Below are 111541 nucleotides of genomic sequence, written 5' to 3'. Positions count from 1 at the left end.
ACATGGGTTTAAGCTCAGTATTTTCACCAAGCAGTGGAAATTTTCAGATTGAAAACTTTAATTAAAGTTAAAATGTTTCAAATGCGTGTGAGAGTTAATAGTTAAACATCTCACAACAAAATCATATATTTGTAGGATTTTCAGAAAAATACATAAGAAATCTAGGAAATAAAGTCAGAATTCTAGGTGTCTGAATAGAATAGAATAGAATAGAATAGAATAGAATAGAATAGAATAGCCCTTTATTCTAGATAGTGGCTGCACAGGTTCATTGTCATCTCACTGAAAATAACTTGTACGAACAGTTTCAGTCCGGCTTCCGTTCATGTCACAGTACAGAAACAGCTCTAGTAAAAATCACCAATGATCTTCTGCTTGCAGCTGACTCAGGACTTATCTCCATCCTCATTCTCCTTGACCTCATAGCAGCTTTTGATACTATCTCCCACCGCATCCTCCTTCACAGATTAGCATCTGTTGGCATCAGTGGTACAGTACTTGCCTGGTTTACCTCTTATCTCTCTGGCCGCTCACAGTTTGTTCAATTACTCCCTCACAGATCAGTATCTACTCCAGTTAATTCCGGTGTACCCCAAGGCTCTGTCCTGGGTCCTTTACTTTTTATCATCTATCTCCTACCTCTAGGTAATATTTTTAGGAAGCATAACATCCAGTCTCACTGCTACACAGATGACACCCAGCTCTACCTATCCTCCAAACCCACAGCTACTCGCCCACCCACATCCATTTCTGACTGTTTAAGTGAAATCAAGGTCTGGTTTACTCACAACTTTCTTAAACTTAATGGCAATAAAACAGAATTCATTTTAATAGGCACCAGATCAAAACTGACTACAGTTCCAACCAGTCTTTCGGTATCCATTGATAACTCTGATGTCACACCCTCCCCTCAGGTTAAGAGTTTTGGTGTCATCCTCGATAGCACTCTGTCCTTCACAGCACATATAAATAATATCACTCAGTCTTCCTACTTTCATCTCCGTAATATTAACCGTCTTCCTCCCTCACTCACTCCAAACAGTACCGCCATGCTTGTCAATGCTCTTGTCACATCTCGTTTAGATTACTGTAATTCTCTTCTCTATGGTCTACCTCACAAATCCCTCCATAAATTGTAGTTAGTTCAAAATACAGCTGCTCGTATTATTTCCAGAACTAGATCCACTGAACATATAACACCTGTTCTTAAACAGCTCCATTGGCTTCCAGTTCACCTCTGGGTCAATTTCAAGATCCTGCTTCTCACTTTCAAAGCGCTTCATAACTTTGCTCCTCCATATCTATCCGATCTTCTCCATACATACTTATCCCTTTGTACACTCCGCTCTTCTTCAGCTTCCCTTCTGTCTCTTCCACCTGCTCGCCTGACTAACATTGGACTCAGAGCCTTTAGTTGTTCTGCCCCGAGACTTTGGAATGCACTTCCACTTGTTCTCCGGACCACACACTGTCTCACTTTTAAATCACGTATCAAAACTCATCTATTTAGAATTGCATACACCTGATCTGTCTTAGTCCATTTTTACCTTGCTCAGTTTTTATACTTGTCTTTATACTTTTATGACTGTTTATGTCTAAATTTTATTTTACCATGTTTAATATATATACATAATTTTTTTTTAAATGTTTTTTATGCTATTGTTCACGTGTTCTTGTAAGGTGACCTTGAGGGTCTGAAAGGCGCCTATAAATAAAATGTATTATTATTATTATTATTTATTATCATTGTACATGTATAACGAAATTATGGGTGCTCCACACCAACTGTGCGGGAATAAAATAGAAATAGTGGACATGAGGAATATTTACAGAACAATAGAAAGGCACACATTAGAGAACAAAGTGCTTGAAAGTAGTGCAAAAAACTTTGTCTGAATAGAGCCTGTGTGTGAGTGACCTGAGTGATGGGGGTTACTCAGACCATGGTTCATATTTGTGGGTGGGGTGTGGGGGGATACTGTTTGCTAACCGTCTGAATGGCCAAGGGGAAGAAGCTGTTAGTGAATCTGATGGGGAACCTGTGAACAGAGGGCAGCGTGAAACCGGCAGGGTGTGAAGAGACACCTGTGATGGCCCTGGTTTACCTGAGACAGGAGGAGCTGGCGATGGCCTGCAGGGGTGGCAGAGGGCAGCCAATGATTTTTTGAACGGTGTTAATAACCCTCTGTGCAGCCTTCCTGTTCTCAGTAGTGGCTCCTGGGTACCGAACACCCAGGCAGGAGGAGGGCACACTCTCCACTGAGGAGCAGTAGAAGGCCAGCAGCAGCTTCTGGTCCTGGTTATTCTTCCTCAGAACAGAGAAAGTGCAGACACAGCCGGGCCTTCTTTACCAGGGCAATGGTGTTGTGGGTCCAGGTGATGTGAGTGCCCAGAAACCTAAAGGTGGAGACAGAGTCCACCCTTCTCCATTTATATTGAGAAGGCACCTGTCTGTGCCTCCTGAAGTCCATTATGAGTTCTTTTGTTTTAAAGATGTTCAGCTTCACTGTATTTATACTGTATGCTGTCTCATCTCCTCCAGAGATGAGCCCAACCACGGTGGTGTCATTGGCATTCTTGACGGTGACATTGGTTGGGTGGGTTGTGTTTAGTCATAGGTGTACAGGGTGTACAGTAGGGGTGCGGTGCTGAGTTGGAGGGTGAGGTGGGGGCTGAGTCAGACTGATTAAGGCTGGTTTGGTAGGAAGTCTTTAATCCAGGAGTAGATGGCACAGGGGATCTGAAGGTGAGGATGTCTGGGATTATGGTATTGAACACTGAGCTGTGGTCCACCAAGAGCATCCTCACTAGCTCTTCTTAGTCTCCAGATGGCTCAGCGCTCTGTGAAGGGTGATGGTGATGGCTTCTGCTGTGGACTGATTTGCTCTTGATGCAAACTGGTGGGGGTCAATGGAGGAGGTAGGCAGTCTCTGATGTGCTGAGACACTATCTGCACGAAACACTGCAGGACTACATATGTGAGGTCTGAGGCTGTGGTCATGTTTTCTGGATGTTTGCTGAATGTTTGTTGGATGTTTTCTAGATGTTTATCGGATGTGGTGACAGCAGATGAAGCAGCAGTCTGGTAATGTGTGGTTTCCACCAGCAGGGGGTGGAGCAGGCTCATGATGCATCTTCAGGTCGTGAAGGCAGACTTTCACCTGAAGCAGACAAAGCTTCCAGTTCCCGTTGCTGTTTCAGGATCATAATGACTGTTTGCAACTTTTGGAAAAAGAAGTTCTCCCTTTCAAAATAAAAATTATTTTCAGTCGCTTCAGCGGCATGGAGAAGGAAACAGCAGTGACACAAACAGCTGATCAAAGTCCAGTTGATCTGAAAGTAAGAGCTTTTTTTTTTACTTTCCTTTTTTTTAAAATATTAAACTTTATTAAGAAACAGAAAACAGAACATGTATACAACCAGAACAAAATTAACATATGCCAGGGGGTGTAATACAAAGAATTACAAACATTCAAATAATTTGTAATTACTACAAATAGTAATAGTTTTCATAGCCTTTTTGTTAAGTGATCCACTAATCAATTTTATGTAACATAAAACATAATTTGTTGTTTTTTTTTTACTTTCCCTCACATATAGGGCTTTGGAGTTGGCATCACGCCGCAATGCATTGTGGGAGCACGCCACCATTTTAGCAGGTCACGAATCAAAACACTGTGGCTGTATCCCAATTCAGGGTCTGCAGCCTTAAAGGCTGTGTCACTACCCGATCCGTACCGGAAACCCGATCGGTACCCCGCATGCGCGAAAGGTTTCTACTTCCGGTCGTAGCGTTTTACGATAGTTATGGGTCAGAGTATCTGTTAAGATGTTAAGAATAACAAGTATATCTTAAAATGTTTGCAATAATGAAGCATTTCAGTACAATGTAGACAAAAACGAAAAATAAAAAGAAAGTTACGGATCAGGACTCTCCGATCCTTACTGCGCATGTGTAAAGTCTGACGTACAAATCGGGTCTACCCGATCCGTACCGCGCATGTGCAGATGTTTTCTTCTTCTTCAGTTCGTTTAATGGCAGTTTACTCCCCAGTGTACGAGGATACCGCCACCTGCTGACCGAGCGAATAAACCCTATTATAAACTGAATTATCGTCATTACAAACGTGTGTTAAATCTGATTTAGCGATAGTCGAGTGTGTCTATGCTTGTCTGTGAGGAGAGGATTGTTGGAATAGTGATGATGATTTCCGCTATCACTGTCAATTGTCAGTAAACACTTAATCTGGCTGATGAATCTACACGTGAGATATTACAAAGTCTGCATTATTAACTCTGTAATTAGGCGCCATTCTTCTTATTTTACGGCGCTGTTGCTCAATCGGGGGACGCTCTCTGTTGAGGAGAAAAGCATGAATTTCTTTGTATACGGATTATCCATTGTTTAAATGTCCCGGGCAGTCGAAAAGGAGGCAGAGCTGTTGAGAAATGCTAGGAGCTAACTGGGCGCTAACCGATCGGGTTTCCGGTACGGATCGGGTAGTGACAGGCCGCATTTTAAGGCCGATTACGTCACAGCGATGCGACGAAGGCTGTCCCAATTCAAAGGCTGCTCGAAATGCGGCCCTCAAATGCGACCTTCATTTCCCTGAATTTTAAGGATGTGGCGGTGTAGACTTCGTGGCCCAGGGAGGCACCAAGATGGCGGCTTGAACAGTCGTGTTTTTTCAGGAGCTCCGAAAGACCGCAAAATTTACTAAGTAACTTTATTCTCTTTCCACTCGAACTATAACTATGGATTCCCAAAAGGTTGTTAAGAATGCAAAGCTGCAATTTGTGCCGTCAAACCCCATTGTTAAGACGTCGTCGCATGCTAAAGTCAGTGACCATGGCTATGCTAGCACTGAAGCTGCCAACGTGGGCTTAAACAAGCGAGAACGGGGAACAGACTCGGCGCCGCCAACTCCTTCAAAACAACCGCCAGAGGAGAAAAGAACAAAATCTTCAGAGAAGGAAGATGATATCTCCAATAAAACTATTTTTGAAGCCATTATGGGACTTGACAAAAAATTTGAAGCACAACTGGAGGATATCAAGGAACAAAACAAACAAAGTGCAGCTATGGTTGCCAGCTTGGCTAAGGCTGTAGAGTTTAATGCTGCAGAGATAGTTGATTGCAAACTGAAAGTTGTTAAACTGGCAAATGCGAATGAACAGCTGCTTAAAGAAAATGAAGACTTGAAAAGAAGAGTGAGAGAACAAGAGCGCTACCGAATGAGGTGGTGCCTAAAACTGAAAGGGGTGAAGGAAGACAAAGATGAAAACATTAGAGTGAAGGTTTTGCAAACGCTTCAGAAGATTGCCCCTGACTTGAACTTAGAAGAGGCCGTTGATATTGTCCACCGCTTAGGGAAACGAGTTGATGGCAGAAACAGAAACATCATTATTCTATTTACACAGAGGCGAATTAAAGAAGAATTGTGGAGGCGCACCAAAGACTCTTCAACCTGCAAGCAAGAAGGCATCAGCTTCGCGGAGATGTTGCCGCAGGAGGACATACAAGATCGACAGCGCCTATGGCCTCTGGTGGAGGAAGCAAGACGTGCGGGTAAACGGGCCTACTTTCGTGGTCCACATGCCTTCATTGATGGACGCAAAGTTGAGGAAAGACAGGAGAACTAAAAATGACAAAAACTGAAATAGTGGAAACTTGTTCGCGGTCTGAGGAGCTCAGCATTTAGTACTTTTTTTTTTCTTCTTTTTCTCACGTGGTGAGTGATATTCTGTCTATAGTTCATGTTGAATGTTAACATTTGTTTTGGTTCTTTAAATGTTAGGGGTTTAAGAGAATCTGTTAAAAGAAAAGCCTTATTTTTGTACTGCAAAGGTAAAAAATCAAACTGTATTTTTCTACAAGAGACTCATTCATCTGATAGTGATGTATCTTTTTGGTCAAACCAATGGGGTAGCAAAATCCTGTTTAGCCATGGCTCAATGAGGTCGGGGGGTGTAGCAATTTTATTCAATAACTTTCCCGGGGATCTTGTAATACAACGAACTGACTTGAATGGTCATTGGTTGATTGCTGTAATGAGAGTTGAAAGTTTGTTTTTCATTTTAGTCAACGTTTATGGATATAACAATGAAAGTCAGAATAAAATTATGTTAGAAGATATAACTTCAAATATTTTTGAACTTAAAGGTCGATACCCTACAGAATACATTTTAATGGGTGGTGATTGGAATATGACTCCTGATGAATGGACTGATAGATGGCCCTCAAGGACAGGTAGACCACAAAAAAATAACCTAATTATAGAATTTTTGATTAATAACAACTTGACAGATATTTGGAGAGTAAGAAATCCAGAAATTAAGAGCTTTTCCTGGTTTAAACCAAATGGAGCTTGTAAATCTAGAATAGACTATTGGCTAGGAAGTGACATCATTCTTAGCCACACTGTAAAAGTTGCAATGTCAAATGCACCTCTATCTGATCATTGCTTTATTGAACTGTGCTTAGAATCGGAAATTAGACAATCAAATAAAAGAACTTATTGGAAGTTCAATGCCAAACTTTTACAAAATGAAGACTACTGCAACATAGTCAAAAAAATTATAAAAGATATTATGGCTGATCATCTAATTGTAGGATATATCAATAAATGGGAATTCATTAAATTCAAAATTAGAGAATTTAGTATTCAATTCAGTAAAAACATAAGTCAAAAGCAAAGAGAATATGAATGTAAATTATTCCAAGAAATTACTTATTGCTGTAGTAAAGATGATCTAAATACCCAAGAAAGGAGTAAACTTATGGAGTTGCAAACTAAATTAGATCAGCTCTACCTAAATAAAGCAGAAGGAGCTTTTGTGCGTTCACGGGCCAAGTGGATTGAGGAGGGGGAAAGAAATTCTTCATATTTTTTTAATTTAGAAAAGAGCAGACAGAAAAGAAATTTTATATCTTCTCTGTTAATTGATGGCATTGAATGTGACGACCCTAAAATTTTGGAGAATGAAACTTATACATTCTATTCCAATTTATACTCCTCACAGTTCTCCCAAGCAGATTGTGATGTCTTTTTTGATCAAATAGATAATCTGATCCCTAAAATTGATGAATCATTTAAGGAATTATGTGAATCTGACTTCAGAATTGAAGAGTTAGATGCATCTGTTAAGAAAATGGCACTTAATAAATCCCCTGGTCCAGATGGGCTTACAGTTAATTTCTTCCAATTTTTTTGGGAAGACTTACGGGAAATTTTATTCAAAGCTATACTGGCCAGTATTGAAAAGGGAGAATTGATGTCTAGCATGAAACAAGGATTAATTACATTAATTCCTAAACCAAACAAAGATAAACGACAATTGGATAACTTAAGGCCCATAACTTTATTAAATACAGATTATAAAATTTTCTCTAGCTCAGTTGCAACAAGGCTCAAACAAGGGGTTTCAAGTATAATTAGTGAGACACAATCAGGGTTTTTGAAAGACAGGAACATTCATAATAATATCAGATTGGTTTTAGACTTACTGGACTACAATGATCTGATTAGTGATGACAGTTTTATTCTTTTCTTAGACTTTTATAAAGCTTTCGATTCAGTAGAACATCCTTTTATTTTAGAAACACTAACTCGATTTGGATTTGGGGATAAATTTAGGAAGATAATAGATATACTGTATAATGATATAAATAGCTCTGTGTCATTAGGCTATGGCACTGGTAAAAGATTTAGCGTCAAAAGAGGAATTAGGCAAGGGTGTGGAAGCTCTCCGTTGTTGTTCATAATGGTTGTGGAGATGCTCGCAATTCTAATTAAAAACAGCAGCGTTGCCGGAATTGAGATTATGGACAATTCTTTAATAATTAGTCAACTTGCGGATGACACTACTCTTTTCTTAAAAAATGAACATCAGATTCCCCTGGTAAAACAAATAATCACTACATTCTCAAAAGCTTCAGGCTTAAAGTTAAATTTAAATAAATGTGAATTATTGGCATTAAAGGAGTGTAATTCACAATTACTGTACGATATAAAGGTGAAGAAGGAGGTAAAATATTTGGGCATCACAATTTCAAAAGATCACAAAGTCTTAGAAAAAGTAAATATTTTAGATAATGTTGACAAATGTAAGACAATCTTAAATAAGTGGTTACAAAGAGACATCACAATTTTTGGAAGAATATTATTAACCAAAATGGATAGTTTATCTAGATTTATATATCCAGCTTACTCTCTATCAATATCGAATAAAGTTATTAAAACAATTAATAGCTTGAATTTTAATTTTATTTGGAGGAATAAGTGCCATTATATATCTAAAGATGATTTGGTTAAACCATACATTGAAGGCGGTGGAAACGCAATTGATTTTGACATAATGAATGGTGTTTTGAAACTTAAATGGTTAAAATCCTTCCTAAATAATCCACACTCCATTTGGTTTTTTATACCAAGTAAGGTCTTTAACACACTAGGGGGTATCGACTTTCTCCTAAAGTGTGACTTTGAAATTACTAAGCTACCTGCTAAACTCTCTGAATTCCATAAACAGGTCCTTCTTTATTGGAAAATGTTATTTAAACATAATTTCACTCCACATAATAGCCCAATTTGGAACAATAGATATATACTGATGAACAGAAAATCTATTTTTATTCAAGATTGGTTATCAAAAGGTGTTTGGGCAATTGCCCATTTTGTAGATGAGGAAGGACATGTTCTAGGACATCAAGATTTTTGCCAAAAGTTTAATATCCAATGTTCTAAAAGTAAATTTAATCGGGTTATAAAATCCATTCCATTGTCACTTAAAAACATAGTTGTAAATGATATAATATATTCTGACATCTCCCCCAAGTTAAGGCAATTATATATAGATGGTATTCGATTTTGTGATGTTAAATGCAACAATAAGTTTCTTAGATCTTTATTAAGGAGTCTTTATTCTCCAAATTTACTTAGACGTAATTACATATTAAAAGATTTCCAAAGGGAAGAAATTGAAAAAATAAGAACTGATTATATCACCTTCCCTATCCCTCCTAAAGGGAAAGAAGTCCAATTTAAAATCTTGAATAAAATTTATCCGACAAATAGACTCCTTAGTGATAGATTCAAAATAGAAACGGGTAATTGTGTATTTTGTGAAACAGAAGAGGAGGATTTGGACCATCTATTCTTTTTGTGCAATTTTATACAAATATTTTGGTTGGATTTTCATACCTGGCTTTATTCCAGTGGGATTCAAATTACCCCATTTACCTTAAATATGATAATGTTTGGAGTGTTTTTGAAAGAAAAGAAAGCTAATTATGGTGTTAATGTGTTATTAATCTTGTGTAAGTATTTTATACATAAATGTCGCTTTTTTAAGATTAAACCAACACTGGCTCACTGGAAAAACGACCTAAACCTGTTGGTTAAATCTTTGACTTTAGTTAAAAAGAAAAAGGCTGCTTTTTTTGTTTCCTTTGTAGAAGATTTTGATTTAGTGAGTTAATAATCTGTTAATTTATGTGACCCCATCTTTATATTTTATTTTCACTATATTTGAAAGTTGCTAATATGTAAGAAATGTTTATTCTCTGAATCTGTAATATATGGTGCATTTTGTTTGTATGTTTATATTACTAATAAAAAATAAAAATAAAAAAAAAATAAAAAACTTCGTGGCCCAACATATCCCACAATGCATAGCGCAGCGGTGGGTGTGGATAATTTTGCCGAAAAACAAGAAGAGTAAACTTTAAGTACTGAATATTAGGAGGGGTGATCATGGCTCAAGAGTTGGGAGTTCGCCTTGTAATCGGAAGGTTGCCGGTTCGAGCCCCGGCTTGGACAGTCTCGGTCGTTGTGTCCTTGGGCAAGACACTTCACCCGTTGCCTACTGGTGGTGGTCAGAGGGCCCGGTGGCGCCAGTGTCCGGCAGCCTCGCCTCTGTCAGTGCGCCCCAGGGTGGCTGTGGCTACAATGTAGGTTGCCATCACCAGTGTGTGGATGACTGGATATTTAAAGCACTTTGGGGTCCTTAGGGACTAGTAAAGCGCTATATAAATACAGGCTATTTACCATGTCACTTATTTATGTGCAAATGTTTAATAACGAAGAACATTAAAACATTACTGTTGGCCACATGTCGGCAAAGTTATGTGACATTAGTGATGTTTGTACTAACTTGGTTTTAAAGCTTTTACTTTAAAATATACACCGTTCAATAGCTGACCTTAATCTTACAGAGAATGATCAAAGCTCATGTAGAAACAAACAAACAAATGAACAAAAGATTTTCTCCTTCATTTCTGTCAAACAAAGCTATATGAAACGTTTCCAGCTGTTAGTATCATGGTTGCTAGGCAACCTGGGCAGCGCAACTGAGGCTAGACCGTCCCATTTCACAAGCCTCACACTTCCGGCCTTAGCGGTCTTTAAGTACGCGGCCCTCGAAGATCGTTGAGGCTGCGTACTTTAAGGCTGCAGACTCTGAATTGGGATACAGCCTGTGTTGGAAGAAAGATTGCTATGAACCATACCTAAAAGCAGGTCAAAAGAAAAATAACGGTATAGAGACAGACTGGGTCCGGATGCAAAGAGACGGTACTTGCAAAAAATAGCGTGCATTGGAAATGTGGACCCGTATGAAATAACGGCAGTGGAGTAGAAACCCTGAAGACCAACCGCTTTTGACGTAGCCTGATATATTTTCGTACCTGTGGAGTCAGCGCGTACACAGCGAACCAATTTCGCAATTATAAATGTCTGGAAGCGCACATCCAATTCACCAACGGTTGGGTACAAGATTTGACTATTTTTAAGCCTGCACATCGTGAATACGTCATCATTCAAACAAAGGTAAGTCAGCTTGAGTGCTGCGAGTAAAATGCGTTTGATTTCCTCCCGAACATTCAGATTAGTGCAGCATAAATTCATTCATGAGGGAGAATTACAGTGAGAACATGTGGAGGCTGTTAGAGGGATAACATAGTGAGTTCAGTGCATTGATGTGACATTGTCCTGAAGGATTTAGTCATTCTCTATGGTTAAAGAAATTGCACTAATTAATTCATATTTATTATAAATAATCCTTATTACACATCTTCTACGCATTCTATTTTAGTTTTATACATTGATTCATGACCTGCAGAATCTCCTTATCATGTTAGGTGATTCATAATTGTCACTTAAAATCGAACTTTATGCTTTCTCCCTCTTGAAAGTGATTACATCCTTGCATTACATACTTTAGGTAAATTTTTTGCTGGCAGATTAAAAAAACAAAACAAAAAAAACCCAGGCAGATTTAGAATATAACATGCAGCGTTCTTTAGATGGATGCATAAAAAGATAAAAAATTACATGTATGTGCCAACTTTCTAAACACTTTTACATTTATGATAAAGTAGATTAAACACATTTATGTCGGCCTTGGCTCATAGTTCTTGTCTTTAAATTAACTTTGCCTGTGTGTGTTTCAGGTACTGCACTCTCAAAGACTGAATGAACCAGCATTGCAGCCATGGGTCACTGTGAGCATCACAGGGAAGGTTGAAGCCGCCCACTGCACCTGTATGGCCGGAGTCGCAGAGACCTGCAGCCATGTCGCTGCTCTTCTGTTTAATGTAGAAGCAACAGTGCAGATCCGTGGCACAAGGACTGTTACAGATGAACCTGCATACTGGGTTTTGCTGGGTAATATGACCAAGATACAGCCAGTGGTTGGACATAAGATAGACTTCTCCTCTTCAGCTGCCCCAAAAAAGGCTCTTGATCAAAACATAAACAAACCATCCGTAGTGACAGGTAAAAGAAGTTCCACCTGCTACCGTGGAGGAGTTGTCTGAACTGATGGGAAAATATTTCTCCAAGCATAGTTCTGTTCTGAATAACCCATCATGTTGTATTTAGGGGGTCTACATTTATGCCTGAAGTGCACTGCCATGTAAATAACTTGCATTTACTGAACATGTTCTTACTAAGTACCTCTGTTCAAAAGTTGAATAAAGAAACAAACTAATGTTTGCCTCTTTTATTTTAAATTAAAACCACTTTGTAGAACATCACATCAGTAGAATCAATGTCATGTATAGTTTACAAATGACAAAATGTTTACATAAAATCATGACAGCATTTAAATAATATCACCCACTACTAGCATTCTGTAATTTACTGTCTCTTTTGAAAACTTATCACTACATAAACAGCACAAGACTTTTAAGAGTATTTAACAAGAGCATTTTCCCTGGTTTTACTAACACACTGGGGCACATGTTCACCAAAATGCAGCAAACCTTCACCATCTTATCCAGGAGGGTCGGCTCTTCACCCACACATGGAAGAAGTTATCTGATTGGCAGGGTGGTGTGTAACCAGGCCGTTCTCACTCCCGAGGCGTGTTGATGCAGCATGTAGTTTGAAGCAGGGATTTCGTAGTGCCCCATGTGTAGCGTTGGAACCCATCAGGATTTGTTTCATTCATTCCTTCGGCTGGTTTGCCTGCATAATGAAAAAAAATTAGCAACTCTATAAATAGAACGTAAATCTACAAAATCACTCATTAGGATGTTTGTTCTAATTTGCTATGACCTCAGAGCGCATTGAAAATAAAACTAATAGGCTAGAAAGAGTGATATGAAATTATGTAGAACTTACCCGAATGAAAATGTCTGGAGCACCAACAGATATCTGTGGATGGTAGAGAACTGGATAGCAGCTTGTCTCACAGCTGCTATCCAGGCTAGACGCCTTCTTTTGGTAACGTACGATACATGAGCTCCCTCACATTGCTTCCAGGTGGGGAAAGAATAAAAATAGAGCCCATTTTCCAGCTTATTCCCTTCCCGATCGTGCGATCTAACATTACAACTGACAACACAGCAAGGATGAACCATTACTCATGCTTTCGCTCCTTTTGCCCTTTGTTTGGCCTACTAAAATGGCGCCTCGGCAGCCTCTATGACGTCACCGAGATCCCAAATGAGACTGTGTGATAAACACAGTGTTTGGCTTGGTCTGCAGCCTCCTCAGGAACAGGACACACGTGATCAGCTGAACTTTCCCCCACAGTTGCTGTCATAACCTGGATTTCTCATCAGTCTTCGCTGTCTCTGGTTCTAAGGACGCTGCCCTTAAAGCATTTATCCAGCTAGGCTTTATTAGTGTACACCACGGCTGGTTGTCACGTTGTTTGTTACTGCCACACAAGAGGGCGCTGTGGAGCTCCTCTGGTACCACACGTTTCACCTGACAGTGTGGTCAGTTTGTGGACATCCACAGAACTCTTAGGGGAGGACGTATTTTGTGATGGGTCTTTGGTAGGTAACAGTTATTTTTCATCATGATCTTGTGTTTATATTGGAAGCTCTCACAGTGTTGGTCGTTATGTTCCCTCTAAGCTGCGCGCGTGTGCAATTGCGCACTGCTGGCACGGTCTCTGCGCACAGAAAAAAAAATCAAACCTGAATTGAAATTAAAATTAAAACTTTAACAACTCTGTTTTGCAGTGTTAGTTAGTAAGTGACTGGCTGCTCCCATATGGGATTAGAACGATGCCACCTTATCCAATAGTCCAGCCAATAATGCGATTCACATTTGTATATGCGCAGCTAATCAACATTGTTGACAGGCTATGACAGCATCCTTATGTGCCAACACCGGTGTTTTAGCTAGAAAAGCAGTGTGGCTGATGTGGAGTGAAACCGCCTTAATGACAACGTGGACAACCATTGGAGATGTGAGCAGGACAGACGGAACAATTGGCGGAAAAAGTGTGGACTTTATACCAGTTTTTAAATTGTGTTGATAGACCACGAAAACCAGAGTTATGATAAAAATATTTGCAATGTTTGGTTTTCTTCCTGAGCACTATTGTTGTTTATATTTACTGCGAAGAAATGGTAAAAACGGCGTTTTATAAGGAAAATGCTCGAAAGCCCTCTCCGCCTGTGAGGAAAGATGAAACCAAAAAAACCCCACCCTTTCCTATTGGTGGAAAAATGTACCATGTCGACCAATCAAAGAATGAGATGGCAACATGGCATTTAGTTGTTTAGGGAGGGGGGAAGTTTTAGGAGTGACGGCAGTGTTTTGAGATGTGAGAGATTTGCTACGTTTAGCGCAAATCTTGTGTTAGTGTGTAGTGTAGTCAATAGTTTTGTTGTGTGTGTCAGAACAATGAGGCGACTACTGAATGTTACAGGTGTTACAGGAGTGATACATCTCCTGTTGTCAGGCCTGCAGGTATCAGGCTGTTCTCCTTCATCTCATAGTGGACAGAAATTACTTTTTGGAGTGGCACAAATAATTTGTGTGACATCAAATTTGATGCAGAACAGCTGATTTTTCTGTAAATAGTTTGAAATGTTTATTTAAAAAAACGCCTTAGCTGCATTTTTAGGTAAACAGCTGCAACAAACGTTGTTGTTTGCATAACTAAGTTACTTTTTTGAAGAAGTAACTATATAATTAATTGCCCAACATTGGTCATTATTTACTGTATTTTGCAGACAGAGAGTTACAGGACTCTCTCCCAGACCACAGACTCATAATACAAGTCAGAGCTTTATAAAAAAAAAAAAAAAAGAAAGTTGTGTTTTCAAAATTGGAGTTCAAGTTATTTTTACTTCCAATAGTGTTAACATACTACACAGGTCATGAACAAGATTTCTTTTACATTTTTATTGTAAGTGGGCTAAATCAGTTAATTAAAAGTAGTGTAACATAAATGTAAATGCTGTAATTTGATTATTTTAATAAACCATGTAACTTGGATGGATTCGATGCTGGCGTGACCACAGTGCACACGTCTGATGTTGCTCACAGTGCTTCAAGGGACCGCTCAGGGAGTTCGTGTGTTCGCTCAGACACATGAAAAATTAGAGGGAACATTGGTCGTTAAAAACGGGCATGGGGTCATGCGTGAGAGATGTTCTCCAGCTTCTAATGGCAGACATGTTTTTGTCTCTGTGCTTGCACAGTGGTTTGTGTGAGGACGCCTGGCTTCCATGTGGAGACCGCTTCCTGTTCAGGGGCTGTTCATTTCTGTCTCCATTTAAAAACAGAAAAACAAATCTGTTTTGGAATCATTATTTTTACTGAGATCTCATTGTTGAGTACAGAGACAGCCAGACATGCTGGCTCTTTACTTTAAGTTACAGTTACTCTTGAGTTACAGTTGCTTAATCTCAGTTACAGTTACTTACTGTGAGTTATTGTTACTCTGAGTTACAGTTACTCTGAGCTCTGATGCAGTGAAGAGTGATCACTGCGTCAGTGAGCAGCAGAGCGATGTGATTTTAATGTGTGATGTGACGTCACGTGACGGTTGTGTTTTCTTCCTTGTGTTTTTTATGTTTGCGGTGAAATAAAGTTTGGAGACAGGATGTCGTGAGTAATTTCAGTCTGAGCGCCTCTCAGAGGGAGCTGATGAAGAGGAGGAGGAGCGGCTGCGGGGCGCAGGGCGGGGCGTCGGCGCGCAGCAGCAGCAGCTCCATCACCGACACCGTCACCGACCTGCTGGCGTCTGCGGGCTGCGGCATGGACCCCGCTGCCCGGCCTGTCTGTGAGTGTGGGCCGGTCCGGTGCTGCTTCCCGCGGTTCTGATGGTGAAGGCGGTGCGCGCTCAGAGAAGCGGAGCGGACACAGACCTGTGCGCGTGGCGCGGCTCGCGCTCCGATGCAGCAGCGGGAGGAGGAGGAGGAGGCGCCATTGTTTGGATGCGCAGCAGATTGAGAGGAAGAAGGCCAGGGATCGCGCGCGCTGACCGGGACACGCGCACCATGCTGCACCCGTTGTTCCTCGCGCTCCACCTGCTCTGCTTCACCCAGGTAAGGAGCCGCACTTCCGGCCGCAGCGGCTTTGTTCGACCGCAGGAACCGGGGAAGGGAAGGAGGGAGGTGTGTGTGTGCGCGCGCGCGCGCGGCGGACACGCGACAGCCAGCAGCTCGATGTGTCTGCGGAAAGTGGGTCAGTCGGCTGCAGCATCACACACACACATAGACTCAGACTCACACACTCAGTCTCACACGCACGCCACACAAATACAGACGGACTCACACACACACACACCCATACACACACAGACTATCACATTCAGTCTCACAGGCACACTGCACACACATGCGCAAATACAGACTCACACAAAGACACTTACATACACAGTCTCGCACACATCACACACACACACACACACACACACACACACACACACACACACACACACACACACACACACACACAGACTCACTCTTAGCTGGTGCATCTGGGTAAATCTACTTTACACTTACAGGTATTAGGAGCAATGCCTTTATTACTGCACTCCTGCACATGCTCAGTCTGTTCTTTGTAAAGTGACTGAGTGGTCATGTGTGAAGCCAGATGTTCCTGATGTTTCTGCTGAAGCCAGAGGTTACTATAGCACCCCCTGTGGGTGTAGTCCATCAGCTGTTGACATCATCACACAGACTCGTCCATTTGTGCTTGCTGTGTGTCGTTTTTGTGGGCACAGTAACACAAGTGAGGTTACAAAAACAGAGAGGTGCCTGACCAGTGATGATGATGTCACTTTTGTCATGCAGTGCTATTCACCGGGGTGAAGATGGCAAGATGATAATGGCCCTGTGACATGCCACCTGTGGACACTTATAAAGCACCCGTCGGTTTCACGGTTAAAGTCAGCCTGTTGTGAAGGACCAGCGAGTGTTGCGCTGATGCTGGACGACTTCCTGTCTGCGAGTTTCTGTTTCCTGTCCCTGTAAAATCATCTGGAAGCTGCAGACTTTTATTTCCTGTTCAGTGTCGAGATAGTTGTGAAGTAACGTGGTAGGTTTACAGTGTAACGGGTTCCCCTCCACCTCGTTATCCTCGCTATCCGCATGCGGCGTTAATATCCTGCTCTGAGCGCTATCTGATGCTCCAAGCTTCCAATTTCCTGTCTTCTGACAGCTGCTCTGATTCGAGGCGCTGAATGTAAAGAGTATGAAGAAGAAGAATTTATGAAGCATTTCCTGTTTCACTGACATCAGCATCTTAAGTTTTGGACTTTTATTTGGACATAATATGACGCACATTTTAACAAATGTAACCGTGTGAGGAACTTTTACTTTGAAGAATAAATGTTTTATCCAAATCCAGATTTGTTTTTATCCAAATCTCCTGCTTTGTCTCTAAAATTTCAGGTTTAACAGCAGCGTACTACATTGCCCACAATCCTAAGGAAGACGCTGAAATCACTGATATGTTGCAGCTGTTAGTAAAACATATTTAAAATCAGTGCCATCAACTGTGGCAGTGGGCTGAAGGCCTTGGGAAGGTTTTATGTGGCCCGTGATGAACAAAGACTGTTCATCTCTCCACTGCACCCATCCACTGTTCATGTTGTAGAATGAGACAAGCCTGAATCTCCTCAGTGCAGGTGTAATTTCAGGTCTGGACAGGAACTTTAACAGCTAAGTTAGCTAAGAGCCATGAGGTGGCACATTGAAATTCACTGTACTACTGTGGCCACGCCCCCCAGTGAAACCTATGTCTCAGAGGTCCTTCAGATGAAGCTGACCAAAAATGAAGGCGACCTGATGAAATGTTGAGTTTGGCACCTGAAAACTTCAGAGAACTTCCTGTTTAGCTGTTACTTATGTATTCTGGCTTCCTACCACAGTCCAAAGACATGCAGTTAGGTTACGTCTACACTAGCCCGGATAAAATGGAAAACGGTGTATACATCTGAAAACACTCCGCGTCCACACTATTGTTTTCATTTGTTTTCACAGAGTTGTTCATCCACATTGAAACGCAATACAGGAAACACGTATTGCGTTCAAGCAAGACAATTCGACCTGCCTGATTTCTGTCTGCCGTTTATTTACTTTTCGGCTCTTTGAAATGTCGCGGAAAAGCACAGAGTTTTTTAAAACAATGAGGTGGAGTTGTTGCTCCAGCGCCCCTGCAATCCTGAAAAAGATAAGCGGCAGAGAATGGATGGATGGATGGATGACTTTTGTACATGCGGGTGTAGAGGTGGGAATAGGGGGCGTGTTGTGGGTCCTATTAGTGTTTGGATGAGCTTGGAGTTCAGAGGTCAGATAATAACAGCGGTTTTTTGTATTTTTAGGAAATTGTTTAATGTCAATCAGCTGTTCTCATTATTGTGGCTGTGACATCATCAGTGAGATTTATGGGTGATGCGTGAGCCATCACGTCCTCAGATCTGCATCATGGTTCTGGGGTCACTTCTGGACTGTAAGCCCACAGTAACCATGTGGCGCCGGCTGTGACTCAGAGATCTGTTTAAGTCGGCGCTCCACACGGTCTCTGAATATTCACACATTCGTGACTTTAATGTGCGTCTTGGATTACGTTGGAGGGTTTATCCCTGTATGTGACAGAGGGCAATAATGTGAGGGCATAATCAGAGCGGCGGAGGGTTAACAGAGGCCCGATTAGAATTTAATCAGAGTTAGATCTGCAGAGCAAACACTGAGCTTCTTCTTTGAGCCGCCATGTCGCCCATGCGATTCAGCTGCAGCCGAGTGGAATAACAACGAGTACAACCTCAGACACCCAGAACAGAGGCTGGACGGGCTTCTTTAGGTCAAAGGTTTATAAAGAGCAAGTGCCAGAATGATCCAGAGCCAATCACCACACACGACCAGTCTTCATCCTTCCTCATCCTCTCTGTAGAACATGGAAGGTTCTTCCTGCTTCAGCCCTCTTTCAGAATAACAGTTATCACAGCTCGACTTTGGGTTTTTATCTCCCTACTAATGGGAACGTTTACTTTGAAAGGTCTTATAAATAAGATAGGCTTCCTGTTGGCTTTGATTGTGTAATCAGCTGATGGACCTTTTACGTGTTGTTAGTCACATGATGATGGTTATGGTGAGCTGATGAAGAGAAGGTGATTCGCCACTTTTCCTGCTGAGCTCTAATGAAACGTTTAGGAAGGTCACTAAAGAAGCTCCTCCACCTCCAGCTCCACCACCATGATGCATTGGGATCTGATGAAGGACTGAAAATGATCAACTTCACCCTGAAGCTCTGTGTCATTTCAGAATCCAGACGGTGAGAACAGAAAGCCTCCACGGAGGGACGCATTGTCATTGATTGGTCCACAGTTTCACATGGGGCCATCTGATTGGTTGAATCTAAAATATATATGGAGCTGCAGATCCTTCTGGATCTTTTCTAGTGACAGGCGATGAAAATGAGGTTCACTGAACCCCTCAGTCCACATTTAAGGTCAAGAAAAACATCACTTACAGTAACGTGTTGAATTTAATTCCAGAAGTTAACTTTTAGTTTCCTTCCTCGTGTTCTTTACCAGAGCGTCTTCACATGAGTTAAGACAAACTTCCCTAATGGACATTAGAGGAACTGCAGCTTTTGGAGTTGATACTTACTTATAAGAAGTTTCTTCTCCATTTTTTGATTACAGCAATGAGCCCCAGCCCTAAATGTCGGACATTTTACCTTATTGTGGTCACATTACCTCATTAGGCTTGTTATAGTACTTGAAATAATCAACCAATCAAGTCCCTGTTCCAGCTTCTTAAGTGTGGGAAAAACATTTTCAGTCTCTTTCTGTTTTTTTACAGATCTTGAGAGCCGTAAACTCGCTTCCCGGCGTTTGATGCCCGATGTTTGTACCTCTGCGTTCCGCTTCATTCGGTTTGGTTGTTGCAGCAGCTTCTTCTGTGGGAACCTGCTTTGGAGAGCTCGTTGGAAAGGTTCTCATTGTTCTGTGAATGAGGCAGAGAGCTGTCAGCCATCTTTTGTTATTCCGGTGAAAGGAAGCACCGCATGAAAAGACCTCTGAGCCTCACCAGGCTACATAAAGAAAAGTGGAGATTTTAGTGTAACACTCTTGTAAGAGAGAGGCCAGAAACATGATGAAGGAAAGGCCTCAGATTGGATTTCATCAGAAAAAAACACCAAGCTGAACTTTTCCACGCAGGAAAAATAGAGTCAAGAGGAATCTGCAGAAGTTGTGAGGCTCAGGTTGTTTTTAGAGTTATGAAATTTACCCTCACCAGACTACATTCAAAAAAGGGAAGATTTACTCTGCTCTAATCAAGCCAAAAAGTCTGAGGTGAGCCATAAAAGTCTGAAAAAAGCCCATCCAGAACACCCCCCCCCCGTCTTCCCCACCTGCCTCCACACAGCTTTGCAGGTTTGCATGATAATGCTGGCAGCTGCCTGAGGGTGAAGCCTCCCGACCCCTGACTCCACCCCCTGTTGGCTGTCCATCTGCAGCCATTCACAGGGTCACATTCATTCACTTACTCAGAATCACTTTCCCCTCATGAAAGGATGAGCTGGTGTCCTGACACAACTCTGAGGATTCAGTGTTTTTAGTTTTAGTTTCTACGCTCTGTTTGCTTCTTTCAGTTCATTTGTATTATTTAGAAATTTTAGTGTTACTTTAATTTTGATCTTTTTTATGATCAGCCTACAGTTGTAAGAAGTTCAGAACAAGTTTTACAATAGAAACACTCATCAGGACCTGATCATTAACACAGTTTAATACAGGGGTGTCCAACTCCAGGCCTCAAGGGCTGGTGTCCTACAGACTTTAGATGTGTCTTTGATGCAACACAGCTGATTTAAATGACTAAATTACCTCCTCAACATGTCTTGAAGTTCTCCACAGGCCTGGTAATGAACTAATCATTTGATTCAGGTGTGTTGACCCAGGGTGATATCTAAAACCTGCTGGACACCGGCCTTTGAGGCCTGGAGTTGGACACCCCTGGTTTAATAGAAGCCAAAACCTGCAGTTCCTCTAGCACCCAGCAGAGGCCAAAGCAGTGAGTCAGTCTCCATAGACTGTAATGTTAAAAACTTTACAGCAGAAATAAACATGTTTACAGCCTGATACAGAAGTGTTGTGGTCTCTATAGATAATTTCCCCCTTCATTACAACTGTACCAAACTTTTGTTAAGGAATAAAGATAAGAGTAAGTAAAAGAGAGGAATGAGAAGAAAAGCGTCTCTATACGCAGATGACACAGTTCTATATACAGGAGAAGAAGGAGACTAACAGTTTATCTGGGGTTTATATCAGGAGTTAGAGACACAAACAACTGCACAAGAGGAGAATATTATTGTAAGTCACCTTATTAACTTGCATTAGAGCTTAAAGTTTGCATTATTAGAAGCGTGGCCTCTACCTGCAACCTGCCTTATGTCAACTAATTTGAGTCTCTTAACTGGACCTCTGGACCATATTTGTGCTGTTGGAGCCTTTGGGAGCATTTTTAATTACTTTATCAGACCAATAATATGGCTGCTGTGAGATTACTGTACTAACAGGCTATCCAGGAAGTCTGAGCACCAGTTTTAGGAATTTATTTGGATGTTACCAATTAGCAGGCATCAGCGTCTGTATGTTGTTCCCATACAGTTTTTTCTAAGATGAGTCCAAAAACCAGTGACTGCTTCCATCTTTTATTTACAGTGTGTCGTTACAGACATTGATTGAAAGAAAATTGATCAGTGCTGACAGACCATTGATGTTGTTTTGTTCCTGTCTGAGTATGTACGGCAGTGCTTGACCCTCAGAAAGTCTGTGATCTGCAGAGAAATCGAAAACCTTTCTCTTTGGAAAAGTGTAAGCGGTGCTGAGTGTGTAGCTCTTGGAGCTGTAGGATTAGTTGGACAGTTAATGAGTGAACAGTGGGTGAAACTAAAGATAACCTGAGGAAATGTGTTGCAGGTTTTGATGTTCAGGCTCTCAGAGGATCTTCTTATTGACCAAACTCGCTGATCAGTGAAACAGCTGGGGTCATGTGATTCTGGCCCGATGTGGGGGCTGGGGGTACATTAGTAGCATTGAGCCCCCATGCTCTGCAGCGTCTCCGTGGTAATCCTGCTGCGCCGCCACCCACCCTAAACGTGGTGCTCCTTTCATCACTGTTGCCATGGCGACAGCAGAGCAGTGGAGCCTTGAATGAGTCAGTGTGGATTTTCTCTTCCACTCTCACTCAGGCTGATGTCGATGGTTGCAATGTGGCGACAGCTCGGGTTGTCACGATACTTGAATTTCTAACTCATCACTGATCCCCAAGAGAGTATTGCATATATGGGAATACTGCAGTACCACAGGAAAAATTAGAGGCTTTAGTGTTTTTCTTTTAAATAGAGACTGGAACAATACAAACAACAACAGAAGTAACAACAGTAACTATGTGACTGGTACTTTAAGGTTGTTTCTGTGCAGCTTCTGGTCGACTTTTCTGCTTCGGTCATAAAGACAAACCGGTCTGTCCACTGACCTCTGAACTTCCTCCTGAAGCTGTGCCTAGTGTTAGTGATGGGAGGGGTTCTTTCAACTCAGAATAGCTGTCTGATCAGATTGTAATTTAAGTATTGATTAATATCTGAGTATCAATTTTTGCCATCTAAAATAAGTTTTCAAAACTTGATTGTGTGAAGCTGACATATACATTCAGCTCATTTTGAAACTTATTTTTACTCTTGGAATTTGAACTGGATATTGGTGCAGCCCCTTAATTGGTCCTCTGAAACAAGCTGTTTTAGCTTCTCCCTGAAAGCACACTATCTTCTGATTGACTAACTTCACAGGCATGCAGAGGGGCAGCACCCAGAGGTTATGAGGTGTACTACAGTGAAACAATATATCCACGACAGATAATAAGAAAATAAAGAATAGGTACCCTTTAATTTAGAAAGTAGAAAGCGGCTTGTGGATTGTGATTAAATATGTTCTGGAGGTTCGTGTTCCCATTAGGATCAGCTCATCTACCACCTCCATCAGGTTATTGATTAAGCTCTAAACAATGAGAGCCATGCTCCACATATGAATCAAATCAAAACAAAATGACATAATCATGAATTAATTCTAAAAAAAAAAGTTTTGTTTTTCAAAATAAGGGCAACCTCCACAAGGTTGTAGATAGCTAAGACTTTCCACATTTTAAGAACTGAAGAAACCTCTTGAATAAGAGGTGAAATGCCTTCAAGAAATTTAAAGAAGTCCACCTGCCACCTGCTTGCTTTCCAAGCTCCTTAGATTATCGTGACCTTAATGACAGAAAACCTAGACAGACAGAAGAACAATTTCATTTTGATCCAACATCCAACTTCCTCCAAATACCCTGACTTCCAGCTTCAGGAAAGTAAAGAGGTACAGTTGAGTATCACCTGCATACAGGAAAAAGCTCAGTTAGATGTACTGTTGATGTAAGTACAGAAAAGAGGAGGACCCAGGATCGAGCCATGAGGTGCACCACACAGTCAGTTTCCTTTCCACAAACAAACCTATGTTCTTCCTTTTTCTTTATCTAACTCCACAAATAGACCTCAGCACCTCCTCCCCCACCTCCCTTCCCATCTTTATGGACCTGCTCTGTCCAAATACCGTACCACAGCAGTCATTAAGCCAGAGTGCCGGCCTGGCATTTTAAAAGGCCAAACCAGAGTAGGCTGAGCTTTTATTTGCCTCCTTTCTATAGAGAGAGAGAGAGAGATTTATCTTCTACAGTCTAATGTGGAGGCGTGCTGTTAGAGGAGGTGAAGCTTCGTAGGCGGAGGTCGTTCACAGAGAGTTTTAACAGCAGTTGAAGGAAAATACAAAAGTTTTATATCAGGCACAGCAATTACAAAGATGGCTCTTTGATAAAACTGATAGTTTTATTTGATTCTGCATACATCATACAGAACATTTCCCTCATCTCTTTAATGGCTTTTTGAGAGAATTTGTGTGAAACACTGAATGATAACAGTTTTATCATTTTTAGATCATATATACTGTATTTACACAGTGTGTTTTTGTGTTCTTTAAATAGAAGTCAATTGATGTTTTCAACCTGAGGGTTTGTTTTTTTTTCAGCGATCCAAATGTCTGTAAAGTCTAGATTGAGGTTACACTGTATTCTTATTAAGCACAGCGCTAAAAAGACAGTAAAACCAGAGCCTGTGTCCTGCATGGAGGAGTTGGGATAATGGTTGTTCTCAGCTGAAAGGTTCAGAAATGTTTCCTTCCTGGATGTAGGTCAGCTCCTGCTACACTTTACATTTACTAACATTTAACCCGCTTCGCTTTCTCTGTTTGTCGCTGAATATTTAACGTCCTCACGGTGTCAGGGTAGATTCCATCATGCCTCGGTGCAGCACACGTTCGTGACTGTTTGAAATGTGGGTCAGGTTCTGTGCGGATGGATAATCTGCTCCGCAGTCACAGCAGGTCGCAGTGCTTTCATGAAGCTGCTGTAGGCAATCGTGTCACTGAGCTGCTGCTGATCCACAAACAGGAAACACAGGCTCTAACCGACCGATCCGACCTCAGCCGGAGCGCAGCCGCTCTTAGATAAGATACATGGAAACTGACGGCACAATAAATACACAGAACCAAAACACACGAATCCAAGAATTAGTTTGACACTTCTGTATGGTTTTATCATCAGGAAGAAAAAAAAAACTCCTTTAAGGTGGAATCAGCTGACATCTCCTGTTTCAGACCAGGAACCAATCAGTGACCAGTATCAAATAGTGGGTTGTAACTGAATGAAATGTGTGGTGCTGTGATCATGTGATTCAATCAGCAGCGTGACCTTTATGCACACGGATGGTGCTTGGCGGGGAGTCGACCTCCTGATGTCAGATTTAACGAAGGCAGACCAGCCTGCTCAGCTCAGGACAGGAGAGACAAGAACACAAATCATCTTTGCGCTCAGTGTGAGAGGCTGTGCAGCTTTTGAGCTGTTTTCACTTTTGATTTCTTAACTTTCAGAAATAAATCATGTTCTGTTCCATGTTTCTTCCTGGACTCCACCAGAGCTGCTCTGCATTATTCACAGTTAATAATAATCCTTCTTTATCTAAACAAAGCTGTCTCTTTAATAACCCCTATCCGAGAGCCCACTTTCTTCTGATTGGCCTATTCTGGGAATCCTGTTGAGGGGCAGGATCCAGTGCGTTTGGGCCTCACCAGAGCTCAGCGGGTCAGAGTGAAAGGAGCTGCTTCATCTAAGCTGAAATAAACTTTAACCTCTTTGTTTGCTCACATTTTTCTTTTTCAGAGCATGACGGCGTTCCAGGCGACCGTAAACGACGAAGGTTTGATTGTGGCGACTTTGGATAGCTCAGACCTGCAGGAGAACGTCACGGCGTATGCGGTGCAGATCTCTGGAGAACCTCGAACCATCCTGATCCAGTTCGTAAACACCAGCGAGCCTCTGCTGTACAACGCCTCCTTCCACGGCCTCTGCTACACGGTGGGGCTGCTGCTCAGACGGGGACAGGCTTGGTCCCGCCCCATGAAGACAGTTGCCGTGCTCACGAGTAAGAACCTCTCCAATCACGGGGTTGGGGGTTCAAAATCACTGATTCTGATATTACAGGATCGCACCATGTTTAGCTGCTGGCCTTTACAGGAAATAAACCTGAGAGTCACTGCTTTCCATTTTTAATAACCTGGAACGTCATTTTGGACATTTCTGATGTTTTCTGATGTTTTTAAAACCAGTTAAACGATCAACTGAAATAATCAGCAGACTGTTTTTACCTTCAAATTCTCTTAGCTTGATCATCATCGGTGACTGCAGAAGTCAATGCTGTAAAAGTCTGATTTATCTGGATTATTCTGTAGATTTAAGCTTTAAAAGTGGTTGAGGTTTGTTTAATTGATTATGTGTAATACAGGAGCATACAGGGAGTGCAGAATTATTAGGCAAATGAGTATTTTGTCCACATCATCCTCTTCATGCATGTTGTCTTACTCCAAGCTGTATAGGCTCGAAAGCCTACTACCAATTAAGCATATTAGGTGATGTGCATCTCTGTAATGAGAAGGGGTGTGGTCTAATGACATCAACACCCCATATCAGGTGTGCATAATTATTAGGCAACGTCCTTTCCTTTGGCAAAATGGGTCAAAAGAAGGACTTGACAGGCTCAGAAAAGTCAAAAATAGTGAGATATCTTGCAGAGAGATGCAGCAGTCTCAAAATTGCAAAGCTTCTGAAGCGTGATCATCGAACAATCAAGCGTTTCATTCAAAATAGTCAACAGGGTCGCAAGAAGCGTGTGGAAAAACCAAGGCGCCAAATAACTGCCCATGAACTGAGAAAAGTCAAGCGTGCAGCTGCCAAGATGCCACTTGCCACCAGTTTGGCCATATTTCAGAGCTGCAACATCACTGGAGTGCCCAAAAGCACAAGGTGTGCAATACTCAGAGACATGGCCAAGGTAAGAAAGGCTGAAAGACGACCACCACTGAACAAGACACACAAGCTGAAACGTCAAGACTGGGCCAAGAAATATCTCAAGACTGATTTTTCTAAGGTTTTATGGACTGATGAAATGAGAGTGAGTCTTGATGGGCCAGATGGATGGGCCCGTGGCTGGATTGGTAAAGGGCAGAGAGCTCCAGTCCGACTCAGACACCAGCAAGGTGGAGGTGGAGTACTGGTTTGGGCTGGTATCATCAAAGATGAGCTTGTGGGGCCTTTTCGGGTTGAGGATGGAGTCAAGCTCAACTCCCAGTCCTACTGCCAGTTTCTGGAAGACACCTTCTTCAAGCAGTGGTACAGGAAGAAGTCTGCATCCTTCAAGAAAAACATGATTTTCATGCAGGACAATGCTCCATCACACGCGTCCAAGTACTCCACAGCGTGGCTGGCAAGAAAGGGTATAAAAGAAGAAAAACTAATGACATGGCCACCTTGTTCACCTGATCTGAACCCCATTGAGAACCTGTGGTCCATCATCAAATGTGAGATTTACAAGGAGGGAAAACAGTACACCTCTCTGAACAGTGTCTGGGAGGCTGTGGTTGCTGCTGCACGCAATGTTGATGGTGAACAGATCAAAACACTGACAGAATCCATGGATGGCAGGCTTTTGAGTGTCCTTGCAAAGAAAGGTGGCTATATTGGTCGCTGATTTGTTTTTGTTTTGTTTTTGAATGTCAGAAATGTATATTTGTGAATGTGGAGATGTTATATTGGTGTCACTGGTAAAAATAAATTGAAATGGGTATATATTTGTTTTTTGTTAAGTTGCCTAATAATTCTGCACAGTAATCGTCACCTGCACACACAGATATCCCCCTAAAATAGCTAAAACTAAAAACAAACTAAAAACTACTTCCAAAAACATTCAGCTTTGATATTAATGAGTTTTTTGGGTTCATTGAGAACATGGTTGTTGTTCAATAATAAAATTATTCCTCAAAAATACAACTTGCCTAATAATTCTGCACTCCCTGTATATGAAGGAGAATTATCCTCAACATGAGGATAATTCTCCTTAAAAAAAACCTGTTGTTGCAAGGATTAGGAAAATGTTATTATTTTTTAAATTTTGCATATTAGACATGTAGTTCAAATAAAGGGCTTACATCTCTGTTCTGTAGTTCTGTGATCGTGATGTTCGACTCAGTTTCGTTTGTCTCTTCAGAGCCGCTTCCTGTCCGCAGCGCTCAGATATTGGACTATAAGGAGGCTCCAGAGACTGGCGTGGTGTTTGAAATCGATCCTCCGACCAGAAACGTCTTCAGCAGAGTCAACATCAGCTACGCTGAAGGACAGGAGCGCCGATCGATGCTCTATAAAGGTAGAACATTTCATTCTGTTTGTATGAGTGGGTGCTATTTAGTGTAATTTAGTGTTTTGTAAACCAATATGAGCCTTCTGCCTGAATGTGAGGACAGTTATTGTAGTTCACAGTCTCACTGGGAGGTGAAGGCACGTGAGTAGCGATAGAAGAATGTGTCTGTCTGAATAAATGCCCGGCCCCTTCCAAACTGAAGATTCTGATTGGGTAGAAATCCTCCGGGGAACTCTGGTGCGCCCTTGCCTTTCTCTAATGGAAAGCATTTCTGAAAGCACGTTATTCCACTTAAAGCGGCTTGAGACAACTGATGTTGTGATTTGGTGTTATATATAAATAAAACTAAATTGAGCTGAACCAAGTTATTTCAAGTTTACCTGCACACACCTCAGTGGAGGCAAATATAAAGGAAAGAGGACCCAGGATTGACCCCCGAGGGACTCCATTTCAATTCAATTCAATTTATTTATAAAGCACCGAATCACAACAACAGTCGCCTCAAGGCGCTTCATATTGTAAGGTAGACCCTACAATAATACACACAGAGAAAAACCTAGCAATCATATGACCCCCAATGAGCAAGCACTTTGGCGACAGTGGGAAGGAAAAACTCCATTTTAACAGGAAGAAACCTCTGACAGAACCAGGCTCAGGGAGCTGCGACCGGTTGGGGGAGTGAGAAGGAAGACAGTGTAAAAGACATGCTGTGGAAGAGAGCCAGAGATTAATAACAAGTATGATTCAGTGCTGAGGGGTCTATTAACACATAGTGAGTGAGAAAGACCAGACCTGATTTCAGCTGCTCCAGACTCATAGTCGCTCAGTGCTTTGGTGTTCATGTCCTGACTGCTGACAGATGTTAACACAGCTCCAGGAATAAAGAGAGTGTTTTTGTGCTAACAGTTTCTTTCTGCTTGTTGTTTGTAGATTTCTACAGGGGGAAGACAGTGTTTAAGCACTGGTTACCGGGGATGTGTTACCGAAACATCACCTTCCAGCTGATCTCAGAGGCCACCGTGTACCAAACTGCACTGGTGACCCACAGTGACATCACTCACACACCGCTGCATCATCGGACAGGTGAGGCCCCTCCCACTGTGAGAGTCCAGTGCTTGCTCTGTACTGAGTAGATTAGATTGGCTCTGAGGCAGACCTTCCTGCATGAAGCTCTAAGTTCTACTTTCAGGAATCGTTGCCTTAGTAAATACAGTGATCAGGTCTGGAGAACATGGCGGCCCGGTTCAGAGGCCTCCAGCGAGGACCTGCTGCCTCATTTTTTTAAACAGTGATGTATGATGAGACGGGAGGAGCTTCGTCTGGCGAGCTGACTAGCCATTTCCTGCTCAGAATAATTCACTCCCCTCTCTCCCCCCAGTGCCCCACCCTCCCCTCAACATCTCCTATAAGATCATCCATTTGAGCCAGAGGGCAGCTCCAGGTCAGCTCCCCGACATGCTCCCACATGATAGTGGGCAGCGATCCCCCCGCCAGGCCCGGGACGTCCCACTGATGGAGGAGCGGGAGGAGGAGGAGACCCAGGCTGAGGAGAATACCTCAGATGAGGTAATAGGAGTCACTTACGCCCCCTTCAACTCCACAAAAGTGTTGACGGTGAGCGCCCCCATTGATGTGAACAACAGCCGCACGGAGGAGGCAGAGCCTTCGAGCTACTGGCTGGATCCGACGGAGCCATCTCCTGCCGACAAGGATGAGGAGTTCGTTAATGGCGTGCTGCCCGAGTACGAAGACTCCAACGAGCCGGGCTCGGCCATGGCACTCCCTGCCGAGCCTTCTGTCCTGCCCACCAGGCTTCCGCCAATCCTTTTGGAACTGCGCTGGCTGCCACCGCGCCCACCCACCAGCTACGACGGTTTCAACGTCTACATCTACAGAGATGGTAAGCAGGAAGCAGCTGAATAAAGAACATCTCAGATGTTCCCGTGTTGGCATCTGAACCTCTCGCTCTGCTCCTCAGGTAACTCGACAGAAACAGCGACGGTGGATGAAAGCACTCACGAGTTCTTTACAGAGTTAACGGAGCCGGGAATATACCGTGTGCAAGTGACCACACTGAGCTCGTCTGGAGACTGCGAGTCCCGAGAGAGCAGTGGGGACACTGCCTTCACCTTCTACCTCGGTAAGTGTACAGGAAGTGATTATGGCGCATGCAGCATCGTGTGGCAATAAAGGATGGATTCAATCAAATGCATCTTTGTTCTAGTGTTGTCATTGTTAACGTAATCCACTTCCTGTTGACCTGCTCCTTCGCTGGTTTATTAATGGTTACAGGTCCCAGCGGCGAGCTGCTGGAGGACCTGCGAGAGCGTCCTCAAGCCGTTAGCGTCAGGCTGCTGGACTCGAGCACCGCTGCCATCTCCTGGGCGCCATCGTCGCAGAACCACAATGGGAGCCTGGTGTCAGTGGTTTCCACCACCTGCCTGAAGCCCAGCCTGAGCCAGAGGATGGAGAACACCTACTGCAGCGAGGTATGGCACGGCACTCATCACTGGCCGCGCACCGCAGATTGAAGCTCACACAGGGGGGGGGGTCTTTTGAATAAATAATAAAAAAAAATTTTTAATACATATATATGTGTTTAACTATATAATCACAGGAAAACTCGACGAGTGACATCATCACCAACCTGACGCCGGGTGCTCAATACCGGGTGGTCGTCTATCACACCAATGGACCCCTGATCAGCCCGCCGTCGGAGCCCGTCATCATCGATATCGGTGAGCGTCACTTTATCACTTTATGCGTCTTTTTCAGTCCCACTTCCTGTTCACTGCTCCTGTTCTTCCTGTTCCACTCTTAAATCCCGCCTGTGTCGGTGTGCTGTGTCAGAGCCCACCGGCGTGCGCGAGCTCACCGTTTACCCCCTGAGTCCAACGGCGGTGATCCTCAGCTGGCAGCGTCCATACCACGTTGCCTTCAGGAAATACGTGTTGCAGACCTTCTTCTTCAACCCCGTCACGCTTGCCTCTGAGTGGACCACCTACTACGAGATCGCCGCCACCGCCTCCGTCATCGCCTCAGTGGTAACCAGTCTGTCTCCGTCACAGGAAACATTTCATGGCACCATGCCACGTCCACCTCACCGTATTTGTCTCTATTTCCTCTCAGAGGGTGACTGACTTGCTGCCTGCCTGGTATTATAATTTCCGTGTTTCCATGGTGACGTGGGGTGACCCACCGCTCAGCTGCTGCGAAAGCTCCACCGTGAGCTTCGTCACAGGTAATGCCTCACCGCTGCAAGGACGCTGCGAGGGAGGCTGGGCCAGGATCCAGCAAACACACTTAGACTTAAAAATAGAATAAATAGACTTTTAAATTTGTTTTTACTGATTTATTTAGTTTTTATATAAAGAGACATTTAGACACATAATTTCAAGCCATTTTTTCTTCATGAATATTTTTTATTCTTCTGTATTCATCCATCAGCTCTAAAAATAAATAAAAAATAAATTAAGAAATAAAAACATGCAAAATTAAAACACATTTTAGTGTTCAACATTTTAAATTTTTTTTTAAAATTTTGTTTAAATATTACTCAATTTGGTCACTCCCTGAAATAATACAATAAATATACAATTTAAAATTTATGCATAAAAATAGAAATAAATAAAATAAATGTATATTTTTAATGATCTAATTCATTTTGTTTTTATTTTATATCTTTTTCTGGGTTTACTGATAATGCAGCTCACAGATGAAGAACAAAACGCATAAATTTTTATTGTTTCTTACGTTTTTTGTTTTTTTTTAATTTTGGCTTTTATTTGCTGATATTTCTTGTGAAGATCCAGACGGCACATCTTTAATGTGTCTGCAAACGTATGATGCAGGTCTCCTTCCTCTTCCTCCTCTCAGCTCCCGAGGCGCCTCACATCTCCTCTGTGGATTACTCTCATGGCATTCTGTACGTCCGCTGGACATACGGCGAGCTCTTCATTGACCTGTCGCACTCAAGGATGCTGCACTGGCAAGTGGTCGCTGTCGGGAAGAAGGGACCGGAGAAGACGTACTCCGTTGACGTGAGTCCAGACACATCTGTCTAGGTGTTCACGACACTCTGAGACACGTTCTTGCTGTTTTAGGTGTATTTGTGCGTTTGTGTGGTGATGAGTGTGTCTCCAGCAGCAGCTCATTATTTCAGGGTCGAGCGGAGCTGTTATTGACTCTCTCCTTCGGGTTGGTTCGATGGTCTGATTAGCAGCAGGAGAATGACCTGCAGACGTCGCTGCTCTACGAGTCCAATTACCACCGTAGCCTGAGCTCGCTTCTGTGATCAAGTGTCTGAGGGTCCCAAGCCATGTTGGAGGTTTAATTGAGAGTGTATACAAATGGCGTGTAGATGTCAACTATATTCAGGATGTTAAGCAGTCTTCATTTCTACTAGATTGCTACTAATAGTTCTGATAAATGTGTAAACAATTAAACCAGCTTACAAAAACACAACAAACAAGAGAAATGTAACTTTATTTTGAAGAATTTATGTGAAATAGAAATCTCAGTAATGAGCATTGACCTCGGGGACTGAAACCAAAAATTACACTTCCTTTTCCAAATGTGGTCAAATGTGTATATAAAAGATGAGCATAGCCACCATGACATCATTCATTAGTTTTGTTAGCATTCTGGGCGCCAGCTCGTTGTTTTCTTGTTTCTTAAAATGTTTGTTTTGTTTGGATAAGAGGGTGGAATGCTAAGTTATCATCTAATGCTAGCTAACTTGGTTAGCATTGTTTAGCAAAGTTTGTCTCTATAATAACCTCACAGCAGCTTTATTATTGGTCAGATAATGTCATTAAAAATGCTCCAAAAGACTCCAACAACACAAACACAGTCCAGAGGTCCAGTTTGCTAAATGTAAGCCTAACTGACAGCTGGCAGCTACAGCCACCTGTCAGTCAAAGAGGCCACACCCCTAATGATGTAACCTGAGAGTTTCTGCGGACTCCATCACTGCTGGGGCCTCTGCTGGAGGTTAGAGGACATGGCTTTGCAAAGCAATGGCTAATGTCACATTGGTGATGTCCATCTTTTATATACAGTCTGTTCGGTCTTTGAGGTTGAATGTAATTTAAAATTATAATTAGATATAAGAGTACAAAGACTGAGTCAGCAGGTCTGCAGAAGTTTAATGAAGCTTCCACACTCAGAGCTGATCATTTATATTTAATCGTTAGTTCGTGGAAGCAGACGGTCACAGTGACTAAATGGAGACACAGACAGCTGTGAGGATTTACTGCAGGGATATTTTTAGTTTTATTCAGGGCAGATTAAAAAGATATTTTAGGAAAATACCTGCACTGTTAATCTTTCAGCAGCTCTGCGTGGGACAGAGGCAGAGCAGAATATGACCCTATCAGATGGAGGAAGGGGGCACTCAGGACTGACTGTGTGCACGCTGTTCAAGTGTTATTTACATGTTGTTTACGTGTTGTTTACATGTGGTGCTGTGTCAGGTGACTCGGAATGTGATGCGGGCAAGCCTCCCTCTGCCTCCTGGAGACATCTACAACCTGACGGTGACGGCATGCACAGAGCGCAGCAGGAACACGTCCACGCCAAACATCATCAAACTGGGTCAGCGAGTATTCACTGCAATTAACAAAGATATAATAACTCTAAGAAAAACAAAGAATACAAAGGTATTCACTGCTAACAGACTAACTCCCCCAAAGTTCCCAGAGTGCTTTTTCAAAAGAATCATCCCAGTTTTCTTGAGAAAGCATAAATGATTTATATTAGTACACTATAACTGAACAATATTTTCACCCCACTGAAAGGCCGACCTTTAACTCTGTAATTCTCAGAGCTGTAAAATTGAGTTAAAGGGAGGGTTAGCTTCTGGATTACACTCAGTATTAAACTCCAGTAAAAGTTTGAGCTGTTGTTGAGAAAGCATCACGCATTAAACCAAAGAAATCACTTTAGACCTGAGAAAAAGAATCAGTTATGCTCATAAAGCAGGAGGTGGATTTAGAAAATTATCAAGTTATAATGTTGAGTAATGAGGCTGCAGACTGAGAACAATTCCACTTCTGCAGAAGAGACACCTTCGTGTCAGACTGAAGTATGTTGAGGACGATCTGGGGGCAGATCTGGAGGAACCTGAGAGGTTCTCCAAAGCAGAACGGGCTGGGATCATTTAGGAGATGAGTGTGAGACACTGAGCAGGCTTTTTTTTTTTTTTGGAATACTTTAGTTCCTGTGTGCAAATTACAACAATGTAAGCATCCAAAATAAAACCAGGATGTTTGGAAGAGCTGTGCAGCACTTCTTTTTCATGGGGGTAAAAATTCTGTCCTTGTGATAGGATGACGTATAAAACGTGTTTGCTGTTTCTGTCAGTTTGTAGAGAGATAATTGAGAAAATGAAACACTGGGCTGCAGGAGTTTTAAAACGTGAAGGATGTAAGTGGGAAAGACGTCTCGGTGCTGATCGCCGCGCGGCAGCCTCTCTGCTTGTTAATCTGTGCTGTGGGTCTGAGGTCAGACTCACAGAGTGAACATGAAACTTCATTTTCTCCACTTCCCCTTCTGAGCGTATCAGACTATTTCAGTCCTCCTCAGAGGAAGTGCGGGGTCTTTAGCAAGCTTCGGCTCGGCTCGGCCCTGCAGTTCACCACTGCAGTTCGTCCTGTACTGTAAGCTCTCGTGAAGGGTTTTCACTGCTGTTTCCTGCAGAGCCGGCTCCTCCCAGATCGCTGTATGCCGTCAACGCCACTCACTCGTCCGTGACTCTGCTGTGGACCGAGGAGGGAGTGGTCGACTATTACCAGGTCCTCTGCAGACCCAGCAAAGCCAGCAAGGAGCAGCTCAAGGTAAAAGTGCTTCAGCCATGCTCTATATCAGCTTTCATTGCCTCAGCTGCAGGTCTGAGACGATTAGGAAAGGATTACAAAAGAGCGAGATTACAAGTTAGTTTCAGCTCTGCAAGTGTTTTCTGTTTTAACTCATACAAATTCATTCATTTCAAAGATTTTTCTATGTTGTTCAGACATTAAGTCAACCAAACTTTTGTTAATTGTGAAAATAAAAATGTGATGCGCAGATAAATCAATAATAAAGGAACTACTTTTGTGTTTTGCTGATCTGAAAGTTTCTGAGATAATCCCGCAGAAATGTGGAAGTTGTTAAACATGAGATGAGATGACATGCTGATGAGAAATAAACCAGACAGATCGAGTGAGGACCGAGGATCGATCCCTGGGGAACTCCAAGCCTCATTTTAGCTGCTACAACTAAAAAGTTCGATTTTTGCAAATCAGATTTTAATTGCTGTAGAAACAAAGAGGAGGAATGACAGAAGTCGCAGACGTTTTCTTCGAGCATCAGCGTGAATAAATTCATTGAGGCTCTCTCAGGCTGGTGAATTTGTTTCATATTGGCCACATGGGATCTGTATTAACAGTTTTCTGATCATGTGACCCAAAGAATAATAAAATGCAGTAATCAATAATCCCAAACTGAAGCTCCCTGAACACAGTAATGAACCCGGACACAGACACAGGGGACCAGGTTTGCAGAGATAACGAGCTGCTGATGCTGAACACGTGTTTTTACCTGCAGGCTTGAAATTTAGTTTGTTCCCAAGCTAACGAGCTGGATGCCGGCTTTAATTAAAGAACTGAAAGTGTGATCAAAGCTGAAAGCAGAATAGAGTGAGTTCACATCTAAGGGAGATGGTTGATTGTTTCCTTCTTTTATTTTAGCTGTTTAAAACTTGAGAGTAGACTGACTCAAAACAAACTCACACAAAGCCTGAAGTCTGCAGTAAAACATGATGACATGTCATGAAATGCCTGGGTCTTGTGGTCGGGGTGTCCTGCAGCGAGTTGAAAAGCTTTCATGGTGTCTCGAAATGAATCAGATTATATATAAAAGAATGAGTCAGCGTCAAATTATAGGAGGTCCAAAACTCGAGCTCTTCAGCACCATAAACCAGTTGAAACTTTTCACTTTCAGTCTGAGACCAAACTCAGATCTGTGAGGACTCTGATGTGATTGGTTGCATTTGACCCACACCAGCTGAGGTGGAGAGAGCACGATCGGCCTGATATTGTTGGGACAGTAAAACAAGATTATTTTTATACAGCTGGCGTATATCCCTTTAAGCAGTTAAATAATGACAAATGGCAAACAATTGGGAAATCTGTTGTTTCGCATCTGAAAGGAAAAAAATCAGCTGATTTCTGATCAGATTTTTTGAGCGTCTGTCAGTCTTAAAGTCTATAGGAGAAGAGTTTAGAAAACATGGTTTTCTTCCCGTATCGAGCTTTCATCCCTGACAGTGTTTTGTTGTTTTTTAACGTCCTTTCAGTGTAATGGCTGGTTTACCGTCTGCAGGCGGAAGTTTTTTTTATCATGAAAGCAAAATGATGTCCCAAAGAGCCGCTCAGCACCTGTGTTTGCTGGTGCGAGTTGGTGTTTATGTGGATCAGTTGCAGCTAATCTCATTAGAAAGCTTAAAAGTGAAATAAATCTTTTATTTTGGAAATAAATCCTACTTTACTTTTAAAAAGAGAGAAAAAAATTTTCTGCCTGTGATGCATTTGGATGATTTGACCACAACCTCTCGGGTCATCTGCACGTTAGAACCCAAAGCCTCTGACAGCAGGAAACTTACAGCTGTTTCCAGCTGTGCTCCAAAACAGCTGCTTTTGGAGTCATCAGACAGGTTTTTTCTGCAGATGATGAAGAACATGGTGAAGGAGGCGTGTTTTCGTTGTGGATGGCTGTGGATCACATATATGTGCTGCGTGGTATCTGTGGGATGCTGTGAGTTTGTACAGCAGCTGACTCGCTAAGAGAACATTTTTGATATGAGTCCAGCTTTCAGGTAAAATAAAGGCGAATGACTGCAGGGAGGTTAGCAGGAACTGGTGTTGGAGGTCTGGACCTTGAGAACAGAAACTTGGTCACATCCATGGTTCCATATGAAGAGGTAGGCGATAAAAGGAGACTAACAAAAAGGATTTAGATAGGCCTAGTGCTGCCAAGGGTAATTTGGCAACACGTGTGCAGAGATGCAGGTCAATAAGATGTCTGATCGTAGAATGGCAAGGAAAGCTTCAGGCTGTTGTTAATGATTCAAACTTGAGTGCACTGCTCGGTGGTTTCTGTCCAGTGAGAAGTCTCTCGTTTGACCAAATTTAAAATTAGAGTTGCAGAAACAGGAAGTGCCACGTAACCATGGAAATATTTGGGAAAATTAAGACAGTACAATTTTCTTTAGCTTCTTCTTTTTAAACGTCTTGACAGATTTAGCAGTGAAGCACATACTGGAACCAGGGTTATAGTAGTAACAACAACAAAACACCAAAGAGTTTTGGAAAATGTGAAATATGTGGTCATAAACAAAAATACAGTTTTAGTGATTCAGTCTTACTGCTCAGCACCAGGCTGGGGTCAGCAGCCGCTCAGCCCTTTGTCTTTATCTGGACTACAAATCTGACCTCTTCTTCCTCTTCCTCAGGCCCTTGAGCCGCAGACCTCCACCTCCCACGTGGTCACCATTTCTGGTTTGATACCATCGTCCAGCTACAACTGCACCGTTACCAGCTTCAGCTACAGCACGCCCAGCAAACCCACACACATCAGCGTCAGCACCGTTGGTAGGTGGCACCATTTACCTGCACCGTAGGAGGGCAGTGACTGTCTTTATTTGAGCCCTGAAACATCTTAAAAGTGAAAACTGAACTAAGTGCAGCTCTTTAATTTGAAGATTTAAAATGTTTTTAGTCACTCCTGCAGGCAGTAAAGTGAACTGCAGCCACTGAGGGTGAGTGTGACATGAAGAAGATTTGTGCTGTGGAGCTGAGCTCAGTGAACTCTTTCCAGCTGCTTGCAGCGACTCAGTGAAACGTTTTGGTGCCGTTAGTCACAGAGGAGCAGCAAGCTCATTGGTTAGCACCTTGTCATAACAGGTGTTAACCAGTGAGTAAGGATTGTGAGATCCACCCCTCTTTCAACACAACAAGAAGCTCACAATTTCTATGTCGATCTTTTATAGTATATCTTTGTAGCAAAGTACAGTTGGAGGCCACCCGCTTGATAAAAGAACTTTAATGTGAAAGTACCATACAGGAAGGGTTCTGTGTTGAGAAAACTGATGAAATCGGAGAGGACTGTGCTGAGAGGTAACAACGTCTGTCTGTGCGTCTGTCTGTATATCTGCAGCCAAAGAGATGAATCCAAGCGTTGCTGCCATCTCGGCTCTGGCTGTCCTCAGCATCCTGCTCATCAGCCTGCTCGTTCTGTTCCTGCTTGTGCTGCGCAAGAAACACCTGCAGATGACCAGGTAACTCAAAGTCAGCACAGCAGCAGTGCCCTCTGCTGTCACGCAGTCATCTGTTGTTCATTTGGCCTTAACAGCTTCACTCTGTGTGACAGTTACAGTGTTTGAGATACAGTGTATGAGTTTATTGTGCATGAGTTGTAGTGTATGAGGTTAGTTTCTGTGTGCATTTCTGCAGCAGATCCTGCAAAAAAAACAAAACAAGCATGCGTCCTGAATGTCTTGTTTTTGAAATGCCCATTGAGATCAGTTTATGGACTTTATTCTAGTTTTAAGAAAAGTAAAGTCCTTCATTTAGAATAGAAATGATGGAATTTGGATCACAGTTATTGGAGTTTATGAGCATGAATAATCTTGGAGCTTCAGAGTGATTCACAGCTGAATTTCTGAGGAAATAACTGAGAGGGTGTCTGCATGCTGTACACTAATCTGTAAAGCGGTCAAGCTGTGGTCTGCTGTGGTCAGCCGTTAATGCCCAGCTAACTGGCATTCATAATTCACAACACCTTTTTTTCTTAGAGTCATGACACGCACGAGTTAGGACGCAAACTACTTCCTCTTGTCAGGAGGCTGAGCGGCATGGGCGGTGTTTACGAGGCACTTTATAGACCTACACGTTATTGAAGAAGCAATATTTACACAGTATTACACTGTGTGTACTGTAATATGTGTGTTTTACAGATTTATAGAATAATGGTATTCTCTTTTGTACTAAAATAAAATACTGATTTTTTTGAATGTATCTTAATGCTACATCTCAAATATAATGTGGAAAATAAAAAATACTTGTATGACAAAAATAAAAGATTTACTTTTTTAACATAAAAATTATGAAAAAAAATCAATTTAATACAAAAGTTAGAATGAATACATTTTAAATCAGTTTCTACTTTGCACATTCAATTCAGGAGTTTTTGTATCATATTTATGCAGGATATAAATGCTGTGACATTAAAATGGTGCATTTAAAAATGTTGACGTTAATTTAAAATTAAATCATATAATTTTTACTCAACAGTTTTCGTTACACTTACGTTATAATTCAGGTTTTTTAATGTAGGTCAGACTACAGACGCACTAGAACCTTTTTAACATTGAGTAGTGTTTTTTAAATGTGTCAAAATAATTGAATGCAAAAGTTAACATTATAAAATTATAAATTAATAGTTCTACATTTAATTTTATGTGGCCAAAGTCGTTAAAAAATGTAATGTAAAGCATTAATAAACATCAGTAAGCAGAATTATTTCAAATTTTTCACATGAGCCAATCAGAATGCGGCATGCAGACTTTTACTAGTGAATCACATGCAGAGGTTAAAATGTTTAAACTGTGTTACAAAGTTATGATTACCTTATGATCGTAACTTTACCCTGCATCATCTCTCCAGTTATTCTATCTTTTTCATTTTTATTTTTCACCTTTTTGAATTTTTATTTTTTAAAATGTTTCTAAAATGTTTGAGCAAAGAAAGTCGTTATTTTCCGATGGCTTGATAAATTCTTTACTTCACTGTAAATTTTCTTTTCATACTCACTTCACAGCTTCCTCCATTTCCTTATAAGTCATCTATCATTTCTGAGTTCCTCAAACTGAGCTGTTCTCACCACATGTGCTTTTTAATTTCTGTTTCAGAGAGTGTGGCGCGGAGACCTTTGTCAACTTCGCCTCGTTTGAGAGAGACGGAAAGCTTCCATATAACTGGTACGAGCTTCGTCATGTGTTTGTTCATCTTCAGATCACAAATTAAGCGTTCACGCACGGGTGGATGTTGTTTTAGCTTGGATTTTGAGTAATCACACAACCTCGGTTTGGATGTGCAAACACCCACGAAAGACCCAATCAGAGGCAGATTAGCAGCCCGGAAGGGGGATTGAAGAGGCAGATTAGGGATTTGAACATATAGGCACAGATTATAGCTCATCTGTGGTGCTTTATACAGCTTGAGGTGACGATGACCATGATGATGATGATGACGACGACAAAGAGCTCAGCACCCTTGCCTGCTTTGTTTGGACCAGCTGAAATGGGGTGTTTGATGATGATGAAAGCTTTGAATTTCCCCTAATCTCAGATTAAAAGGACAAAATGTTGCTTTTTGAGTCAGTCGTGTTAATTTGTTCAAAACAAGAAAAGATAATTCAATTTTATTTCTCCTTTAAAATCAAGCAGAAGAGGCAAAAAGTGCCTGTTTTTAAACTGTGAAGTGGCTGATGGATCAGATTCAGTCTCACATGTTATTTCTGACAAACATTTGGAGATTTGTGATTAATATAACAGCTGAAAGACGGTCAGTTAAGGCAGAACCTTGGCTTCCATCTGCTGTTGTATTTGACCTTCCATCACTAAATGCACATTTCCATCAGAGTGTCTTCTTCTTCTTGATGTGATGGTGCAGTTTGCTTTTAATGTGCATGTGGACAGACTCACTGTGTGATGTCACAGCAGTGTGGATGTGATGAAAACGCGATGCCCCCACTGATGCTCCAAAAGGAAATTCTTTCAAGAGCATTTATCTGAATATATCAAGTTTTAAAGAACTAAATGATCCCTTTTTATGTTATATAACAATGGAACCACTTAAAGAAAAACAAAAACCACAAACAGCATAAAAAATAGAGCAAAACAATATAAATATGATGTACAGTTAGGTTATTTATAGTTGTAAAATATGAAAGGTATAAGCAAGAAACACATCATGATGAACAATTCTCCATATGTTTTGTACAATGTTATGTTTAATTCTGATTGAACTCTTTATGCCTTGAAAGCCTAATAGGAGTTCTTATATGAACTGAGCAGTTTCTATCATATGTCAGGCTGCTTATTGCGCATCAGAATTTAGCAAAGGTGGTCTCTTCCAATGGACCTACTCTTGGAGAAACCCAAAAATGACTGTAATTGTCATCAAACCACCTCTTCATTAATATACACTGAAGTGTAGAAACTTGCTACACCTCAGGGGAGGTCGTCAAATGTCATGTTTGTGGGGGGAAAAACTTAAGGAAGATAAGTCTTAATGTAATTAATGTAATTTACCTTCTAATTAACCTGATTTTTATGTGAATTCTTTGATTGCTTTCAACAAATCCTGAAAAAAGTCCAAAGCAACCAGTGTAAAACCAGTATGGTGTACCTCAAAGCTCACTTCCTGGGATATTCATTTTTTAAACTCACAGTTTTACACTTTTATGACATAGGTTAGATAATTTTATTAGCAAGAAGGTGATGCAAATATTTTTCAATGATAAAAATTGGAATGAAACTAACAGTGTATTATCCAGTGTATCTAGCCGGCTAAATGTTTTCTCATTTTTATGAACAAGTCAGCAAGATAATTCATCCAGTAAGTTGTTTTAGTATTAGTTTTAGACTTAGTTTTATTACTTGATACTACAGAGACATTTAAGTCTGTGGCAATAAAATGTAGAAGTTTGACATGACTTAAATTTTAATGTTTGTGCTCCCGAGCTTCATCAAGAAAACTCAGGAAAACCCAGACGGACAAAGAGGAGTTCATAAATGTATCGGCATCAGTGGGGTCATTACCCAGGCACCACAAATGTAAATGAGATCATCAGGTTCATAAAGGTGGCTGTCACTGCCAAGTGACAAACTGAGAACTGTTTATACATGGTGTCGGTCCTGGCTGAGGGTTGCATTGTGGGATGGCAGGGAGGACGCAGTGATGTCACAAACTCAGGCTGGGGGGTTGTGTAAAAGAAACAGAGTGACCATTGACGTCCAGCAGCATACAGACTCCTGTTGTCCTCCAGAGACACAACAGGACACTCTCTGAGCGGCTGCATGATGCATTAACTCTGTGTTCAGCACTAATGTGAAGCTCTTGACGCTCTGTGCCTCTTTACTAATGGAGCACCATGTTCTGTCCCCAACCTATCACCCCCCTCGTGTCTGTTTTTTTTTTTCATTTTTTATTATTATTTTTTTTTATTCTTGTTTTTATTTGAACCCCCTTCAGGCGAAGAAGTCTCTTTGCCTTCCTTACCCTACTGCCATCCTGCCTTTGGACTGACTATCTTTTGGCTTTTTATATTAATCCTTGGTAAGTAAGCACTTGCTGGCCAAAAACACTGCACTTCAGGGGCATGTCTAAGCAGAGCCACAGCCGACAGTATTGATCAGAGACACTGTTTTACTCTCAAAATTAACCAAAGTGAGGAGTCACGGATCACGTCTGGATCCAGAGTTCACAAATAAGTCTGGTGGTGTTTTGTATGGAGTAAAACAACAATCCATTTGTCAGTGTGATGTACCTCAGGGTTTACATCATTCATATTTTCTATTTTTAGGTCAATATTTTTTTTTAATATCAATTACAAAGAAAACCAAACTATTGCCAACAAAACAGTCCTTTTCATTCGTCAACAATGGTCCACATAAAACAAGAGAAGTGAGAGATTACTGGGTCAAAAGCTTTGATCCTTCTTTGTAGCAGTGAAATAACTTCTGATTGGCTATAGGTGTTTTGGTGCATTTCAATAGGGAAACATTGTGGTTTGGGTTAAAATAACCACTTCATCAAGTTTAAAATAATAACCACAGAGTTAAAGTAGTGCAGTGACTGTTTTGGTGGTTGGTAGAAAACAAATAGCCATGTCCTGTTTAAAAGTACAACATTAATAGACCTATCCAACCACCTTGAGCTCCTCCCTGAGTTTTATCCATGCTTCTATAGCCAAAATACACTCATTTATCTTTTAAGAAACTAGTGCCTTCATTGCATACCACGCCTGCATAGGGATGGTGTGGCTGAAAATGTCCTGTGATGGTTCTCTAATTCTAGCAAATTTACTTAGATTAGATAGTGAATCTAGTTTTTCACAAGGGTTCATTTCAAGGCCTGTGTTGTTTTTCCAGGACACACTCATTTAATATGACTGAATGAAGTAGCCTAATTGCAAAGCCATTGTCTTCTTTTGCAAGTTTAAAGTGAATTAAAACCAAAATGTAACAGGTTTCTTCAATAATCCATGCTCCACGTCGCCACCAAGCTTCAGGATATTCAGTTTGGTACTTATTGTGTAAGAACCGCTACCTCAATTCAGCACAATACATAGTTTATGTTACAAATGCACCCAAGATCTATTTTTCTGTCACCAGGGATTTACTGTTTTATTTATGCATGGCCTTTAGTCCTCAAATTTGAATACAATTTTGGGTGTGTGTTTATAGCATTATGTTACACTTAATGCACACAAAAATTCTAACTCATCAATTTATTTGGGACTAAACCAAAAAACAAATGTGATCATTTTTAAGTTATCTAGTATAATCAGCTGGGATTTCTTACTATTCATGTTTACTAATTCATGTTTATATGTAGATAAATATCAAATAAAACAGTCAAATAAAAGAAAAAAAAACAAGAACAAAATATTATCTTTAGATGTATAAATAGATCACTTGCAATTCTGCTTCTGTGAATATGAAATCTGGTGTTCCTCAGGGATCCATTTTGGAACCCTTTAGGTTTTTTTGTGTTATAAATTATTTTTATTTGTAATGTTTTCTTTAGTGTTAGTTGCTAGCAGGAGACAAAACTCAGTGTTGGATTGGACATGTGACTGTTTGTTGACAAGAACCAAAATATATCAAACTTAATATATAAAACATCACCAGACTTTTCTTTAGCATTTTGACACTTCATTTTGAAACTACAGGGAACTCCCGACATAAATAGGTAGTCAGATGTAATTTCTGACATGTTAAACTTTGTCTTGCAATGCTGTGTCTGTGGTTACACCTTCAAAGTCACATTGAGTGTATTTCTACTAACATGTTGGATGTACTTCAGCATGAAGCGAACTCTCGATGCTAACTCCGGCTTTGGTGTCTGCATGCTCCCTGTCTCTCTCTTTGTGGACTTTCTCTTTAGAAGTCTCTTTGTTACTCAGTTGTGATTTCTGTTCTCTCATAGATTGTAGATGTGATGTGCATGTTGATGGATCAAGATGAACTAGTGGATTGTGTTTTAGCATCTCCAGATTTCCTCCCACTTGATGTTTGAAAACTTGGTTGTAAACCAAGGAACTTTCAGGACATCATGAGTGATTCAGGGGGAAATTTGGCCCAATTTAACACAATTTGTGTTAAATGGTTGAATGTAGATACAGAAGTATGAAGAGCAAAAATTACAGAAGATGCATGATTGTGGAGAAACTTAATGGCTCAGTCACACTAGGGTGAAAATAGGATGGCAACCTCCTTGACCTCCTGGGTAATCCAGAGGTTAACTGTGTAACACCTTTAATCTGGGCAATCACAAGATGACTGCACAGGTCGCCTGGTAGGAAGCAACCTGTCTTGAAACGGTCGTATTCCAACTCGGACTGACTGCAATCACTCTCAAAAAAATTGGAGAAGATTGACAAATAAGATCTTGATAATGTATAAATGCAGACAGATTGCCAATATACTGAAGTCTGAGTCAGTCTGCACTGATAATTGCAATTCGTCTACAATCCATCACTTTGTAATAAGGACCTCAACTCAATTGGTTGCCAGCTGATTATAATCTGATTATATTCCTACAGAAAAGCAAGCTTGTGTGTACAGGTAAACTGCTGTGTTATTTGTGTTATTTTTAAATCTATGAGATGAATGTGTTTGTTTTACTTTCTGTGTTTGTTGATTGCAACAGATTTGTAATTTAAGCAAATGTATCCCAGTTAATTGCCGTATTATCACAGACAGATTGCATGTTATTGCCAACTTGACCCAATGTAATTGTAAACTGGTAGCAGACTGACTCCATCTTTTTGTTGTTTTAATGCTGTGTTGACACTTTGAAGCCAGCAACTGACTGAATGGTTGCAGATCTGGTCCCTTTTTTCCAAAGCAAATTTCCAAAGCAAATTCAAAAATTATTTCAGAGGCAAGGCAAGTTCATTGCACACTTTTGCAGTAATTAAGGTTGTGCCATGGTTTGTTTTCCTTAGTGTGACTGTAGCATTAAGCAGGTAGCAGATCTAGATGAAGACGATACTTGTGAGCATGACATTGTCTTGCTTTGATGGGTCGACTTATTTTGAAGTTCTGCTTTGTTGGGTTGGACCGATGCTTGGGTTCGGTACTGGCGTTATATGCAAAAGTGATTTGTGTGAATCTATCTTACTGAAGATAGACCATAACCATAACCCTAGCCCTTTTATTATTGCGTAGATATATGACAGAATAGGAACCTCAATAAGATTTCAGTTAGGCAAAAATGTCTAAAAACTACAACCCATCATTTTATCTGGGACTAAATCCAAAACAAAATGACTTGGTGCTTTTATGCAATTCAGTAAGTGACTGGAATAATTAATGTACAGTTTAGTTGGAAATTATCTATCGGAATTTCAGGACCAGGACCACGCCTCCAAACATGCTCCTTCCGGTTGTCATCTATATAGGTTCCCCCAGTTCTGCAAGCTGTTCATTCTGGTTTACGTGCCCCACCCTCCCTCCCTTCTTGTTCTCAGTTCTTTAACTTCTTCATTTCTATTTAGTACATGGGGATCTGCCAGGCCTGGGAGCCATCGCCAGTCCCCTTCGAGGCTTTCCCCAAACCGCAGCTCAATTCATGTCAAAGCATTCATTTTTACCCACTAAAACACTGTCAAATCTAAAATGAGGACGTGGGCCCAGCTAGTGAAATATTTTATTGTTGCCATGGTGCATCATAAAAAAAAACTAATACTGAAAGAGGCAATTATATTTGCTCATTCATCATAACCTGGAAATTTTGTTCATGCCAAAAAATGAAATGTGAGATCTAGTCTAGAATAAAATAGAATCCAACCTGTGGCCCTTTGCTGCATGTGTTCCCCTCTCTCTCTCCTGCCGCTTTCCTGTCACTCTTCACTGCTTCTATCAAAAAAGGCCCAAAAAAGAAATAATATTTCTAATTTTTGTCAGTAAAAATGAAGTGATTATTGATAACATTTAAATACTTTTTAAGAAAGATATTTGGTGTTTTACAGTATCAAATGTCTTAATATTTTAAGCATTGTGGCAGTTCACAAATTTGATCTAAAATAGACCATTTATTTATTTATTTATTAATAACCACAGAACCATAGTTCAAGAAATGTATACAGGAAATGCTTTAAATAGAATATTCTACCTGCCCATGACTCTTAACTGTGGAACTAAAGTCTGAACCTTCAGCCTCTGGGGCGAAAATAGGCACAAACACTGAAAACCTCCAGTTCCTCTCATCTCTAGCAGAGGCTGCAATCACAGTATTCTAACATGGTGAGCGAAAGCTCCAGGCGATCCAGGAGAGAAGAACAACTGCTGCCTAGTCAAAAACCCTTAGCGATCCCTTATGTGTCAGGAGTATTGGAACAGTCGACACGCATTTTACTCTGAACACACTGCGCCAAAAATTAGGTCCCCTGGCACAAACAGTGTAATATAGTGTACCCTGTTAAGTCCCAGGAGGATTGCTGTGATTTATACTTGAGGGAAACAAACAACCTCTGGTGAAGTGGATGGCGCGACACAGAAGAGCTACCTCATCAAGCAGGACTTCACAGTCTGTTTACGCCTACAGGCCAGTGGACACTGTTTCGATGATGAGGATGAACACATCCTGGACAGGGAGGAACGCTGGTGTGAGCGCGGAGTCAAGGAGGCCATTTACATGAAAAGGGAAAGACCATCTCTGAATTGAAGACGGGGCCTAAGGGTACATCTGTCACCATCTTACAATACTGTGATTGTTACTGATGGCCATTGATCAGTTGTCATTGATCAAAGGTCTTTGATCAGTGGTTGTTGATCAATGGTCATGACAATTTGGATATTTATCATCAAGAAACTACGCTACATCCACATGAGCAGAATCAACTTTTTAGACTCCCGTGTTAAAACTTTACAGCAGAAACAAACATGCTTACAGCCTTATACACAAACTGTTTTCATCTCTATAGGTGATTTCCCCTTCATAACAACTGTATTAAACTTATTACAAAAAAAACAACAAAAAAAAACAACTTATTACATACTTATTACATATTGAAGAAGATTTTAGCAGTTTAAGTGGGGCACATATCAGGAGTCAGAGACAAATATGAAACTGTTAGGGGTGAAATTTTATATGTTGTTATAACCCCCATGTTTAAATTGTAATATGGCTTAAAATTTCTATTATTAGGGGTGTGGCCTCTTTGATTGTCAGGTATATGGAAACACAGGAAGGTGTAGCAGCTAGCTGTCTGCTAGGCTTCATCTCAGCTAATTGGAGTCCTTGAACTGAACCTCTGGATCGTGTCTGTTCTGCTGGAGCTTTTTGGGTTTAATGAGCAATTTACAAACGAACTGAAAACAAACCACACAGCAGGGGGAGATGCTACATTAAGGGGTAAAAACCTGCATCGGTCAAAGCCCAACATGAGCTAATGATGTGAATGAAGGAGGGGTCAGAAATCATCACAAGGACTTGACATGTTTGTATTTTATAGGAGCAAGACTGCTTTAAAGAAACGGAAGCTAACAAGGTAACGACGACTGCATGCAGCTTTCAGCCTGTGGGCTTCATCTTTCTGTGTGTGTGTGTGCGTGTGTTCACCACTAATACCATCCTTCAGCCAGAAAACAGTTTTATCCAGCAGTCTCCTGAGAAATTGAACCAACATTAACTGTGTACTCAGAGGGATTTCTGACTTTTGTGGGTGTTGAAAGGTTTGTTAATAAATTATTTCAGGTGCATGAAATTGCTCATGCTTTACCTTAGTGATGAACTCATTAATGCATTGCAAGAACTTCGACCTTTAGGTGGCAACAGATACATTTTTGCTCCATCTTATTATTACTGTGGAGTAAGTGTTCCCTGTGCATTGTAGTACCTATGTGTTAATTACCTGTTTATGCTGGTTACCTGTAACAGTGTTTTAAGAACCAATGCAAAGTTTTTGGTGATCAACAAATGTAAAAGAAGTCTGAAGCCTAACGTTTCTGATACTGTCCAACTTTCTTCAAACTGCCATCTATCCACCTATCTTCTTAACCACCTTCCTAGTACCTATCTACCTACCTACCTAATTACCTCCCTACCTGTCTTCCTGCCTTACTATATGCCTACCTTCCTGACTCCCTTCCTTTCTACCTACCTATGTTACCCTTTCCCTCCCCAAATCCCTGTTATTCCCTTACTGCCTACCTAACTCTCTCCTTAATTACATCTATCTGCCTGCCTACCTCCCTTTTATCTTCATTATCTTTCTACCTTTCCTTCCTACCTCCACGTATACCTCTCTACGTTTCTTCTCATCTTCCTATCTACCTACCTGCCTTCTTCCGTCCCATCTTGCCTAACTGTCCTCTTGGCTATGTCCTTCCTACTTTCTACCTGCCTACCTATTTATGTTCCTACCTATTTCTCTTTCTTTCTACCTACTTACCTGCCTACCTGTGAGCTGGTGCTGTATAGACATAGGCCCATCTATCATTCAGGGCAATTGGATTGTATTACAGCAGTTTGTTCTTTATTTTTCTTGACTAATTTATTTAAACTTACTTAATTTAAAATTTTCCAGTTTAAAAAACTGACATTAGCAAGCTAGCTGTAGCTTAGCTACTCTGAATCAGGCGCTGGTTATTCTCTTGTGATAGCTGAAAATATGACTTGCACAGGGCAAGCTGGCCAGTGAGGCGCATGGATAAATGAGCTGACAGCATCAAGGCTTCTACACTGCTGCAGTGTGAGCTAAAGAAATGTTGCTGAGGTGAACTGAATATACAAGCCTGAGGGTTTCATAGAACCAACTGCAGGTTGTTTGGGGTGAAGAGATCTTCAGGTCCAACATTAGAGCTCATTAAAGGTTTTGTGCAGCAAACATCTGCCCGTATAGGACTTGGAGCTTTCGTTATCGGTGAGATTAAAAGCGAAATGTAAAGACGGTGGTGGGTGTCAGCCATTTGATAGTGTTTTTTTTGTGCTTTCAGCCCTGTGCAGCTGGACGACTTTGAGGCCTTCTTCAAAGACATGAGCAAGGACTCTGCCTACAAGTTCTCCTTGCAGTTCGAGGTACAACTTAAATCACGTCTTCTGAGACCAACAGGCCTGACGTTTGTTCTGAGAAGCAGAGGGAAGCATCTGAAACCCTCTGTGTTTTTTATATCATTTAACTTTGGTTCTGGTGACGTTTCTGTAGGAAAAACCAAAAGAGGAAGTGAATAAATGTCCCAAAATGACCTTGATAAGCTTCTAGGCTAGTGAGTGATGAAATAAAGTCTGCAAATAAAGTCTGATTTAGATCAGCAGGAGTGAATGCTGCTCTAATACATCGCCTGACGTTAGCAAGTGAGCAGGATCTTACATATTTCATCAGTTCACACATAATATTTAAATGTTTACAATTTAAATGAAATATGTCTTTTAGTTATATATTTATTCAGATGCATGGGTGTGCCTTTCAAGGGTGTTGGGCGACACTTCCCCTTACTTGGGAAAACAGCGAGATGCTTAATTATCATGTGGCGCCTGATTTTGTGTTTTTCTTTACGTAAATAAATACGGTCTAAACTGAAGCACAAAAAACTAAAACTGAAAATGAAATCAAATTTTTAAAAATGTTACTCTAGCGCTCAAACTGCAGTGAGGCTTAAACCTTTTTCTGCATAGTGGGTGTGTCATCTGATTTTAGGGTGCTTTATTCCACAGCCGTTCACAAGTAACAATCAAAACATGTCCTGTTAGAGCAGATTCGTGCTGGTAGGTAGCTTGGCAACAGTGGTGGCTGCAGACGTGCTCGCAAGAGCATGGGATGGGTTTTCCTGTCGTATGGACACGTGCCACTCATTTGAAGGGAGACACATGCAGACATTATATAAAGTTTTCTATGTAAAACTTTATATTCATCCAGGTATTTTAAATTTTTGAATTCCTTAAAAAATACAGCGTTTTAAAATCTGATTAACTTTTGATACACCCAGTATTATACATTTATTCAAAGTGGATCCATTCCCCTTATTTCCACCTGCATTTTTTACTGTTGACTGTTCAAGCAGCTATGCATGATTCACACTTCAGAATAATCCTTCTTTATCTGATGCCAAGATTCAGTTCAGTCGCTCTTTGAAACAACCCGTTTTAGCTCCTCTTCATTTAAACCAGCTTTCTTCTAACACTCACAAACAGAAACATGTCAAATCACTTGTTTTGAACTTGAACAGGAGGTGGGTGGGGCTTCTGTCTACCCTCTCTTACATCATACAGTTCCAAGAGAAGGAAAAACTGTGATAACAGTTAGAACAGGCTGCAGGGATTTGTGTACATGCACTGAGCTGATTATTAGACACTCTGGACATTTTTAATATGAACATCCAGCACAGGAACAGGAAATGAGGAGAAGACCCCTGGGTCCATTTTACATCTCACATAACCTCGGAGCTTTTTAAGAGCATTTTAATTTGAAAATCTGACTCAGATTTAAATGATCCTCATCCTTAATTTTAGTACTGATGTTTTTTTTTCCAGGATCTAAAGAGCATCGGTTTGGATCTTTCCCATGATGCTGCTGACCTTCCCATCAACAGGCCCAAGAACAGATACACCAACATCCTCCCCTGTGAGTCTGCACTAACATGTATATATCTAGATTTAAATATCTAGATAAAAAAAATACACAAGATCATCAGAACAAAGAGGAAGGCGGGGCCGGACTGAAAGCAACCCGCTGATCATGGGGAAACCATAAAATCAACCGTGAGCCTCCACTTTTACTGATTTATTGCCCAGAGAAAATTTACTTTCATTAGACGGTCTGTAATAAATGTGTAAAATGGAGCCTCGCGGTGCTTTTTCTCTGACTTAAAAATCCAGCTCGTCAGAGTTGTATTCTGAAACCAGCGCACACCACTAACTACAGTGAAGATGCCATTATTAAGTGCCTTTATAGAAATGGAGAGCTTTCATTTTTTCTGATTCTAAAGTCACGTGAGCGTTTGTGTTCCTCGGAGTACGAGGACAAGTTTTACTGTTTGGTGACGACCTGTAGTTTATCTTGGGACTAACGAGAGAAAATCTGCTCTAAGATGACTTCAGTCGGGTGAAGCTGATCTCGATGCACAATGACGAAGGTTCAGACTACATCAACGCCAATTACATACCCGTGAGTACATCCACAACACAAATGTGAGGAATTAGCATCCATTTGTTTTTCATCTCTTTTATAGTCCATGTTTTGCATGAATTACTTTTTTCTTCTGTGCTTGTGTTTGGATTCCAGGGCTACAGACACAATAAAGAGTACATCGCCACGCAGGGTCCGCTGCCTGAGACCCGCAATGACTTCTGGAAGATGGTTTTGCAGCAAAAATCCCCGATCATCGTCATGCTCACACAGTGCAGTGAACGGCGCCGGGTGAGACTTTATGTTTAATCAGTTTAACTCTTTGTAAGTGGAAAATCTGGAGGTTTCAAGCCGCTTTAAATTTTATACTTAAATCAAAAAAATAACAGATACGTAAAAATAGACAGACACGTAAAGATGACTCATTAGAATAAGTATTAAAAGACTGATTAATAAATAATGTTTTGAAGAAAAATTGTAGTAGCAAATACTTGCTAAAAATGGTTTTCGAAGGATTCTGATTTTTTGGTGTTTATTTATTGGTGTTTTATTCAGACTGAGCACAAGTAATGTGATTAACACAATCAACAGACAGTCACATTACACATATCCACCTATGGCTCAGCACAGAATCACCATCTTCACCTTTCATCAGATCAGAAAATGATTCTTGTTTAATTAGAAGAATAAAAACAAATAAGATGTTGTGTTTTTTATTTGCATAATGAAATTATTAATGTCATATTTCTAAATTAGTATAAATAAGGGGAAAATACATACACACAAATATTTTGTGTTTGGGGGGGGATCTGAAGACGAAAATTTCTTTAAAAAAAATAAAGTAAAATGACAGAAGTTGCACAATTCTGCCCCCTGGTGGTCATTGTTAACTGTGGCTGTAATTTTCTTCATGTTTTCAGGTGAAGTGTGATCATTACTGGCCCTTCAATGAGGACCCTGTGATGTACGGTGAGGTCAGTGTAGAGTTGCTATCTGAAAGCGAGTCTCCAGAGTGGATCATCAGGAAGTTCAGACTTGGATATGTGAGTTTCTTTGACTTCCAAACGGCTACTGACAAAAGCTTCCAGTTAGTGCATTTATCGAACGTGAACTGTTACTGCCACCTGCAGGCTGATGAGAGTCAGGACGTCCTCCACCTGAACTACACCTCGTGGCCGGATCACGGCGTCCCCACGGTAAATGCCATCGAGAGCATCCTGCAGTTCGTCCATATCGTCCGCCAGCAGGCCAACAGGACCAAAGACCCCATCATCGTCCACTGCAGGTAAGGCCACTCCTTAAAAACATCTGCAGATATTTTATCTTGCTGTGACTCATCTGTTAGCGTCCTCTGGTGGATACATGGAAAATCTAAAATAAATCACCATTATTGAAACTTTTTGTCATTCCTGCTCATTAAATGAAATAAAATGAAACGGCGTACCCAGTGGTGGTGCAGTCTGATTATTTAAACAGAGAAGCAGTGCGCAAATGTCTTCAAAATAAAACATTAGTGCACAATATATGCCACTATTAATGGTTCTACAAACATGGGCTGGATTTTCTGGATGGTTGCAAAGATTCTAGGATCCTCGATGGAATTGGATCAAGTAAAAAACCGAACCCAGGTCCCAAGAATTAGTGATGTGGCAAAAAATTGGGGTTATTTAAAAGGAAGAAATGGTGGTTTGTGGGAATGTGTGAATCATTGAAGAGGTTCTTTCTGTAGCCCTTCCCTGATCTCAGTGTTTCTAACTTCAGGACCAGTAATCTGTGGAGCTGTGTAGCCATCTTAACACTAGAACCACGGACTGGATCATTTAGACTTATCATTTAGGTATTTTAAAAATCGTGTAAATCTGTCACATTCAAACCCCATCATCTTGTATTTCATGGCTTTTCCTAAAACCCTCAATCCACCAACTTCCTTAGATGTCACTTAAAACTTTTAGAGCCGTGGAGCGTTTCTTTGGTAGAAATACTTGGAACCATGTAGACTCTGACAGATGGGTATGTGCTCGACAGATGTTTAATGGTTTTCTATTGTAACTGAGACATAAAAAGTCCTCCTCTTGGTGTTTTCTGGTAGCCAATGAGGTCCATGTTTTTTCATATTGCTTCTGTATTAGAACCAGAACTGAGTCAGTTCTCCGTTAGTGGAAACTGACCCACCTGCCATTAACGTCCCAGTTTGCGTTCAGGTTTTATGAGCGGTTGGGTAATGTCCTCATTCTTTCTCGGAGTGAATTTATTTATCCAAGTTTGATTTCTGCAGGTTTGATTTTCTCAGAGCAGGAAGGCGACTCGTTTCCTGACAGTCTGAGCCATAAAAATGCAATTAGAGAGATGATGTAATGGCCATTATGATGTCCATTAGTGGACTAGCGACAGCAGCGATTTGGTTTCTAATGATGCCGCCTGTGTGTGACAGTGCTGGAGTCGGCAGGACTGGGACCTTCATCGCTCTGGATCGCCTGATGCAGCACATCAGAGAGCATGAGTACGTGGACATCCTGGGCATGGTGTCGGAAATGCGATCGCATCGCCTGTCGATGGTTCAGACTGAGGTCAGACACTGGCACATCACACCAACACATACATGTGTAAATAAGACAGTTACTTGAAGAAGTCATTAAGTGTCCACACTTTAGAAACCGTCAACTGGATTGCGCCAATGTGTCCTCAATGACCTGAATTTGTGATTGTGAGTATCAAAGGGTGGACGATTAGTTCAAACGTGTTTGTTGTCTGCAGGAGCAGTACGTGTTCATCCATCAGTGCGTCATGCTAATGTGGCAGAAGAAAAAGCAGCAGTCCATCACCTCGGACGTCATCTACGAGAATGCCAGCAAGACATAATGAGGACACCTCCAGACGTGAGTCCAACCCGAAGTATCAGGGCTCATCCCGATTCGCGACATGCTTTATGGTTATTCACGGTATAGAAAATGATTTAGAGCATCCATCCATCCTCATCTTTGTCGCGGGGGCTACACCCTTTTCCAGCCATTCTAGGGCGAGAGGCGGGGTTTACCCTGGTCAGGTCACATGTCTTTGGACTGTGGGTGGAAGCTGGAGTACCCGGAGAGAACCCTGCTAATCTTCATTGCTACCAATGATGATTAGCAACAACTTTCTAGAGGAAGTGGTTAAATGTCTTGGACTAATTTCAGTGAACCCTGTCAGGTCTGAGTCAAGCCAACCCTAAACTCTGTTATGAAGAAAAGTTTTTTTTAAGTGTATAAATATAAATGCCATGGTCTGATAGCTGTCTACCTCAGAAACTAATCTGTGATAAAAAAGTTTGACCTTAAATTTAAATTGAATTTATCTCTGCATCCATCATCTTCTTGTTGATCCAAACGAATGTCTTTGTGTTTTAGACTAAATCCTCCCTTTGTGCTTAAACCCTTCTGCTTGTTTTGCAGGCTGTGAACACACCCCAACCTCCTGTGCTTCAGGCATCCATTCTCTGCAGAAGAAGACTCGCTTCATCATCAGTATCAAAAACAAAAAAAAAACAACATAGAACATCTGGGCGAGAGAAAACTATTATCAGTCTCTTTCTTTGAATTGGTGTTAAAGCATGGGATGGAGTTTTGCCTTAAGGAGCCTTCACTGACTGACCAACATGTTCAACCACAGCCCTGCCCTCTGAACTGGACTGACTCACACCAACGTGGGCTCGGAGGAGCGTTGACAAGCTGCGTCTGTTGAGGCAACGAGTCGGTGGAACGGAGTCAGTGGTTTTTCATTTTTATTTATGTTTTTAATCTCAGGAGTCGCTGTAAAACCAGCAAGCACACTGGCCTCCCCTTCAAACCTTTGTTTTAGGTTCAGGTTTTGCTTTGCCCGTCGTCTTGCACGGTGCAGCTTTCCTGGCTTTTTGGGGCGTAGGAGTCGGCGGCGGTAGATTTCATCGTTACGCACTGCCACACCTACCGCACACGTCGATAATTAAAAACCCCAATGGCTCGAGCTCGCTGATTAACTGCCAGGACTGCTGCACAGGAAGAACCCAGCAAACATTCACTAAAGAGCGAACCCAAGATGAGCACAAATCGGATGTTTGGAGACACTTACGTCATCTTTCCATCATGGCTGCATATGCCAAACTTCAGAAGTGAAAAATGAGGAACTTTTCAGATTTCTGCTCCAAATTACGGCAGAAAAATATCATCATCATAACACTATCCGAACTTTATCATGATCAACCCTAGCGGTGTGAATGTTTGCTAGGTCTGTACAACAAGAGGGCACAAACGAGTCGAGGGGAACGCCGTACCCACGCTGCCATCCGTCGCCGCTCGGCGTGTTTGAGGCCAGTTTAGAAGCTAGAGACTGTGGTTGTAGAGCTGTAGTTTGTATTTGCACTGAGGCCTCTGAGCTGCTGAACAAGAAGGGAAGCATTTTGCTGCTGCTTCCCACCGTGGGCGACCAGCACGCAGTCACCATGCTTGGAGCTGTAGATTAACGTTAGGACTACTGTAGAGCTTTGGACTGTCCGATCGGGCTGGCAGAGGAAAAGGACCGTATCCGACAGCATGGACATCGGAGACAGAATCTCTCAAGTTTCCCCGTTACTGGCCCGAAGTCACAGAAACATATCTGCTCAGCATATCAGCAGAGCTCATCTGGGTCCCACATAAATTGATTTTTCACCGTCTAGAAGTGCAGTCAGTTATTGCACAACTACAAATTATACCTTTGAATCTGGACTAGAAAGTATAAATACATAAGTTACAAAAATATCTGCATTTCAACGTCCCGATGCAGTCAGTGGTTTTCTTATACATGCCCACAGTGACTTCCTATAAAGAAGTACTACACCGATAAACGTTTAGCGTACATTTCACTGGACGTCACGTGTGATCCAGCGTTTGTAGTGCAACAAAACAGAATGTACGCATCCTGTAAGTATCTTTGACAGTTTAAAAGAAACTTCCTTCACAACGGTTTGTTTTCTCGTTCATTTTGAACTCTAAGCTTTTCTATTTAATTACAGATTTTTTTGTAGTATTTTCAATGAGTAAAACACCCAAAATTTAATCATTAACATTTTATGTAGTATTTCCTACCTTTTTACCATGTCACATACTACAGTCTAGTATGTATTAGACTAAAAGTATTTTAAACATGTGCATTTCACTAAAATGCATTTTGTTGGGTTTTGTTTTTGCCACAGTTTAACATTTTGAAAGGATTTTTCGGGCATTATAAGAAAACCAGTGAGCACGGACATTTAATAAAAAACACCACAGTTCAGGTTTTTGCTGGTTTTGGGCCCCTGGTGTCGGTTTGCGAATGGCTGAGACCGACTCATCAAATTCGATCTGTACAGAAAAGTATTGAAGCATCAGTGTCTGCTAGTTAGATCAGATTCTATTCAGCGATTTAGTTTTCATTGTTCATCTTTCTACTGAGTATTTCACATGAAGGGCAGAAGAATATTCACATTTCCATCATTCCTCAATGATTGTAGAGAATGTCTACTGAGCAGATGAGTGGTCGACTTCAATGAACCCAAAGTTTTACACTCGATTCAGGACATACAGGGTGTCGTCAAAATAAGAGCTCAACTCTGGGGGACGGGAGTATAATCATTTGGGATAGCTATGACTTTGGAATGAATCACAAAAGCTGGTTGAACAATCCAAATAAAAGATTTGGTAAAATGCTAAAAAATTTCATCAAGCTTATAAAATGTATAACACAAACTCTGCACTTCCTACTGTCTACAATCAAAATTTATTGTTATTTTAGAAAGTGTACTGCAACATACATGGTGGGAAAGGTGGAGCGCATTTCAGATGAATGAAATCAAAATTCAATTTGATTTCATACCAAACTGAATTGTAGTTTTTTTTCCCATAATAATTACATTTTGGCACATCGAGCAAAGCTTTTAAATTGCTTTGCTAGTTATTCCCATAATGAATACTAAACCAGGTAACTCTCACTTAATGCTGAAGTACAGATTTTTATTTTGACGACACCTTGCATTAAGTTTGTGCAAATATTTCAGTAATTAATGAATGTTTAAAAAGGCCACTGGCCACTTGTGAAATGATTCATCTTTGTGGCCTTGTGCTTACCACACCTGAAGTCTTTGCCTGTCAGCCGTCTCAGATCCTCAACGGTTGGGTACTTCAGTTCAGTCGCCGCTCGATCTGAAATAGTTTCCATGTCACTCTTAGATATCAGATGTACTGTACATACTACTACTACTACTGCTTAACTATTCTGTTTCTACTCGTCATTGCAAAGTTATTCTTGTGGAGATGTTGCTTTAGAAGTTTGTTTTTTAAAAGTTGTTGTAAATGTGAATCATCTTTCTCTGAGCTCAGAGCTGAATTCTCGCCGGCGCCGTTTCTTAAGCCTCAGCGTTTAGAAGCGTGACGTGGACGTGGAGGATGCATCTGGGGTCTGAGAAATGCACTTTGGTATGACTGTCAAAAAAAGATTTTTAAAAACTGACAGAACTTGCAGACAGTTTTGTGAAGCTCAGCACTGAAACTCTTCTACAGTTCTTTCTTGCTTAGTGTGTGTCCAGTCGAACTCGTACGTCATTGGTGCCATTATTGTGCATTGTGTCACTTACAGTTTGAAGGATGATCCCGAGCTTGGGTCACCGTCACAGAGTTTTACTGTGTGTGTTGGAACAAAATAAAAATGTTGCAGTAAAAACAGTGTGTGCTAAGTATAACTGTATGATCTTACATAATAATTTAGGATACCATCATGTGTGTTGGCATAATGGCGATATAATTTTTAAATACAATGGTTATGAATACATAGATTTACATAGCACCATGAATATAAAACAGTAGCTCTTTTGAACAACAAGGTCCTGAGTACTACTTAAGGGAAAATTAAAATCAGAAGGTCGCCAACTGAAACGTCAACTTTATGGAGTACAATGTGCCACAATATATGATTCTAGCTTTTCTGACCATCTCACTGTACCGTATTTTCCGCACTATAAGACGCACTTAAAATCCTTTAACTTTCTCAAAAATCAACAGTGCACCTTATGTATGAATTGTGTTTGTGCTTACTGACCTCGAAACAATTTTATGTGGTACACGGCACTCAAAAATGTTTTAGTACGACTTTGGTAAGCTACGAAACCGGACCGCTTGATGGATTGTCGAAACATTACGGCTACCGTAGTCAGGAGCCTCGAGGACTCTGAGTATCTGGGTCCAAAACTCCGTCGCTTCAGGTCCCAAAGTCAAATAAACACTGTGGCATCACTGAGAGTTAAAAACCGTCTAAATCTTTAATAAAATGATCAGCGTTGCTGCTTTACCAGGTGTAACAATTAAGTTTGACATCCAGGCATCCATGAAAACAGAATTTATTAAATTTAACAGTTAGAAGTTAGCAGGAAGTTAGCTCGCTAGTTTCCACCTAAACATGATATAGCATGTTCTGACTGAGAGATTTCTGAAAAAATTAAAACGTACAGCTCTGCAATCACTTCCAACATAAACAAAGACAGAAAACTAAAAAGCAGTGACGTTTGTAGGGTTACTGAAGTTGGACTAGCTGGTATATAATGATGTGCTACGTGATGTACCTGGTAGCGACACGGCTATGTTAGCATAAACACAGTGAAGCTGGAGGCAGTGTTGGTCGAGTTACTTTAAAAAAGTAATCAGTAACTAATTACTGATTACTTCCCGCAAAAAGTAATCCCATTACTTTACTGATTACAAAAATAATTAGTTACTTAGTTACTTTTTAAAAACATGATTTACAACCTGAATAGGTAATAAAGCAATAGATCTTTCAGCCCAATTCTACACGGTGGGCCATTTATAGGGATACACCGTAATAAAATGGGAATGGTTGGTGATATTAAAGTCCTGTTTGTGGCAAACTCCTCAAGATGGGTGGTGACCATGGTGGCCATTTAGAAGTCGGCCATCTTGGATACAACTTTTGTTTTTTTTCCCCAGTAGGAAGAGGGCCATGTGGCACATCAAAGTTATTGGTAATGACAAGAAAAACAATGGTGTGCTTGGTTTAACAGGGTCTAACCCTGTTAAACCAAGCACACCATTTTTAAGTACAGGTACTTAAAAAACGTAAGTACCTGTACGTTTTTTTACATAATCCATCATATAAAATGTAATGTAAAATGAAAAAGTCTGTTTTTAAAACTTGTTTTATTAGTTTTAATCTTTTAACTTTATGCATCAAGCAAAAATTTAATTATATGCAACATTCTCTGACTGGAAGAAATTTGTTGAACATTTAAACCTTTTTGCACATTCCAGCATATAAAATAAAATAGTTTTTTGTGTTTACACTCACTCTTTCAAATAGATGCGAGTAAAACACAGCAGAAAATAAAGAAAGTCAAAGACTCAGCGGTCCTGTTGCTCTATTTTCACCAGTATAGCAGGAGTGAGGCAGGCAGAGGTTTGCCCTGGTGCAGGTGTGTCGCAACGGTCAGTGGAAGGATCCGGGAGTTTCCCATTCTGTGGCAGCGTACTCTGTGCTTGCTCTGAAGTTTAGGGTGTTTTTCGCTGTAAAAAGTTTTCTTCACATGCAGTGAACAGCGGACGCTAATGTTTTTGTCACTTTTTACGGAATCAAACTCAAAGTAAGGTCAGTACTTCCACGCTTTAAACGCTGCACGGTCATACTCTCTCCCGCACTTGTCATATTATCCATTGTTGATCTGCACACAGCTGTTGCCACGAATGTCGCACTCGTTTACGTCATTCTCATGAGACACTCTCGCAAAAAAATAAATCATGGCTTTAGTAACGCAGCGTGCTTACAGGAAAGTAACAGTAATCTAATTACCTTTTTTGCAATACAATCCCTTACTTTACTCATTACTTGAAAAAGTAATCGGATTACAGTTACGTTACTTGTAACACGTTACTGCCCATCTCTGGCTGGAGAATGAACGCTAACTTTTTTCCACTTGATAAAACTTAACGTGAGGGTTCCTGATGGTTGGGGACAAATGCAATCGCATTGGAGGATGCTGTAAATGGACCAAACTTCAGTCAGGAGAAGAACTGAGATAATCCATCCACAATACGAGGTTAGTCATTAATATACTGCAACAACACGGGAATAGAGCAGCTGCGAGAGAATTCATCATTAATGAATCAATGGAACGGAAGTGGAGGAAGCAAGAAGAATTAGTTGAGTAAAGTTTGACTTTTTTGAAAGTTTTAAAGTTTGACTGTTTTGTTTCGCTTAATCCAGTGCGCCTAATGGTCTGAAAAATACAGTATTTAAATAAAGAATGAATTTAAAATTTGAACTTTGCTGTGAAATGAATCTCTGAAAGAAAGATGGCTCAGAAGCAGACGTGAAGATTACAGGAACAAAAAAAACAAAAAAAAAAAAAAAGGCTCCATGATGACATTAAAAAAAAAATGCTTTTAGTAAATGTTTTATTGCAGAATGAGCAGATTTACATGGAAAAGGCACGAAGAAAACTATACACGTACAAATGAACTCTAACCTTTCCTCCTGATTGGCCTCTATACATCTGTTTGGGTAAAACTACACTACGTACACTTTTACTGTTCTCTCATTAGCAACAAGCAATTCTCCATAAACTGAACTACTCTGCTTTAATCATTATTTGTATTACAGTGCTGTGCTACAGTTCAGACAAAGACAAAACTTTCCTTCAGAAGATTAAGTGCATAAGTGGAAACAAAATCAATACAATCAATGCCACAGTGAGTACAGGCTCATTTCTGTACATTTCCTTTTCTATGAGCATTTACATCTTTCATTTACAGTGTTTTCAGGCTGCTTGTACAAACAGAAACAGTCTGCATGTTTTTACTTTATTTACTGCTCACTGATCTGAACATCTTCTGTTGTTGATTTTTGGCGGTAAATTCTCAAACAATAGCCAGTGTTCAAATAATGTCTGAGCGTGCTCGTGACCAGCACGAACCAATCCAGTCACAGCGGGAACCATCACACCCGTGACTGTTAGAGCACATCATCGCTTCAGTCCCAGTGGTCACCTCACTGATTGGGTTGGGTGGTTTTCAGAGTGATCAAAAAGGACAGATTTTTCACATTAAAAGCCTTTTAAGAAAACAGATTACACCCTTTTCAACTTTTAATGTGAAAGGTCTGGACTCCTTAGTGTGAGTCGTTATTGTGATCCAGTTCAAAATCAAGTCCATGTGAATGTGTGCGTGTAACCTTTAAAATGTGAACTTAAACCTGTGAACTTCCTGTCCCACAGGGGGCGCACTCGAGCTCATCCAGACAGAATGCAACTCTGTGGAGCTGAAGAACAAAAATGCTGATTTTTCTGGGGTAAAATTTTTTCTTTTCCATCAGGTTTTCGATAGAGTATACAGAGTTCAATTTGTAGATTTCCCCCCCCCCCCCCCCCCATTTTTTTCACGAGGAGGCTGATAGTAATGGCAATTACTAAACCTGAATATAGTCAGCAATCGCTGGCATCACATCACCTGCAGCTCGAACAGGTAAGATGACCAATGAGACAGAAACATGAGGCTACCTGTTGCTTTGGACGGGGCGTGATGAGTTCAGCTACATTCATTTTGTGTTTTTACCCTCAGAACAAAGTCAAAGAAAGACTTTCAGATCTGAGCCATTACAAACACCTCAGCTGCTTCGGCTTGTTTCATTGGTTGTTACCTCTGCCTGAAAAACAACAGCATTTTTATTCATGTGCAAAAATGCTGATTACCAAATATCATTTCCTTGTAAGAAATCTGATCACTCACTCTGTGACAGATGTTCTTCATAAGTTATTTCTATAAAGTTATGTGCATTTCATTTTGCTTCTAGTTTTAAAATAATCCGAGAAAATGAAATCCCATCAAATAACTCTCAAAAACATTTAAATGTATATTTATCAGTCTGTTAGCATAGATGATAGAATAATATTCATTTAGTGAATTTCATTTTTGTAACAAGCAGTCAGGCATGTCTAAAGTACCAGGCTCAGTTTTAGCCTCTCCGTGATCTCACTGTGCCCAGGCACAGAGGGAATAATCCACGTGTGCAGGGTCAATCCCTCTTTGGAAATAAAAACACAGGATCAGCACTTCCTGTTTGCTTTTAGCCTTTTCCACAATCTTAACTCAAAAGACATAAATCCTGAATGTCTCGGCTCCACGAGTCTTCTTAGAGTGCAGTGTGTTTACATCATTACATCAAGAAACGCTCCTATGTGTGACCTGACCGCAGTGATGGAGCGGAGAGGACCGGGCGCGGCACTGATGTTAATACTGCGAGGCTTTGCTTTGGAAACGGTGAGCAAACAGCTTTTCACCAACTAAACGAGTCCCCAAAGTGTTCATGTGAACTCCAGGCAAACATGGCAGAATATTGTGTGTGTGGCAGTCCGGTGGGCGGTCGGTTTGTTTCTATGGAGATGAGCTGAGGAGTTCCTGTCTACGCCGCATGATCTCCACGAACGCCGCGCGGTCGGCCGCTGCCTGAGGATTGAGAGAGCAGCAGGCTGCGGTTTGAAAAAAAAGGATAAGGTACAGCAGAGGGAGGGAAGAGGAAGGGAGGAAGGAAGGAGAGGAGCTGGGTGGAGCTCAGTGGGCGCCGCCTTCATCGAAAGACTCCACCCCTGAATCACAGGTGCTGGCTGCCAGTTTCTCCTGCCGCCTCCTCATGATCTCCTGCAGCTCGGAGCCTGCACTCTTCTGGAGACGCAGACGAAACAGAGACATGAACAAACACTCATCAGGACACAAACGCACATTTGATCTCGGGAAACTCTCGAGCGCCGCCTCGTGAGACGAGCCCATTTAGACAGCCTGCCTGACTCACTGCAGTTTAGTTTTCCACCAATAATCACGCACTAAAACCACTTTGTTTTTGCTGAGCTTTACTGAAACAGAGTGTTCCTCTCCACAGATTACAGGTGGCCATCCAAGGGTAAAGGGAAATTTAAGAGAAAAAAAAAAATTCTCCATGAACTTGAAACGTCAGAAACTACGATGTAATTATAAACTTTTTTTCTTCAAGCTGATCTTAAGTTTGAATTTTGGTAATTATCCACAGCTTTTATTTACATCGGTCTGTTACCTTGGACAAACTACAAGCTCCTGCTTTCCCGGACCACCTCAGCCCGTTAGAGCGCCCCCGAAAGTCTCACCTCGACCTCTGAGCTTTTCAAGCAATAAATGTAAAATCTACTGAGCGTCAGTGCCGTCGCTTTAGAAGATTTTTTCGGCGCGTTGAGGTGAAATCTTCTGTCGGTCAGAGCCTAGCGGCGCCAGCTGGCTGCAGTTTGGTGTAAACTCAGCCTCGGGAAGCCTTTGGCGACTGCCAAGCTGCAAACAGCATGTGGATGAATGTGTCTACGGTGTGGTGTCAGGAAGCATGCTGGGTAACGGGATTTTCTGAAACTGGTGGCACAAACACCTGCTACACCAGAGTCTGTGTGTTCCCAGAGACGAGATGATCTGGAGCAGTTCGTTCACCGCAGGGAGAAAATATAGCGTTTGAGGCCGAAGTGCCGATATTTGTGCAACCAGCTGCAGGTGGAAAGAAGCTTGAGGTGTTCAGGTACGAGAAGTGATCAAAAAGATTACAGGAAGCAGCCAATTACAGGAAAAACCCTCATGCCACTGAAATTTAATCAGTTTGCTCTTCAGCGTCGTCTCATGTGCACCTCTGGACCTCTTCCAGATGTTTCCTGTTGTGACCTGTGAGTCCTCCTCAGAGCTCAAATGTCACATTCACATCTCATGTAACAACAGTTATACTAAATTAGTACTAAATTATACTAAATTAGCAAAATTGCATTTTTACTTTAGTTTAATGAGTTCAAACTATTTTCCCTTTTTGTTATATTTCAAAAGTCTATTTTCATATTTAGTGAACTAAAATGTTTTTTTCACATGTAGTTTTACTTTAATGAGCTTGCAAAAGGTCCAGAGGTGCAGAAGAAGATCTTACAGGCAGATTGAACAATTTTAGGCAAGTGTTTGGTTGACATCTGAAACTTTTTGGTCACTTTATTTAAAAAACTGTTTTAAAAACTGATCCAGGACCACAGACAGCTAATTTATACTTACCAGACGCTTCAGTATTACAGGTGCTTTCACAGGTATGTCGCCACTTTACTTATCTAAGATGGTATTTCAAACCATTCAGCATGGTCCATGTCTAGATTGTGGGTTCAGCAGCTGATCTGAATCTGGATGTTTTCAGTGTTCGTTTCTTTATAAAGGACAAACTAACAACAGTAGATATTAAATCTAAATTAAGTGTGTTTAAAAAATAAAAATATGAGCTAAAACTAACAATTGATGTGTTGGAGAAAGTCCTGAAACCCAGATCCGTACATGGAAAATGTGTTTGCACATTTTACCAAAAGAAGGTGAAAATTACTACACATCCAGGTTTCTATGGGAGGGTGGGGCTGTGAGTTAGCAACAGGTGAGGGTCAGAGGTCAACAGGAAGGGCATTGTTTGGGAGCTGCTTCATTCAGGGAGATTAAGAAGGACTTTGTGCACAGCCACAGCAGGAAGCCTAATGCTGACTACCTTAAAAATGCTGCTACACATGAAACATCTGGAGCCTCGTTCTGATGGCCAGATTCAGGAATTCTGAGAAAAGAAACTAGTCTGGAGTCCTGTGTCGATACGAACAAATCCTCCGGTGCAACCGGTCAATGTTGGTCTTCATCTGTGGGCTAATTATAGACTATAAATCCAAAAGGGCCAGGTAAAGAGAGCTGACGGGAAAGTTCTGTTAGATGAAAAACTCCCCAATATCAACAATCCAAATTCAAAAAAGTTTAACGCACTAAGACTCATTTAAGACTTGTTCCCCCCAAAATCAAGACCAACTAGTCCTAAGCTTGGAATACTTTTCCTAAGTTGAGAACAACAAGTCCGAAAGAAGCAGCAGTTGCTGCAGCATCTTGGGCCTTTTTGGCTTCTAAGTCATGTCACTAATTAAGAGAAACAGGAGTCCAACAATCTAAATTCAAAACCTTCCAAACTCGCCAACAGTCCCAAACCTATGGCCACATCAAGACCAGCAAGGCCAAGTCAAGAAGAAGAGCAAGACACAATAATGGTAAATGTTGATTCAATTTTTGTTGTTGAACTTAAAGTGGTTTATTGACCATGATCCCCAACCCAAAAAAGGGCCAACAATCCAAAAGTAAGACAGGTAAGTCCCAGTTAAGACCCCTCAAACATGCGCCTCACGCCAGGATGAACAAGTCTCGCGTTCGCCTGACATCTTCTGACCAAGTTTAAAAAAAAAAAATAATAATTAGTACTAACAGATACTGGAACATGTTGGTACCCAAAGAGGAAATAAAATTAAGGGTTTACTTGAATCGCATTAAGTATCTTAATTTTGTCATGAGTCATGGAGGACCTCCTGTTGAATACCACAGCATGTAAAACCCCATGAGTCCTCCATCTCATGCAGTTTCCTTAAATCTGGCCAACAGAATGAAGCTTCATTTACATGAACACGATACCTTTAATGAGTGTGGTAACAGAATCAGAAGATCAAAGGAGGCTCAGAAGAAAACCTGCAGGTGGGAAACAGACACCAGAACACCAGACCTTGCCAGAGTTTGGCGACAGAAAGCTTAAAGACAGAAAAGATCGTGAAGAGGCCTCCAGCTTCCAGACACAAACACATGGCAGCGAACAGATTACAGAGATTACAATCTCTGACCCCTCAGATTATCTGACAACGTCAAGATCAGGATCATAAGTGCTGCTGTTGTCTACAAATAAAACGCTTCCCTTTAAAGAAGTTTAGATTTTATTACAGGAAGTGATCCGATTTGTATTCCAGCACAAAACGTTTTTTTAATAATAATAATAATAATAATAATAATAATAATAATAATAATAATAATAATAATAATAATAATAATCCTCAGCATTGAGGTGTCTGTTAACACCAACAGCCTGTTGAATCCCTCTGGTGGTCAAACTCAGCGACTTAGCCCTCTTTCATTTTCACTAACTTCAGTAATCAGTTAAATCGGCGCTGACATGTCAGATACTCAGATTGTTTTGTCTCCGTTTCCTGCTGCACGCGTTTGTCTGATGAACCAATCAGCTGTCAGGAAGCTTGGCCTCAACTAACAACACGATCTGATAAAATGCAGTAATAAAACCACACTGACAGACACTAAAGTGAACAATAACACGATTTCACCATCAAAGATTCATTTGTGAAAACTAATCTGTCCTAATACAGAACGTTTGTGTCAATGATCCTTTAATCTAAGAACATAATCATGATGAGGATGTCTCTAAGGAAGCTGTTTAAACTCAATAAAGGCAGGAAGTACAGGTCAAAATTCATTTTTAGATTATTTGAAACTTAAAGTTGTAGTTTGTCAGTTTTATTCTTTTAATATTCAAACTTTATTCGTTAAATATTGTGGCTCCACCATTAGATTCATGGGATGCATGGGACTGACGCTTCTGTAAAGTATTATGGATGTATAATACAGTTATTATTGTAATGCAATCTTAAGCTATTTGCAGTTCATCTCCTTTAGTCCTTAAAGAAAAAGTTAAATCCTTTTAATAAAATGTGTAAAGTCTAATTATTATTCTTCAAAAAGCTGAAATATAACAAATAAATTAAAAAAAAAAAAAAAAAAATTACCCAGACTTTTTAAATAGTCAAAAGTCGGTTTTGTTTTTGATAAAAAAAAAAAAAAAAAATCTTGTCCTGAACATGAAATTAAAATAAATACATCAATTAATTAAAATAAAATAAAATAAAATAATAATGAACGTGACTATATTTTCAGGATATTAGAACAGGCTAACTTTTCATTTTATTGGGTGTAAAATATTACTGTTCAAATAAGTATGAACTCATTAGTGAAATATAAAGATTATGAAACCTAAGACCATTTTAACTTCAGCGTTTAAATTATGCTTCCTGTTTTATAAGAATATATCCTACATTATGACTGCCTCATTCTCTAAATACACAAACTTTACTCTGAAAATATATTTTAAATACGTTTGTATTTAATTAAAATGTTTTTGCTGTTCTTGAAGATTTGAAGTATGAGGTTTGATTACTGTAGTTTTATTTCTAAAATATTCCAGCTTTAATCAAACCAAACCTTTATTTTGAAATACTGCACACATTTCCTCAGAGTGACTTCCTGTCTCTGTTGCTTTCCTGCAGTTACTGACATTTCTGCTTCCTTTACTTAAAATCAGACTGATTATAAAGAATAGGAATAAATCTGATGGTGACGTCGGGTCTGAGCAGTGACACCCACCTCGAGCGCCGCCTTCTGCACGGTGACCTGACTGAAGACTCGGGCGCCGTCGTCAGGACAAACCGTCCTCAGCTCCTCCTTGTTGAGCGAGAAGAGCTGAGCGCCAGTGAGCACGCCGAGGCTGGTGATGGTGCTGCACACACACACACACACACACACACACACACACACACACACACACACACACACACACACACACACACACACACACACACACACACACACACACACACACACACACACACACACACACACACACACACACACACTCCATTATAGCCTCTCCAATTATGTCCCCCTTTCCTTTTACAGTTTGTGGTTACACACTACAATCATGAGATGGTTAAAAATGATGACGGGTAAAGAAAGTGACATCATTTTATTTATATGACCCGCTTTGAAGCATGAAAGTCACACTGTGGATTATTTTACTTTGAAAAACTGTCATTAAAGCTTCCAGAAGTGAACGTTTCCTGTTCTTGGTCATAAATCCAAACGTTTTAGTCACATGACTGTCAGGAACATGCCTGATTGGTCACATTCAGACTTGACTCTCAGACTTGAGTCCAGTTTGTGTTTTTCTGGTTTCCTTCCTACTCTAAACACAGGTTTAAACTTTAGGATCAACTGAGCGTGTGGGTCAGTGCGGGTTAAAGCAGCAGACTTACACGGGGCTGAAGCCTTTGGCCTCCAACCATGCTTTGACCTCTTCTGGTGTCGAGTCATACGTGATGCTGACCGACGGCGTGCTGCCACTGCGGGCGGGACCCTGAAACTTCTTCTGGGCGCTGCGACCGAGCGTCAGCCTGTGCATCAGCTCGTCCTGGACCTCCTCCATGTTCGACTTCCTTCCTATGGACAGAAACACAAACAGGGTTACCTGTACCATGTCACCTGCCTCTGATGGTCTGGATTCTTTAAGTAGAAACATTTATTCAGCAAGTCTGAATATTAAAAGTATTCAAACTGATCACGGTTTGATTTTCTGAACTTTATTTAAAAAAGATGGGATTGTTTGTGTTTTTAGTCTAAAACAGGTGTTGGGGCTGAACAGCTGGATCAGCAGGTGTTTCTGGACTTACGGCTGCCAGCGGCAACAGCAGGTTTCTGGCTGTTTTGCTCCCTCATGGCGACACTGCCCATGTCGCTGGACGCGTTGCTGTTCCGTCGGCTGACTGTGCTGCTGCCGGCGGCCAGCTTTGTGGGCTCGGCGGCCGGAGGAGGCAGTGGCGGTGTGGGGACCCTGGCGGGGGCTGGAGCAGGAGGAACCGGTGCGGGGGCTGGGGGCATTGGCGTGGCAACGGGTTGGCTGGGGACAAACTCTGTCCTTGTGGTCTGTTTCTGCAGGATACAGATGAGTTTTTCAGTGTACAGTTGAGTGTACAGGTGAGCATGTCTGTTCATCTCCAGCTCCATGTTTTACTCATGACTCCTCAAGAGCAGCTTTGCATGATTCACAGTTCAAAATAATCCTCATTTATCTTATTCAGCGCATTAGCTGCAGCTCCTCCCTAAAAGCCTGCTTTCTTCTTATTGGCCAACTCCTGGAAGCCTGCAGAGGGGCGGCACATATTGTTTTCAGCTGTCTGTATAAAATAAATTGGATTTCTACCTCAGGAACTTTAAATTGAGCTCGCAATGAATCATTTTCCACATGCCATCAGGTCAACTTTGGGGGCGGGGCTTGCAGCGCTGAATATTCCTGATTGGTCAAGCCCTTCAGGTAATTTTAAGCCACCAGTATCTGCAGCAGCTTTTAAAACATTTTAAAGCACAGCCTCTACTTTCTCATCAGTCAGATTTTTCAGGGTCAGGGTTTAGGCTTCCTGCAGTCAGGGTTTTCCGACCCTCTGCTGGAACTTCAGGTGGTGTAAAAAAATTTTAAAAAAGGACCTGGACTAATGACGAGACACCTCTGTGAACAAAGAAAAACTGTTTTGATATTTGAAATATCTAAAGCGGTGGAGTCTGTTCAGAGCTGGAGGCGAGCAGAGTGCTTCCCTCGAAACAGCAACAATCAGAGTCTCAGTGGTGTTTACCTCGTTAAGCTCTCCCAGTAATTGCTGCCAACAAGAAATGAGACAGATGATGGCGATGAGACGATGAATCAACATGTGTAACTCACTGCAAACTGAACCAGGGTCTGTGAGGAGCCACTACTGGTCACTGACCTGATCCTAGAAAACCTCTTAAAGGGACAGCCCACTGCTTTATTTTAGCCTTGCTCAGACAACAGCGGCACCAACAGTAAATGTTTATTCAGCGATCTACAGCAGCGCCACGAAGAACCGAAGAGAAACGTCACTGAGTTTCTGTCGGCTTTTGCATTTTACACTGAAAACCTCCACAGGAAGTAAAGTATTAAAGATAATCCATCACAATTGTAATCCGTTAAACCACAGAAATTCCACCTTTAAAGATCAGCACGTTTACCCTTTTAGAATATAAGTAAAAATAAACTGAAATAAACTAAGGTTTAAAAATGTATTATCAACATTTCATATTATACTATAAATAATAATAATACTACAGTGGTCCCTCACTATAATGGAGTTCAAATACAAAACAGCATTTTGTGCAATTTTGCATTCTTTTTTCTTTTTTTAACAGCGCATTGTGTTCTACATCCTGATTGACAATGATTGGCTGTAGACCAATCAATCTCGTGCCGTGTCTCCTGTACAATGCAGAATGCGTTCAGCATGTCAAATTTACAAATTACAAATTTTCAAATCTTCGATTGCTAGCAGTGTGATCTGGAGTGCTGTATTGTATGTTTTCTCCCCAACAAACACAACAATGTCAACAAAACATTTTGTACCGTCAGAGGCAACCATGGGTGCCTTTGGTTTCATTCTATAATATTGGACTTATTTTTCTACGAAGGTTTGAAGAGTGTTTAAACAAGAGAGAAAAGTGTGAAAATGTTCATGCCTGTCTGAGAAAAGTGTGTAGTGAGGGGTTTTACAGCCTTAAAACATCTATAATAATTGTAAAAAATAAAGTTGGCTACTTCATGGATTTCACCCATCACGGGTCATTTTTAGAAAGTAATAATAATAATAATAACAATAACAACAATAACAACAACAAGTAGTAGTAGATATTAGAACAATAAGTAAAATGTCCTTGGAGCTATGACGGAGCTCTGGGTCCTCCTGGTCCAGTCCACAGGACTGAGAGGAAAAACAGCTTTAATCTCTCTCTCAGCTGAGAGTCATTTCATAATTTAAAGGTAACCAGATTCGCTCAAATGTGACACTGTCCCTTTAAGATCACAGCAAATCAAACGCAGGAAGTGGAAACTACAGCGAGCTAGAAACACACACCCAGCTCGTCCTACCTTGAACAACTCAAACTCCCTCCTTGGCATCATAAGCTGATGATTGATCATAAAGAAAGAACATGAATTGAGGTGACTGAGATGGGACAGGAAGTGAGCTGCTGCGGTGAGCGTCAGAGCGTGCGTTACCTGGACGGTGTGGCTGTAGATGGGCTCTCCTCGGCTGGTCATGTCCACCGCTTTGGTGATCTCCAGGATGTTGTTTGGCACGTAGCCCATTGCACCGCAGCCGTTACGAACCTTCCACCACTGCTTCCTGTCGTCCAGCACCTGCCAGGCAAGAGTCAGGGATTACTTCACTCAGTCTCCCCCTCCTCCTCACTTCCTGCTGCGTATTTTCTGTTCCCATAGAGATGGGCATGTTTAATATGACATGAAGTCAATGTCTACACATTAAAGCTCTGAACACTCAGTTTATCTCAGTTTTTTATACTCTTGGATCGCTTTGATGTCATCTTAGACACAGAAGCCCCACCTACCAGCTTTTAAAACCTTCTCCAGCCAATCAGAAGAGACCTGTTTTTAGGGGAAGGCACTTTCAGAGAGGAGGGGCCACACTAAGGTCTAGTATCAGCTACATGAGGATTATTCTGAACTGTGAATCATGCAAAGCTACTCAGAGTCCAGGAATAAACCACGAGCAGAAGAAAACTAATATGATTACCTCAACCACCTCGTCTTTAAGCACCGACAGCTCTGTGTTGTTCCTCCCCACAAAGTCGTACTTCGATTTGGCAAACATTTTGGGCTGCCCTCTGCCATCAGCGTCGAAGCCTCTGAAACACACCAACAAGGAAGACTTCAGTCCAAAAAAGAAAGAGGACCCGAAGCAGCACAGCAGCTCCACAGGGCCAAACACCGAACTTTAAAGGTAGATCAGTCTCCGAGGAGGAACATCAGGTCAAACAAAAACCTCTTCTCACTTTAAGTCTGATCGGTTTGGATCTGACGCCATGACGCTGCTGAACATCGTAAAAATGCGATGACATAAACTAAACGGCTGCAGCCGTGGAGAAATGTCCCACCGACAGATCAGAGGAGCGTCAGCCAGAAGAAGACAAAGATCATAGCGAGCGAAGAAGAAAACCAGCAACAAAAAAAACCAATCAGCAGCAGGAGGACAAACAGGAAGTGACAGAAGATTTATCAATATTTTAGCTGATTAAAGTTTACTGATCAATGCTTATATTTCCTCACCTCTGTTTTATATTCAAATATAAATGAAATGTTCTGACGTTGATAATTAAACTGAGTCACATTCAGTAACACTTCATTAATGCATGTATTATTTTCAACGTTAACGCCATAACTGCATTAATGCGGCAAATCTACGTTTGCTCATTAACGCGGATCGCCCCGTGTGAGGGCTGCATAGAATCAATGCGTTAGTTCGTTAAGGCGGGTCGCTCGTTAACGCATTAGCGCCGTGAAGCCCCTTGCACGGGGCGATCCGTGTTAACTCGCTAACGGAGATTTGCTGCGTTAATGCGGTTATGGCGTTAACTGTAACGAGATTAACGCTGACAGTGCTAGTATATTTATATTCATTTATTATGAAATCTTATTAATTATTCTATTTGAGCATGCATAAATATTTGAATAATAATTATTATTGTTATGATGTTGATGAAGAAGAAAAAAAGGAAAATTAGATTGAATTCTTTCTTAATTCTGGTTTGTTATATTTTCTTTGTTTACATACGTAGTTGTTTAACCATTTATTACTTTTGAAATATCTTCATTTGAATTTTTATAATGAATTTCTATTTACTGTTTTCTTTATTCGCTCATGTTTGAACTTCCTCTTTTCTTTAGTTAATTTTTTAGAAATTTTGTTTTTAGTTCATCTAATCATTGTTGATTGTTGTGTGATTTTTCTTTATTCTGCTGTATTGATTTTGCCCCTCCCAGGCCTCCGTAGAGCAGAGCAAGCACAGCAGTGGGATCAGTTCTCCAGGGCGTCATGTGACCTGCAGTTACCGGTCTACACGGCGGCTGGCGGCGTGTTTGAAAGCAGCCACGGCCGTGTCCTGATCCAGGATCTGCATGCGTTTGTAGGAGGTGTTGGTGAAGGCATACCCGTCAGCAGGGGAGAACCTCTGCAGCGCCACCTGCAGCAGAAACAGAAATCACACCACGAGTGAGTACCGCGTCAGCGAGAGAAAAGCTTAACTCAGAGCCACTTTCACATCCCGCCCCTTACCTCCTGAGCCACCCACGGCCTTGGGTCCTCCGGTCTCTGCAGGTTGGCGTTGGCGAGGCTTTCAGCAAGCTGAGCGAGCTCCTGCTCACGACTCGGGGTTGTCGCCGGCAACGCAGGTGGTTCCCAACCATCACGAAACTTCAGAACACACGGCGGGAAGTAGTGGTCCTTCGGCCACTCCAGCCTTTAGGAGACCAAGATGTTGATCAGTCAACCAATTAAATCAGTCGACTGATCCATCGGTTACTTCCTGTCTGACCTGCTCTTTGTCCATCCGTCTCCCAGGGCAACCCACAAGTGTCTCTCCTCCGCCGTCCCCGAGGCGTGAAGGAAGTCGATGGCGTCTCTGGTCAGCAGAGGAATGACAACGCTACGAGCCAGATCAACGCTGCCCGAAGCCTGGATCACCTGAGCGGAAGGAGGAGGAGGGTGTGACAATAAAAACTTTTTACTTACATTTACAACACTGTTTGGGGTTGTCTTAGGTGTAGCTGCTCTGGTGTTCCACCTGAAGGTCTGAGGGTGGAACTGAGACTGGAACCTGAGATTCAAGGTTGGAGCAGCAGTTGTGATATGTGACGGCGTTTGTGGACCAGCCATCACACTGATCTTAGGTCTCGAGTCCCTCATGCTCCTCCTCCATGTCAGGGGTTTGATGGGAGGAGAGATTCTGCCTCTCAGCTAAAGGATGGATGGATGGATGATAGGTGGAGCCTCTATCTTTCTTTAGTTCTTAAGGATTTATTCCAGCTCCATGCCTGAAGTCAGAGCACATACAGGAAGTAGCTGTGTGAGGCGCTAACGCTGACTTACCATCTTTAGTGGTGTGAACAGGAAGTGGACCAGCTCCACGGCACTCGGGTTTTGGATGTGGTCCTTCAGCTTCCCCTGCAGACGGAGCACAGAGAGCTCATTAGGCAAGAAGCAGGTTCATCACCAACGAAACTATTCAGTCAGTCTGACAATAAATAATCAATACATTTAACCTGCGCAAGAGAAAACACGGACAAAAGATTCATTTATGATCAGCGAGTTTTATATCAGCAAATAAACTGTGAGAGGAGGGAGGAAGGAGGAGGGAAGGGGAGGAGGAGGAAGAGAAAGAGGAGGTAGGAGGTACCAGCTGGTTGAAGGCATGCTTGAACTTCTGCAGACAGTCGACAAACTCGTCTTCGCTCGGAGGTTTGGAGCGCAGCGTCAGGACGCCCTCTGGTGGACACAGAACATGACAGAGGTCAGTTTGTTTAACTGAGGTCAGTCACAGGTCACATGACTCAGAGGAGGGAGGAATGATAGGTGTTCCTGTCACTCACACTAATTTATTAAAACAGTTTGGAAATAAATCAATAAATGTATTGTTGAGGAACGCAGTGATTCAGAAATCTGAAGCAGCCTAATGGGAAACAGCTGCCAGCGAGCTGATCTCTGATCAGCACATCCCTCACTCTGGTTTCAGCAGGATCTGTCTATGTGGACAGTACTGTATTGTAGTATCAGCACTTTTACTGCATATTTTGATTGGTGTGGCTCTGCTGCCTTCTCACCTCCGGGGCTTTTCTTCTTGCCCTTCTTGTTCTTCTTCCTCTTGGAGAGCTCACCGAAGGCCTCGGCAGCCTTCTGAAGTTTGGTGACGAAAAACTCAATGTCATCCAGGATGTGGTTCAGGATTTGCTGCGAAAAGGAGAAGCTGTGCTCAGGATCTTTTAATGTTTGATTCACCTTCACGGTGGCTTGCAGGTTTCCTGTATGCGTTATTTAATGATTAAACCTGAACAACAGCGCAGCGTTAAGCGCTCTCAGCTCCCTTATGTAAGCAGATTTGCTCTCCAAAGCTTCCAAACTCTGATTATGCTTGAATGAAGCAGCCTTCTTCAATCGGCTTAAATCTTCTATTGTGCCACAACCCCGGGCCGACCTCAGATTCAAGTTTAGCTCCTCCAGCTGCTCTCAGATCAGCCTTGAAACCCCACCCACACATGGGACACTCACCACATCGCGATCTACGCGAGCTGCCGTCATCTCCACCGGCCCATTGTCCTGCGACAGCCGTCTATCGTCTGCTGCAGAAGGGAGAAAGCGCATGTGTGAGGAAAACGTAACACCTGATTCATGAGAAAACATTAAAGTGTGACTGAAAACCAACACAGACATTTTTATTACTACGTCCTATCACCCATATCAGTTCCACACAGAGTCACATCACAGTAAATCCTCAAAGAAATAAAAAGCAGAATGATTCATCTGAATAAACTTTACCTGCAGCCTTTGTATTAAAAAAACAAAACAAAACTCAGTATTTGTTGCTTTCACTGTCAAAAAGAAAACAAAAGAACAAAACAAAAACAAAACCCATGTGAGCTTGAAGCAGCTGGTCAGAGATAATCCCAAATACTCTGCGAAACAAGCCGCTTAAACTCCTCTCACTTTAACCCAAATTTCTTCTGACTGGCTGTCAGAACCAGAAGGTTTGAACCGCAGGTGACTGGGGCTTCTAGCAAGTGACATAACTCACCCTCGTACTGCTCATTGGTCCATGCCGACCAGGCTGCTGCACGACTCTTTACGTCCACCAGATCAGGTGACGGTGGCGGCTGGGGGGCAGGAGCGGAAGGGGGAGGGGGGATAATGCCATCGCTCTTCAGGATCATCCTGCAGACAGACAGATCAGCCAATCAGCTTCTAGGATGAGAAACTGGGCTTAGTAACCCTCAGAGTGTCTCAGCTCTTACTTCAGGGTCTCCGGCCGTTTTTTCACTTTGCTTCCTTTGGCATCCATCATGGCACTTTCTACGTCAGCTTGGATCAGATTTGCCTATCAGAGAAAGAACATAGATCATTAAGTTGTTCATCAGGATGAAACACATTTATAACGTGACATCTGACTCTGTCCAAACAGGCCGGTATTGTTGGAGTCCCACAGGGCTCTGCCCTCGGTCCTTTGCCGTTTACATCAAAGCTGAATTTTAATCAAAGTTTTCATTTACTAGCAGCAAACAGGTTTCACAGCAAACTCCTTCATCACACAGTAAAGTCAACTTTAAAGTGTTTTAGGACTTTTGGCCCTCAGGGCTAGCTTAGTGTCTTGCCCAATCAGAGGCTGTTTACTTTGATTTCGTCGCACTGGAACAGGTGGAGGTCGGGTTTGACCTGACCCGGCTCTTTGCAGATCAGAGCCAGGATGGAGTCGTAGCTGCAGGCGTTCATCACGGCCTGGCAGTGTTGGATCGAGCCAATCTGGAAGTTCTCCAGCTCGTTCTGAAGGAGAAAAACCCACAAGTCAAAGTCGGAGTGGGTCACACTGAGCTTAAAGCTGAGGACACACTGAGAATCAGTGTTCTTTTTTTGCCTTTTGTAATTAAAACAAACAAACAAACAACCCCCCCCCACAAAAAACAAAACCAAAAATAAATCCTTGTTTTTAGCCTCACCTTTGTTCCTAAGTCGATGAGGCTCACCATCTTCTCCTCCACCTGCAGCAGCATCTCCTGTGTCCACACTTTCCCTTTAGCATCGAGCAGACGGAGGCGTCTGATGCCGTCATCCACCGTGATCATCCCGTCTTTGCGGTCCAGCACAAACGTGGTCAGGTGCTGAACAGACAGATTTAGAGTAACGGCAGGAAACTGAACATCAGCAGGACAACAGGAGCTTCAAGCGATCACAGTCACAAACAAAACAGCTTATGTTTTTTATAATTTAAGTGGTGATTTTTGGTCACTTTGTATGTGAAAACCTTAAATTTGAACACGTTTGGTTTGATAAAATGCAAGGCAAGAGGAGCAGGCGTGAGCACCAACCTCCACATGATACTGCGATGTGTCTGTCAGGCTGTTGATGCTGGTTTTGGTGTAATGTTTCCTTTGTTCTGTTAAAAAGAACAGAGAAAAACTCTTATTCTGGACTGTGAATATCATGTTTATGTCTCCCTAAAGTCCCCCTGGGAACCTGACTGTGTTCATATTTCATGACTGAAGCTGGAAATTAGTATTCAGCTTTGATTTTATGGACTCAGAGAAGGCTTGAGGAAACTGTAATGAGAAGATGGTTTTATGCTGCTCCAATGACCTATAAGTGACACTAAAGCAACACACATGACGATGCTCTGAATTAAGCAGAGAAGAAGAGTGAACCTGGACATGTGATGGATTAAAGGTGGTGTTTGCAGGAGGACGTCAGTAATTCAGCTGCTTCAGAGCCCCTCCGGAAGGAGGTGACAGATGTTATCAGCTGTGATGGGAACAAAGAGGCCGCTGAGAGCCGCAGATAAGAGCCAAATCTGCATCGTCACCATTATCTCCACCTGGCAGGAGGACCGGCACACAGCTGCTCACAAATCAGCGGCAAAGCAGCAGAACAACAGCCAACAGCGACGTCCTTGCTAGAGTCCATGTGTCGTTTCAGTTTTTAAACAAACTCATTCACATGTGCACCAACAGGTAATGGTTTCACAGATTACCCATGATGCTCCTCTCCACCAAGCGCCAGGACGTTTGGCTTTTATTTGTGTGAAAACAAAAACAGCATTGAATCCTTCAGCTCTCATCACAGAGGAACGACCTGAGCTCAGGCTGGAGCTTCTTCTTCACTTGAATAAATTTCCTGTTCACACACGGAGGAGGGATCACATGAAAGTTTTGCCTTAAAGTCCAGCTGTGTGTTTGCGCGTTTTGGACTTCCTGCAGGTTAGAGGGCGGGGCTAACTGGGTTTGTTGAGACTGTGAGGGACGCCATTCCGTCATTGGTCCCAGGAAATGTTAAAGTGACCTATGTGATCAAAACCGTTGTTTAATCTTGGTTACATGATCAAACACAGTGCTGACGTCTCTTTGGTGACCTGAAGCCTCCTCGGACATGGGCAGCAACTCCAAACAGCCCCTGGGCGACTGACAGGGATCAGAGCGAATTAGCAAAATAAACCTGGCAATGAAATCCTGAGCAGAGCTGAAAGTTCAAAAGTTTGGAGAACAGCAGCCGACTTTTATCCCACGAATGACCCGAGCAGCCAGAGTAACCAGATCCTACATCACTGAAAACATGTCTCAGAGGAAACACTGAGCCTCTGACGAGGTTAACCCTCAGCCGTCCAAATCCTGGTTGGAGTCTCTGGACACTGCAGATCTTCCTTCTGCCTCAGACACGGCAGAAAGTTTCAGCAGGAATCGTACCTGCAGTGAGAACATTCACACACACAGCAGCTCCATAATCCTGCAGCTCCTGATCACATCACATTTACCTCACACTCAGCCTTAACTCAGCGCCTCCAACTGAAGTTTATATCAACAGTAGGCCCGCTGGACAGCTGTGGTAAATGTCAATGTGAGCATAAAATTTGATTTCCTGCTGATGAACTGAGGAGGCCTCAGTCAATGGCTGAAGAGTCTAAAGCTGGAGGTCTGAACTTCAGTCACATGTTCACTGAGGTAAAGTTCACTGTGACGGAGATCATAGGAGATAGAGACCAGGAGCTACTGCACACGTGTTCACAGTAAGACCTGAGGGCTAGCTCACACGAATCAAACATCTGTCCCATTACAGATGTTTGACAACACGAGTCGTACCCCCGAGTTTGGACTTCAAACCTCTGTCTGAAGATAATCGATGCTTCACAAGAAACATCGACTCTGCAAACACGTAACGCCCAAACGAGGCAAAACACGACACACACACACACACACACACACACTTTCATATCTTGGTGGGAACATCTAATTGACTTACCCTAACCATCAAAAATGAATGCCTAATCCTAACCATAGCCTAACTGTAACTTTCACACTAAAACCACATTTTGAGTCTCAAAATGCCTTCAATCTCATGGGGACAGCCTTTTGTTGCCATAACGGACTGTTGGCCCCCCCAAAAATAGTAAAATTCCAAGTTTTGGTCCTCACAAAGATATGTAAACGTGGTACACACACACACACACACACACACACACACACACACACACGTCTCACTGTGACTTTTCTTTTTGTGTTTGGCAGACGAACGAAGAAAATAGATTTCGTCAGATCCTGTGAACAAAGATAAAGCAGATAATGAGGTCATGGATCATGTCTAATTTCTCTGAAACCCAATAAATCAAACAAAGATTCACAGGTGAACGGAACCTGCTCAGGTTCAGTTCACCTAACTCACCTGGAGTCTCAAACTCAACTCCAAGTCTCAGTTTGTTTCAAGAATAAAAGCACCTAAATCTGAAGTAATGAAGACTACAGCATGTGGTGTTCAGAGAAATCTGTGCATGTTGTTTAGTCCTCACTGACGTCATGACCTTAAACCATTTCTAACATCAGCTCCTCTCACAGGTAACATTCCCACCTGCAGACACCTTACAGTCAGCTACCCATTGTACCACCCCGATCACGGATGTCATCTCTGAACCAAGCTTTATTATAAATGAGGTCCAGAATGATCCAGGACAGCCTCACCATTTCCCAGGAGGAGGAGGGAGAAGGGAGGAAGGAGGGTCCTCACCGTAAAGAGCTTTGGCACTGGTCTTGGCTTTGTGCGTTGCAGGCTCTGGAGATGGAGCATCATGGCCGCTGGGACAGAAAGCAGAACAGAGTTAGGAAGTCAAAGGTCAGATCTGAGATCAGCTGATGATGCAACCAACAGCAGCTTCTGATTGGACGCCAGGTGATTTTACCTGACAGGGATACTGCGTGAGTGTTTGATTTTATTTCACTTCATCTCTGAGGTGTCCGAGTTTGGCTTCTGTTACAGTTTTATTTATGATGTCACTTCCTGCCTCCCCTCCTGTGCTGATCTCAAACCGGCATCCCGCCTGTGTCACTCGATACTTTTGCACGTTCACACTTTAATTCGCCACATGAAGATGTTTACAATGAATGAGCGCGATTACAGACTACATCAGAGCCACGCCGGCACAAAACCTGACACCTTACAGGAAGCGCAGCACAGCAGCTGGTCATGTGACACACCGCTGATGATTGCCACACAAATGAATCTGTGCCAGGAACTCACAGGAAGTTATTCTTATGAAGTTATACGCGAGACCCTCTTTAAATGATTATTGACTTTATAAATAAATAAAATCAATAATCATTGATTTCAGATCAATATCCAGTCTCCATATATGACTCCAAGCCAGAGAAATTAGCTGGTCTATCCCAGATTATCCTCTTATGTGGGCAGGGACACGCTGATGTTTTTAGGGCTGGGGACAGTGAATAAACACACGAACCAGGAAAAACAGAACGGTCCTGCTTCAGAACCAGAAACCATGAGATCCGGTCTCTGCTCCTCCAGAGGTCAGACAGCTGCTTCCTGTCCACATCTCAGTTTATTTCTTAATAACACCGTCACAGAAGCAGATGCCTCGGTATAGACGTAACAGAGACCAGTAAAGCTCCTGAAGCGTGTCCGGTTTGAGTTTTCATTAATTTTTAATCTGAGGTTTTCTCAGAGAGAAGCTGAGCTGCAGTAATATTTAACTTCTACTGCTGCGAGACGAGAAGCGTCAGCACGGATAAGAAACTCAGAGACGCTTTCAGTTGGCCACAAAAATCCTCCAAAAACTGTCATTTTACAAACAAACAACAAAAGTTCTGACTTAACCATTAAAATTGTTTAATGGGCACTACTCAGGAATAACTGGAATTATTAACAAAACTGAACATTGTCATGCACACTTCAAATACATTTAAAATTGAAACTGTAAATATTTTTTAAGCTTTACCAAAGACTATACAAAAGTATGTTTTAAATAATAATTACTATTTTATAATAATTCATAATACAAGACTTACTAATGAAAGATTTCAGTCGTTACAATTAATCTGCAGTTAAACTTAAATTTACTCAGTTCATTTACATCACAAATTTATGGTTGTATTTTATGGTATTTTTAAAAAGTTGTAGTTTTGTAATCTTATTTTGAAATCTGTTGAATATTTAAAACTAATACTTACCAAATTGTTTAAACTATTTTAAAAATAGCCACAAAATATACACACAACGAAAATTGAAACTGTTCAAAATAAAATGTTTTATACATTAACCTCAGTTATTTACTTAAAGAATTGATGAACGAAATTTACCAGAGTCCAGTAAAAGCTCAGTATTAAAATAAAACTTTAAAAACCTGAAGAGATTCTCTTATTTCAGAAACAATCAGTGTCACAGAAACAGCACAGGTTATGCCTCATATCAGAGTAAGCATTATTAACAGTGTTTCACATTCAAAAAGTGACCATGTGAGCTAACGTGGCTAACATGGCCAATAGCAGAAAAGGCTGCTGGGAAACTCACTTGATGGGCGAGCTGTAGGAGCCGAAGACGCCCGAGGCGAGAGCTGGAGGTTCGTATCCGTTCATGCTGCTTCACGGTGGACCATCAGCTGGAAGAGACGCAGACGCACCATGAGTCACATGACCACACTGCTGGGTCAAAGGCTAGCTCCGGGTAAATGTAATACATTTATCTGCTGTGACCAAACATCTGCACAAAGCTCATACCTCCTGACACTACTGGAATGCACTGGTGCCGTAAAACCACAATTTTATTGATATATGCTGAGGCGTCAAAACTCATCATTTTACTAAAACTAAATTAGTGGAAACGGCACAAAAAAGGCCAAACAGCAGCTCTTCAGAGGCCTGTGGGTCCCCTAAAACTCTATAACTCCTAAAAGCTGAAAACGAAGCTGAAAATGAAGATGCCATGCTGCCGTTCCTCTGACATCCAGCAGAGGCAGCAGTGGTTCAACCTGTAAGGTATGGACGCTACGATGACAGAGCAACCACCTGACCGCCAACATGGCTGCTGCGAGTACTGCCAGAGCATCCAGGATGGCTGCTGAAACGCGAGGGTTTAATCTGGATGTTTCTGAGTGCTGAGTGGCGAGTCGCCCTCAGAGAGTTCATCTCATTAATGGCTCGTTGGGCGTTCCCCACGGAGCGGCAGGGAAATTAAAACTGCGTGGCACACAAAGGGGGCCCGAGCATATTTATGGTAGTTAATGACACAGTATGTACAGTGCAGCCACGCGTGATTACTTTTCCCACAGCGCCATTCAGCTGGGACTCATAGCCATGGTAACCAGGCTGCAGCCATACTGTTTGTGCTGCAGAGGAGGAAAACCTGTGAGACCGCAATCAGGGAGAGATGAGTCCACAGCAGGAAGTGATGTAACGACAGCAGAGTGAAAATACCAAAACACCATCTCAAAATACACTGGCTGGTTAGCTCCTCCGATCATGAGCCCTCGCGGGTGACAGCAGCAGAAACATGAGGACACAAAGGTGAGGAAGAGTCAAGGTACAGGCATTACAACCCAAACCAACTGAGACTAGGGCCAAGGCCGGATCTGTGACCTCATCGAGACCCTGCCTCCAGCGTGACAGGAAGCCATCACAACCCCAAATAAGCCCAATATACGTCAATGTTTTCAAAAGGTACAAAGACAGCAGATACAGAAAGCAATGAAGAAGAACCAACCACATAATCCGCTGTGTGCTTCTCCACTAAACCAATACAATCCAAACGCAGGAACACCGCCACTGATTAATGACGTTCAGAAAATAAATTTTTTTGAAAATCCAGTTCAGCTCTAAATGTTCATGTCTGAAGGCTGTGATGTCTCTGGTGGGCGGTGACGCTACTGCAGGATCGTTTGAGTGTTTCGAAATTTGAATGATCATTTACGTTTTACTCCACCATCAGCATCTGGCTTGATTCTACACTGATTCCAAATTTGTCATCCTGACTTTAACTTGCTCACCTGAGCACGTCCACCCACCTGTGCAGCCCCAGTGGCTTTAAATCCTCATCATTACTCCCACAAAGCCCCGCCCACTCTGATGGATATGAAGTTAATTTTCCACCACCACCTCCTGACACCCCAGGAAGCTGAAGGGGTCAAAGATCACGCTGGTTAGGCTCAGTTTTGTCATCTCTATTTGCTCTGGGAGGAGATGCGGTCACCACGGCGAGAGCCACTTCTTCTTTTCTCACTTATCTTAGGCGGGGCATCAATGGCGCTGTGAGGTCAGCAAGCTTTACGATAACGAGGCGTTTACAGCATGATTGTTTAAATAGAGTTTCCTGAACGTTTCCCGGTATCCTTCACTCAGCAGGAGGAAGGTGGGGATTAGGTGTGTGTAGAGTTAAAGCTCCTTACCGATCCTGTGACACACACTTTAATCCTTTAAATGCCATGTGGATTTCAAAGTAAAAGCACACAGATTTAAACTGGTTTGTAGTGCTGGGCGATATGACGATATATATCGTGTGAACGATAGAAAAATGGCTATCGTGCCGTTTGTCTTCTGTCGTTTCTAACCTAATTTTATAATTTATTACATAAAATATATAATTAAATAGCCTGGGGCAAATATATCAGCGTTGTCTTCTCACTATACAGACTCTATTTTCTCTTGCGTAAATTTAAAAAAAAAAAAAAAAAAAAAAAAAAGGAAAGGTTTTTCACAAAGAAACTCCGTCTTGTTGTTTTGCGACATGGTGCTGCTTTACGTGCACCCAGATTTGCAACATGCTTTACAGTAACTCAAAACGATGGATGCGCGACAGGTTGCAGTTTCATGCCCGGACATGCAACAGGACGGCTACACAGGCAGCTCAAGAAGAAGCACTTTTACCGAATCTGGCATTTGGTTATAATTTTTGAAAAACAAAACAAAACAAAAAAATTAAAAGTGAAGGCCACAGCTGTTTTCATTTGATACATTTATATTGCTGCACTAAAATGTATGTTTGTCATTTTTGTGACAGTTCCGTTAAATGTCTCTTCAAAATAAAGTTGGAGAAAAGAAACTTTTCAGAGAATAACTGGAAACGTGGCAATATTGTGGTATATCGTGATATAAAATAATTCATATCGTGATAAATATTTTTTCCATATCGCCCAGCACTACTGGTTTGTGTCAGGAAAAGAAAAAGTTCACTTTGATTCTCGCTGTGAGTCACACCTAAAAGCCCCCTCAGTTACCCACAGTCGTATCAGGCTACAAAAAATAAAATGCCATGTTTATTATGAGTGTACATTATGAATATAGGACGCTGTGATGTCACAAAAATATGGATGTGAGGACAGGTCGGCTTTCAAAGGAACTCCAGCTGTGAATAATAAATGTGTTGAGGTGAGCGGCGGGAGGAGAGGAGAGTGACATGTTAAAGAAAAGAGATGAAGCGGGGAGTCACCAGGCTGATAAGAACGTCCTTGTCGGTCACTCATTAACTGTGTGTTTGATCTGGGAGGCGTTTCCACGCCGACACTGGAAAAACACCCTGCTCGAGCCGCCACACGCTCTGGGCCTCTAGACCTGGAAAGGTCGGACATGAAGCAAGAACCGTGAGACTCCACCCACATAAAAGAGATGACACTGATGTCAGGGTTCAGAAGGTCACCGCAGCACCGTCGGCTTCCCTCCATCTTTACTCCGACAACAAACATCCACCTCACAGCGTTCCACTGAAACAAATTCAGGATCAAACTCTAATACAAGTGAAGGTGGAGAAGAACACACACCCTCAATCCAGTGCTCCGCTCACACTGCATCCATGTTTCAGAGAGAAGACATTTTCTACAACTCCTCCTTTTAGTTTAAATCTCAGAGTTTTTCCCCATTTCCTCACTGATGTTTCTCAGTGCAGATGGTGAACGAACTCTGCTCATCTCTCAGATATTAAACTGCTTGTGAAACAGCTCTGTTACCATGGAAACTGCTTCTGGTGTCTGCCGCTGCCTCACAAACCATCAGCTGACACAGGAGAGCCATCGCCGCCACGTCTCAACCACTCAATCACAACTTCATCACCGTGCCCCTCCAATTTTCAGTTTTCCAGTCCCTGATCTCAGATGGCGGTCATGAGTCATGTGACTGGCTTCACAGTGAGGAGACATTGATTAACGTCCTCCGATTGGTCTGTAACCCAAATACTGAGCGTGTTCTGCAGCTTCAGCAGGAGGAACAGTTTGATGCCTCAAAGTTCACTTTCAAATCTTTTATGACACGTTTATTTTCATGTTCTCTAGTTTTATATTTTTCTGTAAATTATTTTGACTTCTTTAACTCTTTTCTTTATTATTTTATTTACATTTGTGAGAATTTTTCTTAGATGGTGTATTTTTTTTTTTAAAATCAGTTTTCATGACTTTCTTGTAACTTCAATTATTTGCAGTGTTTTGTCTCATTTCCAATTTTATTTAATCATGTCTCTTTAGATTTCCCTGGTTTCTTTTTCTAGCAAGTACCTTTAAAAACATAATTTCATTCATTTATTTCTTCATTTTTTTATTTTATAGTGTTATTTTTAATCAGTTTTTAAAGATTGTTGCAGATTTGAATGTGAACTGTATGTTGAAGAAACACTTTATTAAATAAAAAGGTAAAACAAAAATTGCCTCAGTGATCGGGTCACTGACACCAATTCGCTCACAGCTCCATCACCTCCGGAAAAGATCCATACTCATCAGCAGTGACCGTGTGGTGCTGACATTGGACGCTGCAGCACGTGTTCGCCAGCTGACCCGCTTTCAGACCCACAGCTGGAGGCACCTTTCCACCTGCAGTTTGTTCAAGAGCAGGTCCGCGAGGGCCGGCGCAGTAAAGGAGGCTAAAAATAATCCTGAGTAATCCTGAAAGTGCTGAAGTCTTCATTCCTGCTCAGAGGGTCACGGTGCCCATTACAGGCGGCCTCGTTACACCGGCTCACAGCAAGGGAGTACCGAGGAGCACACTGCACAGAGTGAGTGGAGAGTGGCTCGTCTCTGTGAGAGTGAGTTTCAGTGAACAAGTGCATCTACAAACACACCGAGCATCATTGACTGACACAGATTGTGGCAGGCACGGCAGCAGTCACAACCATGACCTGCTGACATCATGGAGGTCACACTGAAGGGCGCTTCAAACAGTTTCAGCAGAAACTTCCTCCAGTCAGAGCCACAGAACTGAACTGATCTCAAAGAAGTTCTGAGCTCTGATTACACCTGCCGCCAAACACAAACACGCCCCGTGGGCCTGCTGATTGGTCAATCCACCTCGTCAGCAGGTATTTGAGACAAAAGCGGAAAAGAATAAAGAGGCGTCCACGCCAGCTGAATGAATCAAATGGTTTGATTACCTCTTCAGCATGCCATCGTGTTTGGCAAAGGCCTGATAACAAGCCATTCATTTGATTCGGGTGTGTGGGAACAAGGATGCATCTAAAAGCTGCAGGACAGTAGCTCTCGAGGACCGGGACTGGGCACCCTTGATTTACACCCTGAGGACAGACAGGAAACCTTTGGCACCGTGAGCTGAACCGGCTCAAACTGCCAAACTGCAGCCTCAGAGTGACGACTGCAGCGGATCCAAAAATCGCAGCATAAAAGCAACTTCCTGTTGTCTCCTCAGGAGCTCTGATACAATGTTTTGTGCCACGTGGATCATTCACAGACATTCAGTCCCTGTTTATTGGTCCTAAATTCTGTTCAGGTTAGGATAAACCCCGCCCACTCACATCAGCAGTTCTCTTCGCTTCCATTGGAGGGAGTATCAGTCACTTGTCTGACTGAGGTTTGGGTTTAACAAAGATCTCCTCGGGACTCAAAACATCTGGCTGCAGATGCTGTGATTCATGATAAACTAAGACCGTTGTGACCTGAGACCACCAGTTTGTGAGAGACAGCCAATCACAGGAAGCAGCTTTGAAAGGGAGGAGTTAGAACTTGGAGAGCGGATTATTCTGAATCCAGAAATTGAACCGCGGAATCCTTGCAGCAGACAAACCCACAGACGGCGTCTTTTCAGACCACAAAGCCTCGGTAACAAACCAAGCGAGCACCTACCTGTCCAAGTCGTCCACAGGTGAGCGGAGTGTGAGGTCGATGCCGCAGACGGCTCAAATAAAGCTTCTCTGACTCCAAGCATCATGTGGTGGATTAGCGAGGATCCAGGGCTTGGTGCAGCACCGGGATTCGCTGCAGCAGCGAGTTGGCGTCCAGGATCCTCTGCTTTAAGCCTGACTAATCACTAATGACGGACAGGTGGGGGATAGGGAAGGGGCGGGGCTTCCAACTGACAGGTGGCAGTGGAAACACCGAGTGGGCTTAAAACTCTCAATTTACTCTGTGCAGAAGAGTCATGCAACACCCAATACTGTTATCAAAACTGGTCGCTAAGGAAATGTGCGGTTTATTTTTGTTTTCTTTTAGAATAAATGACTCATTGTGAGGGAAACGCATCTTATCAGCAGGCCACGCCCACCGCACCCATGGAGATCAATAAAGTTTAATCTAACCTGCAGCGATAATGGGTCCTGATTCATCTGTGGTGCTGACCCGCTTTAAAAATAAAATGTTATTTGTTTCACACAGCTGCTGCCTGATGACATCACACTTCAGTGTCACGATTACTTATTGATCTTCAGCAGCTGATCAACAGAGCCTCTGATTCAGACTCAAAGCTTCTCCTGAAGCTCAGAGTGCAGACAGATCTTCAGTTATTGATCAGTTATTGCTCACAGGTCATCTGGACTGGATCAGAAGTTTGATCAGCAGAGAAGAAGAACCTGGGATTTGTTGATCTGGCATTTCATGGCTTCATAAACCAAATGTGTCCCCATGACTCCTCTTTGACGATTCAGTAGTGTCACAGAAACCAAACACCAGTCTCCAGGCAGGACTTTAATACCTGATGATATCACCGACTCTGATCAGGTACCTAACACACGTGAGCGTGTTGTTGTGTTTCCTTCTTCTGTTGTTGGATCCTCGAGTAGAGCACAGCAAATGTCCTCGGATTCTTCTCACCGAGCTTTGTGCATCGCAGCGCCCCCAACAGGTCAAAGTCTCAACTTTCAGATTCAACTTCCTGTTTCTGAGTACAGTCTCATCTCTGATTGGTCCATGCTGCCCTCCGTGTGGAGGATGGGGCAGGCGGGCCGTGGTGTGCTTCAGTAAATGAAGAGTCAGTCCCTCAGGAGGTCCTGAGCTCCTTTACTTCCTGTCTTTGCTCCTTACGACAGCGTGTGATACCTGGTGTTAGGTGAGACAGGTGAGTCGCAGGTGAAACAGGTGTGCCGACGCCCTTGCCTCCTCTTTGTTCTGCTAAAAATCAGACCGCTGGCTCAGTCCGAAACCCGACTCCCAACCGGCCCCAGTTTCCCATTTCAAAGCCATAATCCTGTAGCAACACCTGGCAGGTACGGTTACATCACACTGTCGTCACAGCAACCACAACACAGCCAAACAGGGAGAGCTCCAGGGAGACGCCCAGAAGATGGGACAGACGTTTTTCACTTTGATCTCAGAGTTCATGGGAAAAGTTTATAAGTGATATCATCATAATGCGTGTTTCCACTCCATTTGTACCTGCTGTTGACATCACACACAGACCCTCATGACAACACGTCCACTGACCCTGGAGTCAGTTATGGTGCACAGTACAGCACAGTTAAGACCCGCTCACCATGGACAAAACCCTCCAACCACCAAGCTGAACACAATCAGAGGTGGAGTGGAGCAGCACAGGCATGGAAACATCCAGAAATATCCTGCGAGGCTCTCAGGAGGATGGCAGGCTGACGATGGTTCCCATGAAGAGCACTGATCCAAGACCAGCTGTGGCCTGCAGCAGCCTGACAGGAAGCCCACATACAAACACTCGATTACACAACCAGCTCAAAGGTCCTCCAACTGTTCAGCTTCAGAGCCCGCTGACCTTTGACCTGCAGGAAAAACAACCCCATCTTCCAGCAGTAAACACACACACAGCTGAAGCAGGTCTGATCACACCTTCTGTCAGAACCACTTCAGTGAAGTAACAGTGACCTAGACGTGACCTCAGAGAGGCTCATTATGGTGTATGGGGGAAGGAGCTTTCTGATAAACATCAGGTGACTGTGACCCGGTCAGGTCACTCACCTAGCTGCTCTGCTCTCGGCAGTGATGGCACGAGGTTCAGTGCACCACATGAATCCAGGTGTTAGCCGGTACCACCGGGAGGAGCAGAGAGCTTCCAGGCCGAGCCGAACAAGTGGAGCACCGGGCAGCCCTGTGCATATAGCCGGGGAGGGTCGCCTGCTGCCTGGGCCGCCTCACACACCTGCCCGCTGACTGCTCGGATCCGCCATCAAAAGCAGGCAGGTGTTTTTATTCCGGAGAGAGCGAGCACCCGGGCGCAGGGAGGAGCTGCCCTTCACCTTCATTTACTATTATGAACACACAGTGTGCCAAACTCCATTTAAGATTCGGTTGATTTAGGAAGAACTGGACTCCAGCCAGAATAAATGAAGGTGTGGGCTGTAAATGAGAAGCTGGGAGCTGAAATGGAAGCTTCCAGCCATTCCGGCGCACACACTGCCCGCTCCTAGCACCTCTATCCGGAATAAACTGGCATTAAAGTTGGTCTTTAGCTCCAGTCACCCATCCACTAAGACTCTTTTGAGACACACCAACAGCAACAGAGAGCGCGGCCATAAAAGTTTAATTTACACTCACTTGAGCTCTGTCTGTGTTTTTGAGTGAAGCCGAACTGAGGCCGAGACACTGGAGCTTCAGGTAAAGAGGACTCGGGTATGTGTGTGCGCGCGCGCGGTCACAGCTTCACTGTGTGTGATCTTTCCGGCGGAATCTGGTGTGGGAGCCCGTGACCGCAGGGCTGCTGCCACAGAGCAGAGGGCAGCTCAGCTGCTCCGGTCCGCAGTTCCACTAAGGTCAGAGGCTCGAAGCCGCTCACAGACCACCACCCACGGCTCAGAGCCGCCGGACTAACCCGGACCTCAACGCCCCCCCTCCGCGGCGGATCAGGAGACTCACCTGCAGGTGCGGCTTCAAAAATCCCGAGGTCACAGAGACATGGCACAGTCCGCGCTGAGAGCTCCGGGCGCTTCACCGGCTCCTGCCTGCACTCTGTGTCTGAATAACTGCACTCCTGTTCGGCTGCGGGAGCTCCTAGCGGAGATTAATCTGCGGCTGACTCTGGATCAGCTTTAAAGCAACGGACCGCAGTAGAGGGCGGTGTGTGCCCTGAGTGAGGACTGACAGGACAGTCTGCCTACTTGACCACGCCTCCTTCACGCCAATCAGGTCGTTCAGTCTGACGTCACTAGCCGTGTCTGGGCCTAAACTCTGCTGCAGGTCCATATATCAAATGATTACTCAGCATTACTGAGAGTTGAAACACTGTCTAAAGTCTTTCATCTTTAATAAAATGATCAGCGTTCTGCTCTACCAGGTGTAACAATTGAGTTTAACATCCAGGCATCCATGAAAACGGAATTTATGACATTTAACGGAGTTAGAAGTTAGCAGGAAGTTAGCTCGCTAGCTTCTATCTAAATACAATATAGCATGTCCTGACTGCGGGGTTTTGGACGTGATAACAGAGCTGTACGTTTGAATTTGTTTCCAAAACCCCGCAGTCAGGACATGCTATATTGTATTTAGATAGAAGCTAGCGAGCTAACTTCCTGCTAACTTCTAACTCCGTTAAATGTCATAAATTCCGTTTTCATGGATGCCTGGATGTTAAACTCAATTGTTACACCTGGTAGAGCAGAACGCTGATCATTTTATTAAAGATGAAAGACTTTAGACAGTGTTTCAACTCTCAGTAATGCTGAGTAATCATTTGATATATGGACCTGCAGCAGAGTTTAGGCCCAGACACGGCTAGTGACGTCAGACTGAACAATCGGATAATATGAACTAATGAAATAGTTATGATATTGGTAATACAGAGAAATAAAAAACAAAAATAACTGGAAACATTTTATTATCAATATTTTTTTATTGAAGTTACAGTGTGTCAATTTTTCACTAACAGATGTCAGTAGCTGGAGTCTGCTGAGTTTTGTTTTCTTAACCCTCCCAAATCAAGAGCATAATCCTAGCTACGGTGGCTGCTGTAGGACAAAAATGTTTTAATCAGCCAAGAGAGATCAAAGACACTGAATCTAGATTTTACCTCATAACAACTGGCATATTTCTACTACTTTTTAAAAAATACATTATAAACACATTTGAATAATATCAATACTTACCAATAAATCTGGAATAAAACCCAGAAATGTGTCAATTAGATATTTTGGGTTCTCCTCAAAAATGTGGGCTACTGTTCATCTGCAAAGTTGCAGGTTCAGATCTGGCTCGGAGTTTTCCCTCTTGCAAAGGCTGGCAGTGTGTATCTGTTTACTCTGGAGGAGGCTGCAAAACTTCATGAAAGGACTCAGACATAAATAAATGGTAAATGGCCTGCATTTGTATAGCGCTTTACTAGTCCCTAAGGACCCCAAAGCGCTTTACACTACATTCAGTCATTCACCCATTCACACACACATTCACACACTGGCAATGGCAAGCTACATTGTAGCCACAGCTGCCCTGGGGCGCACTGACATGAGTCGATGACTCAGTTATTAAGCTCAGATCCCACTGATAAAAACTATAGGTGAGCTGCTGAGGATATGCTGAACTTTTCTGCCGTAACACTGCTGTTTGTTCCACTGCTGGGCTACGCTAGCTGCTACTAACATCCATTAGCTTCTGTTAGCATCTGTTAGCCCTGTCTATAACACAGTGTAAAAACGTAATTAACCTGTTTTTATATTAGATGGATTTTACATTATTGTGGATTGAATGTTATTAGTGCACCAGTTCAGTGCTCGCCACTGAAAGCTATAAATATCTTAAAAATATTCCAAAATGAGGGACATATTGATTTTTGATCTATAAATGTCTCAATTAACCAATAATCTTCAATTTATTGAGACAGTGCTGATCAGGTCACCTAAAGCTGCCTTCCAGCCTACACTCAGGGAAGAAGGGGGCCCTCGCAGTGATAAGGCAGCGAGGGCCCCCCCTGCTGGGACAGGACACACTCAGCAACAGAGAGGCAGAACCTCTGCCTGCAGTAAAACACCATGGTACTAGTACTCACTAAAAGTATCCGAGTATAGTCAGGACTCTTCCACGTGGCCTGAACCCAGAGATCAGTTTGTTAGCCAGAATCCTCAGGGAGAAGAGCTGTGAATGATGAAATAATGTAATGAAAATAATCCAAAAATCAGTCAATTGTCATGGTGACGACAATGAAAACAGGAGGTCATGTGACTGGAATTTCTGTAAAACCTTTTGTGAAAAGACTCAGAGTTCGTAACTGCGGCTAGCCTTATGCACACGTGTTTGTAAGAGTTTCACCTTCAGGAGGAGAATATCTTAATGAGTCACACAAATATGGCAAATGTGAATTAAAAGTCTGACACACAATTGCAAACTGCACAAAATCTGAAAAATCCTGCCTGTTTTCAAAGAGAAACACTTGTGTGAAACTTTAAAGCACATTGTCAGATCATCTTCAGTTGTGACATCACAATAATTTGCCCCACTTAGTAAATCTGTCCAGTAGTCCGTAAAGTAAAACTTGTCTTATTTTCTTATGTTTTACCTGCTGTGTATAATTCCTTTTCTCCCCTGATGGGTTGAACAGTGACCACACAGAACCTTAAACACACTCTGATCAGTTGTTATAGATCATAATGTTGAGCTCATACAACGTTCTACACGCAGCAGCAGGTCAACAGAAAGCAGTTTTTCTTCCACTGGTGCAACGTTTAAATGTAGCATGTCATTTTAACAGCTGCTGATAAAAACTGAATATGTCAGAAGGTTATGGGTGAAATGGAAAAGACTGTTATGTTGAACATTTATATGCTCATTTCTGCTCTGTATTGTCGTTGTCATAAAGGGTGAGATGCTCAGTCACTATGAATTATAGGGTGGTGTCTTCTCCTCCCCTTTCATAAAGGATGGTCCAGCCAGCATCTCCTCTGCTAAAGGAAACAATACAAGAAGCACTGACCCTCCTTTCCTTAGTGTTTTGGAGAACTGGAACAGCTCAGATTATGGCCATCATGCAGATACTTGGCCCGCACCCCATTCTAAGAGCTTCATAAATAGCTGACCCTAATGACTGTGGTCAGGTTTGGACCAATCACAGTGCACATCTGAATCCTGTTTAAACGAGTCAGTGTGGCCTTCATTTACCAGGTGAGTCATTAACAGCCTGTTCCTGGCTGGCTGGAAACAGGGAAGCCTGCTGAGGACATGCAGGTAATGCAGCCAATGCTGACCCCTGCTGGTGAAAGCTTCAGTGGAGGGTAACCTTTAAACAGTTTCCTGTTTGTTACTGAAGCGTGGGTCACCACAGCCTCAGCATCCAGAGGAGCGGTCATTGACTGGAGCCTTCTGATTGGTCCATCAGCAACATTACCGGTCGCTTTAACTCTTTAAACTGCTCTGGAATAAAACAGCATCATCGACGTTGTTTACTTACAAATCTGCAGGAGGAAAATATTTACATGTAAAATACAAAAACTACATTAAACCTGACTTACAGTACGAGGATGATGAAGCAACGTTTCATACAGATGAAAACTGCATGAAAAAAAACTGAATCATATATTCTGATTTATTTATACTTTTTCTTTTATGTTTTGTACTTTTCAGACTCCTATACAGGAAACACATAAGGAAATAAAACAGGAGTATCTGTTTAATTAATGTATCATTTTTGATAGTGTATAAACGTTTGTTAAAATTTCAAACTGTTTGACTACATTAGATCTATTCATATTTCTCATTTATTGATAAATATGGGAAAAACAATTACAGAAATTACTTTTTTTTTTTTTTTTACACTCAATTAATTTTATTCTACAAGGTGAAATTAGCTGATTATTTTATAATCAATAATTTGTCCACTTTATTTTTATGGTCAATAAATCCAAAGGAAAATGAATATGGGAAAAAAAATGTCGTGTTCCGTACTGACAGAACATTGTGCTAAACATGTTTTTAAAACTTTAAGAATTTATTTCTAAAAACCAAGCTTCACAGATAGAGTTACATCTATGTCAGTGTCTGAGAGCAGGGCTCAGAGGTGTAAATTAGCCTTTGTATGTGTAGTTTCACGTCCACTTTAATTACACGTCAGAGCATGTATTTTGTATTTTTTGGCAGTGTTGGTCTTCCATACAGTGTGAGATTAGAAGTTTAAAGATGAAGCAGACAAACTTACACATCTGAAAAGTCATATTTTTTATTCTTTTTAAACACTCTGAATCAAACCAACCTCTATACCACAGTAGTGCAAGATTACCTGTGAATACGTCTGATCACATGACCTGCTGTCCATCCAGGTGAGGCCAGAGATCCCCTCTGATTGCCTCAGAGGACACCTGAGAGTTAACCTGCCAACAAGCTCCTTTGACCCCCCCCCCCCAGAGAGTCTTGGCAGTCTTTGTTTCACTTCCTGTCGTCAATCACAAGGTCCAAGTGTGGCAGGAATAGCCACCACGGCAAAACACATAGGCGATGTCTGACATCAGTGTATTGATTTAATGTCCCATGAACCAACTATTCCCAATGTACTAATGTCAGAAAACAGAAAAAATCGTTCCAAAGCTGACAGGCTGCAGTGAGTACTGCCTCCGGTGGAGGTACTGATTACTACAGCCACAATTTTCAATCACGAATTGATTAGAAGTGAAAAAAAAAGTTTAAAGTGCGAGTCCCTCAGACAGGTCTGCACACGACATGTTAAAGCAGCGGTGAGTGTTCAGTCACAGCAGCTCTCTGATTCGACGCATTTCAGCATTTCCTGTTTTTAAACTGTTGGAGTGACGTTTTGGCCCTTTAACGAGTTACCACAGCAGCACGGACATGTTAACCAGTTCCCAAAGTGCTTCTTCCAGACCTCATATCCTGATATTAGCTCAGAGGTCACGCCAACCTATGGTTCTAACCCACCCTATGGATATGCCCATGTAAAGCTGCAGTACTCTCTCAAGCCCCTGCCACCAGATAAACACAGATGAGCTTCATCACAAACTCCTTCACCACTCGGCAGCCATCTTGAAACGCATAAAGGCACTTATTAGGCAGTTACTGTGGAACATGAAGGTCAGGGAACAATCAGACTGGTCAGAGGTAGAGTCAGGTCAGGGGTCAGATTTATTTGACCTGACAGATTACGCTGTACAGATGATGTCAAATATGTGATTGGAAGGCCAATCTCCGATCACACTGAGTGGATCGTTGTGGAAAGCAGAAAGACGATCATTACTGTGACAAATTAGATTAAAGCCAACCGCTCAGAGGCGTTACCAAGATGGCTGCCGAGCTGTGAGACCACTCAGATGGTCTGACCTTCATGAAAGGTTGTTACCCCAGCAGAAACCTGCCATTAGACTCAGCTGTCATCGATTAAGAGCTGCTACACTACCTGTATGCCCCTGAATGCCGCTCACACAGGAAGTTCCATCACCGTGAATCAGACCCGATCGAGTCATAGCTGGTTTGATTTATTCGACTTTTACCTGCATTTAAAAACCATTCAACTGCTGGCTTCGTCCCCTCCTTGTCCTCCACTGTCAGGGTCGGCCCTGACACAACACGGAATCGTTGGTTTGTGTTGCGTGTGTGAACTCACGACACCTCGATGACCTCCATACTGCCCGAGAAGCTTGATTGACTCCCCGCCGTGCCCATTTCCTCGCGGGAGCGGCTGTCCGCCATCCCATCTCCAAACTCCATCTGGCAGCTGCGCCGCTTCAGCTGCTTCTCAAAGCTGCTCTCTTCGTGCCAGCTCCTCCTCGAGTCACCGCGGTCATGTGTCCGCTGCCGCCGCCGTACCGCCTCCAAGCCGTGATTGCAGCTGTACGCCGTGAAGCCGCCGCCGCTCAGGATAGCCGATGTAGAGTAGAAGCGCGTGGACTCTGAGGAGAGGTACCATCCACTGGCCAAAGAGGAGGTGGAGACGGTGACAGGGCCCAGTAGGATGTCCGAGTGCCAGCCCTTCAGGGCGCTGCCACCTCCTGGTTTGGCGAGGTGCTGCTGGCTCCGTGAGAGGCCGAAAAGGAAGCTGGTGGCGTTCTCCTCCATGCTCCCGCTCCGGTGCAAGTGGTGGGAGCAGTTGGTTGGAGCGGTGGGTGGCTTAGCAAAGCCGCTGGAGGCCGACGACACCGCTGGCTGCGGGCTGCCTGCCTCCTCCTTATCAGGGCTCTGCTCCGGCGTGGACTGCTCTGAAACCTCCTCCACTGGCGAGAACTGGCAGGGTTTACTCGTTGTCTCTTTGAAGGATGGCGGCTTGTAGAAGTCATTGCTGTCCCCCGACCCGCTGTGAGGCGCGAAAACTCGATGGGTGCCGCCCCCGCCAGGCTCGCCATATGACTTGATGTCCAAAGAGAAGGAGCGTTTCAACCGGGCACTGTCTTCTGAGCCGTCGGCGAGCTGCAGGCCACTCAGAGCCTGAGCCAGCAGGCGCTCCTCGGGGGCATTGGCTAAAACGCACGGCAGGGTCAAAGGTTCCAGCAGTGTCACGCCGGGCGTTGGGACCGCATCCTCAGGCTGAGCGCAGGCCTCGCTGCTGGGCTCCGGAGGATGGAGACACTTGGGTTTGGCGTCCGTACCAGGAGGACTTTTTATCTTCTTCTCAAAGTCCAGCAGCTGACCCAGGAAGTTAAAGTTGGGCGAGATAGTCGGCCGCTTTTCCTTCACAAACCTGAATGAGGAAGAGAAACAGGAGCATGACTATGGACAGGAAGCAACACGACAGGTTAATGAGGATCAAACACTTACGGCTGTCAGCATCATTCAATACCAAACATGCGCACATTTAAAGTTTGCATTATTAGGGGCGTGGCTTCTGACTGACAGGTGGAGGCTGACACATGCAGCTGTAGCTGCTAGCCGTGTTTGTTAGGGATCGTCCTAGTGACTGTTTCTTAGTTGAGAAAAAAACAAGATGAACCGATTCGTCTAAAAGTAAATATTCAATAAAAACAAATGCCGCTTAATGACAAATTATCATCTGAAAACTAAACTGCGCACAAAAATCAGCCATTTTCTTCTGCTTATCTGGAGTTGTCAGGGGAGCCCAGACCTCCCTCTCACCACCTCCTCCAGCTTAGACTGAATGAATGACTGAACTCCTCACACTATCACAAGGCAGAGTCCATCCACTCCTAGGGGAAAGCTAATTTCTGCCACTTGTGCCTTCAATCTAGTTCTTTCACCTTTAAAAGAACTAACTACAGTGTTAACAAACATCATGCCGAGATTAACTGATACATGGTGTTTCTCGGGCAGCACGGTGGCACGGTCGGTAGCACTGTTGCCGCACAGCAAGAAGGTCCTGAGTTCAATTACACCATCAGGCCTTTCAGTGTGGAGTTTGCATGTTCTCCCTGTGTTTGCGTGGGTTCCCTCTGGGTACTCCAGCTTCCTCCCACTGTCCAAAGACATGCAGTTAGTGGGGACAGGTTAACTGGTTAATCCAAATTGCCCATAGGTGTGAATGCGGGAGTGAATGTGAGCGAGAATGGTTGTCTGTCCCTGTGCGTTAGCCCTGTGACAGACTGGCGATCTGGGCCCCCCGCAACCCTGAAAAAGGATAAGCTTGGATGGTGTTTCTCACCAACAATGCTCCATCTGGTGGCGTCTGACTAATCCGCCCAACTATATAGCTGCTGTGAGGCTCGTGTACTAACAGAGTGTCTGAGCTCCAGATTCTATGCAAACATTACGTGGATGTAAAATAAATGTCTAAACTTGTCTCTGGTTGCTTGTTGGGGCTTCAGAAGCCTTGTCAACGGCTGACTGATGACTACAACCTGGTTATGTTCAGAGTTCAGTGACCTCTGATGACATCACAGGGGGAAGAACTCAGAAAACTGAGCATTCAAACATTTTAAACTAACAAACAGACTTGGTCCCAGGTCAGATTCAGAAGTCCTGACTTCTCACCTGTACGCCTCGTCCAGTGACATGTCCATCCTCTTCATGATGTAGGCGATGGCGATGGTGGCCGAGCGGGAGATTCCAGCCAGGCAGTGGACCAGGACTCGGGCGTTGGAGGCTTTGGCCTTCTCTGAAACACAACAAAGTTCAGACTGAGCAGAGAGCAGTAGGGTCTGGTTTATTCAGTCACACAAGAGAGGTGGGCAAGTGATGCTGACCTATGAACTCCACCGAGCGATCCAGCCATGGCAGGATCTTCTCACAGAACGAATCGTTGACGGGGACTCGGAGGAAGTGGGAGTCTGGGATGAAGTCTGGTTTGGGGCAGGTATTGCTGGCGTTCAGGACGTAGGCAATGTCGTTCTGTTGTATCAGGTCCTGGAAAACAAACACAGGTTTGGATCAGAGCCGGACCAGAGAGGCTGGACCCCAAGAAGAGAGAATTTAAAAAAATAAAATACATTTTTTTTTAAAAAGCGTTCGGGGGCAGGGCTGTGATGTGGGGGTGGTGCTGTGTCACCTTGTTGAGGACATCCCTCTGGCAGCCCAGGTACAGGTGAGGCAGAATACGGGTCGGCCCGATGTTGGTGACGGGCAGGCAGGGTTGAGAGATGCAGGAAGGAACCAGGGTGGACTTCCCCTCACAGAGACCAGGAAAAAGGTGAGAGAACTCGGAGAACCCACCTGAGACCCCCCACACACACACACACACACACACACACACACACACACACACACAGTCAGCTGACAGTGAAATAATGAGGTCAACAGCTGTGCTTCCTTCCGGCAGGAATCAGACTGAATCTTTGTCTCTGCTCGACTCAAACATCCTCATCACCTGTTGCCAGGCAACAAGCCAGAGCATCGATGTTCTGCAGCCTCCTTTGGAAACCGATTTATTTCCAGCAGAAAGTGCCAGGTGAGTCCAGCTATTGATCATGTAAAGAAAACGTTCTGATCTATAACTACACCTGTGATCATGATTGTACACAATCCAAAGACAGAACCTGAAAGATGTTCACACAGTTTTTAACTGAGGCCCAAACACTCCTGGTTTAAATGTCCTGGTACTTTTAAAAAAATAAATAAATACATTTAATCAATTAAATTCTGTTACAATTTTTTTAAGTTTACTGACTGATTTTTGACTTTTTTTAAAACTTTTTTCAATTTTTTATGATTTGTGTTTTTTCTTTTATTTTTAAGCATTTCTTTTACATTCTTATTTTAATTTAAAAAAATTAAATATTCTGTGTTTTTGTAGCTAATTTTAACAGCTTGTCTGTTTATGGATTTAAACATAGCATATGAGCACTTCCTGCTCACATGCCTGTCTGACTCAGTTCGCTGGCGGGCGTGTTTTGTGATCCTCGGCGCTGATGAAGACTCTGGTCTCCCAGTGGAAGTGGCTGTTGTGTAACTGAAACCTCAGAGCTAGCACTTTGTTTGGTTTTTCTGATGTGAGGGTGGAGCCACCGTGCAGCATTACATCATCGTTACATAACGCCACACTCAGTAGAAATAGCTGCAGGCAGCTGCAGCATGCTCGCTCAGAGCTAGAGCCGATCAGAAATCAATAATCTGATCGGTTCCTTCCCATTAGCTGCTGCCATCTCACTTTAATCACCTTTAACGAGTGTAAATGAGGTTTAATGGCGTCGCAGAGACGTCCAGCAGGAAGCAGCCGCTCGCTTTCAGAGGTTTCCTGTTTAAACTTAGATTACAGCTGCATGCCAGAGTCAGAGGCTCAAGATTCATCGTCATGACTCGGTGAACCCGGTGAACTGCTCACCCCCCACAGTTAAACGTTCCCTACAGGCCACACTCTGAACTTTAGTTATGGCAGAGCGACGCGGGTGCAGGGAGGCTCACCTGAGAGCAGGTGTACGGAGGGGAAGCTCCTCTCCAGTTTAACCAGCAGGACACTGATAAAGGACTCGGAGCTCAGAGCGGCTGGGTCGGCAGAGCTCTGATCGTACACCACCACCTCCTGATCGGCCTGCAGTTCCAACTGCAACACAGATACACAGGTACATCCAGGATCAGGAAAAGAGAAAATAAATCTGCACATAATAATAAAGGATATTGAGCTTGTAAAAAAAATAAATAAAAAATTCCCATCAACTTGAAACTAGAAACAATGCCTCAGTGAGCATGTGCAGATGAATGGCAAATCATGTCAGCATCACCCAACAACTCCACTCACCACATCAGGCACGGTCACGTCTGACTCTGAAAACATTGCAACAGCACTTAAAGCGACACCTGTGTCCATCTTTTATATACAGTTTGTGACACAGTGACCAGTCATTTGTCCCCTGGCCTGCTCCGTACTTTAACCTAACGCATCGTTCTGAATCTGAGCCGTATTCTAACCACACCGGAGCAGCCCCCACCCTCCCACCACCACCACCACTACTCACCTTCTTTTTGGCTGAATGCTGCAGCAGCTCGGCAATCTGCACCTTGTCCTGCTGCAGCCTCCTCTTCATCAGCTTGGAGCAGTTCACGTTTACGGCCTCCAGGATGTGGGAGGTATTGTAGTCAACGAAGGGCCGGCTGTCAATCAGCACCACCCGGTCCAGCGCCCCCTCCAGCAGCGCTACCAGAGCTTCTGGCCCGATAGGGCGCACAATCCCGGGCCTTGCCATACCCAGTCCAGTCCGCGACCCCACACGCTCACACATGTGAGCTGCCTCCTCTCACTTCCCTACCACCCCCCCACCCCCCTCCCTGGTAGTAATCCTCCTCCTCCCCCCCTCCTTGTGGGCGTCCCGGCCGGCAGTCCAGCACAGTGATGCAGTCTGGCCAAGAACCTCAGAGGATGAAGAGCTCCATTGTGTCGGCCGGGTATGATGTCATCCCGATGGCAGCCCCAGAGAGAGAGAGAGAGAGAGAGAGAGAGAGAGAGAGAGAGAGAGAGAGAGAGGGAGAGAGAGAGAGAGCCAATCCCAACTGTGTGTGAGATGGTGGTTCAGAGTGTGTGTGTGTGTTCAGTCCATCAGTGTGTGTGTTTGCAGCGAGGGGGAGGGGCTTTCATTCACTCCAACAGCCGTCTTTTCTCCTGATGACATCACTCTGAGTTTTAAAATCTGAAACACAAACAGAGTCAGAGTGAGTCTGCATCACAGTCGCTTCAGAAACATTCAACGACGCCACGCCAAATCAGGACAAACCTTATTCACACAGAAAACCATGACCGTGAGACAGGTGGGTCAGGTTGTCCGGCACATCAGGATGACACAAAACACATCGCGCCCAATTTCACTAAACTTTATAGAGAGCCTGAAACATGAGCAGAGGAAGGAGCTGGAGAGTTACGGCGCTGTTCTCATTGCTTTCCTGAAAACCGTGAAAAAGAGACGTGCGTTTTGGAGTAGGGCTGCTCGATTATGGCAAAAATGATAATCACGATTATTTTCACTGAAATTGAGATCTCGGTTATTTGACAATATTTATTTAACCCTTTAAGACCTACCATAGAACCAAGTCCGCCAGAGCTTATATTATTTATTTATTTATTTGTTTTTGTTTTTTTACATGCTGTAGTGCCATTTTTGGGAGCATTTCAAGTTGCTATACAGCAATACAACTGTTATAGCCCATATTTTAGAAATATGTATGCATTAAGTCCATAGTAACTACATTAATTACAAAAAAGTGCAATAAACTACAAAAAAATTGAAAATCGTTTTTGTTTTTTTACATATATTTCTACTTGGGGAAATTTAAGAGGCTTATCCCTCAAAACTTTAAATACAAAAAAGTTGCAAAAAATAGTTTCCCACCACAGGAAATTTATTTTGAGTGTCTTCATAGTTTTATTTTGGAGATACAGCAATTTTTATATAATGCAGGAAAAACAAAAAACAATCCTATGATGCAAATTTGCAAAGAAAACAGCATGTGCATCAAAATAAACTATTTCCAGCAGTGCAATTTGAGTTCTAAGCATCCCAGAAACTATTCAGAAAAGTATATAGTCAAACATGACTTATAAAAACACCAGTATAGGCTTTTAAGGCCTACAAGTAAAAAAACTACATTTTCCGCGAAAATGACGTCACTTCCGGTTTCGGACAGGAAATGGCGGGCATGAGATAGTTCACGTTTACTTCATTTTCATTGTTGGAAGTGTTACGAACAGCTGATCGGATCGGCAAAGCGTGTTTCTGGAATATTATGTTTTTGTTCCTGCAAGCGCTTTTTATGCAATTTTTGCAAAGCTATATGTGGAAGGAAACCGTGACCGAGGACAAGCTGATGGCATAAGATGTAAGTACAACTCCTCTGGTTTCATATGCAAAACAAATTATTGCGCTAGCTTACGCGGTTCCTGTTCTACAGGGATTTAAAGGGTTAACAATAACAATGTATTGAATAATGACTTTAAAAAAATAATATAAAATAGTGTGCAAATACTGATAACAGTGCAAATGTTTGCAATATAAAAAATAAATGAAAAATGTAAACATCTATATTTAGTGAACTTTGCAGTGTTGCTCTGTGGTGCAGCTACGACACCGTAGCAAAGTTTACACACTATGTCTACTTGATCCACGTCTGACTCCGCAAACCCATAATGTTTCCACACCACTGAAGTTGTTTTTTTTACCTCTCTTTTCAACCAATAGCAGTCACTCTCCTCTCCAAATAACTTCTGCTTAGCTTTCCGAGCTTCCCTTGGGTCCTCTTAATTGTTGTGACGTGTGTTCGGAATGCAGAGCAGTGCGCTTGATTTGCCACACGGAGCAGCGCGAGAGTAAAGCACGAGGGAGGGGCTAATAATCGGCTCAGTCATTTTTAATGATCGTTGAAATCCCAGATCGTAATCGTGATTAAAATTCGATTAATTGAGCAGCCCTATTTTGGAGTGGGCCTTACAGTCAGTAATAAAGATTTAAATCAGTTGTTTGTTGGGAGGAGGTACACTACATGCAGGTGATCTCACCTTCCAGCTGAAAATAATTATCAAATAACACCCTCATACTGAGCTGTGTAAGAAATCAGCGATGCAGTGGTTTCTGTGCTCGAGCTCGTAAAAGTGTGACGAATGATTGAGCTGCTTCTTTGAGCTCAGGTGTTGAAGCACTTATCTGCACAATCTCACACACACACACACACACACACCTTCATACATCAAATTACTTTTTGCACAGTGTTCAGTTTTTTGCACAACCCACTGTCATTGTTGCACCTTTCAATTGCACTGTCTTGTGTCTGTATCGTTCTATTCTGTCTGGTGTTGCACTGTGTTTGTTTTGTTTTTTGCAATTTTTGCACACTTGCACTTTATGTAGTCCTGTGTTGATTGTCTGTTATATGTAGCACCATGGTCTTGGAGGAACACTGTCTCGCTTTACTGTGTACTGTACCATTGCACATGGTTGAAGTGACAATAAAGCCACTTGACAACTTGATCCAGCTGTGCAGGTATGACAGAAGCTGGTCTCAGGATGACTCACAGCTCTGCACCAGGACACTCCCTCATGCTGTAAAAGTTAGAGCCGAAAAATCCCCAAACTTGTTGCACCTTCTCCTCAGAGTGGGACTTAGTTCCTTGGCACATCTGTAAAGGGTCCTGCTGCTTCATTTTAGTGATGTCACCGAGGTTCAGCGCACAAGTGGTCAACCGTTAAACTCGCGGTCCCAGCCAAAGGAAAGTGAAACCATCCACCTGGGATAGATGGAGTGGTCCCAGGTCTCTACAGCTGCAGATAACACAGCGGAGAGCAGGAATCCCAAATCACCTTCACAGGTAACTGTAAGCAGGACTGACCCGTATACAGCCAGGAGACCCAGAAAAAGTCCCCACATTTTATTTCCTTCTGTCGGCGGCACCACATTTAAAACATGTTAACGAGACGGAGGCAACGCTGTAGCTCCACAGACTCACCAGCATCTCTGGAATGGCTCGAACTTTGCTGGACTGTTGATGAATAAATTTATGTGAGATGTAATTAAGACACTTTATCAGAGGGAAAGTGTGACTTTAGACCAGGGGTGTCAAACTCGCAGCCCTGGGTCCCCTTGCAGCCCACGTGTTGTTGAATTTAATGTTAAAATAAGTTCTTTAAAAAGCAAAAAAAATTTTAATATGAAGGCAATATGAGCAGAGAGTACAAACATGTTTAAGGATTGACTGTGTTAGTAAGAACGTTATTTGTAAAGAAAACACCAGCAGTCAAAAACTAATGTGTAAAGTGTAAAAACTAATGTCTGTCTTATTTTGTTAAATACGAACAAAATTATAGGAGATGTGCTGCCATGTGTTTGGCCAGAAAGAGAGTAACAATTTATTTATTTGGTAGTTCATTGTAAGGCTTCAGTTAGTTAAGAGTGAGGGGGAAAACAATTGTGTTCACGTTTTCAGTTTTGTCTTTTTATACAATATTTGAAATCTAAAAAACAAACAAACAAAAGACACTACATTTTTGGAAATATTTGTGGGTGTTTTCCTGTTTGTTTGTTTTTTAGTACTACTTGAAAACACTAAAGTGAGCTTCAGGTCATTTAAGTTTGAGACCCTTGCTTTAGACACTCGAGCCTGACATCAGCTGCACAATTTTAGCTTATAACCAGCTGCTGCTGTTTAGCTGGGTCGCTGTCAGCTGTGGGGAGACGTGAGGGTCACATGTCTGAGCAGCTGACAACGACGAGAATATATGAGCACGTTTATCTTTGTTTTCATGTGTTAGACTTCACTCAGGAGAAGCTTGAGGAGAAAGAGGATGAGGTGGAGATGAGACTGATGAAAGTGGTACCTGTGATGGTTAAATGAAACCAATGATTGAAGGAGTGTGGACAGTGGTTGCAGAGCTGTGATGGTGTTTAAAGAGTTAACATGTCCACAGTGAGCTGCACACACAAGACTGCAGCTCCAACATCAACCTTCAGGTGTGTTAGCATCACGTCCACATTAAAACGATTGTGTAAACTACAGCCATCCCTCCAAAGAGCACTGACCTACATTCCCCCCCGACAGAACGGATGGTTTATGTGGAGGAACTGAATTAGCGCCTGCAAGGAGGAATGTAAAATCAAGAGGAGACCAGCCTGGAGCCATGAACCAGGAAGAAAGAGGACGATTGTGTTTTCTGGAGCCTTTAAACAGCAGCTGGAGCTTCTGGCTGTGTCTCCAACATCAGGTTCCACTTCAATCCAATAATTCGGATCCCGCTGATGTTTTTCCAAGCCAGGACATTCCTGCTCTGACACCCGATCTGTCAAATTACCAGCTACGAGCCACAGGAACAGATGGCATCACGGGCACCGGTCTGCAGAAATGCCTCGACTCAAATCACCTGCCAGCCTCCTGCAACATCACACACTGAGCTCAGGCGGCATGCCGGAGTCACGTGACCCACCGTCGCCATGACCATTAATCTTAATTGGAACCCACCTATAAAACTTTCATGTTAAACATGAACCCCTGCGGCAGGAGATCTGTGACAGGAAGTGAGGTGACCAGGCGCCTTGTATAACATCACTACTGCATTTAGATTCAGAGAGACAAACAGGCTGCTTGGTCGTCCTTCTGACTCAAAAACCTAAAAATAGCCCTGGAGTGTTATTAAGCCGATGTCACTGTCACTAAAGCAGAAAAACAAAAATAATCTGAGTGGTGGGCGCTCACTGAGTACTGACCTCCTGTCAGAGTTTGGTTTTCTCTGGAGGCTCGAGCTCTGAGTCATGATGATTTTAGTCTGAGGGCGAGCGCCGGCCTCGTCCTCAGCTCTACACCACAGGTAAGAGTCCAGGTAGAGGCTGTTATCAGGTGTAACAGAGCGGTGAAGTCGGGCCTCTGAGACACAGAGAGCCCTCATCTTCAAACACCATCAGATAAAGAGCGCTGCCACTTCCTGCTCCTCTGCGCCTCTACATGTGACAGGTGCGCTCAGAGCTTGAGCTGACAGTGGAGACCGGTCAAAGGTGAATGACCTGAGGTTAAAAGCAGCCAATCACAGGACTTTAGCCCTGTGCTGACATCACACAAAGACAGGTTAGACTCCCGCTGTGCTCACCTGAGCCAACACTCTGAAAATGACGCTGGAGTGTCGACCAATCACCCGGAGGCAAGCATTCAAAATAAGAAGCTGGTAAAAAGGTGGGTGGGGCATGCTGCAGCAGATTGTTTTAACTATTAATTATAATAAAAAATTTTAAAATGAGGCTTCCAAAGCCACTACAGAGAGGAACTTGTGGTTCAGCCCCAACACATGATCAGCTCATTGTGCTGAAGAGGAAGTAAACCAGTGCTGTGATGGCTATAAACAACGCCATGATTGAGCGTTTAATTGTAATTGGTGGAAACGCTGTCAGCAGCTGGCCGTCACCCTGACATCACTTCCGGTTCCCTCAAGGACACTGATCAGGCTTCACCACCATCCTACTGACCTGCATGACACTTAAATTTCCTCACTGAGCACACTCACTAAACGTAAACGCATAAATAAAAATTATTCACTGCTCTGGTCATGTGACTCACCGGCTCTAAACTGACACCTCTCAGCATCAGTGCAAACGTTTAAAAACAAACCACTGAAAACGGCGAGGTTTTCCTCTCCTGAAGGAAACACAGATAATAAGTGAGTTAGCTGGGTTTCATTTACCTGACAGTGCTTATGAAATAATCTAACACAGGTTAGGCTGATAAAGGTCCACCCTCACAGGTGAGTATTGATTACTGACAGATTGATTATTGGCAGCTTAAACCATCAGTTTTCAGTTCCTTTAGACTGTTATTACCACTGAGATGAACCACAATTGTTTTATTTCATTAACTCTGTTCCATCACAGTCTGGATATCTGTAAGAACACAGACTCTCAGGGGACTGTCTGGACCGGTATAGCTGTACAGTACACACCTACAGCAGCCGGCTAGGTTGATCTAACCCTGCAGTATTTCAATCCAAAGTTTTATTATTGTACAGGCTGTGTGGACCCTCTGATGCTCATATTATCCTTCAGTATGTTGATCATGCTTATTTGCTGCCTGCGTTTGTACTGACAGTGTGCAGAGATGATGCAACAGAGACGGTTCTCAAATTTAAATGTCAAACCTTCTTCTGAAGTCTGAAACGTGACTCTGAGGTCAGATCACTCAGAGAAGTGTGAGCTTCATTTACTCAGCTTACCTGATTCACACACCTAATGGTCACCTGTTAACTTTGTAATAACTTATTTACATTTGGATGTTTATTTCACTTAAAAAAAATAATGGAACATTTCCATTAAATATATTATTTATATTTAAAATAAATGTACCTTTAACTTTAAGGACATTTAGTAAGGGAAGTCTAGTGTGTGCTGTTAAAAGCATGCTCAGCAGTTTAAAGGTTATCTGAGAGTCTGAAGAGTGCTTCATTTATCAGACATTAATATAAACAAATAGGCTTTATCTTTTATTTTAGGAGGTTTGGGCAGATTTAAGGAGAGCTTAATGTTTACAGCTCTGTCATCGGTGGTGTTCAGGGTTATCTGAGTGAATCACGAGGAGATTAATGCTCATACTTTACCTTTGAGGAAGTTTCACCATGTTTAAGGAAGACTGGTCAAAATGAAATTGAGATGAGCAGATAAAGAGTTTCTGCGGTAATAAATGGATATCTGCCTGCATAGACTGAGTTAGTTATTATTTATAAGGATGTTAATACACATACATAACGCTAGTTTTCATTTTAAGGAAGTCCTGGCATATTTAAGGGAACTTACAGGCACTGGAACTGTAATATGAGCTAATATGAGTGGTGTCAGCAGAGTTTAAGGGTAATTTAAACAAATAAGTAAATTTACTATTATTTAAAAGGACATTACTACCCACAAATATTGTTCTGTCTTTATTTTAAGGCAGTTTCGGTATATTTTAGCGCAGTCACAGACGGTCTAATACGAGCTAACCTGTGCTGTTGTAGTGTGAGTTTGATTTAAGGGAGGCCTGGCTGCTGTTGGAGGCTCCTCGCTGGTTCTGGGAGCTTCGGGCGGTGTGGGCGACATTTCGGATGTTACGTTGGCCGTTTTATAACTCTCTCAGCCCGCTGCTCTCTCACATTTTATCGGTGTGTCTCCGCGTTCTGACCGCCACTCCGGCTCACCTAAAAAGAAACCGACGAACAGCGACGTTTTCCCGCTAAGTTCCCCTCAGACGCGGGGTTAGCCCGGGCTGACACACGGAGCGAACTTTAACTTTAGGCCCGGTAACGGAACTTCAGCCGCCGCTCGGTCACTCTTGAACCAGAAATTTTGGTGAACTCACCGTCTGAAAACTCGACGTCAGAGTCCGGACAGCAGCTCCTCCGACCCGGCTGGACAAACCGGGGGAGTCCGCCTGGTGTACCGGAGAGGACGGGTCGCAGAGGAGAGCAGAAGCGGCGGAGGGACTCGGTGAAGTCCTGGTGCTGCCATAGAACGATGAGGTCACCGCGATAAAAATAACAGCATGGCGTCATCGTCAGAGCTGCTCGGCTCGGCGCAACGGGCTCTTAAAGGCGCAGGCAGCGATGCAGTGCGCACGCGCAAAGTACTGCCTCTGGAAAAGCCCGAGAGTGCTGTGTCCTGCAAAATATAGTGTATATACTGCAAATTATATTGCGAAATATACTGCAAATTATACTGTAAATTATACTGCCAAATATATTGCAAGATATACTGTACAATATATTGCGAAATATACTGTATATACTGCGAAATATACTGTATATACTGCAAATTATACTGTGAAATAGACAGACAAGTTCACTGTACAATATACTGCAAAGTGTAAGTCACAGCAGAAGATGATCCTGGTTTCAGATGAAAGAAGACCTTCCATCTGTTCTCACCTGTTCCCCGCAGGTGAGAACAGATATGAGTGAGTAGACTCACTCATATGAGTCCCTACTCACTCATATGAGCCTGAAAGTTTACCCAGAATGCACTTTGTGAGGAACACAGATCAAACACGGACGCAGTTTTGCTCCTCTCCGTCACAGAAACAGTTTATTCAGACTTTGATCAATCACACAGGTGCTACTCACAGAATAAAAGTCCTGCTCTCGTGACGAATGCAGTGTAAACCTGATCTAACGGAGCCTGATAGTGTTTTTCAGGCTTGAGACTTTCATGTGCTCTGCTGCACTCAAAGTGTTGGAAAAACAGTGAAAGCATTAATCTGGAACCTGTGTACTTGGAGCACTGAAAATACTACCAGCATGCTGGTAAAATGTCAGATTGTGGTGGATGGGATATTTTTGTGTGTTTGTGTAACCTTGCTGATTGTGTAATGTTTCTGAATCAGCTAGTTGTCTTGGGATGCCGAGCACAGAGATGACAATGTAAGCGACACAAGCAGAAGAAAACTGAAAGCTCTCTCATACTGGAGCAATTAGGACGCATGGCTAACTCTCACTGATGAAGGCATCAGACAGACGGTTGTCATCTCATGCCTGCTTTCAGATGCTCTGAGCACGCTTGTTTCTTCTCACAGTAAAGACTTTCATCTTTGGTTCATCTCACGCCAACAGGTTTAAAATATAAATAATTAAAAGAATTTCTGGCTGCTGAAAAAGTAGCTGGAAATGCACAGGAAGAATCAACGGTGTTCAACAGACCAATCACAGCAGCTGCATCAACCTGACGTACAGGTACTTTTTTAGAGGTGCAGGTTAGGTTAGAGTGTGGAATTAGGGGAGTTTGTGGCTACATTGTAGTTATGATGCAGACCATAAATCTAAAGTAACGAACGCTAAAACACGCGTGAACAAGCTGTGAGAAGATTGGCAGCTCAGTTCGATTCAGAGAGAAGCTGATTGCTGAAGCAGACCAGAGATTAGGATCTGATCAACGAGCACAGAGAGTAGTGATGGGCTCACATGTTCTGCCTCGCAGCTGCTCTAAACGGTAAGCCTGAAAAATAATATCAGTGTTATGTCTTTTATTCTGACACAGTGTTTCACTACATCACTTTCTCTAATGGTACCGCAGGAGGTACAGAGGTCAGAGGTATAACCATAGCAACCAGTTAGAATCACACTGCATGAAGAGGTTTGATCGTAGCTCTAATGTAGTACAGGTACAGTCAAGATAACAGCCACACCTGAGGAGGAACGGCAAGTGAATGTGACAGTCATGGTGGTATCTGTGATGCAGAGACAAATCGAATCAAATCACTTTTATTGTCACGTCACAAGTGCAGGTACACTGGTACAGTACATGCGAATGAAATTCTTGTGTGCGAGTTTCACAAGCAACAGAGTTGTGCAACAATACAATAACATAAAACAAGCAAAATATAAGAATGGCTACATCTGAGAGTAATAAATATATGTACAATATAAGAATGTATGCATTACTGGATGTGTATACTAAATATGTTTTTCTACGTGTGTGTGTGTGTGTGTGTGTGTGTGTGTGTGTGTGTGTGTGTATACATATTTTACAAATTAAATAGAGTAAACAATAAAATAAAATATACAGAGGTTGGTAGTTGGACATGTGCAAAACAGTGGCATTTATATACAGTGTGGAGTGCATAATGTTGAAGTTCCAGTAGTGAAGCTGAGGTGTCTATGAAGTGTTCAGCAGTCTGATGGCCTGATGGAAGAAGCTGTCTCTCAGTCTGCTGGTACTGGACCGGATGCTGCAGAACCTCCTTCCTGATGGAAGTAGTCTGAACAGTTTATGGCTGGGGTGACTGGAGTCCTTGATGATCCTCCCCGCTTTCCTCAGGCACCGCTTCCTGTAGATGTCCTGGAGGGAGGGAAGCTCACCTCCAATTATCCGTTCAGAACATTGCACTACTCTCTGGAGAGCTTTGCGGTTGTAAGCGGTGCTGTTGCTATACCAGGTGGTGATGCATCCAGTGAGGATACTCTCAATGGCACAGCGGTAGAAGGTCCTGAGGATGCATGCCAAATCTTTCCAGTCTCCTGAGAAAGAAGAGGCGCTGCTGCACCTTCTTCACTGTTTTGTTTATGTGTCCTGACCACGTAAGATCCTCAGCTAGATGTACACCAAGGAACCGGAAGCTGCTCACTCTCTCCACAGCAGCGCCGTTGATGGTGCTGGGGGTGTGTACTTCTCTGCACCTCTGGAAGTCCACTATCAGCTCCTTTGTCTTTGCGACGTTGAGGGTGAGATGGTTGTCTTAACACCAGTAGGTCAGGGCGCTGACCTCCTCCCTGTAGGCCGTCTCATCACCGTTGGTGATAAAACCCACCACTGTAGTGTCGTCCACAAACTTCACAATGACGTTGGAGTTGTTAGTGGCCGTGCAGTCGATGTAGAGTGAGTACAGGAGAGGGCTCAGTACACACCCCTGTGGAGCACCAGTGTTCATTAGGATGAGGTGATGCTGCCCAGTCTGACCACTTGGCGTCTGTCAGACAGGAAGCTAAGGATTCAGCTGCAGAGGGAGCTACTCAGTCCTAGATCCTGCAGTTTCCTGTCCAGCTTCGAGGGAACGATGGTGTTGAATGCTGAGCTGTAATCTACAAACAGCATTCTCACATACGTGTCTCTCTTCTCCAGGTGTGACAGGGCAGTGTGTAGTGTCAGGGCTATGGCGTCATCAGTGGACCTGTTGTGGCAGTATGCAAATTGTAGAGGGTCCAGTGAGTCGGGTAGTGAAGAGCAAACGAAGTCCCTGACCAGCTTCTCGAAGCAAATCCCACTAGTTGAACTGATCACAGCCACAGAAAGAGAAATTTGAAACAACAACATTGCAGACATAGAAGCAGAGCAGCTGCAGACAAAAGTTTCTGCATGTCTCAGCAATGCAAAGCCCCCAGCATCCAACATCAGCATGAAGGAGGAAGGCACTTACATCAGTTAGTAATGACAACATTATCATCCTTCTGCCAGACAAGGGTAGGTGCACAGTTTTGCTAAACCATATAGACTATCATGAGAAAATTTGTTCAGTGACAAAAATACTCATGAGCCCAGAAACAAGACCCAGGAAGTGACTACAGGAACAGGGTGATAGATTTTCTGGAGCAGGTAGAACAAGATAACGCTACTGACCGCATACCACAG

The 111541-nt window shown here is 42.6% G+C and overlaps 3 protein-coding genes across 14 annotated transcripts; 1 reads left to right on the top strand and 2 right to left on the bottom strand.

Moving 5' to 3' along the window:
* The first annotated feature begins 15436 nt into the window (after positions 1–15436).
* Positions 15437–55668, top strand: ptpro (protein tyrosine phosphatase receptor type O). Of its 3 annotated transcripts, XM_026146733.2 has the most exons (27): positions 15437–15799; positions 25010–25271; positions 27390–27545; positions 28470–28622; positions 28918–29439; positions 29518–29679; positions 29832–30028; positions 30157–30277; positions 30390–30583; positions 30669–30780; positions 31416–31579; positions 33014–33134; positions 34239–34375; positions 37030–37168; positions 37734–37854; positions 39487–39555; positions 41834–41917; positions 47325–47360; positions 48808–48889; positions 50342–50432; positions 50899–50975; positions 51093–51227; positions 51857–51979; positions 52067–52221; positions 53368–53503; positions 53691–53812; positions 54365–55668. In XM_026146733.2, the coding sequence occupies exons 1-26, from the start codon at positions 15575–15577 to the stop codon at positions 53793–53795; spliced, it is 3879 nt and encodes a 1292-aa protein (XP_026002518.1). In that variant the 5' UTR covers positions 15437–15574; the 3' UTR covers positions 53796–53812; positions 54365–55668. The 3 variants fall into 3 exon arrangements, with proteins under 3 accessions (XP_026002518.1, XP_026002520.1, XP_026002521.1); XM_026146735.2 differs by lacking the exon at positions 41834–41917; XM_026146736.2 differs by lacking the exons at positions 41834–41917; positions 47325–47360.
* Positions 55669–61774: 6106 nt separating this feature from the next.
* eps8a (EGFR pathway substrate 8a, signaling adaptor) lies at positions 61775–89756 on the bottom strand. 10 transcript variants are annotated; one of them, XM_026146793.2, is made up of 24 exons: positions 89546–89756; positions 81037–81124; positions 79240–79307; positions 76560–76627; positions 76191–76352; positions 75868–76017; positions 75492–75574; positions 75275–75411; positions 74752–74822; positions 74307–74433; positions 73883–73971; positions 73576–73650; positions 73022–73170; positions 72763–72946; positions 72540–72670; positions 71224–71335; positions 70689–70829; positions 70560–70595; positions 69256–69279; positions 68299–68557; positions 67885–68068; positions 67217–67349; positions 65429–65482; positions 62485–62623 (listed from the first exon to the last, which is right to left on the bottom strand). In XM_026146793.2, exons 2-23 carry the CDS (start codon positions 81099–81101, stop codon positions 65471–65473), a joined length of 2460 nt encoding a protein of 819 aa, XP_026002578.2. In that variant the 5' UTR covers positions 81102–81124; positions 89546–89756; the 3' UTR covers positions 62485–62623; positions 65429–65470. The 10 variants fall into 10 exon arrangements, with proteins under 10 accessions (XP_026002571.2, XP_026002579.2, XP_026002574.2 ...); XM_026146786.2 differs by lacking the exon at positions 65429–65482 and having other exon boundaries at positions 61775–62623; XM_026146794.2 differs by lacking the exon at positions 65429–65482 and having other exon boundaries at positions 61775–62623; positions 72639–72670; positions 89546–89752.
* A 5319-nt stretch (positions 89757–95075) lies between these two features.
* On the bottom strand, positions 95076–107966 carry dusp16 (dual specificity phosphatase 16). The gene is made up of 7 exons (XM_026147098.2): positions 107784–107966; positions 99952–100620; positions 99401–99539; positions 98049–98212; positions 97747–97906; positions 97535–97658; positions 95076–96290 (listed from the first exon to the last, which is right to left on the bottom strand). The coding sequence occupies exons 2-7, from the start codon at positions 100213–100215 to the stop codon at positions 95216–95218; spliced, it is 1926 nt and encodes a 641-aa protein (XP_026002883.2). The 5' UTR covers positions 100216–100620; positions 107784–107966; the 3' UTR covers positions 95076–95215.
* Positions 107967–111541: the final 3575 nt, after the last annotated feature.

This window comes from Astatotilapia calliptera, chromosome 17 (genome assembly GCF_964374335.1).
Source record: "Astatotilapia calliptera chromosome 17, fAstCal68.1, whole genome shotgun sequence".
In the NCBI taxonomy this organism is placed as follows: Eukaryota; Metazoa; Chordata; class Actinopteri; order Cichliformes; family Cichlidae; genus Astatotilapia; species Astatotilapia calliptera.
The sequence above is the reverse complement of the archived record's forward strand: the minus strand, read 5'-3'. Positions and strand labels throughout refer to the sequence as shown.

Excerpts from the sequence above, each read along its gene's own strand:
- ptpro (XM_026146733.2), top strand. The coding sequence starts at position 15,575 with ATGGTGAAGGCGGTGCGCGCTCAGAGAAGCGGAGCGGACACAGACCTG. Across the intron at positions 52,222-53,367 it reads CCCATCATCGTCCACTGCAG|TGCTGGAGTCGGCAGGACTG; the intron begins GTAAGGCCACTC and ends TGTGTGTGACAG. Across the intron at positions 53,504-53,690 it reads TGTCGATGGTTCAGACTGAG|GAGCAGTACGTGTTCATCCA; the intron begins GTCAGACACTGG and ends TGTTGTCTGCAG.
- eps8a (XM_026146786.2), bottom strand. The coding sequence starts at position 81,101 with ATGAACGGATACGAACCTCCAGCTCTCGCCTCGGGCGTCTTCGGCTCC. Across the intron at positions 74,823-75,274 it reads GACCAATGAGCAGTACGAGG|CAGACGATAGACGGCTGTCG; the intron begins GTGAGTTATGTC and ends TCCCTTCTGCAG. Across the intron at positions 68,558-69,255 it reads TACTGGGAGAGCTTAACGAG|AAACAGACCACAAGGACAGA; the intron begins GTAAACACCACT and ends TGTATCCTGCAG.
- dusp16 (XM_026147098.2), bottom strand. The coding sequence starts at position 100,215 with ATGTGTGAGCGTGTGGGGTCGCGGACTGGACTGGGTATGGCAAGGCCC. Across the intron at positions 97,907-98,048 it reads AGAGGGATGTCCTCAACAAG|GACCTGATACAACAGAACGA; the intron begins GTGACACAGCAC and ends TTTGTTTTCCAG. Across the intron at positions 96,291-97,534 it reads TCACTGGACGAGGCGTACAG|GTTTGTGAAGGAAAAGCGGC; the intron begins GTGAGAAGTCAG and ends TTCCTCATTCAG.